General features: G+C 36.2%; 7 protein-coding genes across 11 annotated transcripts; 5 read left to right on the plus strand and 2 right to left on the minus strand.

The window, feature by feature from the left end:
* Positions 1-5,486: 5,486 nt before the first annotated feature.
* Positions 5,487-6,198, minus strand: LOC145768068 (uncharacterized). Its single transcript, XM_082579546.1, has 2 exons — positions 5,852-6,198; positions 5,487-5,547 (listed from the first exon to the last, which is right to left on the minus strand). The coding sequence occupies exons 1-2, from the start codon at positions 6,196-6,198 to the stop codon at positions 5,487-5,489; spliced, it is 408 nt and encodes a 135-aa protein (XP_082435672.1).
* Positions 6,199-12,467: 6,269 nt separating this feature from the next.
* Positions 12,468-23,109, plus strand: LOC145775883 (solute carrier family 2, facilitated glucose transporter member 5-like). Of its 2 annotated transcripts, none has more exons than XM_082587279.1 (10): positions 12,468-12,574; positions 13,214-13,342; positions 13,726-13,969; positions 14,845-14,966; positions 15,440-15,610; positions 15,872-15,966; positions 18,106-18,277; positions 18,894-19,057; positions 19,389-19,533; positions 21,034-23,109. In XM_082587279.1, the coding sequence occupies exons 1-10, from the start codon at positions 12,563-12,565 to the stop codon at positions 21,259-21,261; spliced, it is 1,482 nt and encodes a 493-aa protein (XP_082443405.1). In that variant the 5' UTR covers positions 12,468-12,562; the 3' UTR covers positions 21,262-23,109. The 2 variants fall into 2 exon arrangements, with proteins under 2 accessions (XP_082443405.1, XP_082443412.1); XM_082587286.1 differs by having other exon boundaries at positions 18,187-18,277.
* A 3,175-nt stretch (positions 23,110-26,284) lies between these two features.
* On the plus strand, positions 26,285-45,816 carry LOC145768084 (solute carrier family 2, facilitated glucose transporter member 7-like). Its single transcript, XM_082579551.1, has 10 exons — positions 26,285-26,296; positions 26,840-26,971; positions 34,783-35,050; positions 36,234-36,355; positions 38,811-38,981; positions 40,362-40,456; positions 41,787-41,958; positions 43,870-44,033; positions 44,795-44,939; positions 45,537-45,816. The coding sequence occupies exons 1-10, from the start codon at positions 26,285-26,287 to the stop codon at positions 45,711-45,713; spliced, it is 1,458 nt and encodes a 485-aa protein (XP_082435677.1). The 3' UTR covers positions 45,714-45,816.
* A 4,271-nt stretch (positions 45,817-50,087) lies between these two features.
* LOC145778673 (solute carrier family 2, facilitated glucose transporter member 7-like) lies at positions 50,088-60,116 on the minus strand. Its single transcript, XM_082590220.1, has 10 exons — positions 59,979-60,116; positions 59,329-59,457; positions 58,473-58,740; positions 57,958-58,079; positions 57,041-57,211; positions 56,137-56,231; positions 54,033-54,204; positions 52,707-52,870; positions 52,247-52,391; positions 50,088-52,129 (listed from the first exon to the last, which is right to left on the minus strand). The coding sequence occupies exons 1-10, from the start codon at positions 60,000-60,002 to the stop codon at positions 51,932-51,934; spliced, it is 1,488 nt and encodes a 495-aa protein (XP_082446346.1). The 5' UTR covers positions 60,003-60,116; the 3' UTR covers positions 50,088-51,931.
* Positions 60,117-64,442: 4,326 nt separating this feature from the next.
* LOC145784300 (solute carrier family 2, facilitated glucose transporter member 5-like) lies at positions 64,443-81,382 on the plus strand. Of its 4 annotated transcripts, none has more exons than XM_082596102.1 (8): positions 72,668-74,000; positions 74,485-74,606; positions 75,196-75,366; positions 76,002-76,096; positions 76,191-76,305; positions 77,947-78,110; positions 78,433-78,577; positions 80,579-81,382. In XM_082596102.1, exons 1-8 carry the CDS (start codon positions 73,805-73,807, stop codon positions 80,777-80,779), a joined length of 1,209 nt encoding a protein of 402 aa, XP_082452228.1. In that variant the 5' UTR covers positions 72,668-73,804; the 3' UTR covers positions 80,780-81,382. The 4 variants fall into 4 exon arrangements, with proteins under 4 accessions (XP_082452245.1, XP_082452228.1, XP_082452221.1 ...); XM_082596095.1 differs by having other exon boundaries at positions 73,429-74,000; positions 76,191-76,362; XM_082596119.1 differs by lacking the exons at positions 72,668-74,000; positions 74,485-74,606; positions 75,196-75,366 and adding exons at positions 64,443-64,577; positions 67,583-67,711 and having other exon boundaries at positions 76,191-76,362.
* Positions 81,383-91,600: 10,218 nt separating this feature from the next.
* Positions 91,601-102,149, plus strand: LOC145768091 (solute carrier family 2, facilitated glucose transporter member 5-like). Its single transcript, XM_082579565.1, has 10 exons — positions 91,601-91,612; positions 92,065-92,193; positions 92,861-93,128; positions 93,982-94,103; positions 97,915-98,085; positions 98,672-98,766; positions 99,557-99,728; positions 100,313-100,476; positions 100,966-101,110; positions 101,410-102,149. Exons 1-10 carry the CDS (start codon positions 91,601-91,603, stop codon positions 101,605-101,607), a joined length of 1,476 nt encoding a protein of 491 aa, XP_082435691.1. The 3' UTR covers positions 101,608-102,149.
* A 12,008-nt stretch (positions 102,150-114,157) lies between these two features.
* Positions 114,158-128,161, plus strand: LOC145768099 (uncharacterized). Its single transcript, XM_082579573.1, has 6 exons — positions 114,158-114,305; positions 114,968-115,180; positions 115,433-115,540; positions 127,024-127,131; positions 127,501-127,730; positions 127,904-128,161. The coding sequence occupies exons 1-6, from the start codon at positions 114,158-114,160 to the stop codon at positions 128,159-128,161; spliced, it is 1,065 nt and encodes a 354-aa protein (XP_082435699.1).
* Positions 128,162-144,179: the final 16,018 nt, after the last annotated feature.

A 144,179-nucleotide genomic window follows, 5' to 3' on the forward strand; every position in this document is an offset into this window, starting at 1 on the left:
ACATGCATGAATATTCCGCGTTATTTGAATTGTTGACATTTATTCAGAAAAGTAATTTAAATGATGCTCTCAGTGAAATTTCCAAACTGGTAAAAATCCTCCTGACCATTCCCATGACCACAGCAGAGCCTGAACGATGCTTTTCAACATTAAAAAGAATCAAAAATTTTCTGAGGAGGTACCATCAATCAAGAAAGGCTCTAATCACTAAATGCTCTTGCCGTCATTTCAACGGAGAAAAAAATTTTTGTCTCCCAGACATTAACGACAAAATCATTTACCTTTTTGCTCAAAAGAAAACAAGAAGAATGGATTTTGTCTATAAATAAGCTTGGTTCCAGTTGATATGGAGCAGTTTATTTGTAAGTAACTTATGTTTTATAGTTCATCCCACTGTTTACCTAAGTTGTATCCACCCTAGTTATAGCCTGCATAGTGCATGTGCAGCATGCACTGTAGGAACTTTGTGTCTTTTGTTTATTTGTTATTCATACTAATGAAATAACCCATCATAATAAAATTTGTCAGATAATCCACAAGAAATCTTGTATATATATATTTCAGCAAAAGAAAAACTTTGCTGGATCATCCATGGCCTTGACTGAGTAACTCACTACTTAGCGGAGAGTTCAACTCGTCAATGATGCAAAACACCAGTTTGGGAAAAGAAATGTCTGGACAATCAATGGCAACAGTTTTGTATTTATTTATTCACAGACACACATAATCAAATCTTCAGAAGACATCCTAAAGTTAAGTATGTACTGATTAATTAATCTTTTAATGTTTCGGGTTAGGCCTATTAATAGCCTATCTAATTTGTTAAAACTGGTAACTATTTACAAAACAATGCTTATATGTATATTATATATATGATACTGCAAATAATTTTAACCTATGCATATTGTACAGGCTAGATTGTCACTCTCCTGTTGGACACTTCCTTGTTACTTGTAAATTAGGAGAAAAAGTCTGCTTTGAATTCATCGTATTTTTTGTCCCAACAATGATAGTTGTAGCAAAATCCCGATATCAAATGAGCAATATTGTGTTCAAACTGGTGTTTTCGTGTTTAAATTTCACAACAATTTACTACCAGATTGCTTCTCCAACCGTTTTAAATATGTCAAAGAGGTTAACAGCCTGTGTACAAGAAACCATGATAATGATTCTCTAAACATTCCATGCTTCTCAAAAAGCTTGTAACTCAGCATTCAATAGAATTTACAGGTGCAAAAACATGGAACGAATTTCCTTCCCTCAATTAGAAAGAGTGATACAAAGTCACTTTTTGTCCACAAACTAAAGCAACATTTAAGCAAACAAAACGGATACGCAATAGAAAGACAACGTAGAAAAGCTGTTTTTTGCATTTATATGAAGATTCCAGTTGAAATCCGAAATACTTTACAAAAGATTAGGCCTACCTAACAATAATGTTGACTGCTTGTGCTGTACTTTTATGTTTGTAGATATTAACAGCAAACGCAACACTCCATAACTAACACGACACCAAAGGAGATGAGAGCTTCATCAACACCATCAGGACATCATCAACTACCAGCTCATCCATTCCATCACCCACCAGGACAAGAAACAACAAGTTAAACTGGATCTCAAACCTCAATCGTCGTTGGCTACTGTGTGGTGTGCAGTCTGACCATAGAAAGAGCTCAACATCTGCTCTCCTGGGCCACATCGAAACGAGCTTTTGCCTGAAGATGGGTTTCTTTTATGTTCGGTTTTCTTTCTCCATCTTATTATTATTATGATTACTGCTCAGTGCTCATCCACATCAATATTGGAACTGACAAAGTCAATCCACAACACTTTTCATTAAGATGTCATTCATTACTACATTTGTGCTTGTTTATGTTTTATTTTTTACTGTTTGTTTTTTGGGTTTTGTGGCCGTGCTAACTAGACATAACCTACATGATTTTCTATTCAGGCACGTTTTAAACCTTTCAAGGTTTTGCCACCTTTTCCCATTCATTAACGTGCTGGTAGGCCTATATCGACTATTGTAGTTAGTAGTACAGTATCTTTTTGGTCTCGGACGCGTTAATGACAAAAAATAAAATGATTGACTGATCTATTACTTCAGATTTCCTATTTTGCACTAACCTTCGAGAAAAAGCAATTTTTTTATTTCAAAGTTCTAAAAGTCCACATTTTCAACTGCTCAAAATTTTTATTTTTTGTCTTGAAAACACCAGGAATGACATTTTAGAGCATATAAAAGTGCAAAATTTTCTAGGGGGGCATGCCCTCAGACCCCCCTAGAAAGCTCGCGCCTTTGGCGCTCGTCTGTTCGATTATGACGTTGGATTATGACGTCATACTTACCATCAAATTTGCAGCACCCCCATCACCAAAGGTCACGAGCCGCCACTGGCCGGGAGAAACTCCTGCACCAACAGTCGACTCCTCCCCTGTCTCCACCTCAGCTCGAACGGATTCGGACGACACACCGACTGTACCGGAATTCGGGCCACACAACCCACGAAGGTCGAACCGTCGCCGCAGACCTCCGGCTCGTTTCCGACTTTGAGTTTTATTATTTAATTCGGTGTCTTGTTCATATTTTTCTTTGTGTATAAAAATTATCGGGGGAGGTGTTGTAGTTGTCATTTTATTTACGTTGAATATATGTAACTCGTGACCAGCGTCACTACATAATCACAGTTCAGCGTTTTCTGGTACAGACGTTGGAATTGATTACCACCGCACTGCGCGTGTAATCAATTGAGCGTTCTGTACCACGTTCCTCAGTTGATTGTTTTGCGTTTCTTTCTTACTATATATTGCGTTGCTTTTATACACTGAATCAGTAACTAACAAGAGGTAAATGGTTTTCTCACTTGGTTGGCTATCGCTACAATTATTATTGTTTATTTTATATTAAACGTCTGGAAATACAACGTCAGAAATACAAATACAAACGTCTGGAAATACAATGGGTTCTAGAGGCCTATTTACATAGAATCTACAACTAAGTTAAAAATAATGTTTTGAATAGTTATATCAGTTTTAACAACTGCGTTATAAAATAAACGTCTAAAATGTACCATAGGATAATATGCACTACTTCATGTAAAATTGGTGTACTCTCTGCGACCCCTTAAGTTCGTTACGCGACCCCGCAAGGGTTTGGGAAACGATCACTGTAGAAGTCATTGGCACTGTCCAGAGTATCAGGTAAACTGGATGATTTCTTACTACGGTAGTGGTGGAAGAAGATGAAGACGTACGAAAGTTCAGATTTACCTTGTCGGTGCTTTTGTTTTTCGCCAGGAACTTGAAACAGTAGATAGACAAATAGCTTTATAACTTCCAAAGCTGTTATCGCGGTAGAATTCTTCATCTTCTGGAGTCATTTTTACTCCAAACTGCTTCTCTAATTTCGCTTGATAGTCGCTGTTTTTTATTCGAACATCGTATGCATTTTTAGTCATTCTTTCATTAAAATTTATTACTTTACTAATCCACGCATCCGTTTTCTTGTAGCCTACCTTGTATTGTTATCTTGTTTGCACAAATTTCTCAGAAGGTCATAGTCATTTTTGATTTTTTTTTGGATACCACGGGTCCACACTTTCATGGCTCTGGGTATACGTTCATTTCCACTCAATCTTTGCAAAGTTCAGTTGCAATTATTTTGCTTCTATCTACTAGTGTCAGTTGTTTCTGTCCTTTCTTTGTTTTGCATAGATTTAACATGCGACCGTGCATAAATTTAACATAGATTTAACATTCCATCGGGTAATTTACTCAACGTCTTTATTTCAGGTTGCTCATGGTAAACTATCCCATACAACGTTTTTCACAGAGTCACTTCGTGTATTAAGTGTAGGCTTATAACTAGTTTCAGACATCACTGTTGATTGTCTGTAACGACACGAAAAACCTAGCCTACAACATCAAAAACAAAGAATACAGTTGATTAATCAACTCAAAAATGGTTTTGAAATTAAAAAGTAAGTATTTTTCAATAAAAATTACACAGTTTTAGCTATAACTGTATAAAGCCATTATGTATCACTGTTTTCACGTCATATTCGATATCAGTGACCCTGAAACCGTAAAAAAAGACATATTACATGGCAGTGGCGTAGCCAAGGGGGGGGGGGGGGGGGGGTTGGGGGTTACAACCCCCCCTTTCGGCACGCGTGTAACGTCACGATGTTGAGAATGATGCTTTCAGTCTAAAAAAAAAATTGCCTAATTTTAAACAAAATTGCATTAAAAGATCAAGTTTTGCCAATACCAAACATCTCAGCCAGGAATTAGCAACAAGAAAACATAGAAACTTAGCTTTATTTCCGAAAAATGCCGAAGAAAACATGATCTTATCCTTTTGCTATGCCACCAGACACCACCATTTTACAGGAATATTCGTAACCACATTTTTGTTGAAAATGCTCTCAGAATGGACCAAATTCAAAGTAATTTTTCAAAATTTTCTGGGGTAGGCCCCCCAGACCCCCCGCCGCTGGGTCCTCAAAACCCCCCCTTTCAAAATTCCTGGCTACGCTACTGTTACATGGGTAGCCACTTTAAAGGGGCACTGCAACGAAAATATATAGCTTTTGTATTTATAGAGCTTTATGAGAAAAAGCGATTTGTAACAATAAAATTTTTTTGGGGTTTGTCATTAGCCCAAAAATCTAATAAAAGGGATATTGATTTAAAGGATTCTGATTGGTCAAAATCTTTGATGACGTACTTGGTTGTTCAGGCAGAATTCAGAACCACTAGTTTATATACAAATAAACTATAAACAAGTGGGCTACTTAATACAAAGAACAATTTTATACTTGAGTTTTACTCGTTGAGATGTTTTTTGTATGGCTCCCGGTTGTAGTAACGGAAGAAACGTGAAAGGGGTACACTTTCATCGTTCACCTCTGAATAATCAAGACAAGCTTAAGAAATGGATCTCTGCGATGAAACTCAAAAACCCACCAGTCAACAAGCACTGCCGTGTGTGCAGAGACCATTTTCTGGCCAGCGATTACCAGCGTGATCTACGGGCAGAGCTACAGGGCACCACATCTAAAGTTAGGAAGGGTTAAGACAGGGGTCACCAAACTTTTTTCTCTGAGGGCCGGATGCAAATTTTTAAGAGATATAGGCTACAATTATTTAGAATCTCCATTGACTTGAATTGAGCACAATTAATAACAAAGTTAGCCGTGGAATAGCAAAGTTGTGATAAAAATCGAAAGGTTGCTGGAAATTTCTTTTAACAATTTGAATATAAATACTGTCCCAAGCAAAACACTGGAGAGGTGGAAACTGTATTTACAAAAGAATTTTTATTAATAATACAATAACCAGCAAGATAACTTTCATTTTCATTAAAAATCATCAGGCAAATGGTCATCAATGGCTTCTTTGTATTCTTCGTACTGGCCATCTTCTTCAGGAAATCTGTTGCGGATTGCAAGGACTGCACAGGCAGGAATTACTTTACGTCTCTTTCAACCCAATTTTCCATATATCCAGAAGTTGAAGCTGCGATAAGCAACATATCTGTACAACCTGTAAAAGAAAATGTGATTTACTGAGAAGTGTAAAATCATCATTTTTTTTTCATTGCAACATTATCAGTAAATCACAATGTAGAAAAGCCCTAGGCTAGAACTTTAGAACATAGGGTAAGAATGGAAACCTTAGGATTTGAGACCCAGGCAAGGGTGCATGTACAGTGGTAGACTAACTCTGATCTCTTGATTTTTTACATTACCATAGGCTATGTGTAACTCACATATTTAAGAACAAAGTTCACCATTTGGGTTCTAAAACTGCTAAGTTTGGATAATATTTTACAACTATCTAAACTGACCTGTTTGAGATTGGATCTCGAAGATCCTCGCCGACCACATCCTTTAGTGCAGCCATAATTGCTTCTAAGACTTCTGTATCCAGGCACATCTTTTCAAAGCTGCCGACCTGGTTTATGCATTGGCGGGCTATTTCCGTTTTGGCTACCACGGCGTCAATCTCCTGGCAACATTCATTTTCCATCATTGTTGGCATGATGGCACAATTTCCACACCTACACCATTTCAAATTCTCCATCCGACTGCTGTCGGAGCTGGCACTGTCGGAGCTCGAATCCGAATCACAGTCATCTCTGTCAAGACGCTGTCTTTTTGGTTCAAACAAAAATCTTTTTCTGATTTCAGACATCTTTAAAGATTACGACTTGTGCAACGCTTCCAGTGTTAAGGTATGAAGCTACCAACTGAGTGAACAACCAACTACGTCATACGGCACATAGCGCCATTCGGTGGCTGATTTTCTTTTCGTTATATTTGCCAAACAAAAACGTTTATCAAAAAAAAATTTCGAAAAAGATAATACTCAAACACCAAAGAATCAACAAAAAAATTTTCATTTTTTATTTCAGGTCCCCTTTAACATTAGAAAATTCTGCCACTGCAATTGACTAGAATGCACCGCCAACCAATCATAAGCTGCGTTTTCCGTGCGTAAGCACTCCGACAAAACGTGTCGCTCGATCCATTACACACAAGTGATTGGGACCGTTTACATTGCGTTCGTATTTCGTGCGTTCGGTCTCAGACAATCGCAAGCGCTGTCGCAACGGATCCTAGGTCGCGTTTGCGTTTAGTCAGTCTAAAGTCTTTTTGTGGAAAAACACCGAGATAGGTTAGTTTTTTGTGAAGTATTGATAGAAAAATTACTTTTCATATCAGAAGTGACTTGTTGGGCAGATTTTGCTTAAGTTTAGACTTTTTGAAAGGGTTTTATTGTATTTTTAAGCAAGATAGATGCCTCTCAGTAGTGTTTTTCTTGGTTAAACTTAATTTATTTTTCATTCATCAAGGTTTAGGCCACCGTTTTGAACTTTAACCCTTTGCTTTTCAAAAGTTAACTGCTCAAAGGGGGGCCGTTTTTGGATGAAATTCAATCAGTTGTTACGTGTTATCCGCTGGTGCTATTTCAACAGAAATTGTACCGGTATGAAAAAAAATCATTTGTCTATAAGTTTGAAAAATCATTATTTCGAAATTTATATGTTAAACTTGATATTTCAATTTTTGCAAAGGTACCCAAAAACGACAATTTTGATTTATCTTGCCGCTGCTTAATTACCGTGCTAATCCGATTTCATGCAAAGTTCTGAATAACAAAGAGCTCCATCAACCGCACGAAGTGTGTGTGCGGTGTGCCGAATCATTGCATTGATAAAGATTTATGACTTGCGAGCAAATCTTATTGTAGGCTACTCATTGATTCTAAAATATTTACAATCAGAGTAATATTGTTACATGAATTTGGAAGAAAAAAAAACTGCGTTTGTTCTTTTACATTTTTGTCCTAAACTAATGCTTTCCAAAACTCATGGCTAGCTTCTAGTTTTAGGGAACCAAACTTCTCATAAGTAACACCTTAGCCTGCTTGAATAGCTGTTTACATCTTCGTTTGTGTATTTTAGGTCTACAATTGAGTTTGTGGTATGAATATTTTTAGTAGAGAGAAGACAATTGAACAAGTTGTTGAAATTATCGGAAATTTCTAAGTTCAAATTAGGTGAGCTTAAACCTCAATTGCTAAGGTAACAGAGATCAGTTGTCAATACATGTTACAGAAAATATATTTCGCACTTATTCAGTGCATCGTCAGTTCTGATCGTCAGTTTTGATCAGAACTGACGATGCACTGAATAAGTGCGAAATATATTTTCTGTAACATCTACTGACAACTGATACCTGTTACCTTAGCAATTGAGGTTTAAGCTTTCTAGATATGGAACAGGGATCGTTTCAGAATAAGACTAGGTCAGAAAGCGAGGCAGACTCCGACGCAGCTCAGCATCAGCCAAGAGCAGTTAGCTTCAAATTAGGTGCTTTTGAAATTGTGGATTTGTGTCAAGTCGCATCACAAATATCATGCAGGCTACATCATAAGTCATTTCGCTTACGGTTGTTTATAAACATGACTCATAAATTACATCCACAAAAAATACAGCATTTACATCAACAAAGCTAAGTTCGAAGCTCACTTTTTATTGAAGATTCTGTCAATCAATTTGAAAATATATTTTTAGTCCGCCAGCGTCGAAACAATGCAACAGCGAATTGAGGAACATGCGTAAACAAAAGAAATGTGAAATAACCCACAGTCAGCAAATCTACATAAATTTAACGTTTACAGATGTTGAATCAATGTAAAAGGACTGAATTGCTGAGTGACTGGGTCCTTATTGTTTGAAGCACAAAAAATACGCCTAAAGCCGACAACATCAGCAAGGCAGCGATCATGTTTCTGACCAAAAAATAATTAACTTTTGACTTCAAAGATAAAAATGATTATAACGAAGCTTCAAAGTTTGTCGTAAAAAATATTGCAGAGATACAATAAACATAATCATTTTGTGCCAGATTGTGAGAAGACTTCCTAGATTCTTTCTAAACATTTGCATGATTGCAAATTATTTTCTATAACTTTGTATTTCCAAAAAATGGCTTCTTTGTTGAAACAACGTGGCTACAATTCTATAAAAAATTCATAGGTCTACTACATTGAAGTAATGAAATGTTTTATAGTGATTTTGCTGATGACGTTTTACAACATCCGAGAAGTAAAAAATAATAATAATGAATTATTTTACAAAACCATTTACCTCTTGTTACTTACTGATTCAGTGTATAAAAGCAACGCAATATATAGTAAGAAAGAAACGCAAAACAATCAACTGAGGAACGTGGTACAGAACGCTCAATTGATTACACGCGCAGTGCGGTGGTAATCAATTCCAACGTCTGTACCAGAAAACGCTGAACTGTGATTATGTAGTGACGCTGGTCACGAGTTACATATATTCAACGTAAATAAAATGACAACTATAACACCCTGGTAGTGGGCTAGCTTGAGGACTGCGTGCTAGTAGCCTATGGCTAAATATTGAAAAAAGTAAAATTAATCAAATCAATCATTTTGTCAACTTTTGCACGGAAGTGGAGCTATTTTGGAAGGACTGTGTTGGCATGTCTACTGAGGGAGCTTCTGTAATAACAGGACATAGGCTACACCTGGGTTTCATGCAAAAGTGAGATTTACGAGTGATAGGCCTACACACATCGTATTTACACACTATATAGGCCAAGGGTCTCAAACTCAAATTGCTCTGAGGGCCAAATAAACACTTGTAAATTAACCTGAGGGCCGCGATACACAATCTTCTTTTATCAGTTTGATGCTGCCGCAAATTGCGTTGTTAAATCCAGGCACAGTAGCCAATGGATTTGTATGTTCATCGAGCGTTGTTAGGTCCACATATCTGTCCTGAGTTCCTTATACAGGAACTTGGTAGATGATGTGGTATGCAGTCTGAAAATCTGAACCGCATGCACAAGATGGTGTGTCGGCGAGGCCCCATTGAAACATTTTACTACTGAACCGGCCGGCAATACGCAATAAAACGTAATTAAACAAAATAACACAATTAAAACGCAATAAAAAGTTAGTAAGAAGACACCAAGAGCATTAGACTGCAAAAAAAAGGAGTAAGAACAAAGAGATGAAAAAACACTCTACAAACGCAAGAAAAAAAAATACAAAAAAGAACTCAAAAGAAACGCTGGACCTGGAGAGTAAAAATCTAGCAATCAACTTTCAAAAATGCGGAAAAAAAAACTAAACCCTTGAAGAACTGACATCAGTAAACAGGCTATCAAGGTCAATATTGCAATAAAGACACAGTAAGTGAATAGGCAATCGCAGTGGCGTAGCCAAGGGGGGGGTTTTGGGGGTTACAACCCCCCCCTTTTGGCACGCGTGTGACGTCACGATATTGAGAATGATGCTTTCAGTCTAAAACAAATTGCCTAATTTTCAACAAAACTGCATTAAAAGAGCGAGTTTTGCCAATACCAAACATCTCAGCCAGGAATTAGCAACAAGACAACACAGAGACTTAGCTTTATTTCCAAAAAATGCCGAAGAAAACATGATCTTATCCTTTTGCTATGCCACGGACAGCACCATTTACAGGAATATTCATACTCACATTTTTGTTGAAAATGCTCTCAGAATGCACCAAATTCAAAGTAATTTTTTAAAATTTTCTGGGGGAGGCCCCCCAGACCCCCCGCCGCTGGGTTGTCAAAACCCCCCCTTTCAAAATTCCTGGCTACGCTACTGAGGCAATGTGATTGTGGTGTAACAATACGAGTTTATATCACGCAATAAAATGGCGCGACAGTTGTGCTAAAAAGTCATGTGAAGTTTGATGAGCATTTTCAGATTTTTTAATCAATTTTAAAGTGCGTCTTATCTTTCTACATCTATGGACAAAATATTTACTGTAATTGTTAATTATTTCAAAATTTAAAAATGCATCGCGGGCCACACCAAAAGTTCTCGCGGGCCGCGTGTTTGAGAACCTTGATATAGACTATGATGCATTGCGAGACCTTAATAGCTAAAAAGAGTATAACCTCATCGAAATGCTATTGTGCAAGATGCTTTGAACATATTAAATTTGATTCGCGCACTCAATACCCGTATTTTTGCAAGTTTATATGGTGAAATGTAATGAGAGTTCAGTTTAAATCCCATTTTACTGCATTGTAAAGTACGATGGCTGTCAAAAACAAAACTTTAAAAATGCTATTAACGTTGAAAACTGAAGTCGTGGTTTTTCCAACGGTAAAAATCAAACTTGTTCCATCATTTCTGCAATGACATCTGACTTTCAAAATTATGCTATTGTGAAGTTTGCTTGAAAAATAGAAAGAACTTAATTTATCCAAGGAAAAAACACCAATTAAGGAAAAAACACCAATATTTTTACATTGAAATCAAGAAATCAAAAACTTGAAGCTTTCGTTGAAAATTTAAACATCTAGAAAGAAGAAGTTGAAAATGATTCATTTGAAATTTTTTCATCTACTGTAGAGTTTTTGACTAACAGTGATGTGGAACCAAATGTTTAATCCTGTGGTTATCGACCACTTGTCAAATCTGTTGAAACAGTTTTAAAAGTATTTTCTTCCAAAATTAAACAATGCCAAATTAGATTGGATCCAAAACATATTTGTAATACAAAAACAAAATACCGAGCACCTCTCTTCCAAATCTTAGGAATAACATGCTGATCTATTTTCTGACTCTACGTTGCTTGAATTTACTGCCTAATTTACTGCCTGAATTTACTGCCTAATTATCTCACTCCGCAGTGACTGCACTCCTGCCGTTTGTGTTCACACGTCTGTAGAGTCAACGTTATCAAAGTTGACGATAATCGCAAGAAAATACCGTTCCAGACTAGGCAAGACTGCCTTGAGACCAGCAGTAACAAACATTGAGCAACGACTGGATTTGCTTTGCAGCAGAAAGCAGTCATCACACTGAATAAATGTGCTTTCGGTTGTGTTTTGTTTCTAATAGGTCCCGTGTAAAGTAGGGACGGTACATTACGGGACGCGCAACTCCGTTGTTCCTTCAACATTAGAAGGGTCAATTGCCAATTTGACATTTTTTTTACGCTTTACTGCAGGCTTGCTTTCAACTAAAAACCTTAAATTACTTTAAAACCAACTTAACTCTTCTTACATAACCCATAAAAAGTTAAATATTTTGTAAATTAGAAAAAAACGTAACCCTTCTAGTGTTGCGGATAAGCCAAAAGCGGATGAAGTTTCGCATCCCTATGATCTACAATCCCTACGTGTAAAGTAGTAGGTTTCGAATATCGGAAGCTGGATGCTACTCTAGTTTCGTTCGAATTAAGCCTTTTAATAAATTGATCAAATTCAAAAGTTACTTCAAATAAGGTGGCTGACACAAACAAGACTAGGAATACTATTATTGATGAGAGACACGTTATGCTGCACATAACACCACGTGATAAAGGGCTGAAGGCAAACTCCCTGAGCAAACAAGTACGTCTATTCCAGTGCATAAAACTTACATAAAATTATAGTCAAATTTAGGAGATTTTAAATGACGAAAGGTTTTATCTTTAAACATGATTGAATGTTCAGTTTGCACTCACTCAAACAGCAAAGCAATCAATTTTCAAGCGCCTGATTGTATGTATTTGTATTGATTACATAGTTTTAATGTTGCAGACACGCAATCAATGCAAAAAAAGATTCAGTTGCTACTTGGAGAATTGTTATGATGCAAAGTTTGGTTCAGCAGACACAAGATTGGTGTGATGTGCACGTAGTAGACCTGCTCCCGTTTACTTTCTACTCAGAAAACTTAGTGAGAGAAAAGTAAACTAAAATAGAAACTAATTCATACCATAATCTGGTGAGAAAAGAATACACGTTGTTTGAAATCTTGTTGGTTAATTGCAGAGTGATGATTGATGCTGGAAAATATTTTGCATATTGCGTAGTAAGTTAAATAATCAGGAGGCTACTGTGCTGTACAAGTAAATTTACAATAAACAGTCTCTTTTTAATCTAGATGATGTCTATGCAGAGTTGAATGAATAACGAATCGTAAAACCACATTGTGCATTTTCAGAATAAAGGTCTTGTATGGAGTTTGATTGACCGAAGTGGATTAAAAGATGACACAAACGGTAATTAAACCAGAGTACTTAATGAAAGCTATTATAGGTTTAATTTGCATATTTGAATTTACAATTCCTTACATTCAAAAGCATGATTAAAATTAGAATAGCCGTAGTAAAACGAATGAAAGGGGAATGAAAGGCAAGTACTGATATTGCTTTGCAGTAGGCCTATATTTACGAGCAGGAGCTAGTCATAAGGGGAGAGGAAAAGAAGGCAAAAGGAGAAAGGGGGATAACCCCGAAAAAAAAATTAAATAAACATTTCACACTCTGTTACAGCATCAGTTGACAAAGTTTTACAATTGATTTAAGCTGAAAGTATTCTCAAAATGAACAAATTTAATATGTGCAAAATACTAATTTGTCCCATCCCCTAAATTTTGATACTTTCAAAATTGGTATTTTGAATAACGAAAAAGCATTTTTATTTTGAGCTTGATATGATGAGATTACATGATTCTAAATTAACTACAGTACAGTCATCATGAATATTAAACTTTTTTTTTATAACTTTGTTATCAAACATATTACAAAACATAGTAACGTGTTTGAAAAATCAGATTAATTACGTGTTATAGTAAATTGCAATTTATAAAAAATTTAATTAAATTGATAATAATCAACTCTGAATGTATGATTTTGCAGAAAAATTCGAACTTTGGAATCTTTGCTTTGACCATGATAGTCATGTGTAAGCTAAGTCTGGGAATTCAGTTGGTTTTTCTCAACCCTCTCGCTCCCGTTTTCCAAGAAGCGTTCAATAAAACGTATCAGGTAAGCGCAGTCATAGACACAATAAACAGGTACCCGCGTTGCCGTATGTAAAGCAAGCATCAACTATAATAGACGAATCCAATTTAAAGTATACCTCCAGAGTAAAATATAAGTTAGATACGTTATATTTTATACTTTAACAATATTTCAGTTCAGTGTAGATGTTCAACAAACAATGGTGGTTCTATATCATTGTGAAACTGTTATATTGTTCTATCTTTTCAACTTAAAAAAGTGCAAAATTGTAGTGGCTAAACTGCACATTCACACAGAAACCAAAAAACATCTCCTATCAACTTCAATAATGCCAAACATCCCTTTTTCACGTGAATTGTTTGGATGTTCACTTTTAGCTCAAGTGTTTTCATTCTTTTTTTTTGCAGGATCGCTATAACGAAACTTTACCGCATTTGAAGTGGATCGCATTATTATCGTGGTCATCTTCTGCTATAACAATAGGAGCGGCGGTCGGTGCACTTGTAGTTGTAATGTTGTTGATATTCATGAGCCGTAAACGACTTCTACAAGTCTGTCACATGCTCTCCTTAATTGGGATTCTTATTTTCACATTGGTTGGAAAACTGACGTCATCATTCGTACCAATCATCATTGGACGTATCGTGTCAGGTATCGCGGTTGGAACAGGGTTTGGTGAGAGCCAACTAGCACCGTAATAAATAGGCTTACGCATATAAAACACATTTTCTTTTTATAGAAGAATATTTTTGTTGCTAGTATGAGGGAATGTGATTCAGCAGTGATGCTGTCTTAAGAAAGCTGCTAGCTTAATTTGTAAAGCATGTTCAATCAATCATTTTATTTTTCGTCATTAATGCTTCCGGAACGAAAAAGATACTAACTACAAAAATTGATATAGACCTACCAGCACCTTAATGAACGGGAAAAGGTGGCAAAACCTGGAAAGGTTTAAAACGTGCCTGAATAGAAAATCATGTACAGTATTAGGCTATATGTCTGTAGTTAGCACGGCCACAAATAGCAAAAAATAAAACAAAAACAGAGAAGCACACGGTGTTTATGCTTCTTCGTTTCTTTGAGGTACATTATTTGTGATGAGTAAAATGATGGGAGATCTCGTGGCCATTTCTGTTGCAAAGTATAATGCTCAATGTAGGCCAAACTTGATGTTGAACGATTGCTGCACAGGCCTAAGTTTGTAATTTTTGTTGGTTTTCTTGCCAAATGGAGAGCGCTTCTTACTCTATCTTACATAGATCAATGAAGTAGAAACTAAATATTAGTAGCCTATTTAGTTATGAGAACGGCAATCCCAGGTAATGTTTTGCTCTTTATTCGTCAGTGGCTAACTTTTTGTCAAGTGCTTGAAGGAAATTGCTTTTTTGCAGTTGATGAAACAAAATTAGCAAACTTTACATTGCACTTCATAGTTTAAATTAAAATGTAGTTTAGTACTTTTATAGTTGATTTTGAATACTCAAACAATGATTCCGGTAAATATAAATAATTATATTATTTTTCAGTTATTATTCCAATACTTGTTGCTGAAATGTGCACAAAGGAGAGACAGAGCCTTTGGTTATGCATTTCGTCTTCTGCTTTTGCTTCAGGTGTTCTTCTTGGGGCTGCTGTCACTCACGCAAAGGTAAAGGTTTTCATTTGTAATTGTAATAATATAGCACATCTCTCAAAGCGTTTTTATTTTTTGTTGGAAATCGCGCTGTAGTAGAAATTACCTGTATCAAAAGAAAATTTTCCTAACTTGCCAAGATGCGAACATTTGAATTGCAGACAAACAGATTTGAAAGTGCTTCAGCAAATGAAGTGACTTTTTTATGAACTGTTTGCAGTCTACGCATAATTTAAGTAATTTTTGTTTTTTTTAAATGAGAAATTTATGCAATACTGACATGTCGAATTAAAACTTTAAATAGCTGATTAAAATCAGATAAAACATTTAGTTACCGGAAATAAAAGTTTTATAAATATTCAAAGTTTGTTGGGTAGAAAAAATTTTTACTGCTTTTACGTACTATGATCATTATACTTCAGTGCATAAAAAAGCGTGGCCTACAATCAAGAAAGGTTTGAATTGAAGCAATAAGAACTTTTTTTCAGGTTTTAGGAACAAATGAACTATGGCCTGCTGCAATGGTTTTCGCAGCATTACCAAATGTTTTATTTTTGTTGGTAAGTTGGAAGCTTCCCAATACTCCGTTCTACATGGCCAGACAAGGTGATAAAGACAAGACGATAGAAGTTTTGAAGAAGTTGCGCATTGCGTCACAGGTGTGACAAACTAAACGTTGAGAAAATATTACCACTGATGTCATAGAACTAACTGACTGACTGACTGACCGCCTGACCGCCTGATCGACTGACTGACTGATTTTAAAAGCAATTAGTTAAAACTTATTTTACAATTGAATACCGAAGGTTTGTTATTTTAGGTGTATTGACTTGATCAGTTTAAAATCCATTATTTTTGCCTCTTGGTTAGCTGGTTACACTATTTTGTTTAGTCATGAGTAATCGTTCTTTTCCTTACAGACAGATTTGGACAAAGAGTATGAAGCAATTATGAACGAAATTAAAGGAAAGAGAACTATTGGGTTATTGAAGATTATTAAAACAAAGCAATATAGGTTAGAAAGATGTATTACATTGAAATTGTAGAAACATATTAAATATTTTTCCAGAGGGTAAAAACAGTTCAAATGTACATTTAAAGGTAAATATAGCAAGTCTATTTTGACCGGCAATAAATAGTTTATGAATCTAGATTAATTATTTTTTGCGCGTCTTTTTTATTGGAGTGAAGCTAACTACGTAACATTACAATTCATTAACGAATGAAACACAATTAATATTTTCAAAAATATATCAGTAAACACAAATGCAAACAGTGGCACACCGTTTCGGCCTTACAGCCTCATCAGTACGGTGGCTCGTTTTTGAATTTTTTTAAAAATTCTCACGGGGTAGTGGGGAAATGGTGCCAATGAGTGAGAAAACGCTTATGACAAAATTTGAGATTCGTAACAAATTGTCTTCAGCCTCCTCATGGGGCCCAAAAATCGAAAAATGGGGTCGAAAATGCAATTTTTTCAAAAATATTTTTACTTTGGGTTGATGCAATATTGTTTAAATATTATCTAATTAACCTAAGAAAAAAAAATGGAGTCATTTGAACTATTCCTTCAGCTTCTTCACAGCTTCTGAAAACTTCTATTTTGCTGAAAATTTCGCATTTTTGTGGGTCATTATATAATAGGCTACATAATTGCGTTAGACATTTTGCCAACTGTAAAACGTCATTGTATTTTTCTTTATACACCTGCCCTGAGCTGTTGCGTCATTTTTTTAATGAAATTGGGTTAATTTGGTAGGAAAATGTTACGTCTTTTATTTAAATTTACGTCACTGACGAAGTTTGTAGTTATGTAACCACAAACAAAAATGCAAAATTTTTAGCAAAATGGAAATTTTCAAAAGCTGTGAGGAAGCTGAAGGAACAGTTCAAATGACTTCATTTTTTCATTTTGCGCGAAAGAAAAAAAAAAAACTTCATTTTTTTTATTTTTTTGGGTTAATTAGATATATCTAAACAATATTGTATCAACCCAAAGTAAAAAATATTTTTGAAAAAATTTCGTCTTTGACCCCATTTTTCGATTTTTGGGCCCCATGAGGAGGCTGAAGACAATTTGTTACGAATCTCAAATTTTGTCATGATTGTTTTCTCACTCATTGGCACCATTTCCCCACTAACCCAAGAGAATTTTAAAAAAAGTTCAAAAACGAGCCACCCTAGTCATCAGTGCAGTAGGTACACTGTATAAGACCATGGAACTATAATCCACGCTAAATAAACATACAATTTATAATGCATTAAATTCACATCACAAACCAATAACAAACTATAGACTTGTTTTGATATTGCTGATGTGACTAACAAAAGCTTTATATGGTCATTTCCAACATTATTTGTATTTACAAACATATCGAAAATTCAGCAAGGTTTTCTTCAAAATTCAGCAAGGTTTTCTTCAAAATTCAGCAAGGTTTTCTTCAAAATTCAGCAAGGTTTTCTTCAAAATTCAGCAAGGTTTTCTTCAAATTACGTTTAGGTTTGTTTTGTTTGAAGTCAAACTACTTCTGTATTTCCGTCATAAGTTTATGCAACACAACAATCATGTTTAATGGAAAGTTTGAGTGTTAATTAGGCATATTATCTTTTCTAGAAATAGTTGCAACTCTCATCTAATGAATGTGAAAGCAGAGCATACAAGTTGTTTTATTAATTCACTGACGTTTTGCGAACCTTGACAATGCGTATCCTCAAAGCGAATACCATACCAAATAAAATGTACAAAGATCACTTCTTCTGATAACACAAATAAAGAACGACTAGATTTATAACAATTTTTAACTTACTGTAATGGTTTTTCCAGGAAAATGGCAACACGACACATTTATTTCTTGACCAACCGTCGCGTCACGCAAATCACTAGCACAGCTGAGAGCAATTTATCTATCCTTCTATACTTTGCAAAGGGTTTCTGATTCGACAAGGCGAGCACTGAAACGCGCTGCAGTAACGTCACTATGAAAGCGCATCGCACCATCGACAATAGTCGGCACTACCCAATAATGAGACTACATTTCTCAATGAATGTAGTACTAAACAACTTGTATGTTTTTGCTTTTACTATCGCACTCGTCTAAGAAACGTTGCAACTATTACTAGAAAAATTAATAACATTTTAACGATTCTTTTACAGAATGCAGCTTATCAATGTGTGCTGCCTTTACATCCACATCCAATTCACTGGAATAATGGCCATCCTATTTTATTCTGATAGAACGTCAAGGCTTGCTGGAGTTGCCGATGATCAAATCACCAACGTCACTATTGGCTTGTTTGCCGCGCGATTCTTTGCATCTATACTTGGAGTAAGTGCTAGCTACAGCTTTTGAAAGTTATTCAAATACCCTTTTGATAATTGTGTGCGTTGAAAGTTAAACATTATGATTCACGATGCATTCTGTATAATGCATGTTTTACTTCGTGATGTAAATGCTCGTAACCTTATATGAGCTTCTGGGGCCGAGGGTATATCTTTTTACCATCTCAGATTTACGATGTTTCCGGACTACACTGGAAGGCAAGTAGAGAGCAGCGAGTTTTTGGTTTCATCATCTAAAAAAGGCAGATCTTTCAGTCCAATTCTCTTAATAATACAACAGACCAATATACTGTATTTGGTTTTCTTTCCGGTAGTGGATCTATGGGCATGTGGGTCCCCCACAAAAAATACGGTCCGGTTTGTGCTCATCTCTACAACAAATTGGGGAGGTGTAGCATTGGGTCGTCGATAATACGACCTTCGTATGGTCGATTTTTGTCTAATTTTCTTTTTTTTCATTCAAGATTTGGATCAGAGTTCTTAGTTGTTTGGTTGTAAAAGGGATGATGAGTAATTTAAGTTGATGAGTTTTAAATAAGTTTTAAGTTTTAAGTGATTTAAATTGATGTTTGTTTATTGGTTAATTGCGTTTTGTATTGCAGCTAAAGCTTGTTGATCGATTTGGTGGCAGAAAAGTTCTTTTAACTTCAAGTGCAATTGAAATAATTGCACTGCTGGTGTTTACAAACAGTCAAGCAACCACCCATTTAGCGCCTGGTGTTATGCCATATGTCTCTGTGTCTGGGATTGCCATACATTTAATTTTGTAAGAATCTATTTGTTTTATTCCATTGAGGCTTTTGTTGAAAAAAAATAAGACTTAAGTAACATTATAAAGTAAATTATTGTAAGCTGCATACTGTACATTCCTCTTTGTAACTAAAATCTTGAGGTATGTAAAATACTGGAAATAAGTACTTCAAAAGGTTGATGTTAGCTTTAGCGTCAGGCTATGAAAATCCAGCAGTTTGTCGACTAGAAGAAACCATAGAAGATAAACGAAAGCAAATATCTGAAATTTATCCCTGACATTTAATCATTTATTGATTGAAGTTTTTCGTATTACACAAAATATCACAATATTTTTCACTTTTCAGTTTTACCGGCGGCACCTTTCTAGCAGTTCCATCCATTGCCGCAGCTATAACTATTGAGCCCACCAGACCCACGATACTGAGTATGGCTGCTGTGTTATTTTGGGTGCTAGGTTGGTTTGTTGGAGTTATCACTCCATACTTAGAGGTACGTATAGATCAACAAAATGCTTCCAAAACCTGTCAAAAAAATAAATTTTTATCTATTTTGACGAAAAAATTCCCTCCCCTGCTTTTACGTTTTAATGTATCAGCATTTTGTTTTTGTATTCCAAACATAAAAAGTCTAAGAAAAAAGAAGAATACAAGACATTTGAACTTGCGCAATATATCTGAGGTATATGGCATGTAAAAGTTCAAAGTAATGATACTCCGAAGTGTTTTTGAAACTAAAGTAAATTATTCTGTACTCACTAGTTATTATATTTCAGTAAAGATTTTTTTTCACACAAAATTGGTATCGAAAGCCTCTACCTGTTGGTAGAAGTGTCATAAATTTTTTTTGCACAACATTTTTGCTGTTTGTGGCCGTTGTCATTGTGACTGTTTTGAGAGAAAGAAACTTGCCACTTGTCAACTTTATTTTCTCATCCCCAGATGCTTAAAATCAAGCTTGGAAATCACTATTATCTTTTATATCATTGTTTAACATTGAACCCTATCTGTAGCAACACGGGGTTTTATGAGTACGCCCCACTCTAGTAGTGAAATATTTCACAGAATGAAATATGCTAGAAGTTTGAAATTTCTTGACTTTTAGTTTTTATTCTTTGCGAATTTTCTAACGCTGCATTGGTCATTTTTCTACCTTCCTATCTTTCACAATAAGCATTTCGTCTCAGGTGGCTAGACATTTTCGCGCAATGCTAGTTATAGGCTATATATTTTAATGTTAGTGTAATTACTTTGAAATGTAAAAACGCCCAAAAATGTCTTATATTTAAGAGCAAAAGTAATGTTTTGTTTTGTTTAGCATTATTCTATGTTATAATTCAAAAATTTCAATTTTGAAGCTATTTTCGGGAAATTATAATAAAAATCGACTTTCCGACGGTTTTTCATTTCAAACACTTTACTTCAATAAATTTGTTGGGGAAAAAATTAATTTCTATACGCACAATACACATGGCTATTACCTTGTAAAATATATTGGCTCTGTGATTTGCCTAGCTCCCGTTATTAGCGATTAATCAGCACGACACTAAGATAGCCCACGACGTACTTTCCGTGTACGAAAACAGCTCGTACTATAAGATAGGGTTAAGAGGTTGATCCTGAAAATTACTTGCTAAAAACAAAAGTTGTTAAAACGATGAAGTTTGAAATCCGGCAAAGTTATAACCAATCACTCATTGAACGATAAGTTACGAGTTGGTATGAAGTAATTCAATTACCTTTTTACGGAATTCATTTTTACAATAAGAAGATGTTTAAACATGGAACTGGACTCCCAATCTTAGAAAGGACTCAAAATTTTAAAAATGTCATTTTAATAGTTTTTAGACTAACCCAAGCCTCATTTTTTGATGTTTTATGAAAAGAAATAATTATAATAAATCAATTTAATATGTAAATACAGTAAATGTTTCTTGGCTGAAAAATGTTGAAAATTTTGTGTAAAATTACAGTACATTTTTTTACATTTCAGTTTCTGCTGGGGCCATATTCATTTACTCCATGGTTTGCATGCACTGGCATTTTTTTCATTTATTTCCTTGCCTTTCTACCAGAGACCAAAGGAAAAAGTGTTAAACAAGTACAAGCAAAACTTACATCTCGAAAGTTCAATGCAATTAACCTCACTGCATTTAAAAAACCTGGCGTTTCCTCGCCCAAAACAATTCGACTGATGAGTTTTACTCGAATTGAAAAATAAAAATAAATTGAGTTTAAAAATATGTAAAAATGTAGTGCATAAATTTGACCAAAAATTTGAAAAATAAAAGATATAAAAGATTTTACTCCCATTACTGTACATTTACAAGAAGATTAAAAAATGTGTCTTGAAGCTAAAGAAGCCTGGATAAATACTCAATGTGAAGAATTCGAAAATGTCAAAAGCAAAGATAGTAAAGATATGCACAAGAAGGGCTATCAAGGCAAATGATGGACCAATTTTGTTGGAGCAAAAAAAGACATTTTACAGCGTTGGTGTAAATACATTAAAGAGCTGTTTTTTGACAAACGCGAAAAAAACAGGCATATCTAAACCCATTGAAGGTTCGGCTATTATGATGGAAGTCAAAATCACTATAAACAAAACATGGGAGGGAAGTTGGACCAGACGATATCTTAATCGAAATTATTAAAGGTTTAGATGAGTGGCGTGTAGACTTAACCACTGAGATCTTAAATGATATCTATGACATTGGAAACAGTCCTGGTGATATGGTACGTTTCATATTCATAGTCTTACCAAAGAAAACTGGAGCCACAGAATCCTCATTCACAAAATAAGTATCCGTTGCTGGAGATTGAAAACAAAATTAAAGCCAAAAATATTAACAACACAGTTTGGATTTGTTGGAGACAAAAGAACCAGAAATAAAATCACCACATTAAAAATAAAAACAGAGAGATGTGTAGAAAAGAACAAGGATCTTTATCTGTGTTTTGCATACTTTTGATATCGACGGAAAAGACTTCTGAATTATACGAAACCTCTACTGGAAATAAGTGACTCTAATATTATGTATAAATAGCGATCGTACCTCATCCAAACCTATGCGACAGGGCGTCAGACAAGGATGTGTCCTATCTCCCGACTTTTTCAAAGTTTACAATGAGATAATTGTGAGACACATCGAATATATGAATGAAGTAAAGGTTGGGGAACAAAACATAGCAAACTTGAGATACGCTAATGATAGTAGTGTTGATAGCAGAATCTGCAAACGAGGTACAGGACTTATTAAATTCTGATGTCAATACAATTAAAGCAATAGGTTTTGAGTTAAACTTTAAAAAAAAAACAGAATGCATGACTGTATGAAAAAAAATACTTATTAAAAATGTGACCTTACACTCAATGATGTTTCAGTGAAACAAGTTGACAAATTTAAATATCTTAGGTGCAATATAACTTCTGATGGCAAGTGTGACACTAAAATTAAAAAGACCTTTAGCACGCTGAGTGATGAATACCCTTGGCACTTGCTAGTTTAGTTATTTTCTTTTAGCAACAGTAAGAGTTCAACTAACTGGCAAAGGCGGCGTTCGATAGTCTGCAGGATAAATTAGCAGTCACTTCCAGAATATTTTTTGCAAACATCAAAGTTTAAATTTTTAACCACAAAGCATTTAAATTCCTATTAAAGAAGTGCCTGTCATCTTGTGGTTTAGCTTTGTGTTTATTTGGTCTAATGTGTTATTGTTATCGTCGCATGAAACAAGTTTAAGCAGTTGTCTACATATCACATAGGCTTAATGTAATCGGATTGACACGACATAATGTTTGATTGATTGTGATTTATTAATAAATACAGTACTGTGTTGAGCTGGATATGGTGATATCACAAAGTTTTATCTTAATCATGTTAAACTCATTATTGTGTCTTTAAAGATAGTGTATGTAAGTTTTGATTATAACTTAAAGTTGTTCATGGTGCAGCATATCGGCGTGTCAGATTTACAAAAAATTCAATACCATTTTGCAGCCAAAACGTTTGCATCGCGAGCCAGATTTGATCTCTGAGTCGGGAGTTTGACACATGTGGCGTACAAAGTAGAGCAGCCGTTAAAAATGACAGCTTGCTATTTTTAGATATTGACTTAAATATTGCATAAACTTTAAATGTTACTAAAAAAATTGCCCTATTAAACTAAAATTAAATTGAAATGACTAACAGTCGTAAAAGGTAAAAGTCTAAATTTTAAAACGGACAAAATACCATTCACTTGAAAATGAAAAACGTTCAAAAATGACCGCTTCGCACTTCAAATATTATTAAAACAAATACGTAGAGTAAGTAAGGTTAGCAGCAAAAACAACATTGTCTGTTGATTGCCACTTTTTTATGCTTCCAGAATCTTAGTTTGGTACACCGACCTGTCCACAATTGGCAATTATATGCTTGCGGCTCATGTTTGTGAGTGTTACCAATAAAAGCGAATATTTTAATCTGGCTAGACTACTCGACTTTGTGTGTTTATGGCTTCTAATGACGCTTTTAAATGCAAGTCAAGTAAAGTAAATAGAAATTGTTTGTGACTACTTTATTTATGTAAATCGAAAAGAAAACAACACTGAAGGTGATTTTCAAGTTACATTTGTACCGAAAACATGTTTTTTCTAAGTTATAAAAGCGGATGTTTGTTAAGCATTTAATAAAACGCATAGAATTAGTTTAATTTAATCTTCACCTGCAATAGTTGCAACGAATGTGGAAGTAACCAGAAATATAATAATTATTATTTCGTAATGGGATAAATAAAAACATTAGAAAAGCGTGAAGTTTACAACCATCGCAATACAATGGGAGTGTTGTCTACATAAGCTTCAGAAAGTTGTTAGCCTATATTAACAAATATTATACAAAATATTACATAAAAGCAAAGATATAATTTAAATTGCAAATTCAATTGTTACGAGTTATTGTACGGAACAGCATGTTCAGAAATTACAAGTGCTGATGATGATGATAACAAGTGATGATGATAACAAGTGCTGATGATAATGATAATAACAGCTGCTGAGGATGATGATAACAAGTGCTGATGATAACAAGTGCTGATGATGATGATAATAACAGCTGCTGAGGATGATGATAACAAGTGCTGATGATAATGCAACTTAATGCATTTATTTCATCAGCAGTGTGGAAAGGTACTTAGCAACGTCTTCAATTAGGAATCCAATGAAACTGTATATGGAAAGAAAATATTGTAAATCATAGAAGCGAGATGAAGTAAGAAAAATTTATTTAAAAAATAGTACATAGCCTACTATTACAGTATATAAACTATGTATGTTTAAGGTTAGTTTAATTTTGAAACGAAATGAGAAAGAAGGTGAATTCGTTGCAGAAGATTAGTAATTAGATTAGTTTAGTTAGATTCCAGAAATAAAAACGTGATTCGCTTGAGCATTTAACACTGCAAGGATTAATCCGATCCTTCGTTTTTCCGCCGAGTCAGCAAGCCAGTCCGTGTTTACGTCGGTTCAAAGTGTACAGATATTAAATTAACGGAAAAGGACGATTTGCTGGTTAGAATAAGTTCTTGTTACGCTCAACCCCCCAAGAACGTGTGTGAATGTAGATGCTAAGTCGTACGTGCAATATTGTTGAACGTAGAGAAAAGTTAAGAATAATTATTATCAACAATGTAAAGTTGAGAGAAGTCACATACATGACGTGATGGTTTATTCTTATTCCACCTAAGACTCGGTATGAATGATGAAGTTTCATATAAGTTTCCATAACAACATGGTAAGTTGGATGTTTGTTTTTGCTTTCAAAAATTTTTTTTTTGAAAGAAAAACGTGAGACCGTAAAATTCTGAACTTATTTATCTGAAGACATAAAAGTAAATTTGAATTGGATGTAGATATTCCCTACAAATTTATAAATTTAAAAAACCTAATGTAGGTTATCGAAGGGATGTTCGTAGTTGCCATTGCTTTAGAACACCGAGGACGTGCACCAAAAAGGTTTTTAGCTAACAAAAAAGCTAACCAACACTTTTATGAAAAATGAAACTTATTCAAAGGTAACGTATGTTGCACATTAAATGCTTCAATTCAGACAGGATCCATTTATTGTATATAAAAAGTAAAAAAGCAATTTATGTTAATCTACCTCTACAAGTAAGCTATTCATCTGAATACATAAAAGTAATTTTGAATTAGGTGTAGGTATTCCTTGCAAATATGCAAGCTAAAAAAATTTATAGACTAGCTATTGAAATGGTGACAGCGGGTGTTATTGTTTTAAAATACCGGTTGTATCAGATTCACGCACGGCGCCCTGGACCCTGACCCTCGTTGTCCCATAAGACTTTTTTCTTTTTATTAGTAAACGCGACTTGTGCACACTCAGTACATACTTGTAGGACAATTTACTAACTCTTAAGCTACCACAAATTTTTTCCACATGCTTCTCATCATCACAAGAAAATCATAATTTTTAACAGATGTGTTAGCGTAATTATCTTATTCAAATAGAAAATAAAATAATCAACAGTGCTCTACTGCACAGTTCTCCATAATCGGACATACACGGAATTTACAGACAGAAACTACCATACACCAAGTTTACTAAAAACTCAACAATTTCCTAACTATCTCTATTCGGCTGCTGATGCTTACGGATAAAAACTGCACAGAAAACATCAGAAAACTTGCTTGCAAACCAATTCTGCCTCTTGCAGTTCTTGTAAAACAATTCTGGTATCGTGGACGTCGGAAAACTTTGTCGCAGAACACGACGTCATAATAACTAAAATGTATTCACCGTAATTAAAATACAATTATAAAAAATAGAGTGTGTAAAATTTCATGCACTACCCCATCAAAATGTGGACTGCAGAATCAGTACACATTTTACGAACACAATACAGAAAGATTTTACGATTTCATAACCTACTGTATTTCTATGAATAAACGACAGAGAAAGTGTACCGTATAGCAAAAGCATTGTAGTACACCAGTCATCAACATTGTAATGGCTAAGCTTACACAAAAAACAGCCAACGTTCTATGTAGGAATGGTAGAAGTAGGGTAGACCTATTGCGCACTCAAACGATAACAGTTGGATGGTTATTGACAGGTCAAACAACTGCGGTCTTCTGCTCATCATGTGCAAATTATTGAAAAACAGTTGTGTTGTTTCAGAAAGTATATAAAGCTGAAAATAAAAATAATTGCTTGCATTTTCGTCTCACACAGCAAGAAAAAAAAATGGCAGAAGCTGTAAGTACGCTATTTCATTAACATTTATTTTATTTTAAGTGAAATCGTGACTAAATGTTTGTAATAAAATGTTTCTACAAATAGCGCTATATTAACCTTTAATTCTGAGAAAATAAGTTTGTATGGTGATCATGTGTTATGTAAATATTTTAATTGATGAAGAACAGTACGTGCAGACAGATTCCCTTTTTATCTTCCGGCTCGGTGCTGAATCATCTCTCCATGCACATTTCATTGCTATGTATTGACCTAGATTTGGCATTTGACAAGGAAATGAAAACATCTATAAACCTCTCAAACGATTGTCGACTTAAAGCAGTCAAGAACTGAACACACATCAGTTTCTCAGAAAAGCTTCTTGGAAAAGTTTTCAATAAACTTTCTAAAGATAAACACAAATTTTAGGTTTCGAACCTTCCGGTCTACTCAGTAGTTCAACTTTTCAATCACCTGGCATGACTTTTACTTCGACAAACAACATCAGTATCGATTAGTTATTTTCATCTCGCAGAGAGATTGTATTTTTATTTGAATATATTACAGGAACATTCTAGATTTTGTCAGTTTGTCTTGTTTATGACGACAGGAATGCTATCATTGTCAACAGCTTATGAAATCATAATCTTCAATCCAATCACGCCAGTGTTGCAAGACATCTTCAATGATACTTACATGGTAATACAAACTTATTATGAATTTCCGTCGTTATGTATCTTAAGTTTCTTAGATGCATGATGCTAAGAGTTCTAAATGATTTTCTTGTTTTAATGAATGAGATTAAGTGAGATGAGTCTTTTTTACTGCTGCAATAGATGACCTGGGAAATTAAACACACCAGTCAACAAGAAATTTTCACAGGACAAACTAACAACTGTAGGCTATCCAAGTAATTCTTTTGCGCTGAGCTCGAAACTGAAATCAAAACTTGCTACTACGTCAGGATTTCAGTTATAATCATACCGCTTGATCTTTTTCCAGCAATAACATATTTTGTACAGTTAATTGTCTCTAACATTGTTTTTATGATATAACAAATTGTTTAGCATAATGAAGGATGAGTTGTAATTGTTCGAGTGATGCATTGGTTGTTTTATTTTGTGACATCATACCCTATCATGATTAATTGCTAGTAATGTCCCTTTTAAGCTGTTGTATCCTCAGGACAGTACGTCATTGGGTTTAAGGTTGTTGCCATGGTTGTGCTGTAGTTATACGCAGCCATAGTGCTCTACTTGATAAAAAGTCCTTTTGTTTTTGCAAGTTTAATTTGTACAAAGCCGCTTTCAAGTTGCTGTATTTTTTGTTATTAGCACAACTAACAAGTATGTAACATAATCTAACAAGTATGTTACATAGTGAAACAAGTATGTAACAAAATGTAACAAGTATGTAACATAATGTAACAAGTACGTAACATAATGAAACAAGTATGTAACATAATGTAACATAATGTAACAAGTATGTAACATAATGTAACAAGTATGTAACATGATGTAACAAGTATGTAACAAAATGTAACAAGTATGTAACATAATGTAACAAGTACGTAACATAATGAAACAAGTATGTAACATAATGTAACATAATGTAACAAGTATGTAACATAATGTAACAAGTATGTAACATGATGTAACAAGCATGTAACATAATGTAACATAATGTAACAAATATGTAACATAATGTGGCAAGTACATAAAATAATGTAACAAGTATGTAACATAATGTAACAAATATGAGTACTGAAACAAAAAGTTTAAGACAAGGTTGTTTGAACATCTAAAGTTTAGATATCTGCTATCTGCTATCTGCTATCTGCTATCTGCTATCTGCTATCTGCTATCTGCTATCTGCTATCTGCTATCTGCTATCTGCTATCTGCTATCTGATATCTGCTATCTGATATCTTGATATCTGCTATCTAGATATCTGCTTGAATGAAACATTAACGATATTATAAGTAAGGTCAAGTTCGCGTAAGCTAATAAGTTCTAGATGTATGCTGAAGCTTTCCATTTAGCTGTTCATTCTTTAACTGCCTAAGAAGTATAATAGTTCAAAATGTGGAGAGTATCAAAAACGTTACTTGATCTCTTTTATAATCTAAAAAGTTCAATCGAAGAAAGCTGCTAAGTTTTCTCCCAACTGTTATTCCTAATAAAAAATTATTTTTGAAATAAAAAATAGTGCAGAATCTGTTATGTAGTTTGTCCTATCACTTTTCTTGTTCTTTTGTCATTGATGACTAAGGTTTGGCTAGCCTACCTGGCTGTTGTTTAGTCCTGAAAATCCTTTTCCATGTCTTTGGAAATTTAGAAGATCATGTTGCAGTTTATTCAAACTTCAGAGCAGTCCGCACATATTATACAATAATAATAATAATAATGAATAACTAGCAGCGAGACAGCAACAAGCTAATAAAACATTATTGCTCAGTACGGCATAACCTGCTAATTCTAATGCATCATTACACATAGCTAACTGCTCTTGGCTGATGCTGAGCTGCGTCGGAGTCTGCCTCGCTTTCTGACCTAGTCTTATTCTGAAACGATCCCTGTTCCATATCTAGAAAGCTAAAACCTCAATTGCTAAGGTAACAGGGATCAGTTGTCAGTAGATGTTACAGAAAATATATTTCGCACTTATTCAGTGCATCGTCAGTTCTGATAAAGAGCAGTTAAAACCTACAAGTAATGTTTTAAACAACATTACAGTGACGCAATAATGTCAAAACATGAGCGTAAAAAATTGAAAAAGCATAAGCGTAAAGATTGAAAAAATGCTGAATGAAAACTAAACCAAGCCGGCAGTAAAGTAAATTACGTATCAAATATAAAATATCAACTAGAATTGATGAAAGAGCGATGAGCAAAGCCTGCAAATGTAGCGTTGTGACAAATTACGGCAAAGAAAATAAAGTAGCCTATATGCGGAACACGGCAGTCAAAGGCAGTGATAAACAAACTAAGTACAGCGATAAATAATTAAATGGAGCGTCTTGGAAAACACAAAATGTAGCGTTGTGGAAAAAAGAGTAGGCAAAGACGGCAGTGAATAATAAGGCAGTAAAATATTGAAAAAATACCAAAAATGTAGTGGAGCGTCAAAAAATTAAACTTGTGGCAGAATTAATTTTTGGATATTTATTTAGGCATGTATCCTATGTATCCATTTATCTTCACAAGCATCTAGATTATCAATATTGGGTTGTTCAACAAATGTGACATTGTAGCATTGGGAAAGTTGTGGTTCAGTACTTAGATCATGAAATACAGCAAAATGTTTTAATAACGCAGCCCTGTCATTATTAGAAGAAAAATCGAAAGTGTTCCAAGTTGCACGATGGCCTGACCAGCGAACCGAAAATTTATTAACCGTTTGTCCAACATATTGTTCATGGCAAAGTAAACATGTTGCTACATAAATCCCATAATTGCTGCAATTGAGTTCCTGTTTTAATTTAAAAAGTCTTTGCGGAGTGCTCAATGTCGTTGTACGTGAAACCATTGACAAACGATGATGACCATGGTTACCACACAACGCACAGCGACCACAAGGGGCAGAATAACCTCTTTGTAGAACAGAAGATTGGATTTTTTTTGATAGATCTTTGTAGTTTGTAACATAATTTCCAATTGTTTTTGGCCTTGTGTATGTGACCGTGACATCAGGTTTAAGTTCCTTTTCTTTTTCACTCATTTTTAATAAAGCTGGGAAAGCAGTAGCCCACACAGTCTTGCTGTTTTTCTTTTGAGGTTTAGGTGGCCTAAGTCTGTCAGTCCAAGTTGAAGCAATTCCAATCATGTCATTTGTCATCGCGATAGGGAAATCTGACCTAGTAGCTTTTTCTTTTAGTCTTGACAAGCTGGAAATGTAATGTTCATGACACTCATTCAGAAGACGCATTCGAATGGCTTCTCCGTATAATATGGATTTGAAGGTGGATATAGGGTGGTGCGACTTTCCATTTATGAAGCAACGATCTTTTGCTGTAGCTTTGACGAAATCTTCAGTTGTAAATTTAAACTTGTTACCATGGGTGATGCAATGATTGACATCTAAAAATTCCACTGCGCCTGTCTCTTGAGAAGTATCAACCTGCCTGAATGTTAATTCAAGTCCAAATTTGGCGAAATTATCAATAAGCGCTAATTTTATATTATTAGTTGTTTCGAGTCCAAATGAAAGCCAAATGATGTCGTCGATGAATCTTTTGAAAATGCATGCTTGGTTAATAACTGTACACAGAGATTGCAGAATGAAATGCATAGTTATATTAGCAAGTGAAACTGAGTTGTTATCTCCAGTTATAATACCATCAGTTTGAGTGAAAAAATGCTCTTGATATTGAGTCACAACATTGTTCATACAGAAATTATTTAAATCAACAATTGTTTTCTTAGCTTCAGCAGAAAATGTGGTGTGTGTGTTCAAAGCACTATACAAGGCAACATCAACGACTGAACGTTTAAGAGAAGGATAAAGTGATTTCACATCCGCCGCTACAATGTATAAGGGCGATTTCTTCAAAACGTTATAAATTGTACTTGAATTTGTACTCTGCCAGGACAATAGCTCCTCAATATAGTTTCTGCTATCCCTGCAGTATTCGTTCGGATTGGATTGGCAAAATTTGATGCTGATGGGTGCCAATAGTTTTTCAAGGAAAGCGGTGATGCGGGATGAAGTAATCATTCCAGCAGATTGAAGTAGACGTACTGGAATGTCTTTGACATTGACAGCGGATAAATTTTCCGAAATCAGTTTGTGCGTTTTGAAGAGAGGGTAACAGTAGACTGGTTGATTATCCCGAAAATGTTTGGCATTTTTACCTGTCTCTCGATGGTAGGATGAACCTTTTAGTTTAAATCCGGTTGTATGGTATAGCAGATTGTCGTCAACGACACCCAATTTATGCAATCTCAAGACAAAATCCTCGCAGTGCTTTCTAATTTGATCCATGTGTTTGTTGATGGTGGTGGGATTGTAGGGCAACGTTTGAAACTGCTTAAGTTGTTCTTGCAAAATTTGGTCATAATCCTGGTAATCAAGTAAAACAATTTTGCCGTCTTTGTCTGATTTGCAAATCACAATTTTTTTCTCAGACACCAATTTTCGAATTTTGTTAAGGCTGTTGCGCTGTGCAGTAGTGAGGTTATTGTGTTTGCGATAGCCTTGTTTGACCGCTGTTCTCAAATTTCTAAGTTTACTAAATGCCATGTTTACATACACTTTGGTTTTCTGGTGAATTTGATCTAACTGAGGTCTGGAAGTTTTAGTTATTTTGAGTTTTTTCGGTATAGCTGTTTGTTCAGTACTTTCATCAAAGAAAACGTCTTTCCACTCAACCCGCCTGATGTGTTGGTAGGCATTATACCATTCAGTGGTTTCAACTGTCTCTGTCCAGTTTGGGGTCGGTGCAAAATTTAAACCATTCATAAGTAAAAGTTTATCTTGATCATCTAGGCTAAGAGACGATTTATTCAAGATCAGATGATTGGCTCTATTATCATTAATTATTATTATTATATTATTATTATTATATTCTATATATATTATTATATATCATTACACATACCTCGAAAAAAACAAGAAAATTCAGTTGCTGCCAGAAAGAAAGAAATGAACAGAGTTACAAAACGAAATCTACTTAAATGGAAACTGTAGCCTACTCAATTTTAGCCCTATAGCCAGTCAATTTATTTTTAAATTATAAGGAATTTGTTTTAGTATGATGGGAATCGTCGTATTTTCATATTTAAATATAAAAATACGACGATTTCCATCGTATTAAAACATAGCCTATTCCCTATAGTTTTTCGTTAAGAATCAATTGCCAAATCACTTTTATTAAAATTGGAAAGGACTATTTTGATGACACAGGGGTGGGGTTACATTCTCAACTCAGCTTCCTGGGTCTATGAGTCATTAATGGTAAAAGCTGTGAGAATCACGGAGTAGTTGCGTTGGCAGGCAGGTTTTGTTCGTAAGAAATGATACAGGCATCTAGTGGTGTCACCCTATGTTGCTATAGCATAAATAGGCTATATAAAAATAACTACAATGAAATACAACGAATTCCCGCGTTCGGTAGCGCTGATAGTTCGCAAAAGTAAAGTGTTCCATAAGAATGTAGAAAAACTACAGATTTGCTGTTAGGATCAAACTTAAACAAAAATTACGTCGTAAAAATTGCCCGCCTAGTTTCAAACTAGGGGGGCAAAGAAAGGGCTAGGAAGGCAAGCGATGGGACTACGTGGGCAATTGCCCACCTAGCTTATATGTGAAAAGATGCTATGCTCTCCACTCAAGTTGTATCCTTTTTATCTGTCTTCAAATGGTTAGCGAGGATCATTGTTGCTTATGACAATTTTCATACACGATTGTTTTTGTTACATCGTTAGGAGTAATTTTTTGTCGTGCTATATACGTAGCTATACGAAGTTTCGTGGTCACAAATTTTTAGTGTGGCACCCTTATAAAGTTATATTGTTTTGTCTTGTGATATCAATGTTTGCACAAGTTGTGCTGATTGTCGACTGTACTTCGGTAGGTGAATGCTCTGCATAAAAAGGTTTTTGCCCATTTTGTCTGCTAAGAGAGGAGCAATATAGTTTCACATTGATTTTGAAAGGAAAACCTTATTTTATGTTGTTTCAAAGTGGTATTCAAGTTAAGTACAGAAGTGTTACTATTATTGCATTGATGTCTGAAAGTGTTATTATTGATTGACTTTACCAAGAGCACAACAAGTAAACTTGCATATTTTTCTTCACACTGCATTAAAACAGAAAATCAAGTAGAGAAGCTACACAGATACCATTTTTTAAAGTGCTACGTGTGAAACCGTTCAGGTTTGAGCCAACAACCTGCTGCATTCGAGATGAAAGATCGTTTGTCTGCCACCATGGGGTGCCAGAAAATATTTTTATCTTTTGAAGGGTGCCGTAAGCCTAAAAAGGTTGAGAACCACTGATCTAAACAATTGTTGCTTCATATACGAAAGTGCACTTTGCCTTTTCTCTCGATGAAGCTGTCTACCAGGCACAAGCTTGCCTGTAAGCACTACTTTAGATATGAAGTTATAGTGAATTAAGACAAGTGCCACATTCTACATATTGTCATATTGCCTTGATAGGGCATTCTTGGTAGTTTGCATACTTGTAGTTGTTGAGGCTTGACGCAGGGTTGGTTACCGAGATTGACATATTGAAGTTTTCCGATTGTTGAAGTCTTGTTGCCCGGGAATTATTCCATTCATTAGAGGTGGTCTAAATGGAGAGCAGTTTTGAAATGCGTTGCTCAAGCACACACCCCGAGAGCCAAACAGTCTCCAATGCTTTCTTTCTCAATGATATCGCATAAGTTAGTATCACTCTAAATAGTTGTTTTTGTATGACAAAAGTGTAAGACTTTGAGCAGAAAGTAAACTTGAATATCCAGTATGTCGTTTAATTCTTTATCTCCTCTACATGGTTCTTAGATGGTTGTTGACAATGTTGAGCTTTCTCTATCAAGAGATGAAGATGATATATGAACCGAATATTTCTTGCAACGCTATTAAAGTTTGTCCTCTAAAAGAAAATCTTCCATTTGTGAGGAAGCGGACATATTTAATTTACCCAGAATTAGTATTACTGCTTTTGATTCATTTTAAGGTTTGCTTGATGAGATCAAAAATTTGTGAAAACTATGGATTCAGATGGATTGGGGTTTGTTTAATTGACAAAAACTTTACAGCTAGCAAAATTTATGTCAAAATAGTTTTTATATTCTTTACACCAAAAATCAGACACACTTTGCTCAATGATGGCTTCAAAGATTGGCTAAGACTTCTTTGCTTGCAACATAGATTGGAATCAGACAATCATTGATAACTTCTTTGGAAAGTTTGAGCATTAGCAGTTCAGTGACATTGCTGAGAAGATATTGAATGCATTGTTTTGCTCGTTAAAATTCTTGTGGACTTTTTGTCATTGTGTTTGTCTCTCGAATTTTGTTATATACTGAAATTTGTCTAATGTGGTGCTTGCTCGAATTTTAAATAGTTGATGGGATAGACAAAATCTTACTTCAGATTTGACATCAAAGATCGAAATTCAGCTAACAACACCTATTTTCATGATCTGTATGAAAAAATCTGAAGACCTGTGACATTAGAGTGTAGTCTAGGCGTCATACTCATTGTAACGTTATACTGTTAACAAAGTAAACCTGTATGTAACGAAATCTATTAAATCCTCTAGGAAATGAATTAGCTTGGTTGAAAAATAAAGATACAACTGCAAAGGAAGTCCAGTTCAGGTATAATCACAATTAATTACTTAATATCGTCGCAATGATACTTGCACAGTATGACTAACTTCAATAAACTATGACCACACTGCATCTTGTGATACGTTACATTTTATTTGGTGCAACAAGTTTTTATAAAAATTTTTATGGGTTTAAAAGTTTTGTGAACACGGAGTATTACTCTGCTGTTTTAGAGTCGCTACAGCGAAATCATTCCTAATTCAACATGGATAAGTCTCCTTTCCGTCACTCTGTCATCGTTCGTCATCGGAGGGTTCATTGGGGCAATCTGCGTCAAAGCTTTGCTGATCTGTTTCAGCAGGAGACGGCTATTACAAGTCTCCCATATCATCAACGTGTTTGCCATCATCTTAATTGCTTTGGTTGGGAAGGTAACAGGGTCCTACGAGGTCTTCATCATTGGACGTATCTTTACCGGTATCCCGATGGGAATCATGTACAGTAAGAATGTGATTTTGTATTCATTGCAACTATTATGTTACATAAAGTAAAAAATAAAAGACTTATACTGGTTAGATAGAAGTAACAAACTTTTTGTTTGTTGTTGGTGAGCGTAAAGGGAGTTTCTAAAAACGTTCGGCCTATCATGAAATTGGTGCAAAATTTGCTTTAAATCTTTCTTGACTATAAGATTAAGTAAATTATCATTGTCTTTAAAAGATCTTAAACAACAAAGTGAACTCTTTGTTAGTTTAGCTTATAAAGTTTCTTGTGATGATTGCAGTTTAAGTAAGTTTAGCCGATCAAATCGAGATCATAAATCTTGCATTGATGAGCATGAAAGGGCTTTCAAATATCAACGCCCAAAAAAATCTGCTCTTTGCAAGCATGCCATAACTTTAGATCACGAAATAACATGAAGCAATGCAAAAATTATAAAAGTTGAAAGTGATTACAAAAAAAGGATGTTCTCTGAAAGTTGGTTTATTAATCAAAAGATTCATGTAATGAATCGTAGCCTAAAAAGATTGTACACTTTTCCTGCTACAGTAAGCCTACTTAGAAAAAACCTACTGTACGTGCTTGTTTGGCCTTTTTAAATTGATGGCACCAAAGACTGGCTGCTCTCTAGCAGCCTTTCAGTGTAATCCTAGAACAATTTGAGAATCTGGAGTGATAAAAGAATAGACCCTATTCCCCAGAGGCTCATTCCACGACAAAAATGTTGAATTTAAACTGTGCAATGGTACTTGTAAAATTTAATTTTTTTATGACTCATACAGGTCAGTCTCCTTCTCTGTTGTTATTTAAGTTTCTTGTCGAAGTTAAATTTCAATTTGAAGAGTTGATTGGTGGTACAGAAGTTAAAAATTGCGAGTAGAATATAGAACATTCTACTCGCAATTTTCAAATTTTCTTTTGCACATTTATTTGATTTACAACATGGTCCTGTCGTCTGCCATTGATCATTACCTGATTTATTCTCCTAACGAAATCAGTCGTGTTTGATTGACGAAACGTCGGAACAAACGCAGATTATCATCTGAAATACCTTGTGATAGTTTAGCTTAGTTTACACCAGAAGAAATTATCATTTTATTAAACTAAACGTCTGAAAAACAGCCTCATACAATTTTTAACAATTATGAGACTTGTTTAATTTAAAAGGAACTTTTTTTGTCAGCTCTCGTTCCCCTTATGGTGGCCGAGACAAGCGTAAGGAGTAAGCAAGGATTTTGGCAATCCGTGATGGGTGTTGGGGTCGGTTTGGGTCTATTGATTGGATCTGTATTGGGACACCCTAAGGTAATTTTGATAGTTTTAACACGCCATCTATGTTTGTGTAGATTTCCAATTAACATGGGTTGTCTATTTCTATAGCTTTTGATTTTATGAAATTTTATTTAGTTGTTTGATTAGATGCATAACTGCAGTTTATTATTTTCAACGTGAGAAATCGTAGAGGAGCCGTACGGTTGTTTTTAAAACAAACGACCTTTTTCTTTTAACCTTTTGTATCGTATTTTAAACAAAACATGTACATTGTACAATCCAGTTTACGCACTGACAGTGCCAAATGAAAGCAGCAAGCCATTCACATTTTTCTACGAAATGACATGGATGATCAGTGACCACCATCATTTGAGAGATCTTTTCAGTGTACCACTATACTATTTGCTCCATCGCCTTTTTTAATGTAATCACTGTGCTTTGAAAAATGCTTACACCTGGTATTGCACGGTAGAACAACACTGTTTCATCAGCATTGTAATTTATGTTTGGTGTATGCAGTACTTTTCAAGAATCATCATTGAATTTACTTAATCTTTTGCGGTTCAGACGTCGTCGTACGGCCCTTTATCACACTGTTGTTTCGACATTGCATTGTTTCAGCCGACCGACATATCCATCCATCGCCAATTTGGACACAGCGACTAAGATTTATTAAATATCTGTAATTTTACCGTCAGCTTCTCATTTTTTCACTTGCACCTATTTTCTTCCACTCAGTTAAAAACGTACAGATAATTCTTCAACGTCGTGCTAGTGTGATTGACTTCTTTAATTTATTTTTCTTACTTTTACTTTCAACTTCAACCACAAATATCCTATTCTTTTCAATTGTTTTTGTAGCGTTCTACGTCCAACATTTAATCCTTTTGCAATTTGCCAATGTTGTTTTAGACTGCATGGAAAATTTCAATTCTTTCTATCCATATTAAATCTCTTTCTGGGCGAGAAGCCGTCAATCATGGAAGTGACTGCAATAACTAAAATCTACAGCAATAATTGCTATACAAGCTCAATATTTTCTTTCAAACAACATATCGCGTTTGTCACGGTGTTCACCGATTTCCCCAGCCATCGATAATTCTTGGCAAAGGATTTGACAAAGAAAGTACAACTAGCATCAATGAAATATGACCGACCAATCACATGAGCAAAAAGAAAAAAACATCAAAAGACACACCAAACCAATTCTTTCACACTCAGTTCGTCATGACAACATATCTTTCCACCACTTTCAAATTTTACCACTTTGCCATTTACAAAAAAAAACAAAAAACGATGTGAAATGCCTGATGGGTTTGGTTGTTTAGATTAGAATCTTTATCCTCGGACTGACAAACCCTTGATAGGTTATTCCTGGTAGTTTCGCATACTTCTAGAAACTTTTGACGCAGGGCCGGTTACAGAGATTGACAGTGAAGTCTCCGATTGTTGAAGTGTAGTTGCCGGGTAATTATTCATCCATTAGGTGCCGCTGAATGGATAGCAGTCCTGAGAATACGTTGCTGAAGCGCACACCCCTAGATTCGAACCAGCGCCTGCTGTACAAACAACCTACTTGTTAGGTCAATAATACTTGATAGGTCAGAAGTGTCAAGTATACCTTCGCATATACAAGACAATAAAATACTTCATAAAAATTCGCAAAGCACATAAAATTGTGTTAGAGCTTCGGTAGAGAGTTTGTCTGGTTAAACCATAGGTATATGAAGCCGAGCAACGTTATCAAGTTTAACGTATTCAAGTTTCAACAACGTTTCTATCAAACAATTTGAAATCATGTCCAGAGGCAGATCTGAGTATCAAACCATAATCTTAGAAGCCTTGTACATAAAACGTAACAATCCACCTTTTGAACAGACAATTGTATTGTAGGCTATGTGTGCGGCTCATCTTTCTTGCTCTCTGTATTTTAAAATTAGTTTTTTCGCACCTTGCCTTTCTACGACATCTTGTGGTCTGATCAACACATTTTGATGCAGTTAGGCTACCTTTGATTCTTTCCTGTTTATAGTTTTAATAACAATTGTATTTTATTCGGATGTAGTTAAATTGTATATATGATATTCCTGAAGAGGACATCTTGTGATGTCGAAAACGTTCGATATTTAATTTGTTGCGTAGTTTTGTGTTTCTGTAAATATAATAAACTTGAATATGTTAAACTTGATAACTTGCTCGGCTTCGTATGCCTATGGTTTAATAAAATTGTGTTGTTTAAGTGAAAATATATTAGCTGGTTAGTATAGCCTATACTGCTTATTGTGTGCTTCTAATTTTTGGTGGAAGTTGCAGATTTGGTAGGTTTAGAAAATTTAATTCAATTAAAAAAGAATTATTAGCTAAACTAAGTTGATCATACATGGTTTACATTGCTTGACGTCGAAACGATGAAAAAACGATAACGTTTGATGGTTGGGATTTTGATTGTGCTACCGACTTTTATAAAAAGTTCTTGTATAATTCTTAGGTTTTGGGTAGCCACGATATGTGGCCTCTCGCAGTGGCATTCGGTGGCATTCCGTCCATTACTTGTCTCGTTGCAAGTTATTGGCTTGCGGAAACAGTGGCTTCCGTGATGAGGCAGGGAGATAAAGACAAAACTATGGAACTACTGTGGAAAATGCGTGAAGGAGATAAGGTTTTGTTGCCACTTTTCTATTTGTCTTCAGTTATTCATCGTAATTGCCATGTTTTATTATCCTAATATGCTTTTTACCTTTATTTACCCTCATTGGTGAGATAGCGCAACGGATAAGGCGTTGGCTTTCCAATCATGCAAACCTGGTTCGACTCCCGGCTTCAGCTGGTTGTTGAAAAAACGCCGCTCATTTCTACACATGGTGTAATAAATTGGGTGGGGGTAGTTGCTGAAGTAAAGGCGGCCGAGAGAAAGGAACTGGCCACCCTAGTGTACTCTCCTTAGTGCCGAAGGCTTAGTATAATGAGAACCTTATCCTCTCATTCCCCAAAGCTCAGTATCTGAGTATGGGACTTTTACCTTACCCTCATTGAGTAACATTAGATTATATTTTAATTAATTTAAAATATGTTTAAATAAATTCGTTCAGTCTCTGCGAACTTAACCCAAAGCAAACTGTCTCGAAAAGCTTGGCTGTCTCATAATCAATTATTATAAGATAATTGTAAGATAGACGATGCTCTAACAGTATATATTTTACGATTTCTGACGATACTCTAACGAAATCGATTTCCTGTAATTAAAAGTGAGGCTGATAAACTGTTATTTCGTTTTAACAAGCCATCTTATACTAATTAAAGTTATACATTTTTTATTAGCATTAGGTTATTACCGAAGTATAAACTACTTATTTATGTCTTACTTTTTTTTTTTTTTTATAAACAACCTCTTATGGTATGCTTAACAATATTCTTTTCCTACATTTACCCTTCTTTTTATCAATGAATTTGTCATTCTTATGGTTTAACGTTTGTCTACACGCCATTTTTGTATCATTGTCAAATCTTAACGTCTTTAGATACCACGAGTAGTGTTCCATTAACAAACACGCCTACGTACATTAATAAAAGTTTGTGTTATGTTTTACGCTATTATACATAGAAATGAAATTTGTGGAGCTATATTGAGCTTATGATAATCTAATAGGTTAAATTTTAGTAGCAATGTGACAAAATGTGCAAAACTTAATCAATGTTTGAAATTTCGTTTTGGGTTTTGTTCCTTTTACCTTTTTCTATACCTTTGCTATGCTGACGTGTATTGTTTTTGCTGTGATGGTCAGAAAGATAAACAATTGAACTCAACCAAGTTATATCACGAAAAGCGCATTTTGCACTAGTTAAACTAACTAGAATTTTCGATTGTCATTTCGTATGCTGTCAACCTTTTAAACGAAAAATGTCTCTTGGGCATTCTTCAATTCTGTGTAAGAATGTTTCAATAACCTTAACGGTAGGTGGTGTTGTTATTCATGGATAATGTACATTGTACAACTTTCATAGACTGTTAAGATTTCTTTTAAATTAATTTTATCCAAAGGCAACCATTGAAAGCGAATATGAAGCAATGGAAGAGGAAATGAAAGGGTGTGACGTGGTAGGAATAAAAGAAGTAGTGACCACTAAACAATACAGGTGCTGATTGTACATCATTTCATAGAAAAATAAAAAGATAAAATTCTGTATGAGAGAAAGTAGCCTACTTACAACATCAATCACATATAAACCTTAAAAAACAAACTCTGAATGGCGACCCAGTTTCATATGTGCAGGGTGACATAATAATGTTGTAAGCATTATTCTGTCCCAGTAGAAAATCAATGATGATGATGATAATGACGTTCATCCTTCGTTTGCGAAGATGGCCAACGAGACTGAATCAAGCTTTAGTATAGGCTAAGGTCAGTGTACATGAGTACGGAGATGACTGATGAGGCCTATCTGTGCAGTGAAGCTTCTGCTTCTGCTCCTTCTGCTTGTAAGCATTATACTGTCCCAGTTGCAAATCAACATGCTGACCACGAATCAATCTAAATAAGAATTGATATTCTTGCTAGGATACCGTAAAGTATTATAGCAACTAAAATGTTAGAAGTAGTCCATTGCTTTAAACATGGTTTAAGGTTAATTGGATAACCAAAACGAAATTGAATAACCAATAAACAAAAACGCTACGGTTAATTGAATGACGTTTTATGATAATAGACGGAAAATACCTTACGCAAAACCGCATAACATTTGTTTGAAAAAAAATACTAGTCAAGCAATCATGTTTTTTCTCACCAATACAAAAGCAAGTTACATAAATGTATCCAAATGTACGACCAGTTTGTAATCCATGTATGCTACATATCTACATAATATAGCCTAAGTATAGGATGCATTGCTAATCACACAATTTACTCTTGACGTTGCGAGACTGAAGATGCTATGGTAGCAAAATCGATTTCTAATCATTAAAATGAAGCTAGTTAACTGTTGCTGCGTGATTAACAATGGACCCTATATACTTCTTGATAAGAGACAGTCAATCGTTTCAGCAATGGAAAGGTTTATAACACAATAAATATACGGTTTTATATAAGAATCGAGCTTGTCAGTTCAACCGTGCATCATGAATAATGGCATTAGCGTCTATCAATGTGATGCTGCAGATCATAGCAATGGCATCCGTACAACTAAACTTTCTCTGCCACATGAAACACAAGGTATGTGTTCTTTGAGGATAAGGTCGACGTTTAGGTGTTATCTTATTGCCTATGTGTCGATATACTTCGTTAGACTTAAACCAAGTTAAATCTAACTATTCGTTTGGGCAATAGGTCTCAGGTTATTAGCATTTCTGAACGAGTTTATTAAAGAATTTAGTTAAATTTGCATGAATTTGAATCTTATATTGTGGCATTTTTTCAAAACTAACACCTGTCAAATATGTATTTACTAATTTCATTGAAATGTTTTTTAGGCTCCAACTGGTCGTTGCTGCGTGCATATTTTCCAACTTGATGCTTTGCGGAACAAACAACTTCATTTTCTATTCAGATAGAATGTTCATTCGTGTCGGGATAAGCGCTGATCATGCCACATTTGGAACCATTGGAGTATTTGGTCTTCAGTTTGTTGTCTCCCTTTTTGGCGTAAGAATATAATTATTAAAATTTAGATTTTTCTTCTTAACCCTATCTTTATACGAGCTGTTTTCGTACGCGGAAAGCACGTCACGGGCTATCTTAGCCCCGTGCTAATTAATTGCTAATAACGTGAACTATGAAAATCACAGAACCAAAATATTTTACAAGATAATAGCCATGTGTATTGTGCGTATAAAAATTAATTTTTTATCGAACAAATTTACTGAAATAAATTGTTTGAGATGAAAAAACGTCAGAAAGTCGGTTTTTATTCTACTTTTCCAAAAATAGCTTCAAAATTGAAATTTTTTAATTATAACATCAAAGTAATGCTAAACTAATTAAAAAATTACTTTTGCTCATAAATATAAGGCATTTTTAGTGCAAATATTGCACGAACATTAAATTATATATATCTAGCATTGCACGAAAATATCTAGCCACCTGAGACGAAATGCTTATTGTGAAGGGCAGGAAGATAGAAAAATTACCAGTGTAAGTTTCAAAACTTCGCAAAGAATAAAATCTAAAAGTCAGAAAATTTCACATTTCTAGCATATTTCCTTCTGTGAAATATTTCACTGCTAGTGTGGGGCGTCCTCATAAAACCCTTTGTCGCTACAATAGTGTTAATTGTCGCACTGTATTCCAAACATTAGCTGCCTCGTTCATGAAGAGTTCCAAGATTCTCTGTTGTTTGCTGTGTGTTAGGTGTATGTTGGTGTTGGTTTTGTCAGTTTGTTGGTTTAAGTACTGTAGGTTAATCTTTGTCTGCCTTGGACACGCTTCCTTTCCTGTCAGAGAGAGATGTTCTAATTTTCCATTTTGCAGCGCTAAAATGAACAAATGCATCCATTTGAACTGCGGATTATTCATACATATACAGTGTATTAACTTATAACTTTGCTAAACCCAGAACTATGTTTTACCTGGCTCCTTGTTGAGGACAAATACAACTCAACATCTGGTATATACTGATGTTGTTTTCAATATTGCGAGTTTAAAAACTTGATAAATGCAGTTGTTATTGTTGTACTCAAGACATATGCTCGCTGGTTAAAATTTTGGAATGCAGGAAGGCAGGAAAGTCAATTTACTTGTCCATCTTCCATATTACGTGTGATGCCAGAGACACAGCAGAGTAGTGTAGTACTTTAGACTTAGAGTCTAGACCAGCCATGAACCGATATCTTTCTATATTCCGTTCAAGAACTGTTACCATTTGACAATGCAGAAGAGCAACAAACACTATTGTGTGTGATCATAAACTCTTGAGATTGATGAATTACTCTATTACGTAATTATTGTGGACGAGTATGCCTAAAAAATAAGGTCAAAGTGTTTTAAGGCAGGTTGCAAGTATGTGCAGTTAATTCATGACCAAATAAAAGTTATTGTGTAAGCAATGGCAGTATTATTCAAAGTTTTTGAATAATAATTAAGCTTATAGAAAGATTGAAATTGCTGAAATAAAATAAGCCATAAGTTTGTAATGCAATTATGTAAAGACAAAGATATGGAACTGAATAACATATCAAGAGTTAATAGTAGGTTACCTTAATGTATGCCAAGGATCGATAAACGAATCATTCGTTGTTAATGCAACACTGTTTTGTCGTACAAAATAAAATATTAAAAATTATATTTTAAAATGTTGCAATGCCAAATCTGCGAAACTATATTTCTAAAATAAACAGCACGACTCAACAATGGACATAAAACATTAACAAATGGAAGCTTCACACTTCACAATCCGGTGAAAACCATCGCTTGAGTAAGGCAGCCAAAGATTGTCAATGTAGCGAACGTAAAAAAAATAATCAGATAAGAGAATCTTAAGCACAAGCCTTTATCTCAAGCTTCGGAATTTGATAGCCCTCATTCTCCTATTATGTTCAAACCAATTTGTTTTTACAGACCAAGTTTATCGACCGTTATGGAGGAAGAAAAGTAATTTTATTTTCAACTATTTGTCAAATATTAGCCTTGATCTTGTTTACGATATGCCAGGCTACCTTGCACTTGGCTCCACAAACACTAGGCTACATTGTTATAGTTGCATCAGCCATCTTTCTTGCTTTGTAAGTACTTCCACTGTTTTAAATGTTGCATAATCTGTATGTTCCCACTGCTGTGACTTTTATGACATCGTTGAAACTGTTAATCTGATGAAACACCTAAATCTATTAAAAACGCTCCGAAATTTCTACAGTAATACTATAATAATATTATTTGTTAGCAGAAGACACATGACATATCATATAACTTCAGTTCGAATAATAAATGCTAATAATAGTACAAAAATTGCACAATACTAAACAAAAAAGAAAAAAATCGCAATTACATCAAATTATGTTTGGTTAAGATGTATGTTTGCATCAAATCATAAACTGCATGAACCGCAAAGCAGCTGTACTATGATATACAGTAGCATTTTGCGCCCACACCTTCGACCCTTACAGTATATTCTTTTAGATCATAATTGTTTAAGTTTTCTTTCATTAACCACATTCATGAATTTGTAAATTTGCATTTGCAATTTTTTATAAAGCAAGTTTATTAGATATTTGTTTCAATAAAGCATTTGAGTAAACAAGTACGGTATTATGAAAACATAGTAACATTCCCTTGGTGGTTTTCGAACCATTAACCGTTCGATGCCACTATTAGGACATGTAAGCTTTTGTAACCTAGAAAGCTGCATGTGAAGTTGAATTTGGTTAGAATTTTAACATTTAATTCAGAGAATGAGTGATATTAACAGCTTTAGGGTAGGAGTTGTTTGAAACAAATATAGTTTTTAAAACAATTTTTACGCATTTAGCAAACTTCTTTTCTACAGCTGGTCTGGAGGTACAAACCTCGCTTCGTTAGCTCTTCTTGGAGAAGTCACACTTGAACCAACCAGGCAATCTATCCTTTCAACCAGCGGAGTTTTGCTTTGGTTATGCTCTTGGTTCGTTGGCTTCATTCCTCCTTATTTAGAGGTAAATAATTGATAGCAGAATGGTAAGGTTTTTATTTTTCTTCGTGTAAGCCTCTGTGGGCGAGAGTCTATCTTTTACCACTCTCAATTGATAGCAATTAGGAAACTTTTAATTTTTTATATCACCACAAAACCGCAGCAGAATTTGTTGAGACACCAGCTAGTGCGTGTTGCTTATGATTGATAGGGAAAATTAGGTGCGCATTTATGATACGGAAAAGTATGAAAGATTAGCAAACTTAGTAAGTAAGGACGTGTATAATCGTAAATTGTGAATTTATTTCAACCTGGTTTTTTAAGCGTGCAGGGTTACTCAATTTTAAAATGTTTGGAAAAGCAAATTAAACCCAGCAAATGGCGATCCAAAGATGAAAACTTTATCGACTTTTCGCATTTACAAGACGAAACAATATTTTATTGAAATTAACATAAAAAACCATAATTAGGTTTATTTAGTAAAACTATGAAGGATTTCTCATTTCAGAATTGTCTTGCATAACATTTTGATTAGCTACCAGACAAAAAAGTATAAATTTTTTTATACAAACTTTTTGTCAACTTTTCTGTTGGAATTTAGTAACACGCTTCTTATTTTTAGATTGGACTTGGAGCATATTCAATGGTTTTGTGGTTAGTTTTTTCTATTATATTCTTCGTGTACTTCGTCTTCAGCTTACCTGAGACAAAAGGAAGAACTGTTGATCAAATACAACGAAAATTCTTGGCAAAAAGATCGGAGTCTTGTGCTCCTCTAAGCGATAATCACAAGCTTTAAATTCTCAGCACAAGATGTCGTAAAATCAAGAATGTCAAACTGTACATACATTTTAGACGTTTTGCGTATTGCTGTTTTGTACATGCGCTTTATCTCTGTCAAAATATCCAAGGAGTTTGATAAGTTGAAATCTATTTTATATGCATGATATGCTCTCCTGTAGATTGGCATTGGCGCAGAATAACTCAACATTGACTTGTAGGCTTAAGATGAACATTGTATGTAGAGCTCAACACAAGAGTTTGTAAATAACAATAACAGTGTGAAGTACAGCAAGTGTAACTGGTATTGCTAAAAATGAACATGCAGTCATCATCATCACCATTTTCAGCCTGTGGTAGCCAGACTTGGACAAGTAGAATTTTTGTAGTCTTTGGAAATTAGATTATAATTATAATTAGATTTTACAAATTATTTATTTAAGCTTTTACAAATTAGACTAGGATTAGAATTAGAGTAGAATTTAAACTGGATAAGAATTAGTTGGACGCAGTTGTCACATATCTTTTTTTAGTTGGATAAAAACGCCAATGTGGCAACTCGGGATCAAAGTGTCATTCCACCATCACAGCAAACATCACACCATCCACCATCAAAACCACTTCCGCCCCGTTAGCTCAGTGGTTACGCGCCCGCCTCTAGATCACGCGGCGCTGGTTCGACTCTCGGGGTGTGCGTTTGAGCAACGCATTTTCAGGACTGCTTTCCATTCAGCGACGCCTAGTGAATGGAATAATTTCCCGGCAACAACACTTCAACAATCAGAAAACTTCATTCCACCAATCTCGGTAACCGGCCCTGCGTCAAGAGTTTCTACATGTATGCGAAACTACCAGGAATAACTTATCAAGGGTTTGTCAGTGGGAGGATAAAGATTCAAAACCAACCAATCATAATATACATTCGTCAGCGAATTGTTAAATTAAACGAATTTTTCAGGACTTTGCTGCTCAAGGGATATAGTGACATTTTCATCTTGATCGTTTTATTGCATTTCTTAGTATAACGTTAATAAGAGCGCAATATACTTCCATTTGCAAAAAATACTGTTGGACAAACAAAAATTTCTAGAAAAACTGGAGATTGGATAAGAACTACAATTAGAGCAAACAAGTTTTTACCGAATTCGATTAGAATTAGAATTACCGATATTTCGCTCTAATTTATCGAATTAGACAACTAAAATTATCTAGTTGTCCAAGTCTGGTGGTAGCTCACTACTGAGCGAAGGCCATCTCTTCTTGCCAATCCAGTCGATCGTGTGTTTTTGAGTACCAGTTTGTTGTTCCACATTCTTTGTTAATCTCGTTTCCATCTCATTTTATTATTATGTTTTATTAACACTAGAACGGCCGAGGTGTCGAAATCGACACTTTTAGAAATTTAGGACACTATTTCGGGCCTTAATTGTTATCGCAAAGTTTTCAAACTTTCAGTAGCTTCCCAATTATGCTTACACTTTATAGTTCAGTATTCTTTTTCTAAAAAATCTTTTTATTTTACCTACAATGTGCGGATATACCTCCAACGGCCGAGGTGTCGAAATCGACACCTCATACAAATTTAATAAGATTTGTTAAGTAAAAAAGATTTTTTGTGTGAAAAAAAAACTAATTCAATAGTTTTCACACTTACTTGTAGCGTTTCTCATGGTAATTGTCCAACGCTCAGCTTGATATGTGTTATCGCTCGGCTTGATTTTAGGTCATCCTACTGAGTTTACAAATACCTTGCACAAATCTATCAGCTATTTGCAACAGATAAATTTATTCATATTCGAGAGCCACTGGAAGGACTTGTTGCTAATTGCATCAACAATTACACTCCGGATTGGAGCCTACCAATTGATGAACAGCTATTTCCAATGAAAAACAGATGTCCTTTTATCGTGTTTATGCCAAACAAACCAGACAAGTTTGGCATGAAACTCTGGGTGTAAGCCGAGGTTCATTCCAAATACGTATGCAATACCGTACCGTACTTATCGTACCTCGGTGCTATTGAAAGAAAGCAACGAAATGGAAGGCTTCTCCCCGAGGATGTAGTGATGAAGATCACCACCAATTTACACAGACAAAGCGGGCACAACATCACAACAGTTAACTTCTTTACTAGGGTGAATCTTACTGCATGGTTTGCTACAGGAAAGAAATAAAGGACTGACAAAGAGTTGACCAAGGGTGGAAGAGGAGAAGAAAGACTTTCCAGTAAATTCCTCTACAATTCAACGAACAGCTGCATGCTTGTAAACTATTAGTGCAGAAAAATGCAAATGTTCTTTCCACTATGCATGACAGCCCCAGTATTGATGCAACAGAGAAAACGAAACCCTCTGTGATCCATTTTTATAGCGAGAACAAAGTAGCAGTTGATGTGTTGACCAAATGGCAAGAAAATGCACCACACATGCAGCAAGCAAAAGATGGCTTCTTGCAGATTGGACAAATATGCTAGATATTGCAGCTTTGAACTCTTGGATTATTTTTAGAAAGCGTTCCGGCAGCAACATCAGCCGACGTGATTTTATCCTCAAGATCGAGAGCTTGAGAACTGCTCGTGTGCTGAAACGAAAGCCGACACTGCAGAGAGAAGAAGAGCAGGGACGACAATCTAGAAAACGCAGAAAATGTGCTGGACATTATTGCAAAAACAATACAGTTACCATTTGCCGCCACGTCGAAAAGTGGGAAGTGTGATAATGGTGACTGGAAAGTCACAGAGTGCAAAGGCTGCACTGTGTATTTGTAAAGTGTTTGTTGGTTGGATTGATTTTTTTTTCTCCTGAATAAGAAAACTTTGTGCTACTTTTATGATAATTATGTCTTCGCTTTGTTGAATCTTTAGATCATGGTACAGAGTCAAGATACAGATACAGTCAAGCTTCGAACTGATCAAAACCTGGTAGCCTATGCCATAATTTTCGTCTAAGACCAAAAAATGAACAGCGCGAATAGGTGACAAAAGTAATAAGTGCTTCAGATAATTTTATCAGTGTAAAATAAAACGAACTCTTACTGTTAATTTTGCGGAAAAATAAAGTTTTTTTTGAAAAGTGTCGATTTCGACACCAGCGGCCGTTAGAGGTATACTTTTTTTTCGGCCGTTCTAGTGTTAAATAATAGATGCTATTAATGATAAGAAATTGAATGAGGCTGTCCACCAGGCATTTAGTTAAATTAACAGGATATTGATGTGTTCTACTGGTGCAAATTAAGATAAGCTACCACACAATCTGCTTTTATTCAGACGTTTCGTCAATCAGACACGATTGACTTCTTCAGGGAGCTAGGCCACGTAGTGATTACCTGTCTAGCATGGCAAAAGACAGGACCACGTTGCTGAAATCAACTAAACATACAAAAATGAAAATTTAACTTCAAGACAAAAAAACTATCGCGCGCAAAGTTTGAACTTGAAAAAAGGGGGTTTAAATGTTAACAATCAAGAGGAAACCTAAATAACAGCAGAAAAGAGAGTGAACAGTATGAATCATGATGAATCGAATTGTGTACGCACTACTGCTCAGTTTACAATCAAGATGAAACTAATTTAACAAACGTCAAATTAGCAATAGTTTTTTGTAGATAGTTTTTTACAAAAAACTTACGATAGTTTTTTGTAGATAGCAGAAAAAGAAATACCTTCATTGCGATTCATTATATGAGGCTTTTGATTGATAAACCAACTTTCAGAAAACATTCGCTTTTTATAACCACTTTCAACTTTTAGAATTTTAAAATTGCTGCAAGTTATTTTATGATCTGAAGTTTTGGCATGCGTGAAAGGAGCAGGTTGTTCCGGGCGTTGATATTGGAAAGCTTGCATTCCCAGTTAATTTTTAACTTGAAGCTAATCCAACAATTGTAGATTACGATCTATATTATGTTTAATAATTATATTTCACGTTTATATAACGCAACAAATTCTTTTCGAAATGCAGTTTGTCAGTTTCTGTTGCTAATACGCTCACATTCAAACTATTATAATGGCTGTCATCATATTTTATTCTGATAAAGTTTCAAAACTTGCTCGAATTTCGGATGATCAAATCACTAACGTTGCTATTGGCTTGTTTGCTATTCGGTTCTTTGCATGTATATTTGAAGTAAGAAGTACTTTAGTTATCGTTCTATTTTTTTATTGTGCGTTGATTGTTTGTGTTGAAAGTTAGAAATGATTTTTTATTGGAACTAGCAATAAAAACCAACCGCTTTGGTGAATTAGAAAATCTAGTTTACTATGTTTCCATATTCCTCAAACGTCAGACTCTTGCATGGTTGTAACTCTCCATAGAGTAGCTCATATTTTACAAGAAATTAATGTTAATACTTTCATTGTATAAATAAAACATGATAATGAGTCTAAATAAACAGCGATCAATCAAGACAGCAGCTTCAAGCCCAACAAAAGAACCTTACTTTACTGTATTAAAACGACACACTGACTCCAACACCACTCATCGTTGTAAAATGCACATGACTATAGGTAACTGTCTTCCGAAAGCTAGTGCAAATTGCTATTATCATAGCGAACAAGCAGCATCAGACTAAAGCAGATCGCTTGTATTTACAGTGGTGAATTAACAACGCTCATGCTGCAAAAAGCAAAACTCAATTCATTGCATAGTCTGAATAAAACGATCGCTTGATCGGTTTATGAATATCACTACTTATATCACTACTGGTCTCTACAGTATATTTTATGTCCAAGACTTCATTGGTTTACTTGGATCAAAAGAGAAAGAGTCTAAAATGTGAATACTTAGTTCATGATCAGCAAACGATAGTTCAGAGCCTAAACAGCCCAACTCAAATTCATGAGAAAATAAAAAAAGTATTCTACTAAAAATACATTACGAGGTGTCAAACAGCAGAAACTACCCGAAAACAGGACGAAAGTTGCAAAGCTCAATCTTTACAAAAAATTTAAAACTCAAAGATACATGATTACACGTATCATAAACTCCTATACAGGTAAAACAAAAGCAATTGATATTAGGAATAGAGCTATACTGCACTGTAGACGATGTATACGTACCCATGCAAAACATATTACAGATATTCTTTGTACACTTTTAGTTTATTTTAAGTTTTGAAATTGCAAGTAGTCTTTGAGTTAAGCTGTCATCTATTTCTTTGAGATGAAAAAATGCAATAAGTATTATCTCAAAGAATATTTGTAGTTTCAAAACAAATAATATTTCATAAAGAACAACTGTATGTAAAAAATCTCATCTCTGTGATCTAGTGGCTGTGGGTCCATAGCCAATTATAGTCTTGGGTCTTTATTGAACACAAGTTTTGCGCATTTTGGCTTTTTGAAAAGTCACAAAATGGCAAGAAAGAATTTAACTGCCTTGAAACTCATAAGACGATGCAAAAATTTTAAAACAAATATAATCGCAGTAGCACATTGGGCATGCTCAGCATATGGCTACCTTTGCCCACATTAAGGGTAAGCTAAAATTAATTAGAAACGTAAAAAATAGTTTGAAAGCAATGTTGAAAACCAATATCTGGTTAACTTATTGAGGAATACTTGTCTGATAACTGAAATGAAGGTTTTTGGCAGCATCCCACAAAGAGATAATAATGATATATTAGTTCAAGAAAGTCTAGCGTGCTTTATTTGGCTTCACATCACAAAACCCGAAGTTTTTTCATGGTCATTCATGTCCATCATTCTTTATTCTCTATCATGGTTGACACATATACATATATTTCTATAGCATTTGCTCAAAAACATTCGACGACAATGTTTATAATTTTTAAAGCAGTTTCATTAAAAATTAAACCCAGTGCTACAATGATACCGGCAGCAATGCTTAGCTTACAAACCAGTCCCTGATCTGATATTTTGAAGACGATCTGATCACGTACAGCAACATATCAAAATATAATAATAATAATAATAATAATGTTTGTTTTCATATAGCGCTGTCTCCATCGCAGAATCAGTTCCTCCTCAGCGTTTTACAAAGCCAGACAGTTAAGACTATAATAAACTTTTAATTCTGTGACTAAATTTCATTATCAGTTACACATATAATCTTGGTCTTTGTGCTACAGCAGAAAATAAATAGCATAGCTCTTGTTACTTTACGTTTTCTGTATTTATATTACAATACGCAGTATTGATTCGCTAAGCACCATTTAATGTTTACCTAAATCATCCAACTTCAGCACTAGCAAGAAAACTTCCTAAGTTGATGTTATTAATCAAGAAATTGTGACTGGAAACGTTTGACTTCTTCTGTTAATTGATAGACTCGCAGAGCTGAATCTTCTGTAGGAAATTTTTCTTTGTATTTGTTCAATGCTTCTTCCTTTGGTCTCTGGGACAAACATGATGAAATAGACGCAAAAGAAGATTGTGCATCCAATCCATGGAGTAAAGGAATATGGCCCAAATGCAACCTGAAATATAAATTTCTTTGATGAATTAGTTTTTTCTTGATTATCGATATTATTTTGCTTTGACAAACGATTAATATTTCCCACTTATTTCATCATCCCTAGTCTGTAATACTTTACCTCTAAGTACGGGGTGAGGAATCCAACTAGCCAAGATTCTATCCAAAAGAAAATATTGACTATCCCGAAAATGGTTAACCTTGTTGGTTCAATGGTCACAGCTGTGGCAATGGAAGGAACTGCTGTAGTAATACCACCGTTGAAGCTGCAAAAATAAACCTTTTATCTATTAAAGCTTTTCAATTTATACTGTAACTGTAAAATTTGAAACAATAAATTCTTTGAGCATCAATCAATATTGTAGTGATAATTCCTTGATCATACATTTTGCTTAAATAAAGCAAATAGGTGCTACTACTCAAACTCCAGCTGTCATTCAATTATACAGTTTGCAATGTTTTGAATTGATAATATACTTTTATAGGTAAAACTTTTTTTTTTTTTTTTGTGACTTTATGTGATGACAAACAATGATAATGTTAGCACACAAAAGTTACAAAACTTTGAACAAGTTACTTACAAAGCCAAGAATATAAAGATTGAGGCAGTCGAAACGTAAGGCATTACATTGGTAGCCAAATGGGTAGTTGCTTGACTGACAGTAAACAACACCAAGGCAAGTATCTCTCCAAATATTGAGATCATCAAAACCTTCAGTGCGCTGTATCGACGAATAAATTTCAACTGCAAAACATCAGTGTGTATTAAAGAATGGAAATCTAGTTCCATAAAAAAAATTTAAGCTCATCATATCCAAAATGTAAAGTATTTTTTTTTACTTTTTATAAACTTTTGTTTCTACTTTTTTACAAACCTCTACTATGTTATGGCAAGTAATAACTTTTTTTTTTCACTTTGAAAGTTGGTAATAACTGAAAGAATGAATAAATGTCTAATGTTAAACATCCTAAGCATAATATGTATTAATATGAAGGTATTAACTTTCCTATCAATGTCTTCTGTTTAAATGTAATTATACCACTGCAATGTATAAAATACAAATATATTTGCTGGTATAAGTCAGTTAAAAATAAATACCGATTTTGATTCCAACGACCTGTCAGTAAAATAAAATGATTATGATCCAGACACCTCCATTATCTTCTCTTTTATGCAGAATACAAGATGCAGATCAATAATGCACTAACGCACAATCTTTCCGATTGTTTTCTCGCTGAGTTATTGTTGGAACAACTATGCAAGAATGGGACAACATTCTAGTTTACATTGTGCAGAAAGGAGCGTTCTTCCTGGCTATGTGCAGAAGGCTGAGCATTCACTAGTACAGCGAGCAATTGTGATTCGCCAACCATAACGGTGTAACTTTCATCCTAGCCATTTATACCGAGACACAAAGCATTCTGTTTTCAGTAATTAATTGTATACATCAGTTTAAAATTTTGTTTTGAGTCAGAAGATCATTTAATTTATGTAATTACCCGCTTGTGCTAATTTAAGAGAACCAAAACACTCAATATGAAAGCTAAATCTTTAAAAAGTAAAAGAATACTATATGGTACAACAGAACAACAAAACATAACTTCATTAGGAAATAAAACCTTAGTTAAAAAAACTACTTATGTAGGCTAACATTTTGTGAAAATCGAGTTATCACCAACATTTGCTATGTTGTATACCTGTCAATGCATGTTCCCGTGAACAATTTCATTAAAAAAACTACTTACTTCGCTATTGCACACGCTGGTGTTCGCATAAAAATAGAAGATTTAATAACTTTGAAAATTTTTAACTTGTTTTTTTTCAAAAATAGTGTTTGTGACTTAAGTATTTCTTTAACTCAGGTCTTCAAGTGTAAGCAGCCTAAAAAGTTTAAAATATAACTTACACCAAAAATTGCTGCCACAAGTCTAGAGGCAAAAAGTCCTATAGTCACATAAGTGACCTGATCGCCAGGCACGCCGGCAAGGCCGAAAATTCTATCGGAGTAAAGATTAAAACTTGTTTTCCCATTGAGTTGAATGCTGGAGAAAAGGCAGAACACACAGATAAACTGCATTCTGAAACACAAAAATAATACCAAAGACAGGCAAGACACAACAATAACACAGGGTTGAGCATTACAACAGTATATTACATATTTACAAATAGTTCAACATTCAAACGTTTTCGACTTAACTTAAGTCCTCATCAGGAATCTGTAAATAATTATAAACTACAATAAATTTCACTTCTTGACAGTGACTACCGTAACTAACTAACTAACTAACTAAAAGCATCGAGAAACACGCAACGATTAAAAGCAATGGAGTGGAAAACATACAGACAGACGAAAAATTACATTAAGAAAAGGCAACTGCATGACTAAGTTACAAATGAATTTGCACCACGGGGTACGTGATACAACTAATAAATATTGAGGAGAATGGAGGCGCCACCGGCAAATAATTGTTTGTTTAAATTTGGATTGTAGCGTTTGATTAACAGCGCTTCCTGAATTTTTGTGTCAAATTGGGATTTGCCTTTGCGTAAAATTTTAAATGAGTCAGCAGAGAATTTTTGATCTGTGCATGTCTTTGGTATAAAAAAGCAAACTCTCTCCCGAAACTACAAAAATAATAACCATCAGCTACCGTACTCATAAAGCAATACCAAAATACTCAAGCAAGTCAGCCATTTCCTTTTTGTACTTTGCGATATAGACTTCTAATGCAATAACCATTTATATCAGTGGTTCTCAACCTTAGTGCCATAACACCCTGGGATCCCATTTGTAATACTCTGGAGTGCTACGACTTCGCACATTTGCACATTGACTTCGAAATAAATATATCTGCTTTCTTTTTTCAATTGCCTTTTCAAAGTAGCATTCAATCTCCATGTAAAATTGCTGGCAATAAAAAGCAACCGCTTTGGTAGCATTCAGTCTCCATTTAAAATTGCTGTATTACTAATTATGTTGATTTCTGTAAGTGTTATTATTAGTAGGCTTTCTTAAGGACACAACAAGCAAACTTGCATACTTTTCTCCAAACTGCATATATAGAACTGAGAACTGAACTGAACAAAGAGAACTAGAACTGAACTCTCTCTCGTCGCGCTACGAACCCCAACCACTTGCTCTACTCAAGTCTCTACGAGTCTGTGAACGAGAAACCTCAGCGACTGAAATCGAGACACCCATTTGTACGTGCCGCACAACTCCTGATGAAAAGTGCTGAAGACCAATCCATCAGTGCGGCTACGTGGGCGGACCACCAATGGAGCTCGGAGTGGAAGAAGAACTCCTCAAGACTCCAAAGTTTCATCTCCGATACCAGCCACCATCCAACTGGAATGCATTTGCCAAGGAAGGCCTGGGTGCGGCTCAACCGCCTGCGTACTGGCGTCGGACTATTTCGCTTCAACATGCACAAATGGGGGATGGCTCCATCCGCGATCTGTGAGTGTGGCATGGAGGAACAAACCGTAGACCACACCATCTGTAACTGCGCCATCTACCATGCGCCAAATGGTGTGCGTGGTCTGCGTGAATTGGATGACGAATCAATTCAATGGCTGCTCGACACCTGCCCAAACATCTAGACCGCGTCGCCGCCACTGCCCAAGGGTGGTAAAAGGCAGAGCCCCTCGACCCTTGAAGTGGCGAAGAACAAGGTTCAAACGAAGAAGAAGAAGTCAAGCACAGAAGCTCTTATTACTCTAAAGTCTTTGGTATGAAACGGTAAGGTTTGTTCCAACAACCTGCTGCATTCGTGGTGAAAGATCATTGGTTTGCCATGGGTCACCACAAATACTTTTTTTGTATGAAGCCGTAAGCCTACAAAGGTTGGAAACCACTGATTTATCTAGCCATTGATGGATGACGTGTCTCCAAGCAATTCATATCAATTCGACACCCTGTCAAGTCTTTATAAGCAACACATACAGCGCAATTTACTTTTATTATCTAAACTGAGATTCTGAGAAAAACAGAAAAAAGTTGGCCAAACCTATATTGCTTTGTTGTCAGAATCTCAGCCAATCCAATTGTTTTTTTCCCACTTATTTCCTTCACTATTTCGTCGTATTCCTTTTCTAGTTCCTCCTATAGATTAACAAAATTTAATACACTAGTGGTTCGGTGGTTTAGTGGATGAGTGTCCAACTCTGATGATTGGAAAATAAAGTTATTTCTCTCTGAATCGATAAGCACAGGTTAGATAGGCCTACTCTGTCTGGTCGTATCAAAGACTTGTTCCAAAGTGCCAAGTAATCTTTTTCATACTTGGCATTTAGCAATTATTGTGTTACGCTAGAAGCAGAGCAATCTACAGTGCAGTGGTGGCGACTGGAGGCTATATTTTGGTACATGTGTCGAGCAACTATTGTATTGATTGGTCATCTAGTTTAGGTACCATGGCGCGTAACAAATGGCGCAATTGATTTTGTAGTTGTTTAGACGTCGTTTGACGTTTATTCCTCCTTGCCAAACACGCAAGTCGAAGATGACGTCACGCACATTTGTGCATGTTAGAGCTGAACAATTAGAAGTCGAAAACGAAATTTAGTTGAAAGCGAAAGCAGATTGCTTTGCTGCAAAGACATCATAATTATCCACGTAATCAGCCAAACTGATTTTCTCCTACATGATTTGTGCAATTTGGAACTAATCTTGTTCGTTGCTTGTTGGTATCATCACCAACAATTGTTTATGTCTTTTCTAACCACGATCCAAATAAACATAAATAAATTATGGTGAATACAAAAATTATAGGGATTACTTCATGGAGTTTTGGAGGTAGAGGAACTATAGACAAAATAGTTGACTCTCAACCATTTCTTTGCGTTCTCCATTCGTATGATAGTGTTTAAGTTTGCACATTACAAGTAGAAATGCAAGTTAGAGCATCTCACTTGTGTTCCAAAGCGCAACTTTTTTAAGACTGCCATTGTCTTGTCTTGATCACCTTGCCTGGCCATGTAGAATGGGGTGTGAGGGATCTTCCAACTTGCCAGCAAGTAAATAATGCTTGGAATAGCTACAAACGCCACTACAATTGGCCAAAGTTCTTCAGTGCCCAAGATCTGCACAGGATTAAGTTTAATTGGCGGTGCTTTTACCAATGTGACAATTAAATCATTGAGTTTTTACAAACAAAATTAAACATAATGATTAAATTCTTGCAGGAGAACCCATGATGTCATCTAAAAACATAATACGAAAATCCTGAAGCCGATAATCATCCACAAAGTTAAAGCTGGCATAGAATACATTAGCAATTTGTTTTATTTTACGTAAATAGCAAACAAGCAATCTTTGTAGCAATGAAGTTTTACCAAGACAATAACTGTACAAGTTGATTGCCTTTGGTTGCCACATTTTTGTTGATTATTGAAAATCTACATGTGCTGTTTTAGCATGAACCCTTGCTCAAATAACTAAATAACATGATTGTATTGATGGAAATTTTTTTCTTTTTTTTCAATTCAATTCAATTTATTTTTCTTTGTCTGAAAACAACAGCAATGATAAAGTTACCAATAGTTTACGGGAATAAAACCAACAAAAGGAAACGGCGGCAAAACCAAAAAAGTTTAAAACGTGCATGTGATGTAAATTTAAAGGATACGTCGATGAAAGTAAATTTAAGCACCGCCACCAAACCTAATAGTTTAAAATAGATGAATTAGTTGAAAGAATCAGTTGGCTTCACACTTAAAGCAACTGGAGGTCTGACAGTTGATGAATCCATGCGGTGACGACTGAACCTTACAACCAATACAAAAAAAAATAAAAACAATAACAACAGAATAGAAATGCAGCAACCTACTTTTGAATGTGTCAATGTAACACCAGTTAAAGTTCCAATGCCAATACTTGCTCCACTTGTGGATTGCCAAAAACTCTGTTGGTCTCTTGTGCACGTCTCAGCAATGACTATTGGAACAATAACTGAAAATAAAGATTTTAGAATGCATTTAGGAACACATTTAATTGATGGACTAATTTAATTTTGGAACACATGTATTGCTTACGAAAAGAGCAAAATGATTAAAGAAAATCACGTATTTAAATGGTGCACACAAAATAAGTTGTCGTGTCAATGGCTACTTTGTTACCTTTTCTACAACTATTTATTATAGGATATTATTTGAAATGTAATAGATTGAGTTTTACTATTGGCAACAGGATTCCAACATTTTACAAATGTCGATAAAACGATACGTTTCAGCCTATTCCTATGGTAACTGGTTTTTCACAAGCTTTCGGAACACAGTTTGCTTGTTAAGTATTAAGGATTTTTTTAAAACACTGCTCTTTACAATAAGAATAATACATGCTTACTATATCCAATTCCAAGTGCAATTCCAGAGACGACACGTGCGAGAATTATGACTTCATAAGATGACGTCAGTTTCCCGATCACAGCAAGCACAAATGCACCAGTTAAGGAAAGAGTGTGACAAACTTGCAGAAGACCTTTTCTGCTCATGCGGAACATAAGAATTCTTATCGAAATGGCGCCCAAGGCTCCCCCTTTTATGATGGAAGATGACGTCACCGATAACAAGGCTGTCCATGTAGCAGGTGGCAAGGTTTCGTTGTAACGATTCTATAAGAAGAAATTATGCAAAATAATTGATAAACAAACTACATGTTATAAATCCCGAAAAAAATTGTAAAGGTTTATATTCATTCTAATAGGAGTTCATAAAGTGAAGAGTTGAGATAAAGGTTGAGAGCATTGTTTCAAGTTGTAGACACACGTTTTTCATTTCTATTAACTGTTGAAAAGATTGATGGCTAAATAAAATGAATGACAGAGCTATTGAAACCATGCATATAACCAGTAACTTTTCACATTACAATAACCAATGTACATTAACCTGTAAGCTATTGCAAATCAATAATGAAAGAGGAACCAGTCGATAACATACAGTTTAAATGCTTGTCTTTCAATTGCCTGACCTGAACCAAGCATCGACAGCCTCGGATAAATAATTAAACCAAATGTTCTCATGATATGCTGTATAAATGATTGTTTCTTCCTTGTTGAGTTGTTTCATATGGGTTTATCTTGTTGCCAGATGCCCGCTTTCCAATTTTTTTACCAATTATACAGAGATGCTCTAGTTTTTGCTTCTTATTACATGGCCGAAATGTTTAAATGCTAAACTACTATTATTATTCCTGCACTTACTTGATAAGTTTCATTGAATAATTTGTTTAGAACTGGAGTCAGCGGATTAAGAATTACAAACTGAAATCCTAGCATCGGCATGGTTATGACTGTGGTGCTCAAGCAAAATGTTGCGAAGGTTGAGTTTCTCTGCAACAAAACCCTATTGTTGTGGGAATTATGAGAAAACAACAAAATTGAAATGGTTGAAATTTGCGACTAAAAACTCTGTCCAAAAAATACAATTAGCATTTAAGCAAAAGCTATTATCAATGGTATAGGTATGACACTATGACGATCTGATAAGTATATTATGTAATATGTTACTGGACGAACCATATTAATAAATGTCGGCCTTGTGCAGTAACTTTTAGCCTACATAATGGATTGTAAAAAAGAGAAACAAAGATTGAATACATTGCACATGTGTATTGTGCAACTTGCACATGCCAATACGATACCAATAAACTTAGGTTGAGCATTAGTTGCACTTTTTGGTTTTAATTTGATTTATTTCCACGTAGTAACTGCGTTTATTTTAGCCCAAGGTTTTCAACAGTAGTTTAGTTAGGTTTAGCTAGGTTTAATTAGGTTTAGTTAGGTTTAGTTAGGTGAAACTAATCAATAGAATGAAATATCTTCAAAACTAAGTAAACATTTGGTAATGTTACCGTGTTTGTTATTTTTCCTGCCATCTTTCTTTAAATTTGGACAAGTAATAATTATTAACAGTTAAAGGCGTTTACTTTATAATTAGCAAACGAATGTTGCACTTGTTGACTTGTCTATACGTGGTATTCAAGCTAAACCTAAAACAAACATAGAAAGTATTTAGCATAATAAGCAACAGTGGCCTAATTTAGGTCAGTGTTTTCGTTTCCTTTAAATTCTATTAATAATCATGACCAGTTCAACTGCATAATCAACAAATTTTAAGACAAGAAACTCACCAACTATTATTTAAAATGATTAAAATGTCAATAGTACTCATTTAAGTTTGAAACAATTTGTTTTAGTCCATTTTTTGCACTGTACTGAATTGTTTGTTTTATTTCAAACTTTCACATAAGTGCAATTCATGTCGAACATTTAAATGAGGTTCTTACAAACGCACATAGGTTTATCTGATATTTTTAAACAATCGCAATTACACATGGAAATGTCTTGGAATTAGTAATCGCCGATAAAACATGCTGCAAACTTTAATTGAGGCCCTTTGAGGATATTAGAAAGTCCATGGCACAAAAACGAGAAGCCCTTAGTGTACAGTAGCTTTGAAAATCCGAAATATTTTAAAGTTTATTAGAAGATAATTTATTGACATTGACATTGCAACATTGACATTGCAATAATTTACTTCAATTTTACTTCAAGTATGACGCTTACCCAAGTTCATTCCTTGCGTAATTTTACGTGGAAATAAGTCCATAATGCAATTTGTTAACGAGCATGATCCTCATTTTGAGACCTATGTGGCATTTCCATTTTGCCTGGTTACAAATTAATTTTATACGTCGTACAAACCACAGTATCAACATACATGGCTAGCTTGCTTGTGAGATATTAGCTCAGTATTAGCGCATCAGCCGTGTAGGATAGCGCAGTGAATAAGGTGCTCGCTGTCCAATCATGTAATCCTGGTTCGAATCCCAACTTTAACTAATTGTTGAAAAACACTGCTAACCTCGACTCAAGGGCTAATAAATTGGGTAGGCGTAGTTGCTAAAAAAAAACGGCCGAAAGAAAGGAAGTGGTCACCTTACTACTCTCCTGAGTGCCATAGGCTTAGTACAATGAAAACCTTTTCTTCTAACTCCCAATGCGTGGACTCAACTATGAGATTTCATCTCTACCTTTGCAGTTTTGGATGCAATAAAAACTTCTAGCGTAACCTTTCACGATATAAGGTTTGTCTAATTCAAAACATCTGGTAAGTTAATCGATGCTCTTCTGCAAACAGCTTTCTTTGCTTGGTTCTTTTTGTAATCAATACTGCTAGCACTATTCAGCCGCAACTTTCACGAGCGGTAGGATGTTGCCACTTTTCAGCTGTTAAACCAAAAACCAAACAGATTTTGCCATTTTTAAACGTTAGCTATCATAAATCAGTTTCATGTGTGCTTTTAGATTTCATCAAGAGACATGAAGCAATGTTGAAGCAATTTTTTTGTCACAATTCAACTTCATAAAATTAACTTCCTTAGAAACACTGACATGTAGTCAATAGATTTCCACACGCCTCCAGCATATCTTTTGTAGAGAGCCTAAATATCTTGAGTAAAAATTGCGCAACAAAATGAAATTGCTAAAGCTTTCCTCTTTCCAGCTTTTCAGTATTCTCTCTTCTGTCAGTAAATCGTTGTTCTATTTGATTGTGCAATGCTCTTGTGCAATTGCATAAATACCAAGTAGCCTACTGCCACTTCCATCGTGGCGTGCAAAAAAATCACCAGTAAACCATGACTGCCCACGGGGCTATGACAAGTTTTAGTTACAAAAACAAGGAAGCACATTTTAAAAAAAAATAGCAAACTTGAAATGAAACGTTTAGCTTTGTGATCGTTCAGTTCAGTTTAAAAATAAATTTTTTAAAAATAATCATAAAACCAGGGAGGTTGATTCACTTATTTTATTAAATAAAGCTAAACTGAAGATAATTTAGCTTGCAGACCGAAATCGACTTTTAGCTTTTTATGATTGGACTGACTCATGTGAAAATAAATTCCTTAGGATTACAAGACATGTAACCGAGTCGTTCATGTCAAGCATTGTTGTGAGTTTAATACCTGTCAGAAGACTTTTTATTCCTGATCAGAAGTTGATTAGTTTAATAAATGTGTTAAACATATTACATGTAATTACATGTTGTGTTGCAATTACTTTTCCACAAAAATCTGCGTGAAATTTTCGACTAAAACAAAACAAAAATTGTTTTGATCGTATTTAAAGCAAATTCATAAAAACGCAAATTGCTTTTCTTAACTGAAAATACTTTCCATTGGCCGGTAGCCTTTGAGCTTTTGCAAGCAAGTAATCTTTGCAAAGTTTTTTTTTTTTTTTAACTGAAAAAATTTTCTAGACAAGAATAGAGTCCTAACCACAGAAAATATTTTCTGCATGACAGCACAATAGCTACTCGAGGTTTCTGGCTGCTAGCACCACTTTTTTCTAGGGCAAAGGTAAGCAGCAGCAGTTTATAAGAGAAGCCCATGCAGCAATGCATCAACCCAATCATGCAATAAGTTAATTCTGTTTTGCTTGATTACTTGTCTGCAGTAACATTTGTCGTCATTTTTATTAAGCCAGTAGTCGTAAGCTTCTGAGAGACAGGTCGACAGGTCAGGTCATCGTTACGCGTAGAACGATCTGCATTGTGCAAATGTGCATCGGTTCGAACCGAAGAGTTACTTTTAAAGCAATAGATTGAGTTTCGCTTGAAGCAGCAGGATCGTTGCTTATTTCACAATGTAGATACTAACGACCTGATTTAGCCTGATACTGCAAGTTCGCTGTGGTAATAGCAGTTTTTTGAGGCTGCTGTCTGGTTTGCTGTCTCTTGAGTTTATGTGTTGTCAGGCAATGTCATTGTAAAACTTTGTCGAATTAGTTGATTAATGCATTAGATGAAGTAATTCTTTTATCAGAGCTAAAGTGTTCTTTCAGGCGCAAGTGGAGTGGGCGGATCGTGCTGCCTATGTACTGTAGCTTTCCCTGCATTTTTTGCGCATGATCTTGTAGGCACAGTTCTTGGTGATACGCATGTGATTGTTTTGTAGTTGGCAATCTTGTGGCTGGCAAGGTTCGGATTTTGTCGTTTTTGATGGGCGTTTCGGAGTGTTCGTGAGCGTCGAAAGAGGTGGATTCCAGGTCTTAAAAGGTCTTCCAGGTCTTTGAAGACTTTCATTACGTTACAGTCCGCATCGTCGCTCATAAAAGAAAATGCAAAGTGCATTTGGTTATATGGTTTTTGGGGATTTTGTCTATTTTTCTAGTGCCTTCGTTGTCTGGATGGTTGCTTAAGGAGTTTCTATAGGGTATCCGTTGTCCTTGATCGTCTTCTCAAATTCCGTTAAACGTGATGTTGCTCTGTTGGATGAGGAACATCTATTTTTTCTTCTCTGTATTTTTTTAGGAGTATGGTCTCCTTGGTGCTTGTTGGTAGAGCCGAGTCAAAGTGTGGGTGCAGTTTTGCCTTTGCCTTTTTCTGATAAAACTCTTGATAGATTGCGTCGTCTTTATCGATCTTTATGGTGAAGTTGAGTAGTGAGATTGCGCTGTCTGCTATTGGTAGTTCCACTTCGAAGTTAATAGCTTAGTGCGCTTGATTGAGGGCGTTTTGGAAGCTTACTGCACAACGTGCACCACATTGACTAAGACCTAGCAATATGAAGGTATCTATACCGAATAGGAGAATGTGGCAAGTCAGAGTGGTACTGCACCTACCAATGCTGACTAATATTATAGAGATTGTCACTTGCATTGAAAATCAGATAGAAAACTTGGCGTTTCTCAATTGCTTCATTTCTGATTGGCTTTGTCATTACATATAGTAGACGGTGCATAAAAGCAAGGGTGGTGCAATCAGCATGCGACATGCCTGTTTTATTGTTTATAGGCTACTACTTTACTCAGTAAGCAATACTTGTTATTGAGTAATCAGTGTTGTTCTCCTACTTTTCGTGTGAGAGCTTTGGTCTTAAATGGAAAGTTAAATGGAAAATAATGATTTTAATTGTTTTTCGTTGTTGTTTTAATTTTTTCTTAATTTTTTTATTCTTTTGTTTGTTTTATCACTAAATGTAACGACTGTCTCGACTTCTTTTATTTCAATGCTTGTCTTTTTTTTACTTTAATGGAATTTGTTCCTTAGTATCTTTACCTTTTTTATCTTAATCCATGCTCGTCTGTGTGTTTTTCAGTTTATTACAATTTTTTTGGTTCGGAGTAAAAATACAAGAACTGCTGACGAAGAGTTACAAACAAAATTCTTTGAAATTTGTTTAAAAAAAAAAATAAGTAAACTAATAAATAAGTTAAAATAAATAAGTTAATATAAAATAAATAAGTTAATTAATGGTTTTGATTTTGTTATTTTTTGAAATTGCTGATTTGCATGCAATAGATCTGGCTGGGCAGTAAGAAATACATTGGTTTTTGTAAGTAGAAGTAGCAACATCTCCATTTTCTTAGTATGTAATAATTATTTCAGAATTTTTAGTGATCTTTGGCTACAACTGGTCAGAAAGATTCAGCAAAAAATGCCAAAAACGGTATGATTTTTATCTTTTACTATTATTTAAAATGTTTATACATTGCCGCAAAAAATAATGTGATAAAAAATCGAAATATTCCTTTTTAAATTTTAAGCCTTTAGTTAATTTTGTATAGAAATAATCAAACTTAGCCAGCGGAAAATTTGCAAAATCATTGCATATAAGTTCTTGACGTCAATCTCAATGCTCCATGCAAAACGACAATCACGGAGTTCATGGACTGAATCGACTTATGTTTCGACAAGCAATAAGTTAACACGAGAATCAAAGTAAATGTTTAATAAGACAAAGAATTTTTTACACCGTAAACACAATGTTGAACATAGTTATTATTTTCACTAAACGGAGATTGTGAATATAACGATCTGCACAAGAATATTTTAAAGATAATATAAAAGTTGGCTGATGCTAAAAATACCGTTTTGCTGATGCTTAAATCTACAGTAGCTATTCAAAGTTTAGTCTAGCCCTTAACATACCAAGCGGGGTTTCGTAGGGACCCCAGAGGTAATTTTTTGTATCTCCCGCCTTACCTATAGCAACAATTTTTCTCATTATCTTTGTATGTGTCATAAATTTAAGCAAGTTCGGTATAGTGCCACAAAAATTAAAAAATTATTTGAAACATATGCATAAAACAGCATAACGTTACTTGGGGTCCTGATGGACCCCCCTTGGTATATTACGTTGCAAATGCTGAATGTTAACCAGTTAACTTCACGCGAACAATGTCCTTACATTTTGCCAGAGATTGAGAATTTGATGATAAATCAACACGTAGTCAAAGAAAAGAAAATGCTAAACTTGCAGCTTTTCGCGAAATTTGAATGGATTTATAGAAAACTGCAAAAAACTCTATAAGCCATTTGAAGAAGTAACGGTAGATGAACAATTAGTCTCTTTCCGAGGGAAATGTCCAATGAGACAGTACATGAAATCAAAACCAGCAAGATATGGAATTAAAGTGTTGGCAGCTGAAGACGTGAAAACCGCTTGCTTGTAGAATCTCCAAGTTTATACTGGAAAACTTCCTGGGAGTGCACCTGAGAAAAATCAAGGACGTCTGGTTGCGTGCATTGAGTGACATGATAAAATCACTGTTTGCAACTGGAAGAAGTGTTACCACAGATACTTTTTTATATCAGTGCCAACTGTAGAAGTTTTGCTCCAGAAAAATATCACCAAGACAGGAACACTGAGCAAAAAAGTCAGATATTCCTGCAGTTATGGAAGTTGCGAAGGGACGATATGTTTTATCGTCAAACTTTATCTTTTCAGATAATCTGTCAGTTGTAAGCTATGTGCCTAAAAAAACAAGACGGTTCGTTTACTATCTTCTCTGCATCTTGATAATTCACTGTCTAATGAACATCACAAGAAACCCAACATGATACGGTACTTGAATATAACCGCACAAAAGGCGGAGTGGATGATGCAGACAAGTTGGTGAGGGAATATTCTTGTGCCAGACGAATGTCAAGATGGCCTTTCCGACTTTTTATGAACGTGCTTGACATTGGAGCCCTGAATTCCTATATCACTTGGGTGTTCATAAACAGATACTGGAACAGTAGAAAATCTAATCGAGGGTAATATTTCTTGATGGAGTTAGGCAAAGAATTAACGAAACCTAATGTCTTGCGCAGAGCATGTAATCCACCTGGTTTTCAGCTTTACATCGTTAGAGCTATTGAAGTTATGGGAGTTTCTGTAGGTCGAAACACTGAAGCTTCAAATATATCCTCAGCGTCAAGGCAGCCAGTGACGGAAGAGAGGAAGATGTTTTCAATGTCATTGAAACAACGATAGAAAAGTTAACATTATATGCTCCAAATGCAAACGTTTCGTTTGTGAACAGCACCGAGTCACCAACACAACTGTGACAAGTGCAAAAGAATGTGAAGATGACAGTGGATGAACTGTGCGTTTATGAATAAGATCCTTTGTCTAAGTAATTTGTAGAAACACATGTGTTATACTATATGTGATGCTAAGACTAAAATTTTAGTTTTTATAGCACTTGGGGTAACAACAGGGGTTTGTTACAGTGTCATAAAAATGGCATCTGCTTTACTTACAATTTCAGCAATCTTCCTTTGTTACATTAGCTGTATAAACTGTAATCTAAGTAAGGATGAAGAAAGTAGACTACAAGTTGGCTTGTGCTTTGGTGTGCCGGTATACTGATTGTATGTATTGTGAGACAACGCAAAACTGGCTCAGCCAATTTGCCGTTTTTCATTTCCAAGGAAGAATGGCCTGCTTCATCCCCAAACCTGAACCCCCTAGACTTTGGCATCTGGTCTTACCTGGAGAGCAGGGTTTCGACTAAAGACCACCAAAGTTTGGAAGCAGTGAAGAATAATCTGAAAAAATAATGAGCCAAAATACCTCAAAGAGTTATTCATGACTCTTGCAGGTCCTTTTCGAAGCGTCTCCGACTTGCTATCGACGCAAATGGCTGACACATTGAGTAAAACTTGTTTTTCTTAAATATTTAATTATTTGAAAATAATATTATATGTTTATTACTCAATTATTATCTACTAGTTGTTAAATACATTTTTTTGAAGTTATAACGTTAATTATTGATGACCCTGTATATACTGTATACAGTACTTTAAGCAATAGAAACGATGGGGTCCTTGGAGGACCCCACCTTGGTAAACGACGTTGGTGAGCTAGGCTTGGTATGTTAAGGGCTAAACAAGCCAATATTCCCTTCCCAAAAAGCAAGTCAGTCATTTTTAACATTCATTTTCATAGATTACTGTCCTGTGTTTCGACCTGCAGAACATGTGGATCTCATAGACCCTAATATGAAGACATTGCACCGGCTGCAACAATTGGGAGATGTTGCCTGAATTGCTGCCTCATAAGCAATAAAAACAACATTGATTTAATGTCTGCAGATGTTAAATCAATGTGCTGGCTTGGCAATTCCTCTTACAAACAGTTGTAACTTTGTCAAATGAATAATACAACTTTCCCATGTTTTACAGAAGAACTCGCAGCTTGCAGTTCTTGCACTGAGCACTTCAGTAATTGCTATGCCAGTAAGAAGCTTTCAGTTTATACTTCTCAACCCTCTAACTCCAGTTCTCAACAAAATGTTCAATGAAACTTATCAGGTAAGTGCAAAAACATTTACATTATGTAGTTACATCTTTGTTTTTTTATACTGATATAATGAGCTTGGCTATCTTTGTTTTTCAATGGTTTGACGTATAATTGAACTCATTATCGCTCTGGTGGAAGATCAATTCAATTCAAATCAATTTATTTTTCTTTGTCAGAATGCAAAAGAAATGATATTGTGAAAAAGAAATACAGTAACAAAACCAACAAAAGGAAAAGGTGGCAAAACCATAATGGTTTAAGGTGTGCATAAAAGGATCTAATATTGCGGTATATGCATCGATAAATATAGTTAAGCACGGCCACCAAACCTGATACATTAAAACAAGTAGATGAATAAACTAAGAATCAGTCGCCTCCTCGTTCCTGAAACAACTGGAGCGCCAATTCTTAAAGCAATGAGAACACGACTGAACCCAACAACATCACAAAAACAAACTAATACACACACACATATTGTAATTACGTAAGGGACTATCAAAACAAGGACTATTTACAGGTTTTATACAGAAATAAAGTGTTCGCAGCAACTATATTAAGTAGCTTAAAGAATACAGAAAAAATACACAATATGGCAGCTCATTATCAAGATAAAATAGTTAAAAAATATTTGTTTTTTAAATTAATTTCCTGCACATGTAAGAGCATAAGAAGTGTGATGATATAGCAGCGTGTTTTTCGTATTGCCAATAAGAGTTGAATCATCTTTTATAGCGTCAATGAGGGATGGAGTGTTTTGGTATCGCTAATGAGAGGTGGAGATTCTTTGGTAGTGCCGACGAAGGATGTAGTGTCTGAGTTGTTTTAAGCTTCTTTTCCGGGTCATTTTAGTCTAGTCGCTCACCATATCTTTATTGTTGCCACATTAGCCTCAACTGCGCTTGCAACTTGTTCTTATTGCTTAGCCCTTAGGCGCTTGGGCTCCTGGAGTCTTGCTCAGTTTGGGGGGGCTGTCGATTCTTCTTATGTTTTAGGAGTGATTTCTCTGTTATTTTTTAAGGCACGGTTTCAAAAGTTGGGATTCACTTTGTAAAACTATTCACGCAGAGCACATCCGAAAATTAAAACTATGTAAATTTTAGAACTGCTTATATACGTTGAAATGTTGATGTGACTTATGACGTTTGAATTATTTGGTATTTTTTGATAGAGTAATGAAAAACATGCATTGCAATGTTGTGATTAAATTTTTTTTACATAATCTCAATTTAAATCATTTGATTAACGAAACATGGGCCAAATTAATTGCTTTCATCCAGCCGGTGGAAAAATTTTGAACAATAGAATATGAAATATTTCAGAGGATGTGCTGAGAAATGCCTTATATCTCTCAATTTATAACCTTTATTCGCTCAAAATTTCAGCTCAATAGAGGTGAATAAAAGTTAGGAAAAGTCAAGAAATCTCGTAGTCGCAGCCTCAGTGGTTTTAGAGATACAACTGTTGATACAAAAAAAGTTGAATTGACAGCCCCCCCCCAACCTTCAAACGGTTAAGGCGACTTCGTCGGACTACATAATATAACATCATTAACAGGCGGTATGGGTACAATATTATTGTACCCACATACAATTTCTATTGAAATTTCTAAGTTAATTATATTTTTTATACGGTGGGTCGTATTTGTTGGTCAGAACGTTTAAGTAGTATGCTCTATGGAAGTACCACACGTGCTGTTAATAGGCCACGTAGACAGTGGACAACGCTATAATGCAGGGATCCACTACCGCCAAATTTGACAACTTAGAGATCCACAATGAGCTGAAGATGTGCATTTTTCCATTTGTATCATACAAAAACATGCAATTATTTGTGTGCATCTAAAACAAGGCGTGTGCTGTAATAAACAGGCCTGGTATTAGTGAGAAAAATGATGAGTGGGCTTTGATTTTACAATACTATCGAAACGTGGTTTCCTGCTACTTACAGCGATTCTTACAAGTTCATGAATATGAGTATTAGTAAGTCGTGTTCTATGGTTGTTTTTCACAAAATTCATTGCTGAAACAACGATTCACATAGGTAAGTGCTGGAGCCAAAGCCAGTAAGTAGTCTTCTAGCTAGCCTAGCAGTAATTGGGTACCTTTCCAAGCTTACAGGTGATGACCAAAACACATTTGAGTCTAAAATAGAAATCTCATTTCCTTTGAGACTGCACAGCTCTATCTGTATTTGAGGCACCAGTAATGCATACTCAGCTGTAAGGTAGGTTTTCCAACTGCCATTAACATCAGTGGACAGTGGATGTGACACAAGGTCTATGACTGAACTGATTGCATAAAATTGTTGGCGATTTCTATACTATGAATCCCTGATAAAAGCCTTAAAAATATATATTATGTAGCGATCTGTTTCCGACGGCCCTCCCTAATATATATAATATATAAAAATATATATAGGCCTTATAGGCTAAAACAAAAACAAAAATTAAATTATAAATTGTATTATAAATTATAAATTATAAATTATAAATTGTAAATTAAAAATTTGTATTAGCTTACGTTTATTTTATGTTATGTTGTCCGCTCACTATCTCGTCTCATGACCACACTCCCGCATAATTATGACAGATTGCTACCACCTTTTGTGTTTGTTCGTCAGTTGTTGCTTGTACGCAGGTCAGTGCAGTTTTATTGAATTTCAGTCATTTATTATTAACATTTCACGAATAATTGTTTTGTTTAGATGAATTAAGATATTTTCCTGAAGAGGGCAGAAAGTTTTGCCGAAAACATTCGAAATTATGTATCTATTTCATTTCTGTATTAATTTTGAATTATGCAATTCAATGTTATTAAGTTGTTATCGATTGTCTGTCTATGGTTTTTAAAAATTTAAGCAAATTTTAAAATAAATACTTTGAAATTTTTTTCAAAGCCAACTTGAAAGATCCACAAAAAAAGTTGAAAAGATCCGGAACCGGATCGCGATCCGCCATTTGGCCATGCCTGCTATAGTGTATATGATATGTTATCTATGTAACGGCGACTATGCTCAGACAAACAGCTCATTATGTCACTGCGGTACTCAATTATCATAAATTTCTGTCGATATGGCATGGCATCTCACTCAGTCGAAATTTAGCAAGGATTTCGAATGAGATAGGTATGTAGAAATCTCTGGTCTATGTTGTAGCTGGTAGGTGGCGCAAAGTTACAGAGTCAATTAGAAGAAAAACTGACCTTTTGATGTATGATTCATTTGTTGACAAATTAATGTTAGGCCTAATGTTTTACATAGCTTAGTTGCAAATACTGAATAAAGTTGGTCTAAGCTGTAGATTGAAAATTAGTTGTACTAAGCTACAAGTTTTGGAAGGTTTGTGAAGAAATTATGGGTGATATTGATGCTGGATCTAGCATTTACGTTAACGAAAAAACACATACACAGGTATGTAGCTAGATAAAGTATTGAACACATGAGACATGACTTAGTTGAGATAGTCAGAAAAAACGAAAGGTTCTTGCCTGACAACCTGCAGCCTGCTAAGGAAAAGTCTGTTTACTCAACCAATTTCGCTTACCACCAAGATGCAACAGTCTCAGTGGCGTTTCCTGGTGGATTAAACAAGGGAATCAATAAAACTCGCGAGGGGTTAGAGCGTGCCGAAGGCACGCGTATTGCAGAGGGTCTGGGGGAACACCCCCCCGTCCAGAAAATTTTTGCAAAATTACACTCAAATAATGGATTATAGTGCTTTCTGGAAATACTTTTAGGGTAATATTTGTATGAATTTATTAGCAGATAAACAGCTATTAACTTATTAAAGGTAGCTCTTACACACAAACGGGCCAAAACTGCGGCTAGACCTCACATATCCTGTGTTATGCTAAAGGCTATCCAGCCAGGATAACAGTGTAAGGCAAACATTAGGCTTAAACTTTTCCTTACAAGGCCGATATTAACTCCAACAGCGCCTTTGATTTTCTCATTACGTAGCCTACTGGTGCACGGCCCAACGAGCAAGCGATTCCGGAATTGCTTCCAAAAATTATTTAAAAGAAACGTAAATCGCGTAAACTTTGCGATGCTTTTTTTCATTTGTTTCTCACTAGTTGTTTCTTCGTATAGCAAAGACTAGAACAAGGGAAGCGATACAAATATTGCTTCTGTAAGCTTCCAACTTTTTTTAATTGAAACCGAGCTGAAATCATACTGGGACATGAGTTAGAAGCTGTTTTAATTGGTATTCAGGTAAAGCAATTACGAAATCGTTTTACTGAAAAGAATCTATGCAGTCTGTTTATATGGACCAAGGAAAAAAATCAGTTGTGCTTCAATCATGTAGCCTACATGACTGGAGAAGTCGAAGCGACGCAATCAAGCAAACCAGAGATAATCAAGTATTATAACAAAACCAAAGGTAGGGTGGACACGATGGACAAAATGCTGGGTGAGTACATTGTAAAACGACGGACATTGGGATGGCTTTTGAATTTTTCCTATGACATGATTGACGTCACTGACTTCGCGTTGTATATCAGCTGCAGAAAATACAACCAAGAGTTCAGAAAAAAAGGACTAACGGTAAATATTTCTGAAAGATCTCGCGAAACAGCTATGTATGCCTTCAGTAGAGGCTCCTTCTACTAACCGGATGGTGATGCGAAACCGTTCCGAAAGGACAGCAACTAACCACAAAGACCCCTATGGAAGTCGTGGAGCTACACCGATTGTTGGCAGATGTTATGTCTGCAGAGACAAGAAATGAAAACGACTTAAGGCCAAGAAAAGATGCTTGGCTTGCTTTCAGTAGGCTTGGGCAAACGCTTTGTAACAAAGACAAAGTGTAGGCTATTACTTGTGAAACGGACTAAAACCTCCTCAATTAAGTTTTCTTTCGTATTTCTGTATCAAACAAATCATTTCTGTAATCTGTTTCGCTCAACATTCAAGAAATCGTTTTTGTGTAATGTATTCTGGTGTCATTTCGATACAAAATGTCTAAGGGTACACTTGTACCCATGCGCCTCAAGAGTGTAAAAAAATCAATCATACAGAAAATTAGAGTTATAGAAAAAGTTATAGCAAAAAGTTATATTCGTGTGGCTACAAAAATATACAACTATCATTAAAATATGCAGGCTGCAGTACTAACATAAATTGATAACTGTGCATTAAATTGCACAATATACAAGTTGCAACACAACTTGGTTACAATAATTACATGTTTCGATAAACGTTGTTCTTGTACTTATAGGCTAAACAAAGTTTAAAAACTCTTTTTTGTCACTTTTTTGTCTCAAGAATTTGTTATGTGATGAAATGCTACAAAAACAGTTTAAGAAAAAAGCATAAAACTATGTTTATCCCCAGAATGTATTCAAATGAGAGGCAACTGTTCGCAGATAGAGTCACAGTCCGCCCCGATAGCTCAGTTGGTTAGCGCGTGACTTCTGGAACGAAGAATCTTCAAGATCAAGCTGCGCTGGTTCGACTCTCGGGGTGTGCGCTTGAGCAGCGCACGTTAAGGACTGCTCTCCGTTCAGCGGCATCTAATGGATGGAATAACTCCTCGGCAACAAGACTTCAACAATCGAAAACTTCACTCTGTCAATCTCGGTGACCAGCCTGCGTCAGTGATTCAAAGGCTCTACAAGTATGCGGAACTGCCAGAATTAAGCTCTGCAAGAAGCTTTCCCAGTTCGAGGATAAAGATTCAATCAATCAATCATCACATCATGTTCTGAATCGATGACCAGTTTTATAGAAATAATTGCACCTGTACAATGGCGGATTCAGAGGGAAACGATTGATCGCCTCCCTTAAAACACAGAATAACAACTCCATTTACGGTTTATTTCCAAGGTCGGAGTAATGTAGACCTACACATCATTTTGCTTTGTTGAAATCAGCCCCCTTCCATAAGGCTACTTGCTGAATCCGCCCCTGAGTTTGCATGAATACCACTTGCTGTATTTTTTAATGGAGTCATGTGCACATGGTCATGATGCTGCAGACTCTCGTTCAGACACTTTATGCTTGCACTATTTTAGTAACTTTTTTTAACACAGAATCGCTACGACAAAACTTTGCCACTTTCTACGTGGACTGCTTTGTTATCTGTGACGTCATCGGCTGTTTTAATGGGGGCAACTTTGGGCGCTATTTCAATGAGACTATTTATGTTGCGCATGAGCAGAAAACGTCTTTTGCAAGTTTGTCACATTCTTTCGATGATTGGTGCATTTTTATTTTCTGTGATCGGGAAACTGACGCTATCTTATGAAGTCATAATCGTTGCTCGTGTGGTGTCTGGATTTGCTATTGGAATAGGAAACAGTAAGAAGAACTATTTTACAAATTTACTTTATTCAGATTTGGTTACACTTTAGTAGGAAAAACTTGAACTTGAAATGTAGATCAATATTTTTAAGCGTGTTGTAAGCCATGTTTGTATCTAGCACTGCCAGACAGAATATTATATATTTTACGACTTTACATTCATCGAAATGGTTTTGTGTAAGGTCCATAGGATAATTCTCTGCTATTTTCATTTAGTAATGTGTGGGAAATCACGACATGCTGTAAGTACTGGAATTATAAAGACAAGTAAAAGAATAACAGTAATTCATTGCTTTTTATGGCTGAAGCAACTCTGAGTTTGACCGACCTTTGATTGTAAAATGGATAGAACAACAGTATAGCACCTTTCAAATTTTTTTCCAGTTTTAGATTTGTGTTAATTTAATATTCCTTTTCATAGAGACAACTACGATTGAAAAACAATTCGAGCAATTACTCACTTGAGCTTTTGTTTTTTCAGTAATTGTTCCAATAACCATTGCCGAGATATGCACAAGAGAGCAACAAAGCTTCTGGCAAAGCATAAGTGCCTCAACTTCTAGTTTTGGAAGTTTACTTGGAGTTATATTAATGCACTCAAAAGTTCGTTGCTGATTTAGTATGAAATTGTTTGTTTAGCAATGCGGTACCTTAGTATGTATCAAATCATCATCAATCAAGATTTCTGCTAGGCCAATTTCAAGAATTTTGCTGTATTTGAGAAGTAGTTCAATCAAACAAACACATTGATCTTGAGACTGCAGACATTCCATAATTTATTTTTGATGAAGTGGTTTCAATATAAGATAATTTGTGCTTAAATATATTCTCTCATTGGTTTAAATCAGTTAAAGTTATATGATACTTTTCAAACGTATTAATAGTCTTTAACATGTGATTTGACATTACAAAGAGGATAACCACTTTCACAAATCACAGCTAACATTCACTCAACGTCTGATGTGAACTTCATGTAAAACTTTTTAACACTAGGCACTTAGGCACTATAAACTTAGACATACAACGTTATAACGTGATGTGGAGAGATATGTGATCATAAAATTGAATGGCTTGACAGAAAATCCTGATAAAGTTTTCAAGCAATCTATAGCCTACATTTAATCTGTTTTGAAAGCTCAATGCTAAGTTTACAACATTAACTAATATCCTTTCGGATTTACACATTTATCAGGTTTTGGGTACGGAAGAGCTTTGGCCAATTGTAATATCCTTGACAGCGATTCCTAATATCATTTTTTTGCTGGCCAGTTTAAAAATTCCCAATACACCTTTCTACCTAGCTCGACAAGGCAATAAAGACAAGACCATTGCAACTATACAGACTTTACGTATTGGGACACAAGTGATATTTTAATTTTATTTATTTTAATAATTATTTTTTTATTATGATTTAGCATATTTATTATATTATATTTATTCATTATTGTTTTATTACTGTTTTTATTATTATTTATAATGCATTTATTATGTATCAAGAGCTTGTGCATTGTCCGCTGAATCAAAATATAAATACTACAGTAAAATTAAACAGTAGCCTACACTATCACAACTATGTATCATATCGCTACCGCCAATTGCTGTGAAAACAATTGTATTCTTTAAATTCATTTGTAACTTATCGCGCCAGCATCGGAGCCAGATCATTCCATTGTCGGTGACATTTCTTTGGTCGTTGTTATCACCACAGGGAGGGTAGGAAGAAAAGTTGTATTGGATGTGTTTCATTGTCTGGATTAAAATCCCCACTTGCTCACTAAATATTAGAGTATCGTATATTTGTCGTATTGCTTATCTTACTCTCAAATCTTCAGAGAGCTCTGATGAAGCAGTGCTATTGTTCTTTAATTTTATCAATTGCAAAGCAAAACAAGTAATGGGTGTTTGATCAAAACAGTAGTACAGTATTTATAAAACTTATATCTTTATGAGAAACGCAAAACTGTGTTAATAATTCTGATTTGTTGCTGTAATTTATAGAAGGAAGTAGAGAAAGAATACGATGAAATAATCAAGGAAATATGTGGGAAGAAAACAATTGGACTTCTTGAGATTCTGAAGACAAAGCAATACAGGTTCACTTGATAACTGTGATAATTTTAAATGTGACTGATTCCTTTTGCAAACAAATCTTATTGTATTGAAAGCATCTTTTTTGTATTTTTTCAGAAAGCAATTCATCTGCGTATTTTGCCTTTTCCTGAGCATGGAGTTTAACGGCAAGACGAGAGTTATTTTTTATTCCGATAGTATTTTTCGTCTCGCTGGGATTGCAAGTGATCAGGTTACCAATGTCTCTATTGGCCTGTTTGCTGTGCGAGTATTTGTATCTATATTTGGTGTAAGTTACACTTAATCTTATATTATTAAACTTTTCTATATCTAAAGCTAATGATTCACAATCGATAATCTGTTTGTAAATCCGTCTCTTCATACTTCGTCGTGTGTTCTCTATGAATCAGAAGCCATCAAAAGATCTAAGCAGTTATCGTCCAATATTTCACAAAACGACCCCATAAAACTTAAAGTCTTATCCACCCGATTAGCGACTTTTTATTCCCAAAAAAGCAGACCTGGTTTTGAGATGGTACTCCACCGTGGTTCAAGTTATACCACTTGGCCTGAAATATACATTGAGGCCAAACATAAGGCCCATGCTATTTTTTTATACTTAACAACTGCTTGATAATATTGAACCGCGCTTGCTGGTAAGTTACCTGGTCTGCTGTGTGACAAACGCATAGTTCGTATGGTCACAGAAAGTTTCAGCAAGATAATTTTCCGCTTAATTACCACAATTCCAGTCGACTAACCCAGCTAACGAATGACACCTCACAGGCTTGATTCTGGTTCTGCTTCTTTTAAATATTCACGATTTGTCAGTGAGAGTATTGACAAAGTATGCTATCTTTAGACTTGGAGCCAAGAGTGACAAAATAGCGTGTTACGGGAGGCACTCAGCCCGCCACATTAATAACAGCCTTCATGTAAAAAAATGAATGACAACCCCTGTTTTAGATTATGGCTATCTTCTTGCTCTGTACAGTTTGGAAGGATAACCTAACTCCGCTAAAACAAACCCTGCTCCATAACATAAATGCACACTCAACTTTTCTCTGAGAATGGCGAATACAATTCAGCATAACCACAGAGATGACAATAGCTTTGCAACAACCAGAAAAGCTAATTGTCATCTGACTGATGAGATTAAAAAGGTAAAGGGGGTCCCATACTTGATTCAAGTGTCAGGTATGAGAAGATAAGTTTCTCATTGCACTAAGGAGAGTAGGATGGCCAGTTCCATACTCTCTGCCGCCTTTCCTGCAGCAATTATGCCCACCCAGTTTATTATACCCTAGGTAGAGATGAGCGGTGTTTTCAACAACCAGCTAAAGCTGGGAGTCGAACCAGGTTCGCATAATTGGAAAGCCAATGCCTTATCCGTTACGCCATCCCACCGCACCAGATGAGATTACGATTGTCTCACTATTGCCATTCACCTTATCCCCGTTGCTAGGAAATGGCGCAACGGATAAAGCGTTTGCTTTTCAATCATGCAAACCTGGTTCGACTCCCGCCTTGAGCTGGTTGTTGAAAACACCGCTCACCTCTGCCGATGGTGTAATAAATTGGGTGGGCATATTGATGTAGGAATGGCGGCCTAGAAAAGGGAACTGGCCACTCTGCTCTCCTTAGTGCCGAAGGCTTGATACAACGAGAACTTAATGTTCTCATACTCGGCACTGGAATCAAGTATGGGACCACCTTTACCTATCCATATTCAAAGTATGTGGATTCTCGAGATGACATTGCCAATGCCGCCACGGTGTAGTGTCAAGACGCAAAAAATCTCATTCATACAAATATGCTAATTCCAAAATTTTAAAACTAGCCTTTATTGTCTAACAAACAAAATATTTTGCAGTTAAAAGTCATTCGCCGATACAGCGCACTGAAGGTTCTGCTCATCTCAATACTTGCAGAGATACTTGCGCTGATTTTGTTTACAGTCAGTCAAGCAACTACCCATTTGGCTTCTAATGTAATGCCTTACGTTTCGATTACGGCGATTTTTATATTCTTGTCTTTGTAAGTTAATTCTGAAACTTGTTATTGTATGAGGGTATTTAAAACTGGAGAACGGGTAATCTTAAATACTTGAAAGCAAAACTGAATAAAATATCTGCACTAGTTCATTAGACCTACCTTTTTATTAACACTATGTCCAGTTTTTACTACGTTTATTAATACAGTATGAATAATTGTATTTACGTACATTAACATAATTTTTAACAATTTATAACCTCATAGTAGGCCTAGTTACTGTTTTTTCGATTAAATTTAAACTTTCTGATAACTAATCACTCAAATTAAAGCAGCAAAAATATACAGCTCATTTCCCCCTTGTTAGCTTTTCAGGAGGATTTTTCATAGCAGTGCCTTCTATCGCCACAGCTGTAACAATTGAACCGACAAGGTCGACCATACTTGGTGTGGTGTATATTTTCTACTGGATAACAGCTTGGTTAGTAGGATTCATCTCCCCCTACTTAGAGGTAGGTATACATGATAGCACCAATAAAACAAGCTTTGCAAATGAATAAAAATAAAAATGAAGCAACTGTGGTTTGACTCATAAGATATGTAGTTTAGTAGTGTATCTCACTTAACCGGCTCAATGGTGGAATAGATCATGCTTACAGCTCTTGAGCTAGGGGGTCTATTGGTTAAAATCCAACTCTGTTAAAATCCAAGTCGAATTTTATCGAAAGCTTTAAAAATAGCTTGCTGGTGTGTTCACATGGTATAGGCTAAATATAGAATGACACAAATTGTACAGTCATCAAAAGATTTTTGCAGTTTTACGAAAAAGTTACAATACCGTAGATAACCAACATCATTAACATTATAATGACAAATATAAGATTTAGCGTTACATTATAAATCGTTATCAGTAGTTATTTAAACATCGCTGGTGCTCATTTTGTTTTGTCTAACCCGACGACCAAACTTACCAGTAGTGTAGCAACACTTTTAGGGATAATAAATATTTTTATGACAATTTTTTTTTAAATGAATCAAATTTTTTCAAAAGAATGAAGTTTGTTGCATTTCGACAGAAATTGCTTGCATTCCAAATTCAGTTTATCAGTGAAAAATATAATTTTGTATTGCTAAATACAGCCAATAATATAGCCAAGTCAGTGGTTCAATGCCATGGCAAGGACATCAAATGTCTTTACAACAACGAACCTTCGTCGAATAGAGCAGGATATCCAACACCACAGCTCAAATGCGGGTTCAAAGGTTGTAGTGTAAAGGTTACTGCTAACTCGTTAGTAAAACCAAAATACACTAACTTGTCTGGTTATACTTTGCTATACAATTATACTACCAGCCCATTACCAGACAAAACAAACCAAGCTAATGTTTTATTTACAGTAAAATAACAAGGGTTAACTTATCAATAGAACACGCACTCTTATGTTGAGTTGTAAAAGAGTAATCATTGCAATGTATCTCTCACTACAAATTGTTTGAACACGTGACAGAAATTATATGACAGTTTTGAATTTCAAACTATTAATATTTTAATTCAAAGAAAATGAAGGGGTGTACCAGCAAACATCTATAGGATTGGTCCATGATACAAGAGAAGGATCCCAAGAGGATACAAACTGATATGAATGAATCAACAAGTGAATAAAAAAATAACAGTTAACCTCTCAAGTACATGTAGCTCCACACAGAGTGAAATTTATAATAATATAATAATAATGTTAGTTTTTATATAGCGCTGTATCCAACGCAGAATGCATTGCTCCTCAGCGCTTTACAAAGCAGACAGTGTCAAAGAAATTTACATGCCTTTTGACTCTTTTTTATTTCTTTAAAAGTATTATTGACTCAAAAAGAATGCCTAAAAAGACATTACGAAAAGTAACTACGGACAAAGGCCAGTGTTTCGATCTTCAGATCTTTTCAGCGTAGTAAAGTGAAAGTAGAAAGTTGTCTTGAAGCGTGGTTGGTTGAGATGATGATTTGAAACTTGAGTGATTGTTGTGAGACGATCATCTGTGAGACAATCCATCTCAGATGATTGTTTTGTCCTAGCTCAGTTGCAAATTCTTGTCTTTTTTTCTAGTTTTTATTTTTAACAAATTCCTGCCATTTCTTAGCACAAATTCTCTTTAAAAAAATCACACCTTTTAATAGGCTGTAAAACTACGTTTCGCTGAGGTCCAAAGTTAAAACTTAAATCCAGTCTCATTGTCTCACAACATTCACTCAAGTTTCAAATCATCATCTCAACCAACGCTTCAAGACAACTTTCTACTTTCACTTTACTACGCTGAAGAGATCTGAAGATCGAAACACTGGCCTTTGTCCGTAGTTACTTTTCGTAATGTCTTTTTAGACATTCTTTTTGAGTCAATAATACTTTTAAAGAAATAAAAAAGAGTCAAAAGGCATGTAAATTTCACTCTGTGTGGAGCTACATGTACTTGAGAGGTTAACTGTTATTTTTTTATTCACTTATTAATATTTTGTTTCAGATTGTACTCGGAGCATATTCGTTTACTCCATGGATTGGTTGCACAATCTTCTTTTGCATCTATTTCATGATATTCGTCCCGGAGACCAAAGGAAGAAGCATTGAACAAATACAAAGAAAACTTTCCTACAGAAGATTCAGTTCAGCGAGTCTATCTGTCATAAAAAATAGGAGTCAAACTTTCCCAGTGACAATTTCTTGATATCAAGGCCACCTTAGTGGATCAATGATTTTATTCCGGAAAAAATCCTTGACAAGTTGTTTTTCTGCATTTTTTGACGTGGGAAGGGAATTAAATGCTTTAAATTGACTGCAGGCATGCTATAGGCTTAATCATCAAATCTAGATGGTTATTGAAACATTAAACTTGACAATTAGGCGGTAAAATCTTTTCCCACATTCGTCGACCTTAACCTGCACCTTGTTGGAAAGAACTGATGCAAATACTTTAATCGCACTGCCCTACTGTGCAATACAGTATATCTAAAGGGCTATTAGGCTCTTGTAAATATCGCAAAACAATTGTCTGCTGTTCGGGAGTTGTGCGAGTGCCGTATCTACTTTCTAAATAAATTCGATTCAACACCATTCCAGACACGAGAAAATAATATTTGCAAAATAAGTTAGTGTATTTGTCTATTAAAAGAATTTCCTTAGGTGACATACCGATTTGTATTGTATATGATTAATTAAGCTGCATATTCAGCGTAACATTTTTATGCATTTTGATGTTCAAAAGTTCTTGAATATCAATACTTTTTATGATGTTTTACAAGAATTACAAACAAATGCGTTTGTTCTTATTTTTGGGCGAGTAAAAGATCACCAACGCAATGCTAGACAACCGTTACAGCCACACATCGCTTGTGTAGCGAAAGTTTGTACTTGCTATGGAAATCGAAAAACATCACAAACTGGTGTTATGATATTCAGCACAACACACCGAAAAATGTGATGAGGCTTGCAGCCCCATTGATGCAATTCAGCACTAATATTGGCCAACCTCGCAACGCAGTTTTATATTCACCTAGAGTTTTTGGGAGCAAAACAACGGTTGGAAATGGTCGGTGTGGTGTTGAGTAAGGGCTCCAAGAAATGAAGTTTTACATAGCTTTCAACATTGGAGCAGTTCAGTTAAGTTTGCTTTTATTTATGGCCATCACAACGAAAGACCCAGGGATCGGTCGAGTCCCACAGGGATCGGTCCTGGCTCCACTTCTTTTCAACATCTACACCCACGACCTGCCAACTACGGTCTCCGCAAAATACGCTTATGCGGACGACCTGGCAATTCTCCACTACACAAAGTCGTGGGAAATTCTAGAAGACGCTTTGAGCCAGGACATGAAAACTCTCTCAGCTTATCTCCAAAACTGGCGACTGAAACTCAGCGAAACCAAAACTGTGGCAGCAGCTTTCCACCTCCACAATCGGGAAGCTGATCGTGAGCTACACGTCCAGAACAACGGAAAATCTCTGTCATTCTGCCCCGAACCAAGACATTTTGGGGTGACACTGGACAGATCGCTTACATACCGCCACCATTTGGTGTCACTGCGCAAGAAACTCACATCCCGCGCAGCGCTACTCAAGCGCCTGGCAGGCTCTAGCTGGGGGGCGAGGGCTGATACTTTGCGTATAGCAGCCTTAGCCCTTGTCTACTCTTCAGCAGAGTACTGTGCACCTGTCTGGTGCCGCAGTGCTCATTGCCATAACATCGACACTGCCATAAACAGCGCCCTGCGCACAGTGACCGGATGCCTGCGTCCCACACCATTGGACAATCTCCCTATTCTCGCTGGCATCCAACCTGCTGAACTTTGTCGCGAAGAAGCCACTCTGTCCCTCGGTCGACGGGCACTGGAGCCTAACCACCTTCTCCACAACAAGATATCTGCTCTCCCAAGCGAGCACCCCCGTCGACTGAAATCAAGACACCCATTCGTGCCAGCCGCTCAACTTCTCATCAACGAAGCTGATGTACAAGACATGTCTGCGTCTACTTGGGCGGACCATAAATGTAGTTCTGAATGGAAGTCAAGCGCCACCAGACTCTATTCGTTCATCCCCGACGCCGACACGCGCCCCATCGGACTGACACTACCAATACAGGCATGGGTGCGCCTCAACCGTCTCCGTAGCCTACTGGCGTCGGGCTTTTCCGCTCAACCATGCACCAATGGGGAATGGCCTCTTCCTCCTCTTGTAAATGTGGTGCCGAGGAACAGACCGCAGACCACATCATCAATGACTGTTCCATCTTCAAGCCACCTAACAGAGTGGACTACGTGTCATGGATGATGAAACCAAAGACTGGCTGCTTTCTAGTAGCCTTGCAGTGTAGTCCGGGAACATCGTTAATCTGGGGTGGTAAAAGGATAGACCCTCGGCCCCAGAGGCTCACACGACAACGACGACAACGAAAGACAATATACGCCAAACATAGCAGAGGTCTAGAAAAAGGTAGAAGCGGCAAAACTCAAACGTTATACTGTGCTTGATATAAAAAAAGAATTTAGGTTGCAATAAAGAGAAGGCAGATTTTATGTTCAACTGTCAGCAACATAACGTGTCTCGATACAGTTAAATTTAATCGAATTCAACGATAGAGTAAGATATTGCGTATTGGGGAAAGCGGATTAAAGCAGACATGCTAACTTCAAAGTGCTCTATTTGAGCAAACAAATCAGATATTGGATCTACTGCGTTGTTTTAATTAACATGTCGCTTATCAACAACTGCCCAGAGTATGAAACTAATTGCATTTTTATTTTTTATTTTTTTTTACAAAAATCATTTATATTTTGGTTGTCCGTTTCGCTCCATGTACTGGAGTCGATGACATTGATGCTGGGCGAGAAGCAGTTGGACAAGCTCCAAAAAAGTTCTTTTCAACGATACGATCTGAAGTTGAATCCAGATCATGAGCCAAAACGTTTGATACAAGTTGTAAGCTGTCTCAAGGATAATCCAATGGACTCCTTCTAACTTGAAGACGACGACTGTTCGCAGCTGATGGTTTTCTCCAGTCATTTTAGTGGAAACGACCTCAAGGAAAAATACCTCTTGCAGAATGGGATTTACAAGATAAAGTGCAAAACAAAGTCTAGCCTAAAGACAAAGGACCGCAAGGCATCCGCCTTGTTGCCAAGAAAGTATCTGCCCTGTTGCCACAAGAAAAAAAAACAATTAGAAACATTACAAGAAAAAAACAATCAATGAAGATTTCACTCCAGAGGAGTTAGCCACCGCTCTTCGCCTAGTGAAACCACACAAGTCTCCAGCGCTGGATAGGGTCTGTCCAGAGCTTGTGCTCCATGCTAGGCCCTTCTTTTAAGTCCTGGTTACGTAGATTCTTTCTTCCTGCCTGCACCATCTCACAATCCCAAAAATCTGGAGAAGAGCTTTAGTAGTTGCGATGCCTAAGCCTCACAAGCCACCTGAGGACCCAAGGAGTTATCATCCTATATCTTTCCTCTGTGTTTCTTTCAAAATCTTCGAAAGACTGATCTATGCCCGCTTCAATCCAATCCCCGAGCCGCTTCTTCAAAAAAAGAAAGCTGGGTTCCGGCGCGGAAAGTCCACCGTAGATCGATCAGGCCATACACTTGACCCGAGACATTGAGGATTGCTTTGAGACAAACAAGAAGGATGGCGCCGTCTTTCTAGATCTAACAACTGCCTATGACACCGTGTGGCACCGCGGCCTTACTTTCAACCTGCTTCCCCTGCTTCCTGGCCGACAATCCGACATGTGGTCCATATGATCATGGAACTTGTCAAGAATCGAAGCTTCACTCTCACCACCCGCAACTCCTGGCGACTGTCAGACTTCGGCTCCAACTGGGAGAGCGAGGGCTGACACTTTGCGTATAGCAGCCTTAGCTCTTGTCTATTCTTCAGCAGAGTACTGTGCGCCTGTTGCTGCTTCAGTGCTCACTGCCACAACATCGACACTGCCCTAAGCAGCACCCTGCGCTCAATGACCGTATACCTGCGTCCCACACCATTGAACAACCTCCTCATTCTTTCTGGCATCCAACCAGTTGAATTTCGTTGCAAAGAAGCCACTCTGTCTCTCGGTTCAACCGTTTGATGGCATCGAAGCAGTTTCAGGTCTCTATTTAATCATGCTTTTTTTTAGATTTGACATAGTGAAAACGGCATTGCGTTCTCTGTTGGCTGCTCGTTTATTGGTGACTCATTAGATTGATGCTCTAATTTTCTCGGACGTGGGTGGGGTAGTGGGTATGCTATATTTTCAATCTATTGTTGCTTTATTCTTCTCGGACATGGGTAGGGCAGTGGAAATGCCAAAATCTTTAAGTGCGAGAGTGGACAGACAGGGGCGTTGACAGGGGGGTCAAGGTGGTACTTTTGGACCCGGGCCCGGAATATTTAGAGGGCCCGGATTTAAAAGATTCCCCGCAACTTTAAACTTTATCAAGATCTTAATATAATCAGATCTAAAGGAATTGCCATCTGAGGTTAAAACAGCCACTTCAGCCGTCAGATGGTAAAGTACTGGGCCCCCTTCCGGTTATATTGATTTCCCTAACAACGATTTTTCTTTTCAAAAACACGAAATATTTTTATTCACCTATTCTTTAATTCTGAATATTTTTTGTTAGTAATCACTTCTAGCTACTTGCGTCTACTTTACAAAAAAATAATTTCAGCCGAAAACTCCAACAACTTTAAACTTACCGACGAAGATCGTGATTGAAAGCAAGCATTTCGCGGTTTACGGAAAAATCCCTAATGCGTAATTCCGCAGTTGGGGAAATTCGTGAATACAACAAATCTATTATATAAATGATATTCCTCTTAATTTTCTACTTTGAACGGCATGTGTCATCCTCATTTTAACAGCACACCAATAAAAGTTTGTACACATCCTTTATATTCATAACATTGTCGATGAAGGGGCCCGAAAATAAATTGGTGCCGTGCCCGAGAAATCCTGTCAACGGCCCTGTGGACAGTAAAGGTTAAGAACCGAAAACTGGAGGGTAGGCTGCTAGGCCTATATTAAGTTGACAAATGATGATAGACTATTGTTCTCCATCAATACAACCTAGCCTACATGTTTCAATCGTTGCTGTGCTATGCACGAAATCAGCGTTTCTCAACCTTGGGGTGACGACCCCCAAAGGGGTCGCAAAGAATTCCGGAAAAATAAAAAATCTTTCCAGCAATCACTTTAAACGCGTAGCTCGGTTGTATGCACGAAAATGGTTATGTCATTAACAGTAGAGGCTGTGTCTTGTGGAATGTAGTTATGCATTTTAATGAAGTAAGATAACATATGGCAATTCAGGATGCTTGTTAGGCTATAGTATAGGGATCAAAAGTGTTGTAGCACCATATGCCTGCTAAGTGGGTTTCATGAATTCATTTTTTCAATACAACCTAGTCTACATATTTTAGTTATCGCTTTGCTATGCACTAAATGGTTATGCCAATAGTGGTCGTATCTTGTGGTATGTAAATATGCATTTAAATGAAGAAAGATAGCATACAGCAATTCAGGATGATTGTTAGGCTAGCCGGTATACAATACATATAGGGATCGAAGGTGTTGTAAGACTATAATATTTGATGTAATCAGTACCATATGCCTTCTACGTGGGGTTCATGAACCCATTTTGCACACTTTTTTTGAATAAAAAATGTCTGTTATGTGGTGAAACACGTTTATAATAAATTTTCTGACATAAAATTAATTCGGATTTGTTTCGATTCCGGATCTATGCCTTTGATTTGACATACTTTTGTGACACAACAGCGTCAGGTTTGCTAAACCATCTAAAAAAAACCTTGGAACAATCTTAAAAGTCAACACAGGTGTAGTAGTTATTGTTTACTTTTATTGCAGGAACTAAGCTGAAACCAGAACTGACAGTTTCATAGCACACACATGAAAAATAGATGCGTTGGTTCAAGGCTTTCATTACTTTGATATTTTTAACATAGGTTGCTTATCTTTTGTGCCCAGCAACATTTTTAATATAGGCCTACAGTATATCTTCTAAGCTGCTTGCAGTGTTCTAATGTTTGCATTTCTCCACAATTTGTACATTAATGTTTGAAAGTGACTAGGCAAAAATGCACTTTCCTGAAAACCCACAAAAACTACAAGCAGACTTGTAAGTTTTTAACATTTCCTTAACATGTCCCATTTGTAAAGCTAATAGGCAATATCTGGCCTTCCTATATTTGATTATTTTTGGCAATGTTCTATTGAACAACTTCTTCATCTTTAATTTATCTCCACCACATCTGAGAAAAGGAGAAATCATAACCAAATTCAATCAAAGCCTTCAAGAAGCTGACGATACTTGGAGTAACTCACCGTTACAAAACATAATCCAACAAAAACCAAACACTCATCGACTATGGTAACGGCATGCCTTTTACAACCAAACAACCAGGAAATATGATCTAAATCATAAATGGAAAGAATATTGTACAAAAAATCGACAATATGGCGGGACCATTATCGACGATCCAACGTTTCCCCTCCCTGGTTTCTCGATATGCAACAGAAAGGAATGGATCAGTTATAATATAACTTTATCCCTCCATGCCCGAACTGCTACCACTCTTCATCGATGCGGCTATTAAAACACACCAATCTGTTCAAATTGCCAAAAAAGCAGGCCAACTTTTGATCATATGATTTTAAACTGTCCATGGACTGCACTCCCCGCTGGTTTTAACAGTTTGCCAATGCGGAAACATAAACTGGCTTAAAGGCTACGAGCTTCAAGTGTGAAAACGCCAAGCGAACTACTACTAGGCCTACTTGTCCTGTCTCAACCAGGCATCAACGGCCTCTGGTGAATAATAATTAATTAGACCAAGTGTTCCTATTGTTTAAATTGTTAAATTGTTTCAGATGAGTTTGTTTTTATTCGCCATATGCCCGCTTTCCAAAACATTTACCAGTTGTAACGAGACTGCACTGTTTACTGCAATGAGGAGACCTGAAGGTCGAAACAGTGGCATCCTGTCTGCAGATATTATTATGTTATATTGTCTATGACTGAAGATGCAAAAACTCAACTAAATAGGGCAATTAGAAAGACTCAACAACACAACTGGATATTATAACCTTTCACAAAACCAAATACTTGGCATGTATAAAAACAAAAGCATCTACTGTACTGTATATTTAGATTTTATTAACCGTACCTGTTATTGACGTAGACCCTATGGTCTCGCCTTCTGCTAATTCAGCAATTTCACATAAAAGCAGTGACGCTAGAAACTTGAGATTTTTTTTTCTTGCCCCAACTTTTAATCCCGATTATGTTAATATCGGATATTTGTGAAGTTCACAATAAACCTTTTGTCACAGCCAGTTATGAAATGCAAGAAATTTGCTGTCATCCAATAGCTTGATTGACAGTTTACTATTGGAGTGCGGTTTCATTTTGTGTTTGTCACCCATAACGCGACGGCGCTAAAATTCCATTCTGTACCTAGGCAGCAAAATCCGTCATTTTTACATTGATTCAACGTCGATTTTGCTGTCTGGGTAGGGAGTCGGTCTCTGACGCGATATGAGTCATTCTTTGCTGGCAGACAATAATTAGGAAGGTACTTTGTTATTTGCGCAAATTGCTTTGTAGTGCAAAAAGTGCATGGAATACTGTTTGCACAGAAACGGAAAAACAAAATTGATGAAATTCTGTGTTCAAGTTCAATGCAAAAAGACTTTCAAAATAAAATGTGAACTGTGAAATTTGACCAAGAAATGGCGAAAATAGGTCAAAAACCGAGTCTTTATCACCTTTTCTACCTAAAATACACAATCACGAATTCATTTTGTGAAATAAATTGATTGAAGTGATAGATAAGGCTTTTGACCAACGGCATACTTTTTCCCGGTGTTATTTGATATAAGCCGACGGAGTAATTAGCAATAAGAGAGACGTAGACCTGATGGTCTCGGCCAGTAACTCTTGACGCCAAAAGGAAGCAGTAACAGATATGGTTAAAGCGTCAATTGACCTACCAAGTGACCGTGGTTTAAAGATGGCCTTTGACACTAAGAGAACATTACCAGAAGTTTGGATTATGTTGCAAAGGAATGCAATGAATGTCCATTTGCTTTTGCGTAGACAAATATATAAATCGAGATTAGAATTAGACGAAAATCTTTGGGTGCTTTTCTCAAATTAAATCTCAAATTCCTTTGCTGTGTTTTAAACACAAAGTCATAATTCGCAATGAAACATAGGCTAAATATAATTACAGTATTAACTTGGTTTGGTTGGTTTTAAATCTTTATCTTCGGACTGACAAAGCCTTGATAGGTTATTCCTGGTAGCTTCGCATACTTGTAGACTGTAGAGGCTCTTGACGCAGGGCTGGTTACCGAGATTGACAGAGTGAAGTTTTCCGATTGTTGAAGTGTTGTTGCCGGGGAATTATTCCATTCACTAGGTGCCGCTGAATGAAGAGCAGTCCTGAAATGCGTTGCTCAAGCGCACACCCCGAGAGTCGAACCAGCGGCGCGTGATCTTGAGCCGCGCACGCAACCACTGAGCTAACTATTTGACGTAATAAGTTTCACATAATTTTATGCAAGAAAAATGCAACTGTAAATAATATTCTGAAAGTCAATAACAAATTATTTTTGACACACTTATAGCCTATATTCCCAAAATGTTTGGGTTAGCGAGGATTAAAAACATTTTTTTAAGGTCGCGCCAACACGTATTTATGTATCCGGGCATCATAACAGTAGGCCAAAGAAAGAAATTGAAAATTCAAAAATCACCGATGGGAGAGATGCATCACAAAGGTTGACAACCACTGACTTAAGGACCACCACTGATCTTTCGCACCTTGATGTTTGTTAAAAACATCTCATAGGCTTTGAAATAAAGAACCATTCATCTTTAATTATGTGATAACAAGGCAGTAAAAAAGTAAAAAACGAAACAGTTAGTTGCCACTGTAAAATGTAAAAAAAGCTGCACAAGCTCTTAATCAGACGATCCATTTTAAAATCGTATATTTTGTTCAAAGTTTGGTTTCCAAGTAAATCATTTATGTTGAAATGCACAAAAGCGGAAAGTTTTATCAAAATGTGTTGAAGCCGCAAATTAAATTGCTGCACGTTTCATTTTTGGAAATATCTCAAAGTTTAGGCTGATTAAAACAAACTTGAAATTATTCTTCTGCAAAGTTTCTAAGTTTGACCGGATGATCAAAGAATTATTAAAAACATTTTTAAAAAATTAAAAACGAGCACGAAACTTTCAAGAACAAATCAGCGACATGACCACCAGTGTCATTGAGTGTTTACTTTTGTTGGGTACCAACGGGGTTTCCAGGCTACCACACACCTTTAAACAAACTCAGTAAATCAGAAATTCTGGACCAAAGCTCCTTCACTGAACTTTTCATTAAAATCTTCTTTTTAATTCAAGGTAATTCAATTGTAAAAATACTGCTAGACTGGAATATAGAAATCGTGGAAAATAGTATAATAGAAAGCATATTAGTTGTTTTCAAAAACAAAACGATTTGACCCAAAAGCACTGTAGCAAAAACACGTTTTGTTTTCTTTAATTTTCATGCCCCCATGAAAAAATCTGGACTCCTAAAGATCATCTCGGATCTATAAGCCCCAGTTGATCACTGCAATGCTATTGCCAGCGACAATGGCTGTGCTTAGTTAACTTGTTTGAATGCACTCGGTGTAGGCCTGCATTTTATCGTGGCCTTTTGTCAAAAGATTTTTGGAAAGACAGACTTGAATGTGAAATGGATGCAGTAGGTTGAATGTAGAGCAATATGTCTGGGTCTAAGTTTATGTTATTGACATTGGAATCGCATTATCAAAAGCGTTAGTTTTAATTCAGCCACGTAGGCTAAGCTTTGCTGCAAAAGATTACACAGCCACAACATGTTTTATGTATAAATTTCTGTGTTGAAAATTGTTTTTGATGAACTTTTTGCTGTAAAGCTTGATTCATCCGAAACAATAACTATTATTATTTCAGAATTCCACATTTTTTATGATTGATTTGAAATAAATACCGTGTAGCATTAGTTGCAAGCTTTTAAATCAGAAGAACAGTTACGACTCGTGCGTTGATTGTTAACAAAAAAGTATCAGAAACAAGCATTTCTGCTACATATAACAGCAGTAGTTCTGTAAATATCCCAGTCTGGAAGTAACTATAGCTCAACTTTAGAGCATCTGACTACTTCTAGTGAATAATTAACACTTGCACCTTGCAACATTTTATTACGCAAACATGCGCGACAAACGTGTATTATACGAGCCTATTAAATGGAAATAAAATAAAGATTCAGCAAAATTATTTTCAAACGGCAACATTGTTTTCAAAGTTGTAGCAAATATTTCGTTGTAACTCTTGATTTAGAGCTGCAGAATACTTGACAGAATATTTTATTCAGAAAGAGCTTGTGTTGCCGCAACTACGATTGAAGGATTGTTTACAACTGTTAGTTACAAACAGTTGGTTGTAAATGGGTGCCGGACTGTTGAGGGCGTTTGCAAGACGTAGTGCTCTTGTCAACCATATGCATTTGTCCAGATATGGTGATGAGTATGTTTTGGTCTCTCTTTCGGCCACAATAGAAGCAATGTGCAAAGCTGTTTATTACCAAGCGCATAGACAAAGTGCCACTGCATCTGTTGATAAAAGTTTGGGCGTGTTGAAGTCTGTTATATTTTTTTGTCAAAGTAAATGCATGCTGTTGGCTGTAACTTTATAAAAACCGTATTGTGTATAAATTAACAAGGGTTCGAAAAATAGCCTACAGATTCTCGAGTTTGTAAAAATCTCTGCTTTCCAATTTCCTTGCCTGGTGTCCACTTTCCTACTAAAACACGATATTGAGCTGATTTCTAATCTCCCCTGATGAAATTGCTAGTATTTTATACCTTTTCTTACTTTTTAGGATATAAAACAAGTAAACATTGCAAAATTAAAAATTGAACCGGTGCGTAAAGTGGCAAATGAAGACTATCAACATGGCTGAAGCGGTAAGTAAATAATAAAATTAAAAAACATTGAAGCAGGGGTTCTCAACTTGGGGTTGGCAAACCCTAACGGTTCCCGGTAAGATTTCCAGAGGTACTTGATGTGAAACACGATCTGGCACGTTTTAGGTCTTTGAGGTACTTTACGGGGAAAAGTTGTAAGCCTTTGAACAGGTGTTCTGTATTTCACATACAGGTATTCTGTGTAAAGGCTTTATGCCGTCATGTTACCAAAAGATGGTGAAAGTGATGGCCATATTATATTTTGACGTGTCATAAACAAGGCACAAGTTAAACTCATTCTACTTGTCTCAAAGATAAACTCATAGAGGAAAATTGCAGTAAAAACATAAAGTTAATAACGAAATACAAGTATTATTGCGTTGGGTAAATATCCGAGCAGTTGATAGCCGAAATGAATTGCGAATCACCACTTTTATCTTTTTGTTTTGCAGCAAAATTCTAACTTTGCAGTATTTTCTATGATCATGACAATCATTGGCATGGCACTCTTGGGGTTCTCATACGTAGTACTCAATCCTTTAACACCACTTTTCAACGAAATGTTCAATGAAACTTATCAGGTACGTAGCAAATCATTGAATTTATGCAAAAAAAGATAAAAGAAGCATACGATTTTCTTGTATGATATGTCATTCGCCTTTTAAAAATTTGCTGGTTCTTTTACTTCGATTAATTGCAATGAAAAAGCATCTTATCATGCTCAGTCCCAACAGTTACCTTAATTGCAACTACTTAGTTAGGTGTTTGTATGTATGCGTGTATTTTTATCTGTGTGTGTGTGTTTCTGTGTCTGTCTGTGTGAGTGTACATGTGTGTATGTCTGTGTGTGTGTTTCTGAGTGCATTTCTGTGTGTGTGTGTTTCTGTGTATGTCTGTGTACGTGTACATGTGTGTGTGTCTGTGTGTGTGCATCTGTGTGTTGCGTTTGTGTGTGTGTATGTGTGTCTGTGTATGTGTGTATGTGTATGTGTGTCTGTGTATGTGTATCTGTGCATGTGTGTCTGTTTGTTTTTGTGTGAGTGAGAGTGTGTGTTTGTACGTGTGCGTGCAGATGTGTATGTGTAATTGAAATGCACTCCCACAACTTGTTGATGCAGCCAGCCGCCGAGAGAACCACAAGAGCTCAATTAAACATTGTTCTCCAGCAATCTGAAGGTAACTGACTCGTGACTACATGCTTCGCTTTTTTGCTAAATTTGTCACCATATTTTCGAACACTTTTCCCAGAGTCGTTACAACGAAACTTTGCCTTTTTCTAATTGGATCACGTTGTTGTCTGTGACGTCATCTGCAATCATAATAGGAGCAGTGATTGGCGCCATCTCGGTTGGAAAGATGTTGATGCTGCTAAGCAGGAAACAAGTTCTGCAGTTTTGCCACGTCATTTCGCTAGTTGGAATTGTTGTAGTGGCTTTAATCGGCAAAATGACTTCTTCTTATGAGGTCATAATAATTGGACGCATCCTATCAGGAATTTCAATGGGAGTTACATATGGTAAAAAACTAATCTTCAAATCAGTTTTATTTTGTACCCTTTTCTTTTAAACTACCCTTGTTGTACGAAATTAATCTCTTAAAATAATATCAAATTTACTATATAATAAAAATAATAAAAAATAATATTTGTAAATTTATCTATAGAACTTAGAAAAAATATTGCAACAGAATTGTCTTGGAACTAATAACATTTCAAAAATCTTCAGCACACATTAGAACTGGAGCAATTACACAGTTTTCAGATCAATTAAAGTTTACTTTACAATTGCACCATAAAATTTTTAATTACAATTACAAATGTTCTGAAATTTTCAAATTACAATTACTTCTAAATATAATAATTACATTTTTCAATTACAAAAATTAAATGTTTCAGTATTCTTGTTCATGGATGATTTTTAAGAGTTTGAATTATCAAAGATAAGTTGAATTGCATTTACATTTTTTTAAAGATTTAGTTGCAACGCCGAAGTCCCTTTTGAACCCTAACTAGCATGTCAAGAAAAGTATGGATATCATGTGTGTTACTTTCCAAATGTAATTGAGACTTTTTGTCGTGCAACTGCAATTTCATTTCATGTTGTAAGTTCCCAATGCATGTTCAGCTTACCAATATCATGACAATTGTCTACTTTCACACTTGTGACATAAAAATCGCTTTGTTTTAATTTTACAATACTTCCATAGGGGAAAGGTTTGGGCTACCATGGCCAAGTGTTTGGTTTAGCAACTTTCAGGCTTTTTCAAAAAAAACTTTTGTTTTGCACTCATTTTGTGGCTGTAGTTAGGTGTCTCGTAGTTCCAAAATTTCTTGTTTATGTTAAAAACATAATTTTAACAATTTCTTTCAGTCGTTATTCCAGTTATTATTGCGGAAATATGCGCCAGAGAACGGCAAAGTCTTTGGCAGTGTATCTCAGCCACAAGCACCGGTTTGGGCGTATTATTGGGAGTAGTATTTACCCATCCTCAGGTATGTAAAAAATGACAAGCGTCAATTAAAAATGCAAGATGTATATGAACAGGATTAATACTATCACTAATAAATAGCAAATGGCCTCTTCCTCTTCTTGTAAATGTGGTGCCGAGAAACAGACCACACCATGAACAGTTGTCGAATCGTCAAGTCACCTAACGGAAAGGAAGATCTGCTCATCTTGGATGATAACATTAACGACTGGCTGCTCTCTTGTAGCCTTCCAGTGTAGTTCGGGAACATCGTGAATCTGAGGTGGTAAGCGGATAGACCTTCGGCTCTAGAGGGTCACACAATAAAGAACAAGATTAATAAATATGCACTTTTAGTAAATAGTAGTGTAACTGTATTTAGTGTATGAGCACTATTAAATAAATTAATAGATAAAGTTGAATTTTGAAGTTTTAAATAAAAAAGTAAAATTTGAAAATTCTGGATTGTCGCATAGATCTCTTTGCTACTTGTCGGTTTGTTGTCATTAGTCGAATCCAGGGCTCACCACGTGGAGGTTGACAACTTGAGCCCCAACTTGAGTCGCATAGATGATTGTTGGTATAAAATCAGACATTTTAATAAACGTAAATATTCTTAACTTATAAAGCAATGAACTTACAAATTGTATGAAAAAAAGATTTTCTGAAAAATTGGGTCATAAATCAAAATGCAATGTCCGTCATGTGGTTTAGGCCTACAAAGCAATTACTTGATTATTCGACATCTTAGCCAAACATGTTTTTTTAATTTTTTTCTTTTTTATTAAACAAATTGTTTAACAACAGCACAAACTGATAAACTTAGACCAATATTTCATTACTTGGTTATTGAAATCGTGAAAATTTTTGACTCGGCTGAGAAAGATTTTTGAGAAACGTAGTCTTAGAAGTTTCGCACTTTTGAGGAGGTTCCGAACCCTCGACGCTGGATCGGTCACCAAGACAAACAAAGTGAAGTTTCAGCTTATTGCAATAATGCTGAACTATAAATTATTTCATGCATAAGATGCGGTTAAACGGAGGATTGAGGCGCGGAATGAATGAAAGGTTTTCACTTTCCCAAGCCTTCGACAAAAACAACGCAACTTTTCCTCCCTTGGAAGAAGCTATAGCTGAACATTTTACAAACTAGAGGAATCAGAACATAATCAAATGATCAAAAATATTGTTACTTATGTTCACTTTGACCTGCAGAAGTTTTTCAACATGGGCATCGTTATTTAGAAAAAAAATGATTCCATTGTGTTTTTTTCGCATCTTTATCTTATCTAGACTAAACCAGCCCGTGTCCAAAGTTTTCTTTGGAATCGTTAAGCATGTAGTTTTTTATTTGAAGACCTACAGTAGTTTGGCCTAAGAAACATCAATTTAATAAATTTATTTTATTTTTTGTTTTTGTCAGCACTAAAAATGCCCAATTACTAACGCAAGAGATTTTAATAAGTATGGTCAATAGCCAAATTGTTTTTATTTTCTTGATATTTTGATCGAGTAGCCGTGTGTTGGGGTACTTGAGGGCGTATTGGTATCGGGGCAACCTAAATGAAACTTAAAAAATGAATTTGATGAACACGGTTTGTGTGTGCGCAAACGGTCTTGTTCTCTTTCCTTTCTTTAGTCTAGCTTTATAACTCCATGCTAATAATAAGAAACAATTGTGCACGTCTTCGTTTTATTTCTCCATTTTCTCAACTCTGGTGATAAGTCAGTCAGTCAGTTCATTTATTTGTCACAAACACAAACATGAAAAGAATACAAAGTATATATACAATAATTGGTTGTGTGTCATATGACGAGGAGACTGCGAAAAGACCAAACGGTCATCTAGTCAGCAGCCACCTCAAGCTAGGTGATGTAGGCCTAAATAACATATACGTATACAGTAAATACACAAACACATATACAAAAAATCAAGCATTTGGTGATACAGATACACATGTTTTCATTATGCAAAAAAGAAAAAAGAAAAAAAAAAAAAAAAAAAAAAAAAAAAAGCAAACAAACTAAGCAGGTTTACCATGCTGCTGAAAGAATTAATTGTGAGTGGAGTTTAAGAGATATTAATCGACAATTTTAATCAGTAAAAAAAGATAAAAAGCAACATATATATATATACCAAAGAGATGAGCAAATAGAATAGAATAATGTAATTATATAGACAAAACAGTTATTATTCAACAGTGTCGTTTAAATCAAGAAGGTAGTTTTTAAAGTTTCTTTTAAAAGAAGTTGGAGAAAGACTTTTGAGATCACCTGGGACCTCATGCCACACTTTAGGACCCCTTATTAACATCTGCCTTTTACCTAATTCAGTACTCACCCTTGAAACAAAATAGTTACTGCTGGATGATTGGCGCGTATTGTGTGAGTGGCATTCAGATAGTCTGTGGAAGATATTACATTCCGTTTCTGGTAATAAATTTAAATGGACTCTGTGCATGTATTTTGCTATCTCCAGTTTATAAATTTCTTGTATATTTAACAGCTGTAGTTTTTGGAAGAGTTGCAATGTGTGAGCTGTATAGTTGCTGAATGTCATGGTTCTAACAACTCTTTTATGCAGCTTAAATAAATGATCCAGCGCATTGTCACAAGCTCCACCCCAACTGGATATGCAGTATTGAAGATGAGAATATATAAGACTGTAATACACAGTCTTCAGTGTGTTAGTATCCACATAATTTCTAAGTTGAAGAATGGCCCAGGAGCCTCTAGCAAGTTTTTTACAAACATTTTGAATGTGACATTTCCAGTTGAGAGAGTCATCAATTAATACACCAAGATATTTAATACACTTTTTTCTTTGCAATTTAATTCCGTTTATCGTAACGTGCATCCTTACATCGAGCTTTTGTTTAGTTAGTATCATGTACTCAGTTTTGTTGTAGTTAATGGAGAGCTTGTTCATTTTCATCCAGTTGTCAATTTTGATCAATTCTGTATTGACGTTTTGTTCTAGAGAAGAAAGATTTTTGTTGGACATAGTTAAATTGGTGTCATCCGCAAAAAGGCTCACTTGGAAAGAAGAAATGGAAGGAAGATCGTTTATGTAAATAATGAATAACAACGGTCCAAGAGTGGAACCCTGTGGAACACCACATGTTATACTGCGCAGACCTGATGCCATACCATTAATTATTGTGTATTGCTTTCTGTGTGTGAGATAACTTTCTAATAGTTTCAAAGGTAGTCCACGTATTCCATATCTTTGTAATTTCTTGATTAGGATATCATGATTTACTGTATCGAATGCTTTTGCAAGGTCAAGAAATATTGAACAAGTTATGTTTTTTTTATCTATATTTGAAATAAATTCATCGTATATGTGAGAGACAGCGAGTGAGGTAGAATGACCACTCCTGAAACCATGTTGACATGAAGTCAGAAGATCTGATTTGTCAAAATAACTGTAAATCTGTAAATTGATAAGCAAAAGAAACGACTGTCCTGTAACTAAACCAAACTAAAACTGCTTGAATTTTCCTCCACGTAGTCAAAAAAATGAATCGTGTGACTTACAAAAAATGTGAGATCATCTGGAGGCAAGCGCGAGACTAATTTAGCTTCTCGCGCGAGCTTGCGGTGATCGAAGCCAGACGTCACATGTGCATCAAAACAACCTCTTTGCCTTTGACGTCTGTGCACTATCATATGTAGTTTAGTTTTTGTTTTGTTTTCTTTTTTCCATTGCAATGACTCTTACTAGTGATGAAGCTTGTGTCATATGAAATGTCATCAAGTTTCTTTATATCTTGTCATCATTTGTTGTAGACCTTCCATGGGAATCATTTTCTGAAAACATCGCTTTTGTTTAGATTTTAGGTACGAAACAACTTTGGCCTATTGCCGTTGTTTTACCTGGGATATTTAATCTTTTCTACTTGCTGGCAAGTCACAAGATCCCTAATACACTTTTCTATGTGGCTAGGCAAGGTGATAAAGACAAGACCATGGCTCTCTTGAAGAAAATGCGCACTAATAACAAGGTGAAATAATAAGGTTTAAGTTTTAAAAAATTACGTAATTAACCAAATTTCTTTTACTTTAAAGCTTGCTTCAGGTTCAAAATTGCTGATAGACAACAATAAAACACAAAACTATGTTTCAAAGTAAAAAACTGTTAAAAATTTGTTTCTACTTTGTGTAATCCGTACTTAAGATTTCATTAAACCAAATAAAACACAAAATAAATAAACATAAATAAATAAACATAATTAAAGACACACATTCCAATGCAGGTGTTGTGCTGGACGTTACAGAAATCCAAATTTTAAAACCTTTCAGATGTGGAAGAAAATGAAGCTAAATCCTTTGCTTCGTAAAACACCTATGCATAGCATCTTAGCAATGACTTTGCATAAATTTCAGTAATATGCTATTTGAAAAGACAAATATGGACTGCCACAATTAGAAATCTAATCTAGCAAACTTAAAGAACTAAAAGAATAAAATACTGTGTGGACTGTGGAATGAAAAGATGCTGTATATGGTATAGGATTATAGCTTATGCTTTTGGAAAACTTTACAGTTTAGACATCATAGTTACAAGCAATCTCGTATTACGTATCGTAGGCTGAACTGGAACAAGAATATGACTCTATGTTGGGAGAAATGAAAGGGGCAAAAATGATTGGACTAACTGAAATTTTTAAGACAAAACAATACAGGTTTGTTTGGTTCAGTACTGTATGTTACTGAGGTGCAAACAGCATGGTGGTAGACTACTGTATTAATATTGCGCGTTTACCTTCGGTTGAATTTTTCACTTCAAGTTATGGGGTTTTATAACATGATACGTTCTTCAGATATAAACTTAAGGTAAACTGTCACAGGATGTGTAACTTGATAATCTGCGTGTATTATGACATTTCGTCAATCAGACGCGACTGAGATTTTTAGGGGACTATATTAGGTAGTGACTACCTGACTAACTCTCTTTTTCTGTTGTTATTTAAGTTTCTTGTTAATTGACAACTATTAAATTTTTTTCATAGTTTTGAAATTTGTGTGCGATAATGGTTGTTTTGACATTGAATTTCATTTAGTATGTTTAGTTGATTTACAGCAACATGGTCCTGTGTTGCGTCATGCTAGACAGGTAGTCATTACCTGGTCTAGCTCCCTGAAAAAGTCAGTCGTGTCCGATTGACAAAACGTCAAAATAAACGCAGATTATCACCTTACACATCTTATGATAGTTTACCTTAGTTTACATCTGAAGAACGTATCATGTTATCAAACTAAATGCCTAGGCAACAGCCTTAACCAATGCTTAGTCATAAAGTTGTTGCAAAGTCAGTTAATTTGCTTCTGCTATACTTATTTTTAAGTCAATAAACACTTCAAGTTAAGATTTTACACATTGCAATTTTAGATAGATATTTGTTTAGACTTGATAGTTTCCACAAACAACTTACACGGCTAACTGTGTATAATCACAAACTCTTCTTTTTTCAGAATGCAGTTCTTCAACGTTTTCTGTCTTTTCGCAAATATTCAGTTATGTGGGGCAGGTTGCATCATTCTTTACTCTGATAGAATCTTCAAAAAAGCAGGAATAAAAAGCGATCAAGCCACCAACGTCACGGTTGGATTGTTCGCTAGTCAGTTTTGCATATCCATGTGTGGAGTAAGTATTAGGACGATGTCACGACTTTACAAAATAAGTGCAGTGCTTTACTATAAAAATGATAGTGATTATATCTCTATTCCAATCAAACAAAATATTGCTTCAAACTTTAGAAAAGTCTGTTTTGGTCTCCTGAACGGAAAGACACATACAGTACATGAGTGCTTTAAATCGGCATTATGGTGCGACCGTGCTTTAACAAAGGACAGAGATGCAGACATAAAAGTCATTCGAGCATTTGCTGAAGCCCGCATAAGCTATAGAACTGGCTAACATAATCACCAGACGGAAAATACATTGTATATCCAATAAGAGAGTGCTATAGACCGCACTCTTGTGAAGGCGTGAACGGGCGTTAAGTCTGCACTCTGTTATTCCAACAAATATAAACCTACGAAGAGAGTGCACTCTTTTAAATCTGGTTATTGTAAACCATGGCCACCTGGACGTGCTGGCTGATCTGACCAAAATAAATATTACGTTAATCAATTATTAAAATGGTTCGATTAAATGATTAACCGTTGACCGCTAAATGGTTAACCGGTCCAAATACTTCATCTTTACTCATCTTGAACTCTGTTTAGCCAAATCTTGTTGAACGACTGGGAGGAAGACTGGTTCTGTTGATTTCAAGTGCCATGCAAATACTTGCCTTGATCCTGTTCACAATCAGCCAAGCTACCATTGATCTTGCTCCCGAGGAGATGCCATATGTGTCTGTTACTGCGATGGCGATATTTCTACTTTTGTAAGATTGCATTAAAGTTGGTATCCACTCTCTGTTCTCTGTTGTATACTAAAAATGGGCCGAATTTCGACTATAAAATGTCAATGATGAAATGGTTTTCATTGCATTGATTAAGTATATTATGAATTATTACGGCCAATTTCTATACCTTGATCTCATCGTTTTCAGCAACTACATCAGATTCGTTAAACTATTTTTGTGATGAGCAATTTAACTCAGGAAACAAGCAAATCAAAGTTACAAATCAGTCAAGAAATCTCATTCATTTTTACAGTGTCCCTACAGGAATCAATGTGATGTTATCCCACATAACACGACCACTCTCAGTAATCTTCTCCAAGATGCTATCTCTATCCTTGCATGCTATAATCCCTCTTAAACTAACCTTTTATTTGCGTTAGCAAATGACAGAATTGAGTGGTTTTAATAGATAACAGCCTACATGTTGCATATTCAGGGTTACAGTTAAGCTAACTTGCTATTTTGCAGCTTATCGTCGGGTACAAATATAGCAACAACAGCCATGGCAGCAGCTGTAACTATTGAACCAACTCGAGCCACAATCATGGGGTTCACTATTGTATTCTTCTGGATCTTAGCATGGTTCACTGTATTTATCTTGCCTTTCCTAGAGGTAAACAAACTTTTCCACAAATCGCTTCATACAAAGTTACATTAGATTTTTTTTTTAAAGTAATCCCGTTGTGAATAAGGACCAGTTAGAATAGGAAACGCAAGGTTTGCTTTTAAGGCCACATTAGAAGGGTCAATGCTCTGTCTAAAAAACTGCGCTTGGCTACAAATTTGCTCAGTAAAGAAACTTAAATTAGTTTGGGAATATTTTAAGAATTTGAAATAGTGCTGCATAATTTTGATCATGTGTGACGTTTGCAGGCGCCACAAATAATTTTTGTGATTCGCTTTTTCTTCCAGATTTCCCTCGGTGCATATGCCTTTACTATTTGGATTGGATGCGCCACTGCCCTTTTTATTTATTTCATTATTTTTCTACCTGAAACCAAAGGAAAAAGTGTTGACGAAATTCAAGCACGGCTTCTACGCAAGAAATCAAGCTCGACAGGGACTTACATTGATATGCAAGCTCAATCAAGGACTGAAAGCACTGCATAGTTTATGTCACTTTCTTATTGCAACTGCCTGCTCGAAAGTGACATCTTGCAAGCTAAACTAATGCCTGATGCTTTTGTCATCTGACAAATATTGTAATGATAGCTTTGCGATTGTGCAAGTCTTGTGATTGTGATTGTGTAAGGTTTTTGTGTAAGTCTTACAAGTCGTTTTAGTGCGTTTTTAAGAAAAAATCGTTGCTGACAATGCTTTAATCCGTACACGGATCTATGCTGGTGGCCATGCAAACACCATACCGTGATGTGGCTGTGGCTTAACTTTCCACAGCCAAGACGCTTCGCGCTAGCCGCTTCGTGCTAGCCGCTGTCTTGTTTCTGTTATAAGCTTTCCTGCAACAGATGCATTTCAGAAACAACTAAATTATTCACTAACGATTTGACTGTAAGAAGACGTTACCCGATCCATGTTTGAAGTATTCCTAATCTGTTGTAAAATCACACTTTAAGAATGTAATTCAAAGTGTACGGTAACTACATAATGAAAAGTTTGGGTGCTCATCAGGACAAATATCGTTTCTAGCACTGGTTGCAACGTTCCTCAGATGAACGTTACAACTAGTGCTAGAAACTATGCATACACAGGTAGCTACAAAGTTACACTTACCTGACGTTTCAAACATTTTAAAGGCTTTGTTGTACAGCAAACAAATTTGAAAGGTAAATTGAAACTCCGACTTGTTACAGCATATTTCATGTTGAAATTTTGCTAAAACCGAATCATGTAGCCTATTTGCTTTTCAAAAATCCCAAAACTTTACTGTACTTTGTGGTTTATATTAATAACATCAAAATGACAGGAAGAAAGTTAATCTTCGTTTAATTTAGAAAAAGGTATCTCCGAGCTTAATAAAAAGAATCAGAGGTTACAAGGTATACCTATTAGGGAGGGCCGTCGGAAACAGATCGCTTAGCAACTCGAGTTTCTTAGGAGGTTCGTCGAGTAAATGGCGAAATCGAAAACCATTCTTTAATTGAACGCCAGGAAGACGGTGCACAACCAGGGGCAAGTTTAGCTGATAGGGGCCTGGGGCACTCTTAGATCGGGAGGTTTCGTGCAAAAAAGTTTTTTGCGCCTAGGGCGCAAAAAACTTTACAAGGTAACTTGATAGTTACCCACACTGTTGCTGATGCCTTTACGCCAAGCTCAGTGGCCACCTTGTGACTAAAAATTAAACTTGAAGGAAAAAGGAGGCATTTTGCAGAAACTTCCAAAGCTGAGAAAAAATAATTATATTAACACAAAATCACGTTTTCCACGTCCGGTGGACTTTTAAAAGAGGGACCCGGAACAACTGCACCCTCTGCCCCCCTAAACCCGGGCCTATGCACAACACGGTCCAACTAATCAGTAAATCAGCCCATTTCAGGGATATTACCCCCTACCAATGGTGACGTTCTCCGAAATTGCGACCTAGTGAAAGAATAAAGTCATGAAGAAGGAGGACACCGGAGATTACAAGAAGGAAATGGAGCTGCGCGAATTTGCGGAAGCAGCCTCGACTAAACAAGTATCTACCATTTCGCCACTGTGGCGATCATCACGCGTGAGGGAGTGATCAGGAAGATTCTGAAGAAATGGGCCATGGTTAACACTAGAACGGCCGAAAAAAAGTATACCTCCAACGGCTGCTGGTGTCGAAATCGACACTTTTCACAAAAACTTTACTTTTCCGCAAAATTAGCAGTAAGATTTCGTTTTATTTTACAGCGATAAAACTATCTGAAGCACTTATTACTTTTGTCATCTATTTGCGCTGTTCATTTGTTGGATTTAGACAAAAATTATGACGTAGGCTACCAGGTTTTGATCAGTTCGAAGCTTGACTGTGCCATTTGATCAAACACATCAACTGCAACTTTGTTTTGGCTATAAAAATGGATTACAGAGGGTTTCTTTTTTTCTGTTGCATCAATACTGGAGCTGTCATGCATAGTGAAAAGAACTTTTGCATTTTTTTGCACAGATAGTTTACAAACATGCAACTGTTCGTTGAATTGTAGAAGAATTTACTGGAAAATCTTTCTCCTCCACCCTTGGTCATCTCCTTTGTCAGTCCTTTACTGTTAGCTCGAACAGTTCCAACAATGGTTATATTTCTTTTCTGTAGTAAACCAGCAAGATTCACCCTAGTAAAGAAGTTAACTATTGTGACGTTGTACCCGCTTTGTCTGTGTAAATTGGTGGTGATCTTGATCACTACATCCTTGGGGAGAAGCCTTCCATTTCGTTGATTTCTTTCAATAGTTCCGAGGTACGATAAGTACGGTACTGTATTGCATACGTATTTTGAATGAACCTCGGCTAATACCCAGAATTTCATGCCAAACTTGTCTGGTTTGTTTGGCATGAACACGATAAAAGGACATCTGTTTTCCATTGGAAATAGCTGTTCATCGATTGGTAGGCTCCAATCCGGAGTGTAATTGTTGATGCAATTAGCAACAAGTCCTTCCAGTGGCTCTCGAATATGAATAAACTTATCTGTTGCAAATCGCTGATAGATTTGTGAAAGGTATTTCTAAACTCAGTAGGATGACCTAAAATCAAGCCGAGCGATTGCACACATCAAGCCGAGTGTTGAAAAATTACCATGAGATACGCTATAAGTAACTGTGAAAACTATTGAATTAGTTTTTTCACACAGAAAATATTTTATACTTTACAAATCTTATTAAATTTGTATGAGGTGTCGATTTCAACACCTCGGCCGTTGGAGGTATATCCGTACATTGTAGATAGCACAAAAAAATTTTTTAGAAAAATAATACTGAACTATAAAATTTAAGCATAATTGGGAAGCAACTGAAAGTTTGAAAACGTTGCGATAACAATTAAGGCCCAAAATAGTGAATTAAATTTCTAAAAGTGTCGATTTCGACACCTTGGCCGTTCTAGTGTTAAGACGAAGAATAAAATCCCTATGGCAAGAAAGACTGCTAAATGGAAAACTTCATTGAAGGCCAGTCTTTGCCTCCACACTCTTTTCGACGTCGTTGACGACAAATTGCTGCACTCACTCGAGGTTGATTTCGTTAAGGACTGCGGAGCACGCATTGGTTTCATTGGAAACGTCGATTGGGAGGCAGTGAAATCTGAAAAGAAGAGGGATGAGCGTAAGGAGCAACTGCTTTCGAGAGAAAACGAGTGGAAGAACGCGAAGAATGTACACACGACTCGGATGACTACAATACAGAAGAAACTCCCAGAAAGCGCTTCCCTTCCGAGTGCTCGATTGTACTGTCGATCTTCGTACAGTTTGCGCGTGAGGCGGAAAGTTATGGAATTCCGAGTCGAACAGCAGGCTGCCCTCGCAACCGCAACATTACTGTACACAAAAGATGATTTCAATCCGACGATGGTAGTCGTCAGTCGACAATATGAAGGTAGTTCGTGCACGAAAACGGCTCCGTTTAGAGACGAGTCACTTCTCTTTCAGTTCGCTTCAACAATAGTTGAAGGCCTTTACTTTGACGACAGAAAGGATAAAACCCTTACATTGAATGGCATAACCGAATATCGTCAAAAATAAATCGAAGCCCACTACGTGATGCTGAAATACCCTAGATCTGAATATATCGACCACGTTTCCATTCAAGGGCGTTCAACCGGGAACAAAATTGCCAAAACGATGTTAGCTGCTCTTGAAGTCAAGTGAACTGACGTGAAAAGCATTCGGGTCGTTGGCTGCGACGGAACTGCCGTCAGTACAGGTAAGCACACAGGAGCCATCACCACCATTGAGCAACATATCGGGAGTACGGTGCAATGATCGATTTGCCAGTTTCACCTCAACGAACTCCTACTTCGGCATCTCTTCATCGAGCCGGACGGGAAATCATCAAGACCGCAAACCTTCAAAGGATTTATCGGCCGTGTCGTCGCTAATGATAAGTGCAAAATGGGAGAATTTGCAGTCGTCGAGTTCGAGAAGATAAAATCCAATCTGACGGAAGTCGATGAGGTGATAGAGATTAGCAGCAATCAAAAGTATCTGCTCGATATCGTGTTGGTCATCGAGGGAAGTTTGCCTCCACAAAGCACCCGATTCCGTCATCTAGGAAAACAGGGTCATTGCATGTGGTTTACTACCAAGCAAAACAAGAAAATTCACTTCTAGGTCCTTCATTCGGTTGGTTATGCTGATTCGCTATCGGACAGGCCAATTAAAAAATATTGTCGACAGTTGCCTATAAATAAATGCCTTTGCTGCGCATCCGGAGAATGTAGTTGGCCCTTCTGCATGACCAGGTAAACCAATGCGTAAGCTCGCAGTTCATCAGATCCAGAAAGCAAGGGACGAGTACACGGGTGGGATACGTCGTTTCGAAATACCTAAACTAAACTTTGAGTACACAGATTTGACAACAAACTCGTTGCTCCGGTGGAGCGAGCGGAAAATCACTGAACCACCAATTCTACGCGATTTCGGCATCCAGCAGCTCACAGAGGTCTTCGTCGAGACCGATGTTCCTACATCGATTGACAGTTTTCCGTGCTGCACACAAGCAGTTGAGCGCGCAATCAAACTCGTCACCGAAGTTAGCGATATGAAGTCATCGGCCATAACAGCAGACATGAACTTATCCTGACGCGAACTGCTGCTCGCTCACAGCGTTCACATTTTGAGTCAAAGAAAGATTACGTTCTCTGATTGTTTTTGACTGTTTTCGTCGATTTGTGTATTTTCTATTTTTTAATTATTTACTTTTTTTTTTAGAGGAAAAAATGTTTTTTTATTTTTTTATTTGGGTGATATTTATTTTTTTGCGCGGCGTTTTCCACGGCCCGATCTAAAAAAGGTTTTCAGATTATTTGTTTGTGACCTAAGCCTCCTATCTGAGCCGAGTTGCTAAGTGATTTGACAAAAAAAGTGCATTGACGGCCCTCCCTAATACCTATCCTATTTAATACGCCCTGAGTAAATGTATACAAAGCGTTTTCACCATCTGCTTAGGCCGGTAGCTAAACCAGGATCGCATCAGTTGAAAGCAAGCACCTTACTTGCAGCGCCATGTTACAGTGAACCTTGCTTTACCTTTGATTTGAACTTGACTTGATATGGCATCAAAGTTGACTCCACATGTTTGGTTTATGTCGTAATATTTCATGACATGTCTGTAACTTTCTGACTTTCAATGTAATTATTGAATTTATTGTTCCCTGTAATTTTCAGAAGTTTGCTAATTCAGCGTAATTCAACTTTTATTCACATTTTGTGTCACTTTACTAAACACTGACGGAAGTTGATGTTTTTTGTGGGTTTCAGAAAGTCAAATTAAAGCAAACAAACGTATTTTACATGACTAGACACCATGACCCACTTACTGCAAGAGGGTGTTTTCAAATTATTTTTCAGGTAGCCACTTTGACATAACAATTTTGTAAAAGCCTGCAAAGCACGCACCAATCAGAAACTGCGTTGTCTGCGACGTCATTCGTAAATCGAAGTTAGAGGAAGAACAGGAAAAAAACGTAAACAGTTCCAAAACTAAAAATAAGTGAACGTTCCGCTGCAGGTATCGTAGCGTAGAGGGTTAGAGCTGAGGAATCCATTTCAATAACGTTTGTTAGATTATCATTTCTGTCATAACTTTTTTTTCCTTCGTAATTACTAAACGAAGTTCAAAGCACGGATCAACTCTCCGGCTGAGTGCTAGAAGGATCACAGCTGGACAGTAGTCACTTAAACATGTTCTGATTGGATGACATGTGTCAGTGTGTCTTATTAAGAATTGACAGGCCAAAGTGTCTAGCCTGCCTATATTTCATGCTTTTAATGGCAAATCACCAAATGCTAGGAACATTATAAAACTGAAAATTATTTTGGTTTTACCTTAGCAGTTAAATCAAAGATGATCATTTTGCTATAAACTAACCGCATTTTTGAAATTCAAAAGTTATAGGAAACAATGAACAAGATTTTCTTTCGTAGTAGTACGTGCATGGAATCATTTAACTTTGCTTGTGAAATCTAATTATAGACCTACAAAGACACACAAGAGTAATAATTATTATAATCGTTTAGGTTTGTATGGAATAACAGATTAGATTCTGCTTTCAAGAGGAAAAGTAAAAGTATGATGAAAAACATTTACAAAAAAATTAGTGATGATATAAAAGTGAAGAAACTTACAGCATGTGACACGTCATAATAGGCTCCGCCTCACTTTTAGCTGTACGTTGTAACGATAAGCGACAGCATCTACAGTAAATTATAATTCACAGTAATGCCACCCAAAAATTATTATTTTATTGGATATTTTTGTAATGAACTGTATGGTAGCGGATAATTTTGGTTTTGGAAGATATTTTTTAGCAGTTCTCACTGTCTCTTCTTGAGACCTGATTGCAAACGGTTTCTTTCTGTTTGCAAGACTTGGAGAGTTTGGAGATCTCAAAAATCTGAAAAAAACTATATTGTCGCCGGCTCAATCATCAAGCTATAAACTGGGAAAATCTTCCGCACATAAAAATAACGTTTGACCCAAACATCGATGACTTTTTGAGGACAGAAAGAAAGCCCCGCGCAGTCTTCCCAGGCGTAACAGCTGCCAAATTGCATGGCACAAAGGCCTTATTTAGCTTACAAGCTGTTACGCCTGCTTTCGGACAAATTTATTAACCACAACATTTCTACAATCGGATACTTCACTCTACTGATCTTGGTCACTGGACCTGCGTCAGTAGTTCCAAGCGTCTACAAGTTTGCAAAGCTGCCATGAACAACTTTTTACTGTAGAGCTGTGGTTCCCAACCGGGGTGCCGCGGCACCCTGGGGTGCCAATTGCAATGCTCAAGGGTGCCGCGAGATATTGAGATATTGCAATTTTGTGGCTCATTCTTTATTTTAACTTTAAGTGCGGAATTTATTTATTTCTAAGTCTAACCGAGTTTCAGTGCGTATTAAGTTATTACAAGCTCAGTTGCTGGCATTTATCCGGTATGTCAATAATGAAAAGATTACAGAGCAGTTTTTTTGTTGCAAAGTACTTACAGAAACTACCGCCGGTCAAGATATTTTCAACACTTGAATAAGTATCTGAAAAAAGCGGGGTTATCTTGGAAACAGTGTGTAGGAATTTGCACTGATGGAGCTCCATCGATGGTTGGGTCAATTAAAAAATTTTTATCGTTAGCAAAAAGGCAAAATAGTGATATTATAACAACACGCTGTTTTCTTCATCGCGAAGTTCTTGGCTGAAAAGCATTAGGTTCAGAATGTAAAAGAAGTGTTAAATAAAGTTGTCAAAATGGTCAGCTACCGGTACATCAAAATTCCAAATAAACCACTTAAATCACGTCTATTTGCCAAGCTTTGTAAGGAAATGGGAGCGAACTATGCTCATCTTTTGTTGTATACCGAAGTAAGATGGTTGTCGGGTGGAAAAGCATTGTCACGAGTAGGCTACTGTATATGAGTTAAAGGATAAAATGCTCTATTTTGTCAGCCTTGAAAAGCAAGAAGAATTTTGTGATTTTTTTGCGATTACAGTTAGGTCTCCAAATTAGCGTATTTAGTAAATATCTTCGACCATTTAACCCATTTACGGCCAGTGTTCTTTTAAAAGGACATCGTATTGAATGCATCAGTATTGCATCATCTTATTTTGATTGAATCATTTTGGACTTGCTAGTAGTTATTTAGGGTCTGTTTTGGAAGGTGTTGATAAATATTTGCGAACAACGTACTTTTTCTGAATTCTGTAAAAGTTTGAAAATTGTTGAAAAATGAGAAGAGCCCGGTGAAGTGAAGTGAGGAGGAACATGCACGTTTTATTGCCTATTGGTAATAGATATGAATTATGTTTCTTCATAGTTTGACACTCTATAATATTGTGCTTCCTACTGCACTCTAATCTGTGTAAGGTTTTGCTTCTTTTATTTGTTTATTTTGCTTTATATTTATTGTTGCCTTTTAAAAGAACATCGGCCACATGGCCACATTTTTTTGGTTTCTATGCTTGTGAAACCTGGACATTATACCGCCGTGACATCAAACGTCTTGAAAATTTTCAGCAGAGGAAACTGGGTCAAATGCATAGGCACTCGTTGGGAAGATTGTCTCACCAAAGATGCAATCCCGCGCTAGGTTGCCCAGTTCAGAAGCCACCATATTGCAACACTGCCTTCGCTGGCCAGGACATGTCATGAGAAGGACAACGAAGAGAGACAACTAGAGACAGGAAACCCCCCCAGAAGACCACAAATGAGATACAAATATCAGCTGAAAGTCTCCCTCAACCATGCAAACATTGATCTAGATTCATGGGAAAACCTTGCTAGTGACAGATTACTCTGGAAAAAAAGATCTAAGAAAGGCACGGAAATTTTCGAAAAAAAAAGGATACAAAAAGCCCAAGAAAAACGAATACTAGAAAAGCTAAAACTACCACGTCCCTCCCTCCATACAATCCATACCCCCCATACAATGTGACTTTTGCCCACGTCTTTTTCATCATACACTGGCCTCCAAAGCCATATATGACATCACCATCCAAAGCCAAATTTGATTTGATGACGAAACCAATGCTCGGTCACGAGCTGGAGCCGACAACTGTCAGTGGCGTATAGCTAATAGCTATGGTTTGTGCCGCCCGCGGCGGACCATGACTTTGCACCCCTGAACGCGTAAAGTTGGAACCAGCAAATAGAATTCGAGCCAAATCCGTTTCAAAAAATATTTTTACTATGCTTTTTCGTTTAGGCTTAAAAATATTCTGCCGCCACAAGCTTCCGCCCGGGGGGGACTGCCTAATGGGGAAACACCCTCCCACTAGCTACGCCGATGGTTATCGTGAATACAATATGTTCATACAATAACTTTGAAACGTCCTTCAAGAAAGATCTGACAAATTTCTACCGAAACAAACACCTTTTTATGTTAAGGTATCGCGAGATTTATATTTGACTATGTGGCTGGTGTCCTTTTAAAAGGCAAACAAACAAATGCATCAAAAAAGCAAAAATTATCAAATTTTTTTAAACTAATTCAAAAGTTATGACAATACAACTTTGTGGCTGAAATATTTCCTATAAAGAGCAATGGGAACTTGTGACGGCTTTTAATGGGTTAATCAGAATTCTTCTGGTGTGAAATTTTGCTGTTAAAACAGGTAGTTTTTTATGTTGCAGTTGTCTAGATAAAGTCAGTCGTGCAAACTGACCAAACGTTGGAAATAAAGCTGGGTATCATTTTCAACATTTTCTGGTAGCCTAGTTTGCAGTCACCACAAAAACAAATGCCGTTTTGTCACGCTGTGTTAGTTTCTTGCTTTTCGTTATCCCACTATGTAACTCGAAATATGTCGCTACTAGAGATGTAAAAAAACAGTTTTTTTTGTTTTTAAAAAAAACGAGCTAGTTTTTTTTTGTTTTTTATCGTTTTTTTTGTTTTTTATTCGTTTTTTTTTTGTTTTTTTTACCTATTTTGACATAAAATGTCACAATATGCACAATATGCAGCAATTAGGGTAAACGCATTGTAATAGCGTCTCTTTCAACAAACAAACAGTTTCATAACTCGTATAACTTATTTCAAATCAGACTATATGTCTGGTAGGCTATATTGTTTCATTGCAATTTTGTAGATCTCAAGTCTCAACACACGAGCCATAAAAATTTCTCATCGTCTCAAATAGTAGTAACAGTGTCCTATGGTTGGCACATCTCAAGTATTGTCTGTAATTTGGTCCAGCCAGTTGTTAAATGCAGTACCACACTCGTGTACAGTTTCGAAACCACCTGGGATTTTGGTTAATGGGCATGTTAGGACCAGGTGGTCAATGTCCTGTTTCTCTGCTTCACAAAGGCACTTTTCACCAGCACACCACACCTTTTCCAGTACAACATCAAGAGGTTGTTCCAGTTGATGTGCATTTGGTGCAAACTTGATGAAAACCACACAAGCGGTTCTCGAGTTATAAGTGAAACAACCTTAGCCACTAGGTGGCTTCATAGATAAAGAGCAATAGAAAAACGGCAATATCTCAAGAACCGCTCAACATATTTGGATAATTTTTAGCTCTACTCCCATGTTTTCTAGGTGAACTATCTGTTTATGAACAACAAGTTTTGGCTACTACTTTTTTAGATAAAAAGAAATTAACCTCTTGTCGTGACGCACCGATAAAACCACGATGCGTAACTTGAAAAAGCCATTTTTTTTTTAAAGCAGTGTAGTGCTAAAGTCCCAACTTTTAGCCCAAATCACATTTAAATGTAGTGAAAGATGGAAACATTTTGATTTTTTTATTATCCATGCAGAGGTTCAATACTCCTTTGTGATGTGATAGTCATGTTTGTTTCCCTTGATCACACCATTGTGCTGTCATAGACATGTTTAAAAGAAGTATGGTTGCACTTAATCCATGCAATTTGAACTAGTTTGCAGGACTTTGAGACTTCAGCACTTTTCTGCTTTTGCCAAACTTTTCGTCAATCTTTCCTCTATCAAAAAAAAAAAAAAGTTATAGTTACGCATTATGGTTTTATTGGTGCGTAACGACAAGAGGTCAATTTCTTTTTATCTCAAAAAGTAGTAGGCCTAGTTCCCAAATAAAATAAGTTTTCATTTTTGATGTTTGTTTTGTATTTTTATCCTGCATTGCGGGAATATGGGTAAAACTCTATACTTGTCAGGAAAAGTATTATGAAGCATTTATTCACTATGTGAACACTGAGCAGTGCTGAAAAACTTCACTTTAAAGGAAAAATTTCTTCATTCAGGGTTGGTAGTTACTAGCAATAGTCAACATGGGTGGTGGGCATTTGACAGGAACATTAACCTAAACCTTTTCTGACAAATGCACTTACTTTTGACAGCTAAAAATATCAGTGATAAGATCTCTTGCATTATGTCACAAACGATCTGCAAGAAGCATCAATGACAAAGTGTCTAAGACCTTAAAAGTTACAACACACGAAAAGAATACTTTTGTTTCAACATTTATAAAACATATACATCGTTGTTAAGCTATCAGTTAAAAAACATGTTTAAACAAGCTATAATTGGCAATAGCTTGCATTAGTAAATCACCACAAACAAGGTAATGTGTGTTCTGAATACTGCCGTCTTGTTTTTGCCAAAATTTCGTCAACCCATTGAGTGTGTACAAGAATAACCAGTACCGGTATACTAACATCGTAGGCTAACTTCCACAAAAGGAAAAAGAGATTAACTCATCTACATTATGTCATGTATCAAATTGCATTAATTCAATGTTTGTCAGGTCTACTGCCACAAACATGCCTGAGAATGAAGAAGAAAGCGACACAACGTAGGACTATGCAAAAAACATATGCTGCTGCCAAGCACAAACACTTAGTAATTTCAGCACAACCAAAAAAACATTTTTACTAGTTTAATGTTTTTCAAGAGCACTATAATGAAACTAAGCTGCAAATTGTAAAAAAAATGCAACTTTTCCAGAAAAATATGAAAAAAAAAAAAAAAAACGAGTGTTTTTTTGACCCAAGTTTTAAAAAAAAAAAAAAACGTTTTTTAAAAAAAAAAAACGGTTCGTTTTTTTGCATTTACATCTCTAGTCGCTACGCTATATAGGCCACATGATTGCACTGATGACCTTATCGTTTCTGCGACGTCATAAAATGTTTGACCATTCTCCTCCCCTTTTACTGCATTATTACGTCAGCACTGTCATCAAATATTCAAATACGAAAACCTTCTTTTGCTCACAGAAAAATTCAAATTTTTGCGAAATGTCCATGATCCTGATCTCATTGATGCTTTCATTCGCATGCGGTAGTCAATTCGTCATATTCAATCCACTCTCGCCAATTCTACAAGACATTTTCAACAAAACATACCAAGTATATGCATTTTTGGTAATGTTATAATCCGTGCCAATGATAAGCTGAAGCTCATATACCCCACTGAACAAATCGATGGTCGATTACATCACGTTCGATATGTTATAACTATATGCATGCTTCGTTACCAAAAACGTAAGAAGTTACACTGGACAAGGAATCGAACACTAAACCTGTAAATTTATTGATTCTTATACAATACTGCACATAGGATGTGATCGTACTTGTGTCAGCAGATGGACAGTTAGACGAGGCTTCGACTCGTTTTCAACTTGACAGCCATCACAACAATGCATGCATTTGTCTTGGCTTGTCATTTATGATATAATTATCCAGTTAGGAATGCTTCTAGTCCGTTAAAGTTTGATAGAGGTAAATATTAATTTGTGTCCAAAAGTTTCATATGTCCAGTATTAGAAAACGAAAATTAAACTGCTTGAGATAACACCATCTAGCAACTTTGTGTGATTAGAGAGAGCAGGTTTTTTTATGGAACTCTCAGAGTAAAAAAAATAGGTGGACTTAACAGTTTCTCTGAAGCGATAGTTGAATTAAGTTTTATCGCAAGCATTGCATCTTGCAAAATCGATACAACGAATCTTTACCGGAATCAACATGGATCAGTCTTCTTTCTATGACGCTCTCAGCAATGATCTTAGGAGGATTTATTGAATCTTTGTCGGTCAAGCCCTTACTTAGATCTATGAGCAGGAAGAGATTGATGCAGACGTTTCACATCACCAACTTGATTGCAATCATCTTAGTTGCTTTGGTTGGGAGGTTATCTGGTTCGTACGAGGTCTTCATCATTAGTCGCATCTTGGCTGGCGTGCCGTTTGGAGGCGCATACAGTAAGCATTGAATTTAGCTGGTAATGGAAGAAAAGTCCGTAGTGAAACGAAAACGTGCTGTAAAGAAAGATACGTACAGTATTGTGTTGAAGTGAGAAGACGTAGAAGACTGAAATAGTTTCTTCTGAAGGTTTCTCTTGGTAGTGTCGCATACTTTTATAAAGTTTAAAGTAGAAGCAAATCTTTTTATAACGTCAGCGTGCGATTCTTGCTTGTTGTTAAAGTTCTATGCCCGAAAATGAATTCATAACATTGACAAGGTGTCGTTGAATAAAATGCTTCAGGCACCTTGCTCCACAATCACCATACACCCGTGAGCTGAGCATCATTTCTTGATGCTGTTTTGTTTATTTGTTTGTAGATTCTTCACAATTGTGGTCTGATAGCATTTACATCTAGGTAATTTTGTGGTATACATAATTTGTAAAAATATTCATTAAATTCTTATTTACAATATATTTAACCAAACTTACTTATTCAATACTTCGCTAGATGAATCCCAGCTTTACCTATTGTACATGACCATACTGCCACTAAAAGTACAATGTTTTTACGAGCGTTTTTGCTTCTTTCACTTATCTTTAACTGTAGCCTACTTTTTGCATTGAATGTGCAATTTTTGAAACTTGAAGCTAACAGCCGTATTTAATTATCACCGACAGATCTTACCCCAATAATGATTGCTGAGATCAGCATGAAGAGAAAGCAAAAGATGCGACAAGGAATTATGGGAATTGGAAATAATTCCGGTTTTTTATTTGGCTCCATTCTGGCACATCCAAAAGTAAGCGATGAACTGGCTTGCCTACGTCTTTCACATTATACAGGTGTTGGCTGCATATTCGAGGGGAGAGGGCTTGTTGCGGCACTCGAGGGTGAGTGTTGAAGAATGACACAGATGGATTAAATACAGTGGCTGACAATTTATTAATGCAATAACAAATACAAACCAACGCAAACAACATAATACAAAGACACACACACAAACACACACACGAGTTATCAGTAAACATTCTAATAAATAAGAAGTTTGATTTAACTATGGCTTGGGTGTGATAGACAATGCGAATTATTCTTTTTTGTGTTCATGAATTTTCGTTAAAGTTCCTATTGTTTCACTTACGTAGAATTCACTAATAGATCATTAACCAATCTTGTGATGTTGAAGGATGATTTAGAGAAAGAATATGAAGCAACGCAAGGAGAGATAAAAGGATGCAACATAGTGGATATATGTAAAGTAGTGAAGACAAAGCAATACAGGTTTAGCGGGAAAGTTTTCTTACATTTTTTTGTGATTTGGAATGAGTGTAAAATTATTTCTGTATTTACCAAACTAATTTTCTAATTCTTTGTGCATTGATAAATGGATTGATGCAGTAGTAGTCGTTGGAATAAATGAGCATCGCTCAAATAAATTTTTTTCTAATATTTTTACACTTATGTTTTCTGCTTGACAACTTTTTAAGGTCGTGCTTATGCATTACAAAAAACAAATATCATACTGCAGGACTTCCAACTGCATTTATATTGTACCATCAGTTCATCACCTTTCGGGAGTTTATTATTGAGTCGTATCATCATCATGTACAGAGTCAAACTTTAACTGTGACATGTTTCCACATCGAGATCATCTGCTCTCCTCTTTGTCTCTTCGATGTTCGACGAGTCAGCCCACTGTTTTACATCACCTCTCTAAGCTCGCCTCCTTCCCTTGCACCATACAGTCAACAACCACTTGACATAGCTGTCCTGCTGATCTTCGCAAGATACGTACCAAAGATTTTATCTTTTATTTCGCTAAATCATTTTTCCATCTGCCTTGCAGTTCAATTCTGTTTCTAATTTGTTCATTTTTATGTGTTTTTTGTTGTTGATATTTTTCATATTCTTCAGTAGCACCAATGTTGAAAAGCATTCATTTTTTGTGGATTTCTTTGTCAAAAGCCAAAGTTTCAATATGACATTACTCCATTCACATACCACGATAGTAGTCCCAGCTCCGAGAATTGCATACTGGAAAACCATACACTATTCTTTTTTTCCAAAAGTAAGATATCGTATGTGAAAGCAGCCTCAAATATTGTTTCGGAGAAGTACCGGATTCGATGAAGCGAAAATACATTCGACACACACATGGCCTTCTGATAATCTTGTCTGAAAACCAAAATAACTTCCAAAGTTAAATTTGTAATTTGATTATTATGGCTTATTTTTTTATCAGTTGTTAGCACAATACATGTGGCAATGAAATATTGATTCTTGTATATTCAATCTTTCAAGGAACTGAATGGTTGAAAATCTTTTATGCGAAGGGTTCGATAAGCATAGCCCGAAAGAAATGCGACAGTTTGCTTAAAATTATGGAGATTTTATCGACGTTATTTTGCACCCAACGGGAGTAAAACAAGTTGTGTTTATTATTAAGCTCCTGCTCTTTTCGTAAACTACAGCTGGTGGCTTGTCTTTGCCTTGCCACCAATCTGATGATTTGCGGAGCAAACAATTTTTTCTCTACTCGCATAGAATGTTTATTGGTGTTGGAATAGCTAAAGAGAACGCAACCTATGGAACAATTGGGATGTTTGCCCTTCAATTCATAATGGCTGTAGTTGGGGTAAATTTTCATTTGAATTGTTTGTACTACTTAATGACATTGAATTGGTTTTGACCGGTGAACTATAAGAAAGATGACCCACACTACTGTATAAAAGAAATGTAACTTTTCTCTGGGTTCTTGTGCATCAGTTGATCAAACCAGACAACCAACAATTCAACAATTTGAAGATATTTAAAATAAACCAACTTTTCACAAAATTATTATCTGGCTTTTCGCTCTATTGCGTTACTTCGCTCTTTACAACGCGTAAGTGTGCGAGTAGCCGATGACGTCTAAGTACAGGTTTGTTGCGATTGCAAACAAGGCCGGTACTAATGGCATCCTTGGCCTCAAAACAAAATAAAAACACCAAAAAAATGAAGTCACCTTAGAAACTACCTAAGGAAAGAAATACTATAATTGTCAAGAAAGTATGCAGTGTTTACCCTAACAGCAGGATTAATAAAGTAGAATTGATGCAAATGCTCTGCAGCAAAGTAATATATGGTGTTTGACCAATTTCCAGAGCCCTTATAAGCTTCCAGGCCCCTCAAATTATTGCTGGTCTAAAGCTAAATGCTTCCTCCTTGAACCTATATATTAATATAAGTCATCAATTTGACGTGTTTATTATTGTGAATAATTTCCTCAATCTAAGTTATTTCTACAGTCTAAGCTCATCGACCGATATGGAGGAAGAAAAGTGATTTTATGTGCAAGCACCGGTCAAATAATATCCTTGGTCTTATTTACAATAAGCCAGGCCACCTTGCACTTGGCCAAACACGTTATGCAGTACTTTGCTATTGCCGCAGCGGTTATATTCTTTGCTTGGTAAGTCATAGGTTCCAAATGTTATTTAGCGTTGTTTGCAATTCACCAACTTAACGTCATGTACAATTTCACAGCATACTGATGCTACGTATAATTTGTATATTGTATGATCATTTCCAATTGAAGAATTATCAAAATGGAATCAAGGAAATTTTGAGGTATAAGAGAAAAGAATAAAAAAAAGGACTGGACAGGAATCCTTTCTGAACTTGCCCTTGAGAGGACGAGGACCAGGGCCGCGTGAGCACCATCTGGACCCCTTTTCATTAGGAAACCCACTAGTGGGCTCTTATGTTTAGTGATAGCCCTTACAAATTGCGGTACTAGATTTCGGACGTTTCTCTCCTGAAGCGCTTTGCGCTGACGCTGATTAATTTGTACGCTTACTTTGTTTGCCACAGTTGAGTTCTGTCTTGCATACTGAGCTGCAGTGGCTTTGTTTAGTTTAACCTTTAGTAGAAGTGTTGTTTGCTGAGTTTTGTGAGTTAACCTTATTGTGTTTTAGGTTATGTAACTTCTTAAAACTTAATTAAAACCAAATTTGTTTGTGTGACTAAATGTATGGTATTACACAAATAGGACTAAAAATCGTTAGATTACGGCCGCAAACTCTTTCAAGATAAGGAAAAAAATTCACATTCATAACTGCAGCAAAGAGTAAACAACTCAAACATTTTTTAGAAAGAAATAGTAAATATGCCGACAATGCACTAGCAACTCTGGAAAATAGTTGGAAAAGGACCGGAGTTTAACAAAGCCAAATTTATAAGACAAATGGACAATGCAAAACTTTACGTCCGAAAAAGTAAAGTTGTATAAGAGTGTTTGGGTCAAGCCCCAGAAGCTTTTGACAAATATAATCTTGTTTTGGCCCCTTTAAAAGCGACTCAAGATATTATTCATGAAAAGTAACAAACGGCAGATGATAGTAATAACACCCATACAGTTGAAAATCTTACACAGAATCGAAACATACAACAGTAAAAAATAAAAACAAATTAACTTGAGAAAAAGGATAGAGCAATAGTACTTGCACTGATAATGAAGACAGCTTAATTTTCGAAGCGTTTGAAAATAAAAAAATTATAAAAAAATTTGTAACTTTAAACCCTGAAAGTTAGTGTATAGGGCAAGAAAATAGCAAAGGAAAGGTGTACCAGTGAAGGCATAAAACATCTTTGAGATGTCTTTTGCCTTTAATGCATGAGCGATTGTCAAATTGTTTTGCGGGCCGCACAAAATTCTTTGACGGGACGCATGCGGCCGCGGGCCGCAGGTCCTCAGATCTAACGTATCTTCACCTTTGCTTCGCTTAGTATTTTCAAAGCACACTTCATTTTTTTCACCTTATAGCCTATCTAAATTAACACTGAAAATCTTCAGTTGTTAGTGAACTAGTCTATCTAAGTGAGCACTTGTGTCTGAAACTCACATGCTCAAGGCCGCTAAGTGAATAAAAGGTGGTTGAGCGAACAAAGCAAGCAAAATGAAATCGCAAAAATAGAAAAAAAATTACACACCTATCAAATGTTACATGTAAAGTTACAATCCTAAAAAACGCTGCACGAACTAAATGTGGGTGGACCTATAGACCAAGATGAACCTCGGCCGGGGTTGAAAAGCAGTTACGTGCTTGCATGACTTAGCTATTTATTACCGAGCTTCTGTAGCATCTTTTGTCTTTTTTAAACAGCCAAAACACATTAAACAGACTAAAACAGCCGTGCTCCCCCCCCTCCACCGGTAGGAGGACACGGGCGGTTAACACGGCTTTGACGAGGACCATTGTTTTTCGGAATTGGCGTTAAAATAAACTTCAAAAATAGGGAAAAAAAACTTTTTTAGAGATTACCTTGAAATTGGTGACAATACAATACTAGTCATTATGCGCTGCAAAAACCGAGGTGAAATAAATTTTCGAAACAGCTGTGTGAAAATACATTTAGCGGTGTCAATATTTGCTACGAGTGGATGTCGAAGGACAATTTGTTGATTGGACAGTCCTAATGGCTAGCGTGCAGGCCATGCCGTTAGTTTATTTGTAATCTTCAGGTCGATGCAGCAGTTGGACTGTTTCGACCGATAGACACCTTAGAGAGACGACTATTTCCCCTATGAACTAACTGACTACAGTCTTTGTGACCCTTCTAGCACAAAGACAGAGAATTGATTCTTGCTCTGAACTTTGTTTGGTAATAAAAGAAAAAATAATAATGGAAATGGTGGGCATCGAACCCACGTCATCAAAACGACTACCTCCCAAACCATTATGCTATATTGCGTCTACTCAGTAGCTCATTTAATTTACTTTTCACAAAGTTTTGAGAAAGACGCTCAAAATATCACGTGGTTGCTGCAGCGACCTGCATATTGTAAATACGCATACCGTTACGATTCACGAAACGCAATAGTCGCTTCTCTACAGAGGTGGGCAGTAGCGCACTATTTCTGCAGCTCGGCTACTTTTTGGTAGCCGTAGCGCCGCTACATTTTTGTTAGAGTAGCGGCTGCAGTATAGCAGCGCAACACTTTTAAATGTGGCTGTAGCGAAGAGACGCTACATTTGTTTCAGTCGCACTCCCATTACTTTTCAATATAAAGTGAAAAAAAAATACTCGTTTTTGAGGATATTTTTTATGGTAACATTTTTTATGGTTTATGGTATTTTTTTATGAAAAAATCAAGGCAGAAATAATTCGACTGTTGCGGGAAATATCAAGCCACGTTGATACCGACCAGAGTGACACCAACACCAGTCACGACTCTAAGGATGAATTTTTTTGGTGTGTTGGTACCACCGCAAGACACGTCGTCACGAAGAAAAATCCATTGTGGAGGCCTTTTTTCAGACAAAAGCAAGTTCTTGAGCTTCCCTAGTGCCGATTGATAACGTATCTTTATTAATACAACACCCCATTCCTTCCAATGCTGCGGTGGAGAGATTTTTTTCCTTTAGAAAAGACGTGCTGAAGTCAAATCCGGCAGGACTCGGCGACTCGCATTTTGAAATGCTCATGTTTTTGAAAGATGCGTAACAATAAATCTCACCAAACGACATGTTTATCATAACGACGTTGAAATGGAAGTGTAAACGAATGATATCATTCGTTTTCAAGGTCCTTTTGACGTCACAAAGTGCTTTCTGTGTCTGTTTAAAAAAAGGTAGCAGGAGAAGTAGCGGAAGCAGCCTATTTTTGGCAAGAAAGACAGAATCTTGTGGTGCTCTTAGTGATGAGCATGAACTGTAGACGACTAACACATGTAGACATAACATGGTTTTAATGAATTTGATTGAATGCGTGGTTTTAAGTTTTTCTGAATTATAAACTATCAAGTAGGATGAAGGGTAAGAAATCCGGGTTATTTAAGTTCATGCGTTTGATACATTCCTGTCTTGGAAACTTGAATGCAAGTTAAAGAAATATCAAAGACATGCAAAGAATACGTCACTAATCAAGTTGACTTTTTTTTAAATATTGTTACCAATCAAATATTTAGGCCTACAAACGCTTTTATGATATCACTATCGTCTTTCGGTCACATGAGATGTTTTTATGTTTTAGTTGTCAGCGGAAATTGATAAGTTCAAAAGCAGTGGAGTAAAAGTTTATTGTTTTGCGACGTGCAGACCGTATTAATTTTAAAGATAACTGTATTGTATGAGTTTCTGTATTAGTAAAATCTTTATTCTCGTTGGTTGGGATGTCACCCACATCCATTGTGTACAATATTTAAACTTTTTTATATTTTTATTGCCACTATGGCTTTCTTGCATAAGTTATTAGCTATTTTTCTTTATCAATGCAAATATTAATATTTTTTGTTCAAGCCGAGGGAAAAGCATAAATTATGTTCTGATAACAGACAACATAGCCAAGAATTTTTCTGTAACAGAACAAAAAGTAAAAAATTCGTGGGTGGTATGAATATTTTTAGATTTTGCCTGCTTAAAAGTAGCCTATGTATTTTTTGTTTGTTTTTAGGCCTACTTGGAATACTGTAAGAAGCAAAACTAGGTAGCTGTCGACCCAGGCGTACTATCTGCTTGAATAGGCCTAACCGATATATTGTTTACTGGTGGCTAGTTTAAATCTAGTAGGCTATAGTTTTCACAGTGTGTTGAGACTAATCATTTTAATATAACAAGGCCAACTTGGCTTTAAGAATATGAAATGCAGGATGTCACAACGCAGAATAAGTCATGAAGTGCAAAATGAGAAACCTTGCATATAAAGTATTTGGTAAAGATATATGAACAATAGTTTCGTGTGTAGCATCCCGCTCGATGGATGGCTGAGTTTTATCACTAACCTATCAGTCTAGCCTGACTCTCACCACAAGCATAACCTACAGTCGGCATAAATGTTGTAATATGAAAAAGAATAGTTAACAAGTGGCAAACAGTATAATTTTAACAGTAACTGACCAATAGCAAGCAAGCAATTTAAACTAAAGTTTTCTTACCACCACCGCGTGACCGGACACCACACTAAAAGAAAGAACGAGCCGCGTTAGGTCAGTGGTTACGCGTTCGGCTCAAGATCATGCGGCGCTGGTTCGACTCTCGGGGTGTGCGCTTGAGCAACGCATTTCAGGACTGCTCTCCATTCAGCGGCACCTAGTGAATAGAACAACAAAACTTCAACAATCGGAAACTTCACTCTGCCAATCTCGGTAACCGGCCCTGCGTCAAAAGGTTCTACAAGTACGGTATGCGAAACTACCAGGAATAACCTATCAAGGCTTTGTCAGTCCGAGGACAAAGATTCAAAACCAAACCAAACCAACCAAACCAACCAACCAACGAGACATCAACCACGAAGTGTTGCACACAACTGTCACATCGGTTCGGGTAAAAATAATTGTTAATAGAAAAGGAGCAAAACATAAAATGATAGGAATCGTCCTCAACATCGCGTAGTAGTGTTTCAGGTAAAATGCTGCGTAGGTCCTATTTCAAGTTTCTGCTTCAGTTGCATAATTCGATTGCATTAATTTTCTTTTTGAGTTAAAATTCTCATACGACAAATGTCTTTTGCTCTATTTACCTTAAACAGCTCAAGTTTATAGCGATTTGATCACGTTTCAGCAAAACCACTTACATTTTTTTGTAACAAAATATATCTATGGTAAAATTTTAGATCAATGCGGTCATTCATTTTATCCGTGGTTGTTAGATGTTATATGTTTGCGAGTCAATCACGGTGGTGACTGAAATTACACTGCGCCACAAAAATATGACTTGTCTGGAACTGAGATGTGAATATCCATTCTGAGTGTAATTTGGGGTGCTGATTCCGAATCTCAAATCGGTTTTGCTCTATCTATCACGTCAGGATATTAAATTAGTTGCTTTTTTTATTTAAAAAATCAACTAAGTAATAAAAATTTTCAATTTTTGTTATAGTTTGAAATTCGCTTGAAGAATCCAAATAAGTTCATATAGCTCTTTTATTATTGCCAGCCTAATAGTCATTGCCATATCAAAAAGACAGTCGTGTCAAGGGACCTATGTTTACTGGTATTTGTATCGAATCTCAGCTTGTTTAGTGTACGTTAGCGTTTACAGTAGTCTATTCCGTAAATATTTAATGAAATTAACAAATAAGGTTAAAAACTCGTCTTCGAACATATGAAATAGCAAGGTATCACCCATTTTCAAAATATAAAGGTTTTATTTGAACAGACAGTGGCGTACGCAGGATTTTGTCCAAAGGGAAGCCAATCGAATTTTTTTTTTCGAAACGAAAACAAATAATTGAAAAAACGCCCATTTGTGGAAGTCATGCTGTGCAAGATTAGCCTATCATACTCAGCTGGCATTGACGACAATGTTTTAGTTTGTAACAACTAGTTTGCTCGTCTGGATAGATTTTGTAACTTAATTGTAAACAAAAAAATGTGATAACATTCGACGTCGCATAATATAATGTTTTACGTAGACGACGTATAGTTTGCTTAATTAACCCAATGAACCACGCGTATTGAGCGTACGCTCAGTGGCGCACGCAAGATTTTCTTACTGGGAAAGGGAGCGTTCGATATAACTTGACATTTTTTATCAGGATCAGCCTAATGCAACTTTAGTCTGACCAAGGTTTAAGGTGGTCAAGGCTATCTGTTGGTAAAATATAAAGTCTGACGGTCTTTGCCGAGTATGTCATTGTACTTTGCGAAACTGTGTGCTAAACTGTGTGAGCATTTAGAATGCAGCAAAATGTAATGGCATTGTTATCAGTGACAAAATAATTTGCTCCCACAGCAAAGAAAAAGACACTGTAGAACCTCACAAGTTTGTGAAATGCTCTTTAAAAAGTGATTTCAGTCTTCTCTTGAGCTTGCATATCAACGCAAGGTTTTGCTGAGCTTGATTTTTTGCGTAGGAGGCTGGCTTGAATTTCTTCAACACTTTTTCCTTTGGTCTCAGGTAGAAAGATGATGAAATAAACCAAAAATATGATAGTGCAGCCTATCCATATAGTAAACGCATATGCACCGAGGGCAATCTGGAACAACAAAAAGCAAATTTCAAACCCTTTTGGTAACTGAGTCATGAAAAGTTTGGGTGTTTATCAGGGTTACTATCTAAGAGTTAATCAACTTTTAAAAGTTTAAAATAATCAAAAAATTTTACGAAATTATTTAACACTGGTAACAAAAATGTTCTGAAATTGATAGCATTTTTGAATTACTTTCTTCGATGTGAGCTATTCAACAGTTGCATCTTATTTTAATTTAGAATTTTTGTAGTTAGTATTGGTCCGTTGAAAGCACATCGCTATTTTTAAAGACATGTTGAAGTGAATAGGCTTGTGAAAAGGTTAATAAGTAAAATATAGCCATCAAAATATAAAAATTAGGCTGTTTAAGAGACGTGGTAGCCAATTCCTCATGTTAGTCTAATAATCAGATCATTGAAAGACATCGTGCAAAATGATTGAAATTGATTGAATTTTGGAACACAACGAGACAAATAAAAAAACAAAGAAGTTTATTTTATAAAGAAAGAAAAAGTCCAATTTATAAATTCTAAAATATTTTCGTTTCATTCACACGTACGTGATGAAACGTTGGCTTACAACCAGCAATATTTATTCAAAGGGTTTACCTCTAAATAAGGATGGATAAATATTGTAAACCAGGACAAAGTCCAGAAGATAACAATAACCATTCCCATAATGGCCGCGCGGGTTGGTTCGATTGTGATATCTGTTGCCATGGCGAGTGTAGCCCCACCCACTCCACCAGAGAAGCTGCAGTATAAAAATTTATCCTGAGGCACAGTAACGTAGCTGCTGCCCTACTTCTACCCTTTGTTACCTTAGTTGATTAAGCCCCAGCCTTTGAGCTTGAAAAACAACTTTTTAATGTTACCTTCTACGCCGATTTTAACACTTTGCAATTGTGATAGCAATCGTTAGGAAACTCATAGTATTCAATTGTGACCACTTTGGAATTCACCGTTGCATCATTTTTCACGTTGCATCATTTGACACTGCAGTAGATAGAAACAGAGAAAGAAACAAGCGAGCACGAAGCAGGGCCTTTGAGAGGTCGGGTACCAAAGAGATCCTCTGGCCCATAAACAAGCACACCAGTGGCGTATCCTGGTAGGTTAAGCAAGGGAAGCAATAAAACTCGGGGGTAAGAGCGTGCCGAGGGCACGCGTATTTTAGGGGGTCTGGGGGCATGCCCCCCCGGAAAATTTTTGCAATATTACACTCAAATAATGGATTATAATGCTTTCTGGAAACACTTTTAGGGCAATGTTTGTATAAAATTTATTAGCAGACAAAGATCTATTAACTTATTAAAAGTAGCTCTTACACGAACGGGCAAAAACTGCGGCTCAAATTACAGAACACCAAAAATTCAGCTTAACTGCTCAGTTATAGCTACCTACTGCTGTAGTAGCCAGAAGAAAGATAAATAACTTTATTTGCCAATCAGATTCTATAATAGTACCATACACAATAAGCTTACATCACAATAACAAACAGTTTATGAACATAGAGGAACGCATAAGTACACTCAGTGTTAACAAATTCAATCTGATTAACCAGGAGCAGCGAAAGACCAATTGGTCGTCTAGTCATCTGCTCCCAACTGGTCATTAATGAAGACACAAATAGATTGAAGAAAGCACTCGAATTGGCTAATGGCATTAAACAATAAACGGCAATAAGTCAGTGTTTGATATAATCAACTTAAACAGCGTAATTGTTTGTAGAGGTAGTCTAAGTTGCTTTTCATGTAGGGAACTGGTTTGTCGTCTTTTTTTAAATAATGTATGTTGTGAAATTTTATGTTGCTTCAGGTTGATGACGTGCTCTGCTTCAAGCTGATTAGTCGGCGCGGCGTTTAATCCTTGAGTTCTTGTTTTTGTTATTGTTGTTGCTTTCTTGCTGAACGTGCAGCTAGATGTTTGTGGACTGTTTTAGTTATTCAGTTATCTTATAATATGTAAGGTGCTTGTGATGGGCAGACTGACATTTTTATCTGATGTTCATTACAATTTAATCAACTGATACCAAGACTATGGATAAACTACTAAAGCCATCTCGCCTTGACCTTGACCCAAGCTCTCCTACTGCATGCAAAGAGTGGAAGCATTGGAGAAAGACATTTGAGTTTTTGTCGAGGAAATGGAACGGGGTGAGGCTGGCCAGGCTGTCAATAAGCTTAAGCTATTGGTGAATTGTGTTTCACACAATGTTTATGAATTCATTGATGAATGTGACGCGTACGATGGAGCAATTGGCATTTTACATAATTTATTTTCGAAGACCCCACATTTGATTTTTGCTCGTCATTTGTTGGCAACTACAAGACAACAGCAATGTCAACCTCTTGAAGAATTTCTTCAACTGCTTAAAAAACTCAGCAAAGATTGTAACTTTACAAATGTGTCGGTTGAACAACATCGGGAAGAGGCCATCCGTGATGCCTTTATAAATGGACTGCTGTCACATACAATCCGACAACGGCTTCTGGAGAATGATGCGTTAACTCTAACTGCAGCTTTCAATCAAGTTTGAACGTTAGACATAGCACAGAAAATTCGGAGGAGCAGTTACTCCAACGTCTACAGAACGAAACGATGTAAATCGCGAAGAAACCTCGGCGATGACCAAATCGAAGAAATTGTGTTTTCTCTGTGGTCAATCATATCACGACAGAAAGCATTGTCCAGCGCGAGACTTAGTGTGCTTAACAAAAAGGGCCATTTTTCTAAAGTATGTAAAACCAAAGAAACTGCTGATACATCTGCTTCTGTCTATTCAGATGCCTTGTGTGTGATCAAAGAAGCCCCTCAATGCTTGTCTCATGCCACGCTAAATGCTGTTATTGCCGGGAGAGAATTATCTGCCTTAATTGATACTGGCAGTTCCTGTAGTTTTATAAACAACGAGACAGCACGAACGTTGAAGCTTCCAGTCAACTCTTCTAGCAAATTATCATTACAGGTTTCGATCGCTTCGTCAAACCTTAAAGGGAATGTTGTAGGTCATTGCATGACTGACCTAATGATCAATCGACGTAATTATCCAGATGTGTGCTTGTGAGTTCTCAACAATCTGTGTTGTGACATTCTGCTGGGTCAAGATTTCTAAAGTCGACTTAAGTCTGCTATATTTGAGTACGGAGGAAACGAAGAGGATCTTGTTGTGTCTCGTCAATCAGGATTGTGCGCTCTAGCTTCAGCTTCTGCTGCTGTGCCATCGCTGTTCTGAAATTTGTCTCCAAACTGCAAACCAATAGCTGTGAAGTCGAGAAGATTCAACAAGAAAGATCAAGCTTTTATAGAGGCTGAAGTGTCACGTCTTCACTCTAAAGGAATAATCAAGCCCAGCATTTCTCCTTGGCGTGCTCAAGTGGTGGTAATGAAGGATGAAGAAAGCAAGAAAAATCGTCTTTGCATAGATTATTCGCAAACGATCAATTTGTTTACAGAACTTGACGCTTATCCCTTGCCCAGAATAGATGACGTGGTAAATAATCTTGCCAATTATAAAGTGTTTTCCGCTTTTGATCTGAAAAGTGCATACCATCAAATTCGTATAGCTGAAGAAGATAGGCGTTTTACTGCGTTTGAGGCCGCTGGGAAATTATCGGAATTTGAACGAATTCTGTTTGGCATAACTAATGGTGTGCCGTATTTCAGAGAGAAATGGACCACGTAGTGACGGATGCAAACTTAACGGCAACATTTCCTTATCTTGATAACATAACAGTGGTGGGAGGCACTCAAGAAGAACACAATAGAAATGTTGCACGATTCCTTCAGACAATCAAAAAGAGGAACTTAACATTAAACGAGAAGAAAATCATTTCATCTGTTTCAACAATAAGCATACTTGGTTACACCGTTGGAAACGGTGTAATCAAACCAGACCCAGAAAGACTACGTCCTTTAAGGTAGCTTCCACCTCTAACCAGTGCGAAATCATTGAAGCGTATTTTAGGTTTATTCGTCTACTACGCAAAATCGGTTGCGAGATTTTCAGACAAAGTCCAGAATTTGAAGAAAGCCACAAGTTTCTCATTGGATAGTTCTGCTCTACGTGATTTCAACACATTGAAGGAGGAAATAGAAAACGCACGTTGTGTTTAGTTGATTAAAGCCTTTACTTTAAGGTTAAACAATATGTTCATTTTTATCTGATGTTCATTACAATGTAATTTTAGCTTATGACTGAAGGCTTTGACGTTGGAAAGTGTGCCTATTTCGTGTGGGATTTCATTCCATAATTTTGGACCACCTTGCACTTTGAGGCTAGAGCTTGACTTCTTCGTTTCAACTCTTGGCAAAAAATAGTTATTCTATTAAGAAGATCTTGTGTTATGGTAGTGTATTTCTCTTTGAGTTTGGAAGTATATCCAGTAAAGATTGTTGGCAGATGTTCACTTTTGTACTTTGCAATTTCATGTTTATAGATGAGGTTTACAGGTAGTACACAACACTGGATAACAGTGTAAATCTAACATTAAGCTCAAACTTTCTCTTACGAGGCAGATATAACCCTAAAACCTTAGATTTTCTCATTACGCATTAGAAACAATACTACACTAGGAACAATACCCAACAAAAAGCAAATCTGAGTTTGCTTCCATAGATTAGTTAAAAGAAACGTAAATCGCGTCATTTTTCTCTGCTTTTTTCCTTTGTTTCTCACCTTGTTTCTTCGTAAAGCAAAAACGAGAGCAAGGGAAGCGATACGAATCTCTGCTTCCGTAAGCTTCCAACTTTTTTAAAATCAAAACCTAGCTGAAATCATACGGGGACATGAGTTAGAAACCGTTATAATTCGTATTCAGGTAAAGAAATTACGAAATTGTTTTGCTGAAAAATATTATCTTCTCTTTTTTCAATTTTGACAGGGTAAGCAATGCTTCCCTTGCTTCCATTGAGGATACGCCCCTGAAAGACACTACTATAAAAATGCACTAATCCAAAAATTAGGCGGTGGTTTCTTTAAATTCCCGGACACCTTGGAAAGGTTGCAGGCCCCTAAAATCATTTCTTGTTCAGGTATCTCTTAACCGACAAATCACCTATTCAATATTCATTAGCATACTGACACGACAAGGAATCAGCCTGTTCTTATCTGGTTATGTCTTATTAATATGAAGTAGACAGAGTGTCTAGGTAGACAAGCATTCATATGCACCTACAAAATATGGTTATTCTTCAAGGCTATATGGGATATTTTAATTCGTAACATTGGTTGAATTACACTGTGAGATATTAGTGACATCTGTTAAAATAAATTATCTAAACTTAAAACAATTTTTCAACATTTCCAAATTGTGATGAAATTCTAATTACATCACTTTTATCAGAATTAAAAAAATAGTAACTGTGTCTTGAGGGAATATTTAGCTTCAAATTGTCACGAGCCGATCCCCGAGGTGACATTGACATCTAAATGCATGACGTTTTTATGAATGAAATGACTGTGGCATTGTTTCGTCGAGAAAGCAATGAAACCTTTAACTGAGAACAAGTGGAGCGACTCAACTTGAAGTTGCTTTGGAACAAACATTTCAGTTAAAAACTGCAAAGCTTTTTGGCTGAAACATTATCAGTGATTTTACAAAAATAAAATCTTACAATAGCAGATAAAGAGCCATTGCAGTAACGGAGACGAATGGCATCGCATCTGGAGCTAAATGTTTGGTGGCTCGACTGATTGTAAATATAACAAGTGACAAGATTTCCATCGCATTTGATAGCAGAAGTACTTTCCTTCCACCAAATAGATCAAGAAGTTTCGGCTAAAAATAAACAATCTGTGGTTATTGATGTAAGGTAGTATTGGAACGGAGTTTATGAGAAAACTAACAAACAAACCTTAGAGCTAGTGACAAAGAGCTCTGACTTAGAGCTCTGACTTAGAGTTATGACTTAGAGCTCCTTCTGCTACTCCAATCATCATCAGCAAACAACTTAGTTCACATTGTCATCTTGTATTGTTTTTTTTTGCACATGTGCTGATGATGCAAAATAAAAGAACTTGAACTTGGACAATTTGAACTAGTCGGTATTACCAGTATTTACAATGATATAATAGGCTGATCATAGGTGCAATAGTTACAGAAAAAATGTTTGTTACTACTGTACAATCCATCATATATTTTCCTAAAGTGGTCTAAATATCTGACATATTGTACTAAATAAAGAGTTGAGCCAGTAGAACAATAGGAATGAACATAAACACAGAGGAGTTTCTTGTGAAACACAGACTGTACACTACTATGCATTTGAAAACAAAAAAATAGCAAACTAAAATACACCTTAAAATATAAAGCTTCAAGTTTTAAGTATTGAAGCCGGTAATTGATTGATTGATTGAATATTTATCTTCGGACTGGGAAAGCTTCTTTGAGAACTTAATCCTGGTAGTTTCGCATACTTGTAGAGGCTTTAAATAACTGACGCAGGCCGGTCACCGAGAGTGACAGAGTTAAGTTCCCGATTGTTAAAGTTTTGTTGCCGGAGAATTATTCCATCCATTGGATGCTGATGAATGGAGAGCAGTCCTTAACGTGCGTTCCTCAAGCGCACACCCCGAGAGTAGAACCAGCGCCGCTTGATCTTGAAGCTTCTTCGATTCAGAAGTCACACGCTAACCAACTGAGCTATCGGAGCGAATTATTTTTTAAGTAATAATAATGGCTTATGAACGAGGTCTATACTCTATTCTTGTGTTGCAGGTTATTGCAGTAGAAAAGAATGAATTGTCACCACCAGAACCTAAAAAGAGGCTGACCGGTCTGACACCAAAAATTAAGCTATGAACAGAACACAGAACAATGACGTCCACACCAGGAACCAAGCTAAGACAAACAGTAAGAAGTTATACCCACACCAAGACATACTGCTATACTGCCATATTGATACACTGATGTAGGCCTACACTCTCTCTCAAAACGAACACTGATCGTTTCAGCTTAAAAGAAACCCGTCTTGATTAAAGACATGCCTCTCAGAGTATGTAGCTATGACACATTTATTGTAACGCGGCATATAACAAAATGTGCAACGTAAAACGGACGCAAAACCATGTATGTATCGATGTACCAATTGCAAGAATGCGAACAAGAATTTTATGGCATTCTAATCTAAGAATGGTAGAAAAACAAACACGCCGTGAGAAAAATCCAAAATTGACCTATGGCGAACCTGGAATACACAGACTCCAAAGCCAATAATAAGCGACGTCAGGAAACGTACAAACGATATACATAAAGCTCGAAGGAGCAACATAACTTTTCCTGAGTTAGTGTGAACATTGACAAACTTATTGAAGTGTTGAGCCAACAAACCAATAAGAATGAACATCACTACAGAAAAATTACAGTTAGTTTTTTAAATCTATTGCGCCCAACATCATTCAAAAATGAAACTCGTCAATCGGTGACACAAAGCTTTAATTTGTACTGTAAAGATATCTACAGTAGCCTATATACTTTTTGATTCCTTTTAAAAATGCGTGTTGTTAAGTGATAAATATCAAAGTTTATTAGGGACAGAGTGTTAAAATTATCAGGCTTTACTAAATTGTACCATTTGAGCCCTGCAATGAAACTCAACACAACCGCCTGGGTTTATCGAACAAATTGTGGGGAAACTGTGAGCGCAAGAGGGCTAACACTTACTCCAAAAATGGCCACCACAAACTGGCCACCAAACAATCCAATCGTCACGTTGGTGGCTTGATCACTGTGTATTCCTGCTTGGCGGAAAATTCTATCCGAATAGAGAAAGATGCAGCCTGACCCACACAACTGGACATTGACAAACAGGCAGAAGACATTGATCAACTGCATTCTGAAAAAAGCAAAGCTTATACTGTAGTTATTTAAAGTAACCCGGTTAACTTGTTGCAATCTTAACCTTTGTCAGACTGCATATTTTTACACCGCTAACAGGCGGCATGAGTACAATTGTACCCACGTACATTTTCCATTGAAATTTCCAAGTTAGTTATATTTTTTGTACGGTATGCCGTATTTATTGGTCAGAGCGTTTAAATACTGTGCTCTAGGGAAGTATAGCACGTGTTGCTGCACCAGTTCTCTCTCCATTCCCCTTTTATTTTTATCATCCTTTCTGCCCCTGCGATCAGCTATCGTCATCCCAGTCGTTCCACTTCGTTTCCTCTCCCTTCGTCTCTTGCCTTAGATAAGACAAGGCACGTGCAGTATTAGAGTTTTTGATTATATTTGAGTAGGACTAGTAGGAATTGGTAAGTTTTCTGCCGGAATTGGTTAGGTGTAAACTGCAGATTGAAAATTGGTTGTACTGTAGGCTATAAGTTTTGGAAGGTTGGTGAAGAAATCATGAGTGATGGTGATGCTGAATCTAGCATTTACGATAATCGAAGAACACGACGATTGAGGTCAGTATCATTTTGTGTCCAGCTTATAGCCTACTTTTGTAGTACCGGTATTTCACAAAGAAACATTATACACATTTATTTACTTTTTTGCTGCCTTTCAGATATACGGCCGATGAAATTAGGCGTATGATTGAAGAATCTGATTCTGAATATGAGGAAGGCGCATATGTTGCATCTGACGATGAAAACTACATACCAGAAGCAGATGATGGCATTGAAGAAGCGTCCGACATTGAAGAAGAAATGGTGGTAGAACAGGAAGAAGAATACGACTCAGACGAGAGTGTTGAAGATGTCCCTGCCATGTCTCAACATGTTGATAGCATTTGGATTGCTAAGGATGAAACCGAATGGCATAGAGATCCGCTGCCAACTGCCCAAACAAAATCTCGTAATATCCTACGACAAAGAGGTGGGCCTGCAGCAACCAGCAATCTATTTACAGAAAAAGAGCTGTTCAAATCCATCATGAGTCCAGAGATGTGTGACATCATACTAAGAGAAACAAATCGAAAGGCTAGAAGAGTTCATGAAGCTTTCAACAACAATCTCGCAGAAAGATTTCGTAATGCTTCTGAACGGCCACCACTAAGAACATTCGAGCCCTTTACTGAAGTTGAGCTCAGTGCATTTATTGGCATCCTTATTGCTGCTGGTGTACACAGGAATAACAAAGAGAATCTGGAAGATATGTGGAAAGTAGATGCTTTGCCTCTTATACGTGCAGCTATGTCTCGTGACCGCTTCAAGTTGATGCTCAGATTTTTCAGATTTGACAACGATAATACACGTGCAGAGCGTGTGCAAACAGATAAAGCTGCACCAATACGAGATCTGTGGCTAATGCTGAATAAAAATTTGGAGAGAGCCTACAAGCCACATGAATGTATCACGATAGATGAACAATTGTTTCCATTTCGAGGACATACCAAATTCACACAGTATATACCATCTAAACCAGCTAAATATGGTATCAAGGTTTTCTGGGCTTGTGATGCATCAAACGCCTACCCGCTGCATGGTCAGCTTTATACTGGAAAACCAATAGATGGTCCCCGACAAACAAATGTTGGTGAGCGAACAGTTTTGGACCTGGTCTGTTTGTATAAAGGCTCTGGAAGAAATGTCACCACCGATAATTTCTTCACAGGTATGCAGCTAGCTAAAGTATTGAACACCTGGGACATCACTTTAGTTGGAACAGTCAGAAAAACAAGAGGTTTTTGCCAAGCAACATGCAGCCTGGCAAGGAAAGAGCACTTCACTCGACCAATTTCGCCTACCATCGAGATGCAACAGTCTGTTCATATGTGCCAAAGAAAAACAGATCAGTTGTGCTTCTATCATCCATGCACATGACCGGAGAAGTCGAAGCAACACAATCAAGCAAACCAGAGATCATCACGTACTATAATAAAACCAAAGGGGGGGTGGACACAATGGACAAAATGCTGGGTGAATACACAGTAAAACGACGGACACTGCGTTGGCCTTTGGCGTTTTTCTATAACATGATCGACGTCACTGGCTTAGCGTCGTTTATCATCTACAGGGAACACAAGCCAGTGTTTAGGAAAAAGGACCAACGGAGAAAGTTCCTGAAAGATCTTGCGAAACAGCTATGTATGCCTTCAGTGGAAGCTCGCACTACCAACCGCATGATGATGAGAAACCGCTTCCTTCGAGCTGCAGTGGAAATGGTTCTAGGACGGCCCATTGCGACACCGCCAGAAGGGGCAGAAGCTAACCCCAAAGAACCCCATGGAAATCGAGGAGCTACACCAATTGTTGGCAGTTGCTATGTCTGCAGAGATCAGAAACGAAAACGACGTAAAACCAGGAAAGGCTGCGTGGCTTGCGTTCAGCCTGTGTGCGACGAACACTCCATAACAAAAACAAAGTGTATTACTTGCGACACTGACTAAACCCATCTCGACTAAGTTTTCTTTCATATTTCTGTATCAAATAAATCATTTCTGTACTCTGTTTCATTCAACATTCAAAAAATTGTCTTTGTGTTATGTATACTGGCATTATTTAGATACACAATGTGCAAGGGTACAATTGTACCCATACCGCCTGTTAAGGGTGTAAAAACAACTCGACCCTAAATCTCGGTAACGTGTAAAGATTTTTTGCCGACATTTAGTCTGCATAATGTAACACAGAAATGTAGAGATGTCAGGAAGTTTCAGGTCTCTCGGGTTTCTAGAAAAAAGACTGTCGTATTTTAAAATTGGAATGGATACAATTGTACCCATGCAGCCGGACGAAGGTTAAAACGAATTGCTGACACGCGGCTTGTCGTCCACCAATTGCTTTATGAAAACCTAAACAAATAGTTTAACTTAGTTTTGCAGGACTATTATTAATTGTTGTAACATATCCTGGTATAGCTTGCCTTTTTGATTACACTTTTGTAAACTTACACTACATGTTACTATCTTTACTCTTCCATATACTGTGTTGCATAATTTTACATTTGCCTGATAAGAATATGTCACTAAGTTACTACAAGTTATATAGGCTTGTATCTATCGTTTCTAGCACTAGTTGCAACGTTCATCTAATGAAACTGAAAGTAAAAGCAACAACAAACATGATGGTTTATTGCTTTACTGACGTTTCGCGCAACATAAAAATGCGCATCCTCAGAAGGATGCGCTCTGAGGATGCGCATTGTCATTAGGATGCGCTTTGAGGATGCGCATTGTCATGTTGTGCGAAACGTGAGTGAAGCAATAAGCCATCCTGTTTTTTGTTGCTTTTACTTTCAATCTCATCAGATGAACGTTGCAACTAGTGCTAGAAGCGAGAATTGTCCTGATGAACACCCAAACTTTTCAGTATTCGGCTTGTATCTAATTAACTAATTTATGTCCGTTCACAGGATCACTTGATTTTTCGCTAGATTATATTGATCAGGTTGGTTTGAAAAATATCCTTGAATCAACTCAAAGACACTACATCCATTCCTAGCATTACCAAAAACACTTCATCCATCACCGGCGCTACCAAAGACATTATGCTGTATTATCATATTTGCTCATGCTCTTATACATGTGCAGACAACTTATTTTAATGATTGATATACTTGATAACGAGATGCTATGTTGTGTATTTATTTTTCCTCTGCAATGTGTAAGCTACTCACTGTCGTTGTTGCGAACACTTCATTTTTGTATCAAATCTGTAAATAGTCCTTGCGTTATAAGTCTGTTTCTTAACTTCAATTATATTATATGTGTATGTTGTACTTTGTTTTTGTGATAGTTGTTAGGTTCAGTCTTCCCCGCACTGCTTCAACAAATCACACTCCAGCTATTCCAAGAACGAAGAGATGACTGATTTCTTCAACTAATTTATTTAGGCTACTTGGTTTAACTATCAGGTTTGGTGGCCGTGCCTAATTATATTCATCCATACATATTCTTCTGGCATTATTTCCACTTCCGGTGGGGTCGCCGGTGCAAATTGCAGTCCTCCACAGCCCTCCGTCAGCAGCATCTTCCTCCTTCGACCCACTATTATCATATCTTCTGTCACACAATCTCTCTATTTTCTTGTTGGCCTTCCTCGCTTGCTTTTACCAACTGTCATCGATACATATACTATAAAATTAGGTCTTGTACATGCACGTCTAAAACCATTACGGTTTTGCCACCTTTTTCTTTTGTTGGTTTTGTTGCTCTATTTTATTTCAACAGTATCTTTTCGTTTGCCCTCCGGCAAAGAAAAACTTTTGTTAAATTGAATTGAATTTTACACTAGAAGAATATCATAAGTTTTTTAATTAGATAGCCTACCTGGCAAAAATCCCCATTCAATTTTTACGAACCTGTATTGCTTTGTGTTAAAAATTTCAAGCAATCCAATCACTTTTGTCCCTTTCATCTCCTGCATTATATTTTCGTATTCATTTTCAAGCTCTTCCTAGAATAAATACTGTGATGTTTACTCAAGTGGTAATTTCGTATTCAGCTTGATGAAGGTTTCGTTATGAGGTCGAATCAGAAACTTGAATATATTACAAATATGCTTACATTAACTCTAACGAAAATAGATTAGATATCAAAAAAGCTAGAAAAGAAATACATTTGGACTTGGTTTTGTTGGTTTTTAACATACGCTCCTATTACATGTAAATATTTAAAGGCAAAAACATAATAACGTACATGCGCAAAATGCTCTATCGCTTAATTCTCAGATGGCTAATCTCAGCATAATATTCAATTTTTTTGTAAGGATGAACACAATTGAACAATAGAACAACGATCATTTACGTAAGTTTGTCTAGACAAAATGGTTCTCGCATTATCCATCTGATCACTGGCAAAGATAACGGAAAAACTGCTTATTCCTATAAAGCCATTTTCCTCAGTTGATTCTAGTTTACACTATTCATCGAATCAGTTATTCTAGTGCTATCTGTTGCATTTTCAAACATTTTTCGTGATGTTTTAAGTATACACAATGTGCACCCTTGTAAGATTTCGTTCTAAGCGTGATCACGGCGTGATCAACTCCTTGTTCAAGCGTTTATACCAACAAAAATATTTGGTGAAACTTTTGCAGTTGAGAACTATTGTAATTAACTTCAGTTTATCCACTAAGATCAAGCAAGCGTTCCAAAAGTCAAAGCAATTTGTAGACCTCTGATCATAAGCAAGTCGCAAAAAGATGCCCTTTTGTTATCTCAATTAAAAAGTTTCATCCTTTCTAAGCATTTCTAAGCACAAATAAAATGTCATGATTTGGTCAAAATAACTCTTTTCACATCTTTACTATCCCAACCACAAGAACAAGAAAATGGATTTAATTTGATTTTGTGTAAATGGGCGTTTACTAACCGATATTGAAAGGCTGTAAGTATGATCTTTGCTGTCAAGCTGTTTCGTTTTCACTTGTTTTGATTAATTTTACCTGTGACCCAATACGCAACTTCTTCAAGAGTGCCATGGTCTTGTCTTTTTCACCTTGTCTAGCTATGCAGAAAGGAGTGTTAGGAAGCCTAAAACTTGCCAGCAGGTAGATTAGGCTTGGAGGTACTGTCAAAGATATTGCAACAGGCCATAGTTGTTGAGTGCCAAGAATCTAAACAAATTGTTGAAAGTAATCTGACTTAGGTTTCCACGTTGATAAATGTTTGACGCACTAGTTCTATATTATTATTATTTTTAATTGGTCGAAGATATACTGAGAGAGACACTGTTACATGGTTGCGTTACGTGCTAAGAAAAAAATTAAGATTACGTCGGAAAAGAATGAGTCAATAGAAAGTTGGAAAACAAAACTGAAGAAGACCGAAATAAAGATGGAGATGTTGTGTGGCAAAAGATCTGGGAACAGTAGAAGTGAAAGAAAAGATGCTGCTCACAGAGTGTAGTGGAGGACTGCAATCTGCATCGGTGACCCTACTTGAACTGGAAAAGTCAGAAGAAGAAATTATAGTTGATTGGTTGATCCCTGTACAATTTCTAATGTATTACTTGATTACGCTTCACAACGTTTTGTTATTGATGATATGATTAGGCTAGGTTAGGGCCCCCTCAAAAGGGGGGGTTCGGAGTAACTTTACACCCCCCCCCCTTAAATCCGGGCATGAGAATACATGCATCACACGCATGCACAACTAACCTTTGCGTGTGTGAATACTACTCCTAATGCAAGTCCAAACAAAGTGGCTGAACTTGATACGCATTGCCAAAAGCTTTGGCATTTCCTGGTGAACATTTCAGCAATGATGATAGGAACAGTCACTAAAGACATAAAGTAGAAATGACAAGGATCCTGTAGCCTCATGTTTCTTAAGCTACAGTATAAGCCATAGGCTGGGTATTGAATAAGTGTTTTGGTTCACAAAAAGTCATCTGTTTCAATAAATCAATAAAACTTGACCGTGGTTTTCTAATGCACTTAATCGTGCGCTTGGAGGAGACACGAAGATTGGATTGGTAGTTTTCATTCTAAGTTTAAACCTTCAACTTATTTACTACATATAAAAATGACGCTTTAAATACTAGGTTTAATGTGTGGTACGCAGTACCTTTTTTCTTTGAGAAGTCATCATAAACTTTTAAATCATTGGTTTTTGATAACTCTGGTCTTGATCACAAAACCGATCTTATAGATGGACAACAGCCTCTACTAGCTCACTAAAACTTGTTAAACATTCTCATATAAACTACCTTTTTAGGTGACGGCTAGGCCCACCGTCTATAACTGTTTCCGACCATATTTGTAGATTCCATTTAACACAAAAATACAAAATGTCCCTTAGTTCCCTTATTTAATTTTTTCTATGTCCACGTACTTGATAAAACAAAATAATACAGTAATGCTACGTTGAATTTAAAAATTGCTCAAAAGTAATTTGCATTAACCCATAGATTACGGTGAGGCCCAATGATCTCACATCATTTTTAAGTTGATAGATCTTCTATGCTGTATTTGTTGCCGGTCAGGTCTGATACATCTGATCTTTGACTTTTTGTGAACTTATACTGTACATGTTTTTGATAGTGAATGGTCATTGCTGTTTTTTTAATTCTACAGTTTTAGACCAAACTTAAATCAAATTTAAAACTATACCTTACTTTTACGATGTAGACTCTACATTGTATAACAAGAGAGCTGGATGTGTAGTGTACTGCATGTAAACATTTACCAGTACTGATACAACGTTAATTGAATACAATCAGCTTGAAAAACATTGTATCGAACTTTTAAATGACTTCGTGTTGATTAGTTTTCAATGCCATGTACATAATTGCTATTTGACCTCTTTAAACTTTAGCCGATCAAATCTGCAGCATTCCCTGTAGGTTATTTTAAAAACTATTCTTTCGTTGCTGCTGCTTTCGAAAGGCCAAAGATCTCTACAAAGTTATCTTACTGTATCCAACTCCAAAGGCAAATCCGGACACGATCCGCCCAATAATGATCGCTTCGTATGATTCCGTTATCTTGCCAATCAAAGCGACAATCAAGATTCCAATCAACAAAATAATTTGACTGACTTGCAGAAGACGTTTCCTCGTCATCAACATCAACAAACGTCCAGCCGACATTGTACCGAGCACCGACCCGATTGTGATGGCCGATGACGTCACAGACAATAGGGCTACCCAGGTGGACGATGGTAAATTTTCGTTATATCGATGCTGTCAAAAGTGTAAATAGTTCGTTGTAAGTATTATCCCCTCAACAGGTTTGGGACGTGTTGCACAAAAAGTTATGAATTGTTTATACTGCCTTTAGCTTGCTTGCATGGAGGAGATTAGCCGCTTCAAGACCATATGAAGACCTGAGTTGTAGAACTACTTATGTCTACATAACGGAGATAAAGCAAATTAAAGTTCTTTTAACGTTGTTTAATCTGTTGTTTCTATATACACGTCAGCGTGTGTTATAGCGAAATCAAGCCGTTTTGTAAATCAATTTTTTCGCTACGACAGGCTTTGACCATCATACAACATATTTTTGGTGGTAACTAACTTCCACAAAACGTAAATTAAGTAATTTTACATCTCAGGTCTTCATTTCGAACTCACAAAAGTTTAAAAGTAAGAAAACATAACTTTGAAATTGGAAATATTTTATAAACCAAACTATTTTGTGCACGAATAAAACTCCAAAACTTTGCAACGAAAGTAGTAAACTGACGTTATGTGCGGTAACACCTTTAATTTTCTTTATATTCAAGATAATAATGAAAAGACTTGTTTGCATTTTTCATTGCTTAACATCCTCATGGTTACCTGGTACGTTTCATTGAAGAGTTTGTTGAATATTGGAGTTAATGGATTGAGAACAACAAATGTGTAGCCCAGAATTGGCATCGTCATAATTGTGAGGATTAAAACCAACACGGCAAAATTGGAGTTTGTCTGTGAAATTGAGTACATTTTATTGTTGCAGGAATACAATATGTACGCTTGATGTAATAACAAAAAATACCAAATAACGTATAATAAAAATTTTGACTCTATAGTACAGTAAAATGTATTTTTTCTAAAATTCTTGTCGGAGGCAATTGTCAGTAGCATTACCATTTGTAAAGTGTTCCCTACACTCTGTCTTTCAACTTATTTGTTGCGGAGGTTGTATTTACAAAAATTTGTTAAACAAATAGTTTTTTCATGCCAATCCAAGAACTACAATTTGATTTTATAATCTTCTTCAAACAGCAGTTTGGCGTAAGTTGAGGAAGATATTATCCTCATTTACGCTATGGATCACATGTCAGTTTGCGGTTTTCTTCTTGTTGAATTGCTTTTTTCTTCTTGTTTGCAAACTATCGTTCCAGCAAAGCATATTTAATAGCCGTATAGCTATAAAAGGGAGATTGAGCATTAATGCCTCTCTGTATGGCTGATACAGCCCTCGATGTACAATGATGTTCCAGTTTGATCGATCTCTTGCGTCTTGCCAAATTTTAGTAAGATTTTTGATATGTGGTTAAAAATTGTGCAAAAATCTGAATCTTTGAGCTCCTCTTGACCGTTTTCCTAGTATTTTTCCGCTTAAAGATAAATCTTCAAGTTCGCCTTTCATTATGATGTGACCCAAGAACTTCAGCTGCCGCATTTATATAGATCTCATTATCTTCTGCTCCTGGCCCATCTGTTGGAGAACTGCTCTGTTGGTTCGAGCATTAATGTAAATATAGAATTTTAGCTCAACTATTTATAAAAATTTGTTACTTAACTCAACTTACCAATTACTTTTCTACCTTATAATAGTCGTGGATTTCATCAAGTTTGTTACAGCATGTTTTCAAATTGCTTGTTTCATTTCGTCAAACAGTAATGATTTCGTAAGTCATGTCACTCAAGAGCTGGTTTGCTTTGAGATAGCTTTGTCGCAGTAGAATTCCTTTAGGCTATGTTATATTTTTTTAGCCTACTTTGCTCGTCTTCATTTAAACTAGCTGAACGCATCAAGAGTCTTTCCATCAGAACCATCAGCACTCTTGATGGAGAAACCACGTAGCAGCTGTCTATTCATATACATCATGAAATATGCTATATCTGATAACATTTTCAAAAACTCCTTTTACAGCACACGGTAGACGTGAGTCCCATACTTGAATCCAAGCTTCGGAGAATGAAAAGATAACGACCTTACTCACCTTTTAAAGTATTCCAACCTTAAACATTTTTAAACGTATCGCGACCGTGCCAAACTGTTTAACACATTATCCCACTTCAGTCTCAAGCACGTGATAACTTTTATATTTTGTCGCTTCTACCAGTTTGTAAGTCTTCGCTATGTTCACATGTATGATTGTATTATATTCTCTACGATAGTCAGAAACAAACATACCAGGACAACAGGTTCTATAACTTACCGGTTCCGTCATAATGGATATCTTATATTTGCATGCAGAATCCACTTTTGTTCAAATGCGTTTCAAACCAACAAGTCAACCGCTTAGAATAGATTCACTACACAAGTTTTGCGTTATTGTCAGCACTTTTAAAATCTAAAGAAGGTCATGTCTTTGATAAATTTTGAAGACCAGCATAAATGTTTTCATAACAAATGGGAGAGTTATTGCTTTTCAAAAAAATTAAAAACACAGCTTTCAGGAAATTGGGTAACCTTTTGTTTTATGTGGACATCAAAGTGCCACAGATCGTAGCTTGCTAGAACACAAGCTTATGTGAAATTGAAGTCAAGGCTGGTCTTCACAATAGATGACTTATCACTAACTTAATAATAATAATAATGGTGTAGTTTATAGCTAAGTTCTTACAGCGACAGTAATGTTTATAAGTTTTGTATTATATTTACGATTTCACAGTGTAATTACCCGACACGTATTTTATCGCGACTGCGTTAGGCAAGAAAGAACACAATCGGTGCAGGGTTTAAAGTATTTAGTTTGACCCATCCTGGAAGCTAACCGAGTCCTACAAGCACAAGAGCTGAACACGTTAACCACTTGGCCATTGAGCTGGTATAGCTTGACTTGGCTCAGCGATTAATGATATTTTCAGCAATGAATTTCTCACAAAGACAATCCGTGCAGGCCATTGGTGCCCTAGATCTTGTGCGAACATGTTTATGTAAGTCAAAATCTGTAAACACATTTGACAGATGTGACACTTTACTTTTCCTCTGCTTCTAACAATATCGCATTCTTTATGTAATTGCCACAACTTCAATTTCTTCACTTTTCTGCAAAAGGCCTCATATACATCTCGTTTTTGTTTATTTATGTCGGTATAAAATATATACTTCTGCTTTCACGTCATAACATAAAAAAAGATTTCTTTAGAGTGAGAATCGAACCATCTTGTTATACATTTCCATATCTCGTTGGTTTCCTACATTGGTTTTTCTTTTCTGGCTAACCAGTCTTTTGCAGATGCTACGCTGTGCTTCCCATGGAGCCCAGTAGGTTAGACGGTCTATTACTTTGTGAAACAACAGACAGCAAAATCAAGATATGATGGTTCGACTTTCGGGGTGTGAACTGAACAACGCACTTCCACGATTGCTCTCCATTCAATGCAACAAAGTGGATAAGTTACAGACAAGTACAAACGAAATTCTGTCCATCTTGGGTACCGGCCTGCGTCAGTGGTTCAAAGCCTCTACAAGTAATCCATGCGAACCTGCCAGAGTTAAGCTCGTAATCTCATTAACTTTATTCACTTCGAATTGTTTATTTTATTTTAATAATATTTGCCTTAGGCAATTGATAAATCTAGTTAGAGACGATATTAAATATTTTGATTTGTTGTTTCATAAAGATATTACATTTATATTAGCGGACGACCATAGGTGGTCGAAAGCTCCTTAATTATAATCCTAGCAAGTATGATAATAATAATTTTGATTAATGATTATCGTCTGAATTAATGAATGCTTTGGGAAGTGGCAAATTTAATGCAAACTTTTGGCATAATGGGTAATTTTTATATGCTAGAAAGTAGGCTATCACAAAAAATGTATGAAATGTTTAAATAAGCACAGTAATCGATTTTAAAGTCCATTTAAAATTTTAAACGAAAATTAAACCTTCTTTTTCACATTTGGTTACAGTAGAATGTTGTGATTAAAATTAACGAAGCGTCTGATTAGGATTAATAAAATACGAATAGGAACAGGTAAAGGTAAACACGACAACATGTATGCCTGAAACACAATATTTTTATTTAGCACGCTTGTATTGTTGCATTGTGACCTCATAAAGTGGTTGTAATTTTTTTAATACAGTAGTTGCGCTTGTTAAGCCCTCGGTTATTAGGCCCACTCCCTTAATATGCTCAATTAAATTCTGGTCCGAAATTATTCTTATTTACTTCTGTAAAAAAAGAAATCGCTTAACCCTTTGCTTTTCAACGTTTTTTTGGAAGTTAACTGCTCAAGGGGGGGCCGTTTTTGGATCAAATTCAATCAGCTGTTACGTGTTATCCGCTGATGCTATTTGAACAGAAGTTGCACTGGTGTGAAAGCAAATCATTTGTATATAAGTTTGAAAAGTCATTATTTTAAAATTTTATATGTTAAACTTGATATTTC

The sequence above is a fragment of the Aplidium turbinatum genome, chromosome 1, assembly GCF_918807975.1.
Source record: "Aplidium turbinatum chromosome 1, kaAplTurb1.1, whole genome shotgun sequence".
NCBI lineage: Eukaryota > Metazoa > Chordata > Ascidiacea > Aplousobranchia > Polyclinidae > Aplidium > Aplidium turbinatum.

Coding starts and splice junctions, on each gene's coding strand:
- LOC145775883 (XM_082587279.1), top strand. Junction 13,343..13,725: donor CGTTCAATAAAACGTATCAG/GTAAGCGCAGTC, acceptor TTTTTTTTGCAG/GATCGCTATAACGAAACTTT. Junction 19,058..19,388: donor ATTGCCATACATTTAATTTT/GTAAGAATCTAT, acceptor TTCACTTTTCAG/TTTTACCGGCGGCACCTTTC.
- LOC145784300 (XM_082596095.1), top strand. CDS start 73,805: ATGGGGGCAACTTTGGGCGCTATTTCAATGAGACTATTTATGTTGCGC. Junction 75,367..76,001: donor CTTTACGTATTGGGACACAA/GTGATATTTTAA, acceptor TGTAATTTATAG/AAGGAAGTAGAGAAAGAATA. Junction 76,097..76,190: donor CTGAAGACAAAGCAATACAG/GTTCACTTGATA, acceptor GTATTTTTTCAG/AAAGCAATTCATCTGCGTAT.
- LOC145768068 (XM_082579546.1), bottom strand. CDS start 6,198: ATGTCTGAAATCAGAAAAAGATTTTTGTTTGAACCAAAAAGACAGCGT. Junction 5,548..5,851: donor CGAGATCCAATCTCAAACAG/GTCAGTTTAGAT, acceptor TTTCTTTTACAG/GTTGTACAGATATGTTGCTT.
- LOC145768091 (XM_082579565.1), top strand. Junction 92,194..92,860: donor TGTTCAATGAAACTTATCAG/GTACGTAGCAAA, acceptor CACTTTTCCCAG/AGTCGTTACAACGAAACTTT. Junction 93,129..93,981: donor TTCAATGGGAGTTACATATG/GTAAAAAACTAA, acceptor AATTTCTTTCAG/TCGTTATTCCAGTTATTATT.
- LOC145768099 (XM_082579573.1), top strand. CDS start 114,158: ATGAGCAGGAAGAGATTGATGCAGACGTTTCACATCACCAACTTGATT. Junction 115,541..127,023: donor ATGCAACATAGTGGATATAT/GTAAAGTAGTGA, acceptor CTGTCTATTCAG/ATGCCTTGTGTGTGATCAAA. Junction 127,731..127,903: donor TGCCCAGAATAGATGACGTG/GTAAATAATCTT, acceptor GCCGTATTTCAG/AGAGAAATGGACCACGTAGT.
- LOC145768084 (XM_082579551.1), top strand. Junction 35,051..36,233: donor CCCGATGGGAATCATGTACA/GTAAGAATGTGA, acceptor TTTTTTTGTCAG/CTCTCGTTCCCCTTATGGTG. Junction 41,959..43,869: donor TTGTTGTCTCCCTTTTTGGC/GTAAGAATATAA, acceptor TTGTTTTTACAG/ACCAAGTTTATCGACCGTTA.
- LOC145778673 (XM_082590220.1), bottom strand. CDS start 60,002: ATGGCAGGAAAAATAACAAACACG. Junction 58,741..59,328: donor TATTCAATGAAACTTATCAA/GTAAGTGCAGGA, acceptor TTCTTCTTATAG/AATCGTTACAACGAAACCTT. Junction 52,130..52,246: donor TCCTCACCCCGTACTTAGAG/GTAAAGTATTAC, acceptor TTTATATTTCAG/GTTGCATTTGGGCCATATTC.